This window comes from Benincasa hispida, chromosome 10, assembly GCF_027475165.1.
Source record: "Benincasa hispida cultivar pf3 chromosome 10, pf3_genome.v1.1, whole genome shotgun sequence".
Lineage (NCBI taxonomy): Eukaryota > Viridiplantae > Streptophyta > Magnoliopsida > Cucurbitales > Cucurbitaceae > Benincasa > Benincasa hispida.
In genome coordinates, this window is record NC_143487.1 from 13180036 (window position 1) to 13310929 (window position 130894).

Sequence of the window (130894 nt, forward strand, 5' to 3'; positions counted from 1 at the left end):
TGTTGTATGGGTCCAACTTCCAACTACTAACAAAGTTTCAACTTGTTTTTATCTTCTGCAGAGCTAATTTGTGTTGTTTCGATGAGGCTCATGACAGATTGAAGGGGCATTATTTTTGCATTTTACAAGTGTATATTGATTTGCCCTGGTGCACATAGAATAGAGACATGCATCTAAAGCTTTGAGGGCCTTGACAATGTCATAGCACAGGTAGATATTTTGTTCACTTGTAGATTAGTTACAAATTTACTTCTTTTTTCCCCCCGAAGTGTAAATGAGAAAACGGGCCAATTTCATAAATTTGGTTGGTCATCTACATATTTTATTAATTAGATGTAGAAAAAGAATTTTTTCCCCATGTTTGGTTGATTTGAAGCTGCAAAATGAAAGATCAGAAGCTGTAGATTCTCATCCGCCAGCCATACATAAGTAAACATGAAAGGACAGAGAGATCAAAGTCAAGTTAGTGTCGGTTTGGAATGACCTTTTAGGTGCTTAAAAAGTGTTTTAAGCACCTAAAAGGTCATTCCAAACAGGCTCTTAAACAGGTACGAAAAGCTCGTTTCTTGTTACTTATGACCTATAGGTGCATGACTTTATTTTCTCTGTTTTGATGAGATGGAAAGAATTTTGTAGGTTGGGTTCTTATGCTGCTATTGTATATTTGTTCCTCTAGAAAATGATCATCTTCCTTTTAAGACTTTATAGAGCTGTCTAAAGCATCCCAAGGCATCAAATGTGATGATAGATTTTTAGTTTTAAAATCATCTCCATAGTTGTGGCCTAGCCTGCAAGCTTTATATATTATTGTGTTTTCCCAGACCTTTTTGAAATAATTTGCAGTAGTTTTAAATTTTAAATAACTTTTTATTTTATATATTCATAAGAATAAATTATAAAAATATTATTTATAGTACAACAGCAGGGATGGAGATCGAACCTTCAACTTCTAAGAAGGAAGGTCATGTTAATTAAGGTTGAGCTAAGTTCACTTTGGTGGAAATACTTTTCAACTATAGTAAATTGCTATATATTTACCATTAATCCTTAAATCGAAGGAGAAGCTCTATTAGGAAGAAGCTAAATCATGTTGAAATTCAAAGAATTTGGAACAATGTTCTAGTTCTGAAACCACTTGGAACAAAGAGATCCTTTGTTCAAAATGGGTCCTCCATGAATGAAGGGCCAGTCATTCACGAAGGATAGCGGTGATGGTCGATGGAATAATTGATGGCCTAATTTATTTGAACCATTTTTCATGTTTCAGTTTCTAAAATGGTTCTTTTGAAACGTTCAAATAGACATCAAATTCATAAAACTTTACTTGATTATACTTACTGATATACAAGACCAAAACGAATGAGATTATTTCAAAATTCTTTCCCAGAACAGCTTTTCTATTCAAAAAAAGAAATAAAAATAGAAGGAACTTTTATTCTAAAAATTGGAAAGTGTTATTCAAAACACTAATGAACTCCATCTTCTCCATATTCCTTGATGGCATACATACTCGTAATAACAATAATAGTACACTATAATTTAAAAAAGAAAGTCTTGACTTCTCATCCAAAAAGTTAATTAACTTTGAAAAGCATTAGTTCTTGTCCTCCTTTTGATGATAAAGACTCTTTTAAATTATGCTCATTTGCCTTATCTTTATGGGCTTCAGACTCAAAAAAATATATATATATTCTTCAACTTGCTCTTTCTTTCACCTTTATTTGAAATTTGAACTCATAAACTTTGGTCATTTTTGGAAATGACCCTTTGATGTGGAAAACCCACACGGTTCCTCAACATCAAAGTTAAATTAAATCATACCCATTTATATAGGCATCTATTTTATATATGCCCTCTTGTTAAATCATGTTGAAAATACTTTATTTTTATTTTTTTTCATGAATGGTGATACGATAATATGGGCATCTCTAAAATTGCCTTTCGAACATATTAGTTGGAGGAGGAAATGAAGAAAGTTCTGTAAGGCTTTTCCTCAAAGAGGCCCCCATTGAAGTGGGTTTACTGTTGTTTTGAAAATTTGCTTATTTTCCAGCTTCGAATCCCAATTTCTTCACAAAGCAAAAGTTTCTTCTTTTTTCCCCTCATATTTTTATAGGTCATTGGGTCCTCCATTTTTGGGCACGACAACCCACCATCAAATTTTATTGTTCATGAGCATAATAAAAGGCCACATTTCTTTTTTCCTAATTTTAATATTCATTGAATGGAGAAAAATAAAAAGTTATTAAGAGTGAGGATTCTTGAGTTTGAGGAGATTCTTTCGTCCTTTTTTTTGGGGGGGGGGGGGTAAAGGCGAAGGGTAAGTAGTTAAAGACCAACCATCGAACGAAACGTTAATCCTTCTTCTTCTTTTCTTTTCTTTTTTTTTTTTTTTTTTTTTTTTTTTTTTTTTTTTTGGGGGTCAAATGCTCCATTTTTTGAAGTGATATAAATGTAGAAGTACGAGATATGATGGACCCACTTGCAAGATCCTTCTTTAGAGACTTCCTTTGACCAATATATAAATAGAGCAATAATTGCCTACATTCTAATTGTGCACATCTACTTACACATAATTTACATATATATATATATATATAAAAGAAAAAGAAAAAGTAAAAAGAATTGTCACGTGAAAAATTGTGATTGAATAATTGAGCGACTCACACAAAATAAACATGATATACTTAAGTATTTTCATATAAATATGTAATATTTTTCATATATATATATACACTTGGGCTATGCCCATTTGGTCTTTTTCTTTTCTCACTAGTTATTAACGTCGTTTTAATCATACACACATTCGGGCTATATACATATAGAGTGACGTTTAAAAATCAAAACAAAATTTGTGCTAAAGCATTTGTTTATGAGCTCCTCTATCATGTTTAACAAAAACGTGTTGTTAGGTAAAAAGAAGTCTTGTTAAAAGAGCTTCCACTAAATAATTTCCACGTAACTTAGTTAGAGATAAAGCATAAATCAATCATTGATTAGATTTCTTTTAATTAAACGAGTGGCCCTCATAGATTTAAATCTCTTACATCTAGGTCGAAGACATATCTTAATAGTTGAATTATGTGTTCAATCTCATGATTAGATTAAAAAAAAAAAGTACGACAATTTACATATAGCTAATTTTGGCAAGATTTTGTGGTTAAAATATCGTTGACCTTAACATAGCACCAGGTTTAAGGCACACTCGTACTCCGTTTAAGAAGTTGTAAGTTTGAACAGTTATCTACTTATTTGTGGAGATAATGTTTAAAGAAAAATAGTGACTATAATATCCTTACCCTTGATATAATATATATCTCAAATCACTTATTAATCATATTATTTTTTCTAATTGTAAAAAAAAAAAAAAAAAAAAAAAAGCTAATGATGTTTCAGTGTAATTATCTGTTAATAGCCATGAGATATGAGTTTAAAAAAGATCTATACAGTCTCTATAACTATTAGATACAAATTTTAAGTGTGTGCAAATTCTTTAATACAAATATAATAATATAAAATTGTCAACTACATTGCAACGATCAGGTCGAACAATCTGGACAAAATCGGTTCATATTTCTATAACCAACGGAGATTATTTTTCTAAAAAATAACAGTAAAAAAGTCAACGATTTTAAAAATTCGCTTTTTTCCAAAAAAAAAAAATAAATAAAAAAAAATAATTAAATAAATACGTGGCGTCATATTCCACGTCATCATCCGAACTCGCATGGTAGTATAAGTAGTCCCTCAATGCCGCATTTGTATTCTCCAAACTCTCTCGAGCTTCCTCTTCCCCCCCCCCCCCTCTCTCTCTCTCTCTCTCTCACGCGCCTTCTAATCGGAACCCTTTCGTATTGTCACGCGCCGCCGTCCCTCCACATGGCCTTTTCCCCATTTCTCTCCGCCGCCTCACATTCCTCCGCCGACCTCGCAGGCGTTGATTTTGACTGGTTGCCCGATTCTTCCATCAACAAGCTTTGGAACTCTGAATTTTCCGACAGTTGTGGCGACGGTTCACCGACTTCTCCGCCGCAATCCCTAACAATCCGTCCATCAAATAACAATTTTTTATTACACCAATCTTTTCCCCACCTTGATCCTTCTCTCCAATCCAATGATTTATTTCTTCAACGCACCTTTTCTTCCTCGTCACCACCGCCCTCCGCCTCAGCCCCCACCGCCGCCAATAGACTTATCAACAGGCCGCTATTCCCCGCCGGCGATTTTCAGGTGAGGCTTATAAGAATTACCAAAAACAAAATTAATCAGGGTAATTATCATTCTTATTACAATAAATTATTCGGTGAAACAAATGGTTAAACATTTGAAGATCGGAGAAAACGTCGTCATAATGTGATGATCATATCAAATAAATTTCCATTCGATATAGATTAAAATTTAGTTTACTATTAATAGGACAATCGTAACTAACCTGGCAATCACATTGAATAATCTTGATATGATTAAATTCAAAATTGTTAGTCATTAAAATAATTTATCTAATTAATGAAAGCTACTACAATCATGTTCAACTTCCATGCAAAGGATGATTAAAATATTTGGCTTTTCATGATTCCAAAGAGTTTGCTTTGTTTTAATATAATTCTTTTGGCAAATTAAAAAAGTATTATGGCATTTAGAATTATACACTTAAACTTTTTATGATAAAAATTGAGTCTTTAGGTTTACACAAATAATATTAAAATTAAACTCTTAAACTAATATAATTGTTGAAACGATGATACATTGATAAATTTGAGGGTTTAATTTTAACATTTATATAAGTTGAGGGGTCAATTTTTACCAATGAAAATTTGAAGATGTAATTAGAATTACCACCATACTTCAAGGGTGAATTTTGCAAAAATGTCCTATTTATTTTTTTAAAAAAGGGGTATTGGGTATAATATTTGAGTGAATGGCATTAAAAGTAACATATTATAGTATTAATTTTTATAAGACTAATTTGCACCTATTTCCATGTATCTCATGTATCTCTTAACTGAATAGAACAAAAGTTTACCATGTGACAAATATTAATTGGATAACGGTGGATTACAGAAAGCTTGAAATGCAGCCAAATATATTTTTTATTATTAAATTGTGTTTGAATAATTATTAATGAGTTTGAGAAATGGGAATGGCAGAGGAATAATCAGAGAGCAGAGAGTCCAGTTTCATGTGAAAGTAGCATCACCATTGAAGGGATGAGCAGAGCATGTAGGTATAGCCCAGAAGAGAAGAAGGAAAGAATTGAAAGATATAGGACCAAAAGAAACCAGAGGAACTTCAACAAGAAGATTAAGGTTTCATATATTTATTTTTTAGCTTTCTTTCTCATATTCTTCTTTATCTACTTGAAATTTTAATGGATTAATTCTGTAGAATAAATAATTTCACCTCTTATTCTACCTACATGTTATTTCGTAGATTCTAGATGCCAACAACTATCAAGTTATAAAATTATAATAATTCAAAATAATATAATTGCATTAGATTTACATTTATCTATGGTTAAATTACAAATTTGGTCTATGTGGTTTGAAGAATATCATAATTTAGTCCCTATGATTTAAAAAAGTTAGAATTTAATCTCTACGCTTCAATAAAACTTCCTATATAACTTTATGGTTTGATTTTATAATAAGGATCTTATCAAACCCTAAGGACTAAATTCTAATTTTCTTCAAATTATAGGGACAAAATTTACAATTTAACTTTTTATGTGTAGCTATCTGTTATTTCAATTTCATCTTGATCTTTTTGCTTCTGTCACATCTAATTTATAAGAAACTCCAAAGTACCCTTTTATTCTCTCTCTTTCTCATTTTAAAAGGCTGAAAGGTCAATTCAATATTTAGAAGAGGGTAACAATGGAAAAGACAGATTTTAAAACCATCCCAAAATGGGTCCAAAAGCCAATTAAACAACGTTTCATTCAATGAAAAATCATAGGGCAATCAATCCTCTTCATGTCTTCTCAATAGATGTGATTTTTTCTTTAGGTCCTATTTATAATAATATTGATTGAGATACTTTTTAATTCTAATTAAGTAAATGAATCTCTTTTTGTAGATTATACTCACTAATATTATTTGGGTGTGGTTAAAGTATGCTTGTAGGAAGTCGTTGGCAGATAGTCGACCACGAATCAGAGGACGATTTGCAAGGTACAACGATGATGTAGTAAAGAATTATCCAATGCAATGGAGTCATGGGCAAGAAGAAGAACAAGAAGCAAATAATTGCGGTGATAATTGGATCAAGTATTTCATCGATGCATATTCCACGAACCTTATTCCATAAATCTCACACAACAACTAATAATGTAGTTTTAGTACTCAAGTTGCATTCGGCCTCTTCCATTTTGACCTGCCTCTCAATTACGTGAGAATTATATATTTACTTATTATAGCTTCTTCTCTTTCTTTTCCCTCTTCACATGTATGGAAAATTTAAAGTTAGTATAAAATATAATTGTAATAATAATGATGAAGAGAATGTTGTTGTTTGGGTTGTGAATATGAGGATTGAGGGTTTTCTTTTTAAATATTTAATAAATAATGGAACTCTTTTTCATCTTTTAGTGAAAAGGATATGACACTGATTGGTGTGAACAGAGAGAGGGGGGCCATTGTTGGAATTGATTCGAGCTGTGTTTGAGTGCTGAGGGATAAACGCCAAGATAAGTCAAAAAGGTAAAAGAATTTGAGTCATTGTCATTCAGAAAGAGAACAACAAAATGGATTGCAACTTAGTTTGGTGACAGTCGCAATCTTCAGAATCTAACCCTCATTCCATATTCCATAAGCCCTTCAACAATAGCTTATTCATCACACCATTCCATTCCACAAACTCATTAAGAATAAAAAGAAACAGAACTTTTATCACATTAGAACTTACTTTAAAAATACTTAAAAACACTTTCAAAAGAGGTTCTTGATTAGTGTTTTCATTAAAAGAATGTACTTAAGAGTACTCGTTGTCCTTCTAACTATATATCTCGATAATAACCTAAATGGACTAAATGTTAGTGGACTATGAAAGGAAATAAATGCATTGACCAATATGAGCATAGCTCACTAATAATTGACATGCACCCATTTCTTCGATATCCAAGGTTCAACTCTTCTACTTCCACTTATTTGTGTGTTAAAAGAAAGAGTAATATTTGAGTATATTCTAGACTGCACTCATTTTTTTTGTCACATGATATATTATAGTTGGACAATTGGGTGAGTTGCAAAAAGATAGCTGCAACATAAAAGACATAATTTTTTTAAAAAAAAAAATTATTAAAAAAAAATTGCAACCAATAAAGTGCCAGCAGTGAGGAAGATTCATGAAATCCCAAGCCTATAAATGGATACTGGTGGACCAATTGGTTGCTTGTTCATTGGACTGATAATGAGCTCAAATTTCTCTGACTTCGCCATGGTCTTTTCTTCTACAAATGCATTTTAAAAATTTGCAAGAATGGAGCTACGTATGCCCTTTAACTAAATCTAGTTCCAAATTATGTTAATTAAAGATAATACATATACTAACATAAATGGTTTAAAAGAATGGCTATTACTATAAAAGCATTCTTAAAAAAAAAAAAAAAAAAAAAAAAAAAAAAAAAAAAAAAAAAAAAAAAAATCTAAAGCTGTCTCACTTTACCAGATTTTTCCACCATAAGAGATGAGTTTTATGTGTACTTCAAGACAAAATGATGCTTTTAACTAATTAAGAGTAATTTTCAAATTTATAAAAGTATAGTAAAGACTCGTCATAATTATACTAGTTCCAAATTTACTAAAAACTATAATTGAACAATCTTCCTAAAGTAAAAAATTATACCAAAAAGAAAATGGGATAAAATGTGCTTCTATCCTAAATGGAATAATTAAAGTAGATTTGAACCTTACGGCATTCCGTCTAGTTCCTTTGTACTAACCGACCCATAATGGGAAGAGGGGTGAACTCGAATGAAATTTACTACTAAAAATTCTTTTGTGATAATGACACCACTAGATCCTGAATAAATAGAAACAGTTTAAATTTGAGTTCTCAAACATTGTTAACATATATTTCTTTTTCCAATTTTCTAAGAAACAACTCCAAAAGGCTCACATGTAAAAGTAAGTTACTGTCTAACCAATTACTATTCCAACCAAACGTTGTTAGTTTGATCCCTCACTCCCACTCTATTGTTGGACTAAAAAAATGGCCTTTGACCACTAGAAACCTTGACCAACGCAGCAGACTTCCTAAACAGGTCATTCACTTATTATCTAAACTTCACATAACACTCCCCTCTCATTTAACAACTAATTTAAATGGTGGTCTAGGAAACAAACAATCAAGTTCATATACTTTTTATAATCTTTATACTGAGTACTTGCCTAGATATTAAATGTCCAATGAATTCTCTAGCACCAAATATTCCAAAGCCCAGTGATAGACTAATAAAATTAGTCCAAATATGCATATACTAACTTGACCAAGACACTCAATAATTTTTGGGAAAAGAAATAAAGAAAGAAGATATTAGAAAAGTCCTATGACTTCTCTAGCATCAAATATTCTAAAACCCAGTGACAGACTAATAAAACTAGTCCAAATATGCATACATACTATGTTGGCCAAAACACTCAATAATGTTTTGGGGAAAAAAAAGGGATGGAAGACAGATGAAAACCTTTCGATACTTGATATCAAAAAGTAATTCATTTTGAGATTAATTGGTGCAAAATGCATACTCAAGTATTATAAACAGGATGGAACGATATCGACCAAGAAAAATAGAACCGCAGAAAAAATAACTGCTAGCATTTAGTTTTGAGGACCTTCTTGAAGGCTAGCTGATTGATTGAACGCTTGAATGGAAGCAATAGCGCTGGGTGATGTCTCCTCCGTTTTGATCGATATTTTTCTGTACTTGTTTTGCTGACTTTCTTGAAGGTCAGAGGGTTGATTAACTGCTGGAGCGGAAGTTTCGACACTGGATGATGTCTTTTCCGTTTTGATCGGCATTTCCTTGCATTTACTAGTTTTAAAAAAATGAAACAAAAATCAAGCAATTGACAGAAACTTGACCGTTTTCATAGTTCACAGAATCAAATGGGAAAATAAAACAGAGTTCAATCAACATGGAGGTTTCAGTCAGGGTATCCCAAAACTAGAAGACTTCAGCATAAAAGAGTTAAGTATAAGGAAAGTGTGCTAATAATCTGTGGGGTTAGACGATGAAGAAGTGAGCTTGTTTGTTGCTTTATATGTCAATTGTTTGGGGATGCCTAATTGAATATTAATGTAAACACTTTAAATCTGAATACAGTTCTCATGAAAATAAACTCAAAGTATCCAAATCAGGAGAATAAAGGGTGAAAGGGAAGGACGACAACAAGCTTCCATGTCTTATATCATGGTGGGAGTTAGGTACCTGTCGACATCACGCCAGTGATAGACTGATCTGAAGGAGATTGTGTGATCTGCGGGTCAGCGTCTCCGCTTTCTTGCTTGTCCATTAATGCCTCAGACGTTTGCTGTCGAATTGAGATCAAATAATCATCTTTTATGTCACTCGTGCAAGAATCAAGAGGAGAAACCTGATCCCCGGCTATTGCCACATCCCCAGGCTCCTCAAGCCTTGCACTATGCAAACATTCTTCAGCTGTAAATGAACAGTCTACTACCATTGTCTTTTGATCTTCTGAAATCAAATTAGTTGAACTTTTGTCCCTACACACATTTTCTAAACCAGACAATATAACAGAACTTTCTAGACCATATTCATTCAGGTGAGAATCAACATCCTCCATTTTTAAAGTTTCTGTTGTGTCATTCATGAAAACAACCGATACATCTTTAGTAGATGTAGGAGAATGCACGAGCTCATTTGTTGACGCTACATTTAACTTGCTACTGAGTAGCAGATTTTTTGGTTGCAGATTATCAACATCCATTTGAATAGGTTCTTCCTGCATTGAGGTCTTGGGCTGCACAATTTCTTCAATGGTACTTTTGCCTTCCTCAGAATTACTTGGAACTGCTCCTGCATCACCATGTGAATGTGAAATTTTAAAACTTTCAATTACAGAGCGTTGATGATCAGATAAAGGACAGTGTTCCCCATCAAGGGTATGGGACTGTTGAATTACTCCATTTACAGCAATTTGTGGCTCAATGGTATCAGAAACAGGCGGCAAATCTCTGTTATCATTCAATGACAGTTTTGCCTCAGAGCCTGCTACTACATGCTTGACTAGAAAACCTTGTGGTGGCAAGTTATCAATGATTGAACTGAAATCAATGGCTTTCACATTTTTTGATTTATCATTAGCTGCAAAAGATTTTGCTATGTCATCCAATAGCAAATCACCTTCGCCACTTGATATAGGATCCCATTTGAACAAATCCACTGACCAAGGGTCATTCAAATCTAATTTATCATCTGATGATATCCTTTCAATTCGAATGGTTTCCTTGTAGAAATGCTTTCTCTTTAGAGCATTAGCTATGAGATTCCTGAAATGCAGTAAATATGAACATTAGCAAAATATTAACTGCATTTTTTTCAAATTACAAGGTTTGTTTCAAGTACTCTTTTAAAGCACTCATACCTACAATTTTTCGAAACAGCAGCTTTTGCACGTTCCATAGAGACACCAAGCAATGATGACAAGTTGGCAACGTCGTAAGGTCCTCTGATTTCATTTACAGAGGGGGCAGCACTGGATAATATGAGATTTTTTCCATTTGTCCAATCCACCAAGATCTGAAAGTTCAACCGGCTAGAAATCAGATGATAAGACAAGTTTGTTTACAATAAGAAAGAAAAGACATATGTTAACAAAAACAAGATATCAGAGCATAACACTTCTAGTAGATCATTGGTCCACGGATACAATATATGACGTGCAGACACGACCGGCGTGACGGATGCAGATTTGTCTGAACACACTTCTCAACACATGTCCAACAATGCAATATCTCTGATTTATTTTTTAAATTTTTGGCAAACTCATTTGAAAGATGGGAAGAGATCGTGCAGGGAGGTACAAGTTGAAGTGTGATGGATGCAGATTTGTCTGAACACACTTCAAAACATGTCCAACAATGTGATATTTCTAATTTATTTTTAAAATTTTTGGCAAACTCATTTGAAAGATGGGAAGAGATCGTGCAGGGAGGTACAAGTTGCTTGATGCTACAAACACACTATACTTTTTATATTAAATATACATGTTTTATCCATTTTGAATTACTATGCCCCGTTAACCATTTTGTTTTTTGTTTTTGTTTTTGAATATTAAGCTTATGGACACTACTTCCACCTCCAAATTTCTTCATTTGTTATCTACTTTTCACCAATAGTTTAAAAAATCAAGCCAAATTTTGAGAACTAAAAAAAATAACTTTCAAAATGTTGTTTTTGTTTTTGGAATTTGGCTAAGAATTCAACCCTTGTACTTAAGGAAGATGCAAATTGTCATAATAAATGTGAATGAAATAGGCTTAATTTTCAAAAACAAAAACAAAAAACCAAATGGTTATCAAACTGGGCCTATATAATTATACATATAGTTGTTTTATAAGAAAACATATACCTTTGATGTCCATAAAAAAATGAAAAGCAAAAAGACGTACTTTTGGATAAGAAAATTGGCATTACTGAGCAAGTAATGACATAAGAAGTCGAAGGGTAGATCTTTTCCTATCTAAAGTTCAGGACACCATCTCTATGAAAGGAACTAGAACCATGATGCATATTCAACAAAAAGGATTAATCGTGATGGTCACAGAAAAATAAAATTAGGCTCCCATGAGGAAGTAGTACAAACTTTCATCTCACCTTAGCAGTGGATATCATTTGCCTCCTTTCGTGAACATCCGAAAGAAGATCAGAGTACATGATTTCAAAGTAAACTCCACGCTGTGTGAAAAAAGAAAATGGCAAGAAGATAAAAGTCAATCGACACAGACTAAACTTCTGTTACATTTATCTACGATCGTAATAATTCAAGTAGATCAAAACACGAAAGATTAATGATTGGCAAACCTGAATTGCAGATTTTATCGAACCTTGCTTCAACCTGAAAGGCAGTTTCTCCGCAAAATCAATGGCAATTATATCTATCTACGTGATGAAAAACACAGTTAATATTTCAAATATGATAAGTTCGAATTAGAAAACATGTTGCAAACAGAACCACTAACTTATGCAAGCACTAATCTCTCTCAACGCGAAACAAGATCATTGAATAATCCAGAAAAAGATTGCTAAATTTTACAACTACAAAACATTTATAAACAGATAAATCCGACAAACCTCCAATTTCTCGCAAGCCTGCTCAAAGGCATGCTGATTAAGAGGCTTAACAGCAATCAAATCGTAGGTCTTCAGAATAAGGTTACCAGAATTGACGGCCAGAATCTCGTGCGAAGTGTTGATAGAAATAGTAAGACGCGTGTACTGACGGAAAGGAGAGGACCGTAGCACGCCGAGGAGATCGCGGTGGAACTCAACGGAGGCGGAGAAAGATGGAAGGATACTGTGAAGCGATGAAACGTTGAGGAGGGGAATAGAACAGCGATCCCGCTCGGACATCACTCCTTTGATTGTACGGTTGTAGGCGATGCCAGAGTAGCCGAGCTCCATGAGTTTGGCCACAATCTTGATGCGATTGGACCTAGTTGAAGATGAAGATGAATGCTCATCGTAAGGTATGTTGAGGTCGAAGAAACCCATGGCTATGAAGAAAGAGCTTTGAATTGAAGAAGAAGCCACAGGGTTTAAGCAGAAGGAGACTGAAACTTTGTGGAGCTCTCTAAGAAGGAGACAGACGAAGGGTTTAACGGATGGGAACCAAACTGGCAAACCGGTTCTACTGCGATTCAATAAGGGCCGGGCCAGCTCAAGACTATCAAAATTGGGCCAACGTATAGGCCCAAGTTTAAAGCTTTTGGGGCTGATTGGGCTTGGAGATCCAGCTGGTAAGAAAAAAAGGCCGACCCGAAATTACACTGCTGAACAAAGTTAGTTATAAGTATTTCCTAATTAGGATTTAGTCCCAATTTAAACCTTAAGCTTTCTAAACTGTATCAATTTATATCCTCATCCATATTTTATTCGATCAATATCGTGTGAAACTTATAATTTGATTCAATTAAACTCTTAAATTTTCGTAAGTCAATTTATATTCTTAATTACAATTACCTTTAAAAATCAACCATGCACTATTTCTCAAATGTTCATAGACTTGTTCAAATTCTGGATTTACTAAATGGATGATTAGAATACATACATGGAAGATTTTCAAAGAAAATTTTATCTATAAGTATAAATTAATTCATTTATGAAAGTTTAGAGGTTTAATTGATACAATTATAAGTTCTACACAAGGTTTTCTAAAACAAAACATAATTGAGGAGGTAAATTGATACACCTACAAAAGTTTATGATTGAAATTGATACAATTATTTTCATGATTTAATTAAATTTAAGGATACAAATTGATACTTTTCTTCTTCTTTTTTTTAATGAATAAAATGAAGATCGTAAATGTTCATTATGTCATCTAAATGTTTTCTTTTCTTGACAATATAGTCGAAAGAATTGAACCTCTAAAGTCTGGCCTTGAAGAACCTTTTTTACCATTGTATCCCTTCAATTATTAGAATGGAAATTGAAATAGTAAAGATTGCTCCTAATGCAACATAAGATTGTCCCATAAGCAGCATTAGAAAATTAATAATAATAATGCAAAAGGTTGGCCCATTAGCAAACTTTACTTTTTGACAATTTTTCATAAATCCCCCTTTGGTTCTGATCTATAAGAACTTTCATATTGACTCTTCTTTAAATAATATGAAATTGAGGGTGTCATAAATTTACATTGCACATTCATATGAATAATTCACTTTTGGCCTTTAAATCTCAAAATTTTCCATAGTTGACAAAGATTTCTAAATTAAAAAAAAAAGGGCAAAACAGTAAAATACTTGAATTTGTGCCAGATTTAAAATGTTAACCAAATTTGATTTAGTACACGTTTGGAAGTAGTCTTGAAATTATTAACACCGCTTTTGTAATGTTTAAAATGAATCACATCTTTCGTCGCTCAAAATCAATTCAACGTTTAATTTTACACGTTTACACACATTTTTTTCATAGTATTGATATTAATTTTGAAGGAATAAAAGCATTCTTCAAGTGGTTTTAAAAATTATAAAAATACTTTTGACCATTTTAGAATCACTTCTAAATATATCATAAATTTTGAAAAATCATCACGATTTAACCAAAGAAATCCGTTAAAAGTTTTTTTTTTCTCATTTTAAAGGGAAAGAAATAATAATTTTGGTAGGAGTTGATTGAGAGGTTTCATAGAAGCAAAGCAATGAAAGAAGAATACATAGGGTATATAATTTGAAAGTATAATTGAAGAAGGAAGCCTGAATCTGCCATGATTACCCACCATTCCAATGTAATGAGTGTTTATTTACCTTTGCTTAAAATGTTGGCAATGGCAACTCTTCACTTTAGCAACACAACTCATTTATAAAAACCTTATGACATATATTTATTTTCTAATATTTTTTATAGATTTCCTATTGGGAAAATTTTTATTTAGTCCGTCTACTTAAAAATATTTTAATTATACACGTCTCAAACTATCTATGGTAATTTAAAAATTGAGCCTCATTTAATTACGTTTGTTGTAACTAGTATTTTGTAATCGTAATGAAATGTGGGCTCTACTATGGAATCTGTAATCAACAAAACGCAATTATATTGCAAAGGAGAGGGTCATCGATCCAATTACCTTTAATTATTACGTGGAACCTATACCTATACCCTCTATTTTACTAGTTGTTCATCATTTATCATTTTTAATACGTTTTCCTATGGAAGCTAAGTAAACAACACCAATAATTTTTTTTTATGATTGCATACATGTGTAGTAAACACAATCAAAGAAATCTCACTTCCTTTGCGGTCGAAGCCCGTTCCAATTGATACATGAATGTAAATCCATTATGATTGCGACAATTTTGGTTATAGATTAGTGAACATGACCTAAAAAATGTGTTCAGATTACATAAATGATTAGCATATATAACATAAACATTTAGTGGGTACGTAACAATAAAGAAGAGTCAAACATCTAAATTGCTATCAATTTCTTAGAAATTTGGAGGAGGATTTAAAGACTCTCTTAAGAATTTTTCGACCTATTAAATGTCAAAATTGTGTGAGTTTATCATCATATAATTTTAACATTCCGAGGATGGCAATTCCAAACGTTAAAGTTTTATTTATTTATTTATTTATTTAAAAATAAAGGTAATAATTTTTTTTTTAAAAAAAAAATGTAAAATAGTATGATCTAAAATGAGAACTACCCAAAATACTCAAGATTAAGACATATATTCAAAGCTTTAATTTCAACCACACAGGTATCATTTTGAAAAAAAAAACAAAAAAAACAAAATAATAATCATTTTCAAAGTATTCCTAAATTATATTCATTTTGTTGTTATATGTTTATAAAATGATTTTTATTCTGTTTTTTTTTTTTTTAACAATTTCCTTTTTATTCTATTATTATTGAGTTGAAATCATTTGTGTTTCATCTTGCCATTTAATAATAAATCTAATTATTACTTGTTACCTTACCTTCCACGAGTATTTTCATCCACAGTTTTGTGCTTGTATAAGAAGAATCTGGATTCTTGATGTGTGGGAAAAACCAAAATTGAGAAGATTTATTCCATAATTTGCTTCATTGCCATTTAATTATGGTTAATTTTGAGTTTGATATGAGTTATGACTCTAATAAATAACAATAAAAAAATTATAGTTCAATTGAATGAATAATGTTAAAATTGTTAACCTTTTTGTTTTGAAAATGATAAAATCGTTAACCTTGGAATAATAATTTTTTACTTCAAAATAATAATAATAATAATTTGTGATATCTATTCAACGATACTCGAATCGATAGACTTAATTTTGTTCATTCGTTAAAACTACATTAAGTATAAAAGTAATTATATTCACCATGTTGTTGAATATATACGAGATGTGTCAATAAAATATGTCAAAGGCAAAGTCACAAATATATATATATATATATATATATATATATACACACATTAATCAATTCTTTCTGGTTGGAAATGACTTTGAGTTTTTAGCGTATAGCAAAAGGAAAAGGTAGTTTTGAGAGAAAAATGTAAAAGTTGTCCTACAATAGAAGATTCGGGCTTGGCAAGTGGATATATATAGAGAGAGAGAGCTTCCAAAAGTGTGTAGTGGTAGTGGAAGTATAACTCTTTCACCACATGCGCACACTGTTGCTGTTTGTTTGTCAAATAGGCGGGTTTGGGTAATTGTACTTGTGTGTAAATAAAGTAACTGTTTACTACCTATCCTTTTTAAATTTTTATTAAAAAAATTGTCGTTTTATTACTGTTAAATGTTTTTATTTACTAATCATTAATTTTTGGAATTAATTCCAACTCTAAAACACGGAAAAACTCTAACTTCTCATCTTTACCGATCTTCTCGATTTTCTGCTGTTGTTCATGTTTCTGAGTTAATTTTTCAATTGATTCCAAATCCGTTCTCCGACGAGTACACGTCAAAATCCGGGTATTGTGTGAACCTTGAAGAGCAACCAACTTCTTGTGATAAAGTACTGAGGTTATCATTCTTGCTTTCAAGACAGTGAATTTATCCACGGCATAACAATCTTCCCTTAGAATAACATTTCTTAGCATTTTAAAATGAACTTAACAAATATGAATTAGTTTTAGTTATTAAATCATTCAAAGATATGTAATTATTAAATTGAATTAATTATAAACGTACTTGTAGTCTTAAGTCAAAAAACAAAAATTCAAATATATATTCAATAACTAAGTATTACTTTAGAGTATACTTACCCAAGCATTCAAAACTAATTTTACTCTATCCATCTTGTTATATTAGCTTCATATTTTAATGTTTTTCACTCTATCATACTCGAAATTGATAATTCAAATATGTCATAGATGTCATATATACTTTATAAACACCACTTTAAAAGAAAGGTAAACGAATAAACTAATTTAGTCAGCCTTAAAAAAGAGTGGGGAAAAGTAGTTTATGGTAAAGCTTTTTAATTTCGTATTAAATTCGAGTGTGAAATTAAAAGGGAAAATCATCTTTTATCCCTAAGTTTTAGATCTAACTTCCATTTAATCTATATGTTTCAAAATGTTACAATTTCACTATTTGAGTTTTGTTCGATCTCTACGTTAGATTTTACCTATTCTCAATATTGATGTTTATGTTTATCAATTAATATAATTTAATAATGAAGTAAAATTTTATATTTTATATTTAATTTTAATAATGATGAAAAAGGGTTAAATTTAATTAATTAGAGGATAAAATATCATCTCGATCCTTATACTTAGTTTATTCAATTTTAATCCATATATTTTCAAATGTCAAATTTTAGCCTCTGTATTTCCAATAAATCTTAAATTTAGCCCGTATTACTAATTTATTGTGGCTTTTTCATTACTTTTTTTCTTTTAGTGGTATTTTCATAGTAAATTTCGTAAACATATTCACATATTGTATTCCTTTGCATGAATTGTATAATGATTGTTTAATCAATTTCGATATAAATTAATCTTGAGAGACTAAATTTAAGATTTATTGAGAATATATGAATTAAAATTAAATAATTTTTAAAATATTTTAATCTTAATTATAATATAATTATTTAAAATTAAAAAATATATTTACATTTAAGGGACCAAGAAATCATGCCGAATTGATGCCAAACGATAACCGGTCCGTTTTTTCTTCAATATTCTCTTTCACATGCCTTTTCTTTCTTCTTTCTTTTCCCTATAAATAAAACCGTAACCAAATTTCTTAAATCCCTAAATCCGCCATGGCCTCCGTCTGCATTTCCAACTGCATCAACGACGCTCGACTCCCCGTCCGTCCCACCTACATTAACCTCTACAAATGGCCGGAATCCGACGCCGAGTTCATCCGATCCGTCAGCTCTAAGCTCAATCGAACTTCGCGTGTCGTCGATAGCATCTCTTGCCGTCAGATGTACCTCAGAAGCTATACCTTCTCTCGAGAAGAGGAGCACGTGCCGGAGACGAAGACTAATAAGTGTTTCTCCAAAGTCGGAATGCGCCAGAAAATTTGTCGCCGGAAAAAGAAGAACACGGCGGCGAAAGTGGAGGCGGACGACGGCGATGCTGAGAAAATTAGGAAGTCTTCGAGGCTGAAGAAGGCGAAGGAACTTTCGTGCGCCGCTTTGACGTCCGTCTTCCGACGGTTGCTATCGTGCACCGCTAAAGTCGATGTGGCCGATAATGTGCGAGAGGTTCATTAGTGTTTTAGTTTTTTTTAATTGCAAATTTGGTCGCTTTGAAAAAAGAATTGAGATTTGATCAAAATGTAAGGACTAAATTTTAAATTTTAAAATTTTAGGGATTAAATTTGTATTTTTTTTTTTCTTTTTTTGGGTTCACTTTTTGCTTCTGAGTGGTGGTCGATGGGATCCGATTCAGAGAAGAAGGGAGGGTGATGGTGTACGGAAAATATTATGTAAATTAGGTTTTAAGTTTTTTTTTTAGAGAGATAATATTTTTTTATTTATAGTTTTCATGTGGAAGAAAAGAATGTATCTTGCAATAATGACGATATAATGGGTAATTTTTTTTGGTTAAATTGGATATTTTCCTTTGAATTCCATCAGAATATATGTCGTCTTCTTTGTGGAAACATAATCTTTTTTGGAACATTTCTTTCTTTTATATATATATCAATTATTAATTTGTATAAGTTTAGTAAGTGTTAGCAATTTTATACTTCATCTGGTCAAAAAATCCTAACATATGGGATAACGATATGAATTCTATTTATAAATAAATCGTAATGAATCACAATCACAATTGTAATTTAGTTGTTTTTTATTATATTTACTTAAAATTATAAATTTTATTGTTATCATTCCTGCTACCTTCAAGAGTCAAACGATAATGATAACAATAACGGTAATAGTAAATATATCAAAATTCATAAATTTTTGTGTTGGACAATAACAATAATGATAATATAAACGTAATTTAAAAAGTGCAATTAGATTAAGCATCATCCGCTAATCAATTAGTTTATATTTTTTTTATTATAGATTTGGAAGTAAGTCTCTGATGTCAATATGAATGCAAAACACAAATAAACAACAACAAAAGTAATCAAATGAAGTCTATGTTATATTTTCATTAGGGTAAACGTAAGCTTAGATGATATTGAAATTAAAATTTGAATATTGAGAGAATGGAAGATTCCTCTAGAATACTTACTTTTGTAGTGAGACAAACAGGTAAATTACATAGAAAGAAAAAGTATTGTAGGTGGCAGAAGGCAATATGGTGTGGGTGTTAACTATGTAAGTTAGGACCAAATTTGAATCCTCGGCCTTACTCTTTCTTTTTCCTAATACAGCCACAGACATAAGTCAACATCCACATAAGAAAAATGCAACAAGACAACCGAAAAAGGAAAAAATAAAATAAATAAATCTGATCGATCAATGATTTTATTAAAATCATTTAAGAATTTTTAAATGATATATATATATATATATATTAAGCTTACCATTGTTCAAATAATAAAATTCAAACCTCCCATACTCTACGTTTGTTGTATTCAAAAAGACTTATTCTAACACTTTATTTGTTTTACTCCTTACTTTTTGAAAGCTCGTCTTTCAAATGTAATCAAATTTTAAATTTTGAAAATTAAAAAAACAGTTAAATACTTTATCCTTTTTTTAAAAAAAAAAATTGAATAATAATGAAGATAGAGGAAAACTGCCGTACTTTTTTTAGAAAAAAAAAGTAAACTAAATTAATTTTATAAAATACAAAACTAAAAATGAAATTATTATCACCTAATGCTCAAAACTTTTGGATTAATGTAGTCCCTAAACAGAAAAAAAGAAAAGAAAAGAAAAAGACTAGCCTCTAAACTTTAAATTTTAATGTTTTAGTTCTTGTGGCTTGCATTTTTAAATTAATAATAAATTAGTCACTGGACTTTAATTGATAACAATTTAGTTTATGTACTTTATAATTTGTAACAATTTATTATCGCTACAATCATAGAACTCGTCAAACTTAAGTATTAACTTTTGTTAAGGTGATGATTTGGTGATTTTTGTGGATTATAAAGAAATGTGATTCCTAATTTCTTTATCAAATCACAAGTGTAAAAAATATCATGAAGTTAATAGACTAATGATAAAGTATAAGAATTAAATTGTTACTTATTAAAATTTATTGATTAAATTAATATAAACTTAGAAAGTATAAAAATTGAATCATTACACACAAAAATTTATGAACCTTTATAATACTTAAAATGTTAGTGTTTGGGTTAGCAAAATTAGTACAAATTCGGTTCATGTCTCTAATTTTCATATGGTCAATGTAAAATTTATGGATCATGATACTCAAACATTTGAATTAAGTTTAAATGACAAAGTCCCAAGTTTTGATGGCCGTAGTTATTTTATCCCAAAATTAATTGTAAAATTTTTAATTATGTATCGAAACATTTTGTCTTAATTCTAACAAACCTGTTTCTATAAAGTCTTTTGGGCTTGGTTAATGTTTACTCACAATTTATTTACCATTTTACGCTCTTAAAAAATATTTAAACTTTTAACTAAATTTTAAAAAAGAAAATAAGGTGAAAGGCTCCATTTGATAACGATTTCATTTTTAAAGAAATACGTGAATTTGAAGTCAAATTTTTTAAAAAAAAATTTAAAAACCATGGTCAAAATTTGATGATCATTTGATTTTTTGTTTTTAAAAATTAAACATATTTCCTCTTCATTTCCTACAATGATTTACATCTTTCTTAAGTAAAAGAGAGTTCATCCTAGCTAAATTCCAAAAACAAAAACAAGTTTTCAAAAATTATTTTTATATTTTTGAAATTTTGATTTGGTTTTTAAAAATATTAGAAAAAATAGATAACAAAACAAGAAATTTAGAGATCCCGTTTATAAACTTCATTTTTAAAAAACTGGAAAACAAAAACCTAGTGAAGCTTACTTTCTTTAGTTTTCAAAACTTGACTTAATTTCTTAGAATATTGGTACATAATAGATAACAAAACAAAGAAACTTAGAGATAGAAATAATGTCAATAGACTTAATTTTCAGATATCAAATAGTTACCTTTTATTTATATATGTTAAAAAATAGAAGAAGAAAAAAAGGGGAAAAAAAAACATCCAACAAATTAGTTTGAGGATCCATGTTTGTCTGTGCTTTGTGGTTGTGTGGTGGGACAAGGCTCCACTGGCATGTAATTAACTCTTCCCTGCACGCAACCCATGCTATCATTTCTACTAATGAGTTTTAAAGCATCACAATATTTTTTTCACTTCCATCATTTTCATTCATTCTTATTTCAATTAAAACGATATGGTTCACAGTTCGATTCGGTTCAATTTAGCTAAGAGTCAATCAAAAGTCAAATGAAAAAAATATAAATAAATAAAAGTCGAACCGCACTATAAATTGAACCACCAAAATTTGGCTTCATGCAATTCGGTTTTTTCACTTTGTTGAGAAACACAAGTTTCATATATAATTTGGTTTGATTTCGTTCAATTTAGAATTTCAAACCCAACCACATTTTTTTGGTTTTGTTATTATTTAAATTGTAAACCGTATATTTGTGATAAAAGCCAAAAGTTCAATTCAATTTTTGGTTCAATTTGAATTTTTTAATTTGGTAGAGCACCCTGATTAAAACTTTTACTCTTTCTCGATATAATATAGATTAAAATACCATTTTGTCTATGTACTCTAAAGTTTATTCAATTTTAGTCTATGTACTTTTAAATGTCTAATTTTAGCTTATGTACTTTTGATAAATCTTAAATTTAGTCTCTCAAAGTTAATTTTTATCAAAATTTTGCTAAACGGTGATAATAATTTCAATGCAAGAAATTATAATATGTGAATATGTTTTCAAAATTTGTAGTGAAAATTCTAATAAAGAAGTTTTGAAAAAAAAATCAATAATAAATAAGCAATAGAGACTAAATTTAAGATTTCTTGATAGTACGAAATGGACTAAAATTAAATAGACTTCAAAATATAGAGACCAAAATGATAATTTAGACGGTATTATATTATATCTTTACCTTTTGCTTTTCTTTTTGTTTTTCTGTTTGGTACATACATAGTTATAATAAAATATTAAAGTGATGATATGATATAGATCAGAAAAAAGTTTAAATCTTATTTGAAAATATACTTTTCAGTTTCCATAGATAAAAAAAGGGGAAAAGGGAAATGAAATAAATAAACTTAAGAGTACCTAGCTTGTCATTAGACTTCACACATGTAGGCTGGAGTATGAGTCAATATTATGACATTTAAAGTTCTCATTTAAACGTAACAAGATAAAGTTTGAAATAGATTTGGCTAATGTACCAAACTAATAGTCTCTAATTTCTTAGGCAATTCTTAAACTTATCTATTTTATCTTCAATATATTAAAATACAATTAGTTAGGTACTTTCATAAAAGAAATATGATAAAAATTGTTTAAAGTAGGACTGACATCATTATATTATTGTTTAATAATATATATAATATATGTTGATATATCATTTAGGCATCTCACTTTAAAGAAACAATTTAGTTATATATATATATATATATATATATATATATATATAGTGTCTATAGACATCATATTAAAAAATTTCTAACGAAGGATTTGAGTTTAACTAATGTATCAAAATAGTATTCGAATGGTACAACAATGTGTTTCGAATATGTTGATTTGAATAAAAATAACTACATGCTAATTTTTTGTTCATAAATTTTAGGGGGAAATTACTTAATAGAGAATTTTTACAAATAATGAGTGAATTTTTAGAGATTAAAGATCATATTGAGAACTTCAAGGAGACAAGTTATTCTTGCTACTAAAAGGTTTCTTAATCTAACAAGAACAAGCTATTATTAATCAAATTCAAGAGGAAATAAAGCTTGGTAGTGAGATGGGATTACCTTTATTATTATTATTTTTAATGATCTTTTCACCTGCATATCTTGTGTTTCTCTTTTATCTTTGTTTTCCATTTTGTTTTATACTAAATAAAAAATAGAAAATGTTCAAAATAAGCCCTTGTTTGGTTGGTTATTTACATAGTGGTCTTGTTCTAGTGGCCAAAAATGCTCTACTTAGGTTCACAGTTCTTTTCTTATTATTTTCCTTATAGAAATTGGTTAATTAACAGACCAAAGTGGGTGCCAAACATGTCTTTACTTCTCAAACTTTATCACTTCACCCTTTGGAGAAGTCAACAAAGCATAAAACAGGGCACTAGTGAATTATTAAATATACAGGTTTAAAATGAATGAGTATCAAAATCCTTAACATTTTGTTAATATTAGTGAGGATCAAATAAGATAATGTTGTGAGATTATCTATAACACCTACAAAAATATAATATGATCAATTTGGAGCATTATTTAATGAATACAATGAGGTCATTTGTATCCTAATGGGTCGAGTTTTTGGCTTTTGACAAAAAAAAAAAAAAAAAAAACCATTTATTTGATATTTAAACAAAAATAAGATAGTGAACTATGGTTGGTCACTTGTTTCACACGATGATCTACTTTTCAAAAATAGAAGTCATTTTTCCTTTAAAACTATGAATGTTGGGTTAAAAAACAACGTTGATCTTAAACTTTCATAAAAATAACAATTTGATTACTTTTGACAAGTTGACCTAAAAAATAATTAAGTCCAAATGTTATTAGACTCAAAAGTAAGGTGTTATAACTTCATTTTTTTAATATTTCATTTTCTTCATTTCTCCCTAAACTTTCGTTTTATTTCTCTCTCTAAAACTCTCTCCCATTTGTTACCTATAGATCTCTAAACTCTAATTATCTGTGGTATTGACATGCACTACGATCAAAGAGGTGAGAGGTTCAATCACCCACCTATAATTGTTGTACTAAAAAAAGATTTCTAAATTCTTATTTATAATTCTTATAAATTTGTATCAATTGAATCCTCCTAGACGTAACTTCATCATTAAAGCTTATATACCAATCTAACTCCTACTTACTTTATCAAATTGTAAAGTACATTGACTAAATTCTTACGTATTAACATCTAAAGACTAAATTATTACAACTTTGAAAACAATGACTAAACCGTTATAAATTAAAGTTTGTACCCTTCATTGTTAATTACATGGATTAAATGTATTTTAACAAGACATTGAAAGCACAAAAAAAAATGATGTTACAAATAACAATATCACAAACCTACCTAGCAATCCCCAAAACATGAAATTCTTGATAGTTGGATATGTAATAATATCTCTTCATCCTCCATATTGCACATTCTACAAGTCAGAATTCCATGAGAACAGATGAAACGTTTTAAATTTAAAATTACATTAACCATGCGTCCAACTAAACATTGAAACCAAATTCTCTTGATCAAGAGACAGTATCATACGAATTCATACCATATGCTAAACTAATATATTGGAAAGAAATCAAATAGCTTTGATCATTCGACAACAGCAAATTAAAGAGATATTGGAACATGAAACACAAGAATGCGCGGCTGTTCATTACATAGTTGAAATATTCAGATTCTCACAAAGAAAACAATATCAAGATGAAGAATTGACCTAAATTGCAGAGCTAAAAACATACACAACAAACTACAAAGCGCCTTGACACCGGTTTTTATGGGGAAAAAAATGACCACCATGATCATTGACAGGGTGCTCAGCTAAGTAAGAAACATTAAAAGACTAGATGTCTCAATGATACTAGACAAACACGAAATAGTGGCAAAAGAAAAACGATTATGTTCGATGAAGAGATGTAAATCGCAATCAATCGGTAATGGAGATGCGAACTACCTTGTTCGTAAAGAAGTAACATGTTTGATGGATATTGCATAGACTCACCTGCACAAAGCCCCTTCTGTACAAGAAAAGAACCCAGTATGTTACATGTAGTTTGACATTGAAGAAATCCTGAAATTTTGGTTTGATTTTGGCTCCTCCCTCTGTAAGGGAAAAATGGCTATTTGATGTGAAAAAAAACCAACTAGAGACTAGCATGTTTATATCCAATGAAGCAAGGAATGTTGTTTAAACGGACGTCATTGCCTGAAGTATACAAAACACCTCATATTCAGCTGCGTCGGACCAAAAGATCAGAAACATCACTCTTCACTTCGATTTTTTATGGGGTTGAGAGTAGTTTATGGGGAGTGGATTAAATCATTTATAAGAATCAACTGGATCGTCTAACGCTAGAGTAACATCAGGTCATCTACCCTCAGATTTCACCAGCTGAGAGAATACCCTACTCATTGAGACTCCAGAGAGATCATCCACACCCGGAATGTCGAACCGTGTGGCAGAAACACCTGCCTCAACGTCGTTGAAATTGTTAATTTGTGGAGAGAGCTCACCAATCATATTCGTACTGTTATCTTCAGGATCAACTGCAATGACAGCTTCTTGTAGCTGAAGCGCATACTCCAAATTCCATAACACGTCCCCCATAGATGGCCTATCAACCCCATAGTCAGCCAAGCATTTTTCAGCAGTTTCTCCAAACTTTCTAAGAGAAGTTGGTCTAATTTTTCCTACTAAAGTAGGATCAATGATTTGGTCCAACTGCCCTTTCTTCTGCCATTTCATTGCCCATTCAGCTAAGTTTACCATTTCTCTAGGAAGGGTTGGATCTATGACAGGTCTTGCACAAAGGACTTCAAACAAAACAACTCCAAAAGAATAAACATCTGATTTCTCAGTCAGTTGTTGCCTCCTGAAATATTCAGGATCAAGATACCCAAAACTTCCTTTGACAGCTGTACTGACATGGGTTTGGTCAATTTCAGGTCCAGTCTTTGAAAGCCCAAAGTCAGCAACCTTTGCCATTAGAGTTTCATCGAGTAAAATATTCGCAGACTTCACATCACGATGAATAACCGGTTTAGCATAACCAGTGTGGAGGTAATGAAGTCCTCTAGCGGCACCGATGCAGACCTCTAATCTCTCCTTCCAGCTCAAACTAGGGAAATCAGAACCATATAGATGACTCTTCAGGGTCCCCTGTTCCATGTACTCATAAATCAGTATCATCTCATTCCTTTCATCACAGTACCCAATCAATGAAACAAGATGACGATGACGGAACTGTGATAGCATCTCGATTTCAGTTTGAAACTCTGCCAATCCTTGTTGGGAACGTGGATTACCCCTCTTCACAGCAACTTTGGTGCCATCATTTAAAACTCCTTTGTATACTTTCCCGAACCCACCAATACCAATAACCCAGCTCTCATCAAAGTTATTCGTAGCCTCTTGAACTGTTGCAAAAGGTATGCGATATCCATAGTTGGAAGCAGCACTTGTGATTGTGCCATTTGAGTATTTACTTCCCATAGTGTGTGACATTCCTCCAGCTGTGGATATTGAAATCCACGTTTTTGATGGAGCTTGATGCATTCCCTTTCTTTTTCGTCTGTGTAGCATAAAAAGAATCACAACCGATATAGCTGCAACAAATGCCCCAACACTCACACCCACAATAACGCCAATGTGCTTACTTGAAGAAGTCGTATCTGGAAAACTAATTACAGAGTCTTCCCCACTCAGACTGCCAACTGAGTTGTTCATTTTCATGATTTCCAGACCATTTAGAATGGCATTCGGATACACATTGGCTATACTTGCTGGGCCAATACTCACATGAAGAATGTCACTCTTGATCACTCCTGTTACAGAGTCAATATAGTATGCAGTGCTCAGAACATTGTTAAGAGGAACACTGATATCTAGATCCCGAGCAACCAGCCAAGAATCAATGTAGACATTGAAATAAAGTTGGTGTAGAGATTTGCTCACAATGTCACAGAAGTGAAACCGAACAAGATACTGAAACTCAGGATCCACTTTAAACTTCCATGTCACATTGAAATTGCTGTTTGGATCATCTTTCGAGTTCATCTCAGTGAGCGTACCGTAGACAACATTTGGAGCAATCTCTGGCGCTGCCCCTTCAGCACTGTATGTAACAGCTGCAATGTTAGAGAAACTTGTTGCAGAATTCTTATTCACTAGAAAGCCTTCATCAGAGACCCAACTTCGCGTAAGAGGATCATTATCAGGAGCGACGCTCGGCCCACCCATATTAACCCTAGCAATTGTCTCATATGCCTGGCTAGACAGCCCTTGAAATTTACCGGATGGCTCTAACAAATCGGCTTCATCAACAATGACAATGTCGGGAACAGAAGTAACATCGATGGCGTTCACATATGAAATGGAGCCATTGACAGGAACAAAGATAACTTCAAGAGTATCTGATGCTATGTTCACAGAGAATTCTTTGACTATAGGATTCTTCCCTGCAACTAAATCTCGCAGCAGAACGAAATCTTGGGTCGAAACACTAAAATTTGCAGCACTCATATTGAAGCCAGAAAACACAAATGGATAGAAATAGAGACGGATCCAGTGCCTTCCAGCCTTTATTGGAAACTTGTATTTTGATGGTCCTGTAAAAATTCTAGCCGTTTTGAACAGCGAGGAATCATTAGAAGAACTGGCAGGTACTGAAGACATATTAGAATCAGCCAGAATGACTTGTGGGGTTGAAAGCAACTTTGAAGCCAAATTATCAGCCATAAAAACACGATTACCCACAGAGACATTAACAGCCGATCCACAGTCAATAAGATACTTATCTACCGGATTAAACACGCAAGAAATAAAAGGCAGCAAGGAAATGAACAAAATCCAGAACAGCAATCCAAATCTTCTTCCACAATCCATCGCTACAAGTTTCAAGAACCAATCAAGAAACAGAACCTGATTCGAAGCAACGCCTTTTGAAAACTAGGGTTTTATAAAGGAAAAACGATCAACAGAAATGTTGGTTCAATCAGCAGCTGCCTTATCATCAGAGATCCAAACAGTGATAGACCCAGATGTAAATTTCTGAGCAGGAGACAAATCTGAGGCAAACAGGGAAGAAAAGTACAATAAATCTCAAAAAGCACCAAGTAGGTTGAAGTTGAAAACAGCTTTAATAATAATAATTAAAAAAAAAAAAAAGGAAGAACATAGAAACAGTTCCATTACATGCAATAAGATCAAAACAAAAGAACACCATGAAATAATCCCAGAGTCAAGAGGGGGGACTATAGAACACGTTGTGAGACAGCTGACTTCGTTCTGGCAAAACTCAAAATAATGAAGTTCATCCCTGGAAGTAAGTTTGTAAGAAAGTAAAAAAAGAAATGGGGGGAAAAGAGATGGAAGAGAGAAGAAAGAAGAAAAGGGAATAAAAAAGTGAATTAAAGGAAGAAGAGAAAATTTGTGAGGAGGAGGAGGAGGAGGAAGAGGAGTTGGGGTTTAATGGCGGGATTGAAAAGTAACAGAAATAAATTTTTTAACCGAGTAGAAAGAAGAAAGGTTGCAGAAATGGGTAATCTGATTTTACGGCCACCAAGAATACGCCACAAAACAACATAAGCTATCGGCGATTAATTAAAACTTTATTTTAAAATATGCTTTTAATAAGTTTGGCATTTGGCAGCGTGCAAATGTCATCAAATTCGATCCCATTAAAATTCTTTAAATCTTTTTATTTTAAGGCACATCAGCTTTCTCAATTTAAACCCCAAAGTTTCCAATATAAATTTTAAATTTTATAGATATATTAATTTAAACCCTAAACCATTGCATTCAAATAAAATAAAAAATTATTCAAAATATTTTTTTTTTAAAGTTTTTTTAAAATAAAAATTGATTAATAGTTTATGAGCCGTCCATCACGAGGCCGTCGTCAGCGACCAGTGAGTCAGCACATGGATTTCGGGTCCGAGTCCGCTTACTCTCTCAAATATTTCCTTCCTTCTTTTTTCTTTTTCTTTTCCTTTTCTATTTTTACCAAATATATGTTTTTTTTCTTTAAATCCTTTTTCAAAATTTTAATTAAGTTCTTACGAGTAATTCACTTTATTCCCTTATAATGTAAAAATTGGTCAATGATAAATTTTCATAGTATACAAATTGACTAGGTTAAAATAGCATAGTTCAACCGACAATCATATTATCAATCTTAAAGTTAGAGGTTCGATTCCATCACTTTATATAAAATAAAAAAATGTAAAAAAATTTAGAAGTCAACAAAATATTCTATACAAAATAAACTCGAAATTTCTACCACCTTTTTTATCACTTTAAAAATAACAATTAGAAACTTCTCTCTCTGATGACACTTTTCTCTCTAATAATCTATCAAGTATTGTGACATATAAGTCTATTAAAACATTTAATCTCATATAATATCATTAAAACTAAGAGGGAGTTCGAACATTTCATCGTGGATAAAAAATACTTGAGTGTTTAATTGCATTTTAAACTTTAAATTTTGTATCTAAAACATATATATTGAAATTTTCCAATAATTTCAAATATATCAGATTTTTTAATTCAAATTTTTAACTTAAACATCTATTAAATACAAATTTGAAAATTCACTAATTTATTAGATATTTATTTGAGTTTGTTTTCCCTTCAACCTAAAATCCTGAATCTGATAGAGATCTTTTTATTTAACCAATTGTACAGCTACCAACTTCATCTTATTTTCCCATTTATTAGTTGTGTGTGTATATATATATAGTCAAATTTGAACAAGTCGAAATATGAATTATTTATTTATTTTAATAAAGAGATAGGAATATGATTCTATTTTGGTTGTTATTTTTATAGAAAAATAAAATTCTTACATCTTACGAAATGGAAAAAAGGAGATAAAATAAAATTGGTAAACATGCATTCACACTGTGGTTAATTGATTTGACCACTTGTCCACATCGATACCTAATCTGATTGTTACGTTTTTGCATCAATTTCTCCAAGTTCAACGGGAAAAAGAAAAATAACAATAATAAATAATATTTCTTTTCAACTAATTAACCACTCAACTTATGTTTTTTTTTCCACTTAAATGCTGATTTTTTTTTTTTTTTTTTGAAGAAACATAAATGCACATTTGGTCAAATCATAATTTGCCATATTGATAATTTTTTTATTTTTTAAAATATTTTAATTCTTTTTTTTATTAGGTGAGCGATGAAAAGAGAAAACATAGAAATGAATGCATAAGATGTATACAAGTATTACCTTTTTTTTTAAATATCAATTTATACACATGAACTTTTTGGATTTGTATTAGTTTAGACTCCGTTTGATAACCATTTTGTTTTTTTTGTTTTTGTTTTTTAAAATTATATATATGGACACTACTTCTACCTCCAAATTTTTTATTTTGTTATACACTCTTGACTAATGGTTTAAAAAATCAAGTCAAATTTTGAGAATTAGAAAAAGTAGCTTTCAAAAATTGTTTTTGGAATTTGGTTATCAATTCAACCATTGTATTTAAAAAATGTGTATGGAATTTGGTTATAAAAAAACCAAATGTTTACCAAATGGGGGTCTTAAATTCTAAATTAGTAATTATATTAATTTAAGCCTTAAACTTTGGTGATTGTATTATTTTAAATCTTAAACTAATAATTATATCAATTTAAACTATGAACTTTTGTAAGTATATTAATTTAAACTTTGAACTTTTATTACTATATAAGTTTACACTTTCCTTCAAATCTAATTTGAAAAAGATCATACAAAATATTTAATTTTTTTCAATTAAATTTGTAAATTATTAATTAAGAATCTAAATTGAATCGCTACAAATTTAAATATTTAATTGATAAAATTATAAATTTCGTACAATACTTTCAATCAAGACAATATTTAAATTAATATACTTTCAAAAACTCAAAATTTAAATTTCAGAGTTGGATATAAATGGATATTTACTCTCATCTATATATAAAGACGTGCCTATCGTTCTTTTAAAAATTGTTATTTATAATTTATTAACAATAATTTTCACGTTCTTACTTATCAGGAAGGGTGGGCAGTTCTCCTTTTTAATTATTTTTTAAAATATTTATGTGTGGGCTTTTTGTCATTTACAATTTTTTTGTTATTCGTTTTAAATAATGTTTTGTATAGGATTGTCAATTTTTAAATTTACCTAGTGCATTTATGAATTTTGTTGGCAAATAAAAAATGGAAGACTTTACTTTAGTTATTATTTTTAAAATAATGTATTAACTTTTCTTTTGAGTTTAGTAATTGTGGAATCCAACCACCAATCTATTCATTAAGACATGCTTATGACAATAATTCATTAACTTCAATTATAATGTCATAGTATGAACACTTTCAGACAATATACCTATCACTAAATTTTGACATATACTGAATTTGTAGTTTTTTAAAATTATATTTATATTTATATTTATTTTTATTAGTAAATTACATATTTGGATTTAAATTCAAATTTTTTTTAAGTATTTAAAAACTAGAAAAATTGTTTTAAATGACAAAACTACTGAAAATATTTTTAAATATAGCAAAATATCACATAATAGATATTAATAGACTATTATCATCTTTCACTGATAGAGACACTGATGAATGTCTATAAGTGTCTATCACTACTAGATTGTGACATCTAGTTATATTTGTAAATATTTTGATTTATTTTACTATATTTGAAAATAATCCTAGAAACTAACATTTTTAATCATTAATATATTTGAATTTAATTTATATTTGATTATTGTGATTTCAAAAGTAACATATTTGGTCTCACAATAATCATAAGTAATAGAAGTAGAGTGGTCATTATTATTATTTTTTTAATACATAAGTAAAAAACCAAAAAAAAAAAAAAAAGAAAGAATAATAAACTAGGATAAACAGGTTTGAAAATCTCTATAGATAGCCAAGGTTACCTACGGCAACAACAACGGGTGATCTTCAAAATCTAAATCTGCACGATCATAAGCCACAATATTTCCTTCATGATTGACCAAATGAAAGCTATGATAAAGTCACTATGTTGTTTTGAACGAAGAGCATCAACAAAACATTGTATCAAAAACTTTTAAAGAATCAGAGAATCCACTCCATCCAAAAAAAAAGGGGTGCAAGCCAGCTTCCATTGTGATATCAATATAATTAAATAAAGCTAAGACTTTCGATGATTCAACAAGGCCATCAATAACTTGATAAGCTTCAACTACAAGCATTATCAAAATTTTACTTATTATCTGATTCCTAGTAATATTTTTAGCATTTTTTTGTCCTGAAAGCCAAATTTCTATTGTTGGTATCTATGTTAATTCTTTTTAATAGATTAATCATTCGATAAAAGTTAAATTACCATCCCATTTCATGAAGTGGTCTTGGGTGTGGGTCTTTTGTCTGGCCTTCTTACATAAATATTTTAACATAAATTATATTTTTCATTATTGTGCCTTTTCTTTTTTAATACCAAACACGTTTGAACTTCCTTTATTGCCTGCAACATCTTTTTTTTAATTAATTAAAGAGTAAAACTTACGTCTCTTTTATAAAGGAATTTATAGGGAGAATATAACGTATAAAAGTTTTATTCGTTTATAGTAATAGTTTCGTTTTTCTTATGGGCGGAGAGAAAAGAGAGCAATGCTTGAAGCTTGATAATTCTTTTAAAATTCAACCCACTTCAATACATGAGTTTTGCTCAATCAAACTCACAATATAATATAATTAATTAATAAAACTATGTCTATAATATAGATATATTTAACACTCAATAGATCGAACATATTTCAATTGATATATAGATATAATAGAGATAAAAAAAAAAAAAAAGTTTGTGATTTGAATCTCTCTATTCCTAAAAAAATACTAATCGATCTCAAACATATTGTTGGTGAAAATTGAGTTTTAAAAAGAAAAATGACTTTTGAGAATCTCACATCGGTTAAGTTGGGAAGTGAATTCTCCTTCATATACTCCTATCTTAGTCCTTAGGTTTGGAACCCAAGAGGTACCCATATTTTAAAAAGAGTGAGGAGATAGACCAATGTGGGCGAAAATGGCTTATGAGAATCCCACATTTTGGGAAGTGAATTCTCTTTCATATACTTCTACTTTGACATTTTTCAACGCTCCATATATGGCGATGAGTGCAATCAAGTCAGGTGATGCATACTCTTTCCACTCTCTCAAACATTTTTGTTTTTCGAGCAAATCAATCTGAACGATGTGAGTTTTCGGTCAGTTACGGTGTATTTTCGATGGAGATAATTTTTAATACAGAGCCGCGAAACGTAGATCCACGACTCAACTTATAACGAATTTTAGTTTCGTAGGTTCCACATTTTTTATGACCACCATTTTCTAACTGACTGTCAAGTTTCACTGCAAGAGGGTTACAGATTCCAACACATATAAATCAAAATAGGTAAATAATCACTTCAATCATAGTTTATTAAAACGTATAAAAGTTAATTATGCGACAAGGACGCAATAGTTTGGAGAATTAAGGCCGGAGAGTTGTTTGATGGAAGATAAGAGGTTTTGCAGCACGGACAAACAGTGCAAGGGAAAAATACTCATCAAACAATCTACCAGTTTTATTAGATTAGATTATATATTATAGAGATAAATTATTAAATATATTGAGGGTTTTTATTTAGAAAAATCGACAATAAACTTATATATGAAATTACATAAACTAAAAGACATTTAGTATCCATTTTGTTTTTGAAAACTAACTACTTTCACCTTCAAAGTTCTTCTTTTATTATCTATTTTTCACCAATAATTTACAAAACCAAGTCAAATTTTGAGAACTAAGAAAAATAGTTTTCAAAAAGTTGTTTTGTTATTAGAATTTGGCTAAGAATACAACAATTGTACTGAAGATATAAATCATTCTAAAAAATATAGATGAAATAGACTTATTTTTTTTAAAAAAAAACAAAAAACTAAATGGACTAAATAGGGTCTAAATAATTGAAAGTATACATATCAAAATGATATTTAAAATAAATAAATTATGAGATAAACATAATATAGAAAATAGGCTGTTTTCAAATATAGAAAAATAAATAAAAGTATTCACAAGATATATTATTTTAGAACTATCAATGATAGATGTCGATAGACACTAAAGTCTATCAGTATCTATCATTAATAGTTCTAAAATTTTATTATATTTTGTAAATAAATATTTTTTTTTTATAAAAAATGATGAATTAGAGGTAATTGATTGATATTTAGTTAAAATAGTTAATAATTTTTTTTTCAAAGAAAAGGGGAAAAATAGTGAGAAGTAAGAACAACACCAAGTAATTATTGCTGCAACTTAACTAGAGAGAAAACTAAAAAGAAAAACTTAGAGAACAAATTTTAATAATTTGTTTGCCACTCTTTGAACCCAAGAGAAAGGGAAATTTGGCTAGTTGTCATACATATAATTTTTTTTTTCTTTAAGTTAAGGTAGGTCAATTAGAAATTTGCATACAAATAATTAATTTCTTTTTTAAAAAGCCGTGTCAAATTGAAAAAAATGGAGTTTGTCAAGTATTATTATTATTTAACAAAAAACTAGTTCGTCAAGTTCTTTCTTTTCTTTATTCTTTTTTTGTTTTTCCTGAAGTTTTTCTCACAAAGAAAAAAAAAGTATTTTTGAAGCTACACTATTTTAGCCCTAGGTATATATTTGGTGGATGAACTTTAAAAAATATTTAATAAATCTTTAAATTATATTTCTAGACTTTAAAAATTGTCTAATATGTAAAATATATATATATATATTTTTATTTTGTGTCGAATAAGTTCTCTTATATTCTTATTTAGTGTCTGATATATCATTGATTTATTAAATATTTTAAATTTTGTGATTATGGTATAATTAAATATCAAATTTATATCAATTAATAGATCTAAATTGAAAGTTTAAATATCTATTTAAAAATTCATTAAAAAATTTATACCTCAAAAGTAGTTTTGAAGTCAATTTTTTTTTTAAATAATGATAATTTTTAAATAAATAGGTTAAATTCAAAATATCTTTATATATACTAGTTAAAACTACGTGCATTAAAGGTGTTGATGGTAATTATTGACATATTTAGAGAATCTATATTTCAAAATAGTTTTTCTTTTTTTAGAATAAAAATTGTAGTAGACCATTCTCTATTATCAAGTAAAAGAATGTTGATTGTATCGTTGAGATATTTAGAGATGAAATCAATTGATGAGATAGGATAAGACAATTGAGTCGGTTAAATGGTATATATATATATAGATATATAAAATAAAATCTATAACGTAAAATTTTTTAGATAACATGATGTTTTTTGGATTAGAGATAAGTTGTGGTTTTTTTTTTTTTTTAAAAAAAATGATGTGTGTGCATTTTTTAAAATTATTTTTGATAAAATGTGATTTAAAAAAAACTGCTTTAAATGTGTGAATGCCAAAAAATAAGGGAAAATTAGTTTTTTTTTTTTTTTATATGGTAGATTTTTAGATAACACATTTTTTTTTTTTGTTGTGAACTAGAAATAAAATTATATGGTTTTTAAATAGCATGATATTTCTTTCTTTAAACGTGAATTAGAGTAAAATTTTGATTTTTTTTTAAGTGTGAAGGTCAAAAAATATGAAAATAAAACCTTTTTTTTTTCTTTGAGAAATAGTATCATTTAATGTGAATGATAGATTTTTAGATAACATGCAAATTTTCTTTGTTAAGTGTGAATTAGAGATAAAATTGTGATTATTTTATTTTATTTTTTCTCTCTTAATGTGTAAATGTAAAAAATGGGTTTTTTTTTAAAAAAAATTTAATGTGTGAATGCCAAAAATAATAGGAAAAAATATTTATTTTAATAATTTAAATGTAGAATTAAATATTTCCATGACTATCAACTAGAAGGGTAAAAGTGAAAATAAAAAAATTCTCTCCTATACCCGCTTTTAGATTTAGATAGTATATACATGGATAGATTTGTAACTTTAGCATTTTTTTTTTACCAAGCAATAATATAAATTGAGATGTGTTGTGAAATTGGAGAACACAGCGGAATATGAATATGGAGAAAAAAATAATACAATAATAATATATAATATAAATAAATAACAAAATAATATAAAATAATATATATATATATATGTATAAATATATAATAAATAACTTAAATAAAATAAAGAAATAAAGCAAATAAGAAAATCATGAAATCATGAAATTTTCACTAAATTTTTCTCCAAAAGTTTTGGATTTCTCACCAATCTTCACATCCTACAAAATGCATAAATGACCACTATTTATAGGAGAATTGACAAGTAGGATGTGGCTATTAGGACACTAACTATGTATAAATTTGTGACACATGGTTCTATTTGGGATGGGCATCTATCTTCTATGATATTTATAATACTCCCCCTTAGATGTCCATATATATATATATATATATATATAAATAAAAGATATGTCTCGTTAAAACCTTACTAGGAAAAACCCCAATGGAAAAAAAATCTTAATGGAGAAAACAAAGTATATATTTCATATAATATAATAATTCTAAAAGAATATAATATATTTGCTCCCCTCATGAAAACATCACTTGAGATCTCTGAGTCGTTGCATTCCAATGTTGTGCACCAATTTTTCAAAGGTTGGTGTAGGTAACGACTTTGTAGATAAGTCTGCCAGGTTATCTTTCGAATAAATTTGTTGTACAGTGATGTCACAATTTTCTTCAAAATCATAAGTGTAGAAAAGTTTAGGTGAAATATATCATTGGAAGCTTTTTACTATAAGACAAACCATATATTCCACGAATGTGCTGAGTGATCAATCTTAGCCATACACATTTTCAACTAGCCTCGTGAACTGCAAAAATTTCAGCATGATTTGAGGAAGCGGTTGTTATAGTTTGTTTCACCAATCGCCATGATATGATAATTCTTCCACACGTAAACAGATAACCTATTTGAGGTATAGCTTTGTGTGGATCAAATAAATATCTAGAATCTGCATAACCAACTAGATCAAAATTTAATTTATTTGAATAAAACAAACTCATGTTGATTGTTCCTCAAAGATAACAGAGTATATGCTTAATTTCATCCCGTCTTTTTGTTGGAGAAGAACTATATCTAGCTAATAAATTTACTGAAAATGCAATATCTAGTCTTGTATATTAGCAAGATACATAAGTGCACAAATTGCACTAAGATATGGACAAATAGTTTTTTATTATCATCTCGAGGTCGAAATATATCTTTCCTCACATCTAATGAATGAACTTCCATTGGAATATTCAATGGATGCGCTTTGTCCACATAAAATATTTTCAAAATTTTTCATGTATAAGTTGAGTGATATGAATAAAAATTTCATCTACTAAATTCTTAGTTTGCAAACCAAGGAAAAAAAATTTGTTTTTCTGCGATCTTTCATCTCAAGTTCATTGTTAATATATTCTATTACCTTTGAAAGCTTTTCATGAGTTCCAATTATATTAAAAAACACCAACATATACAGTTATAATAGAAAATCCAGATTGTGATTTCTTTATAAAAATACATGGATGTATTGGATCATTTTGATATCCTTCTTTCAACAAATATTCACTCAGGCGATTGTACCACATTTATCCTGATTGTTTCAATTCATATAATGATCTTTGTAACTTTATTGAATACAATTGATAACTTGTAGAAATACAAGTTATTGTTCTCTCAAAGTTAGAATAATTAGGATCTTTGTTGATGTAAACGCACTTATTATAAGGAAAACGCATGAAACTCCATATATGTAGTAAACTCATACAAAAGTATCCTTTTAAGTAAAAAGCTGCTTCACTAACGTATTTCAACGTAGGAATCAGAGAAATTTACTAAGCGTTGCAGTGAAGGGCAACACAAGGGGTATGCATCCCAAACTGTTCGACGCATGAAGGATATAGTTGGCTCGTGCATTTCATGTCAAATCACCACTTACAGACATGGGCATCTAACTGATGGCGTCTGAGCAATCCAGAAGTAGTAGGCTGTCTCAGGATATGAAAATTAATGCAGTCAAATCACCAAATTGTTAAGAGATTACCTATAAAAGAGGAAGCCACCTACAAAATAAAAAGTTATACAAATTTTAGAGTAGACAATTACATTAAGCCAGTAGTTAGAAGCTCTCTGTCACCTGCAAGCATGAAGTAGGAGGGACGACCACCATTCCACCGTTGATCAAGAGGTGCTGCTGGAGAGAAGCTCGAGAGAGATATCTTTTTCAACTTTTCCATCAAGTTGGTCATAACAAACATTAAAAACAAGTCAAAGAGGACAAGAGATCCAACTCTACGGCTTGACTTCTTCCTTTTCATCTTACATTTTCATTCACCATTTTATTTCACTGAGCTGAGATTGTTTGTATAAACATTTGTTATCTTTAATTCAATCTTATCTTCAACCATTCATCACTTTTCCATCTGTTTACTTTCAAAGTTGTTGTGTTTGTAAACTTTCTGGCTTGATGAGAGCATGAAATTTTTTGCTTTAGTCTTCCTGATCAATTGATTAAAGTGATAAAGTAGGTAAGTCATTCGAGAGAGTAGTTTAATTATTGAATGCATCAAGTCAGAACGTGAAGTAATCTTAGAGAAATAATTGCTCATGTATTTCGTCTATTCTTTGTAACTAATGCATGCACCCAAGAGATAGGATTATGTGTGGCATACGCATCGAGAGATGTTGAACTTAGCATGAACTGAAGAACAGAAGTCCCAACGCATAGCACAAACACTTAGATTGTAAATAAACATCTGCACCATCTTCATTCCATCAATATTGTGTTTGTTGGGAATGTCCTAGAACTCGCAATTCGTAAATTTTGTGTTAAACATTCTATTTATCAATAAAATATTATTGAGTATCTTATTTCAATAAAGTTGTTGTTTTTCCATTCTATTATAAAAATCCAATAAACACATCCATAGCTATAGTATGAATACTTTAACTTTATATGGTGACATAAACAAAATCAAGTTAGTAGTACATAGCCGAAATAGTCTATAAGTATAGGGATGAAATTGAGTATCTCATCCTGGTAACACTACTGGATGCGGCTTATTTTGTATAGGTAATACAAATGATGTGATCCACAGATCATTCATGTAGAGACATGTGAGTGAGAGCATCTTATGCAATGAGTATGCATATAGACTGGACCACGAGATAGTCATTTTTCTTTATAACGACCATTTACTGCTAAACTGATTATTTCATATTAAATTAACATAGGATAACTCGATCTTAATCCTAAGCTAGCTATGTTTATTCGGGATTATCCTTTCATCTGCATGGGTGAGGGTAGTCCAACAACACTGCCCAATAAGCCTTCCATTTTGGGATAAGACTGGATGGATAGTTAGAGACATAGCCCTGCAAGATGGAATTCACCTTTACCCATTTTAGGGTTAGCAGATGGGTTGTTCTCTTAAGTGCTGATTCCAGGTTTTGAACAATCGAAGTCACACCTTCTCATGATAGAGAGGGACATGATTCATAAGTGGTATTATGAATCAAATTGTTCATTAGAGGGTCAGTAGGAACTTAAGGAACAAGATGCATTTACAGGGGTAAAACGGTAATTTTGTCTCAACTGTAATTATGAACGACCTGTAAATGATCAACTTACTTATTATGGTTTACATGGACAGAAACATATCTATAGTGAGGAGAGTGCACCTATCGAGCTATAGTGGTGTGTCTTGATAGTTAACGAATAGTAATTAATTCGATTAAAAGAGTTTAACGAATTAATAATAGATTGTTGGAACTCATGACCTGTAGGTCCATTAGGTCCCTCTACTAGCTCATAAATTGGAATAGAAAATTGAGTATTGGATAGGATAAATTTTGGAATTAGGATTATGAATTTGAAATGTTAAAATTCAATTATTAGAGTTTTCGATTGGTTGTATTTGATACAATTAAAACCGTTTAATTTAGTTGAAATTAAACGAAATTGGAGAATCAATTAATATTCAAATTATGATTTAAATATGAAATTGAATCATTTTGGTAGAATTGGTGTTTTATTAATTTAATATTAAGATATTAAATTAATTTTCTTTTAATTAAAATGTTTAATTGAAAACAAAATTGGTTTTATTTAAATTAATTATTTTGAATTAATTTTATAAAAACTAATTTTTAAATAAAATGATTTTATTTAAAAACAATTTTAGTTTAAAATTTTTTTTTTTTTCAAGTTAGTGGATTTTTCCAATTTAGAAAAAATCCACTAACCAAATCTATGGTGGTTTATCACCTAATTCCACCATCTTCTTCTTCAATTCTAAGTAGGAGTTGCCTCCATGCAACCTAGCTTTACTGCATGATTTCAGAGTATAAATTGAACCTCCATATAAAGAGTTTGATAAGAATTCAGAGGTTTTGATATTGAACTGCTGCAAGGTTGAAAACCCTCTCAAACCATCAAAATTCACCTAAAATTCAGCTTGATTTGAGTGTTTCCACCACACATTCCTTCTTGAGCTTTGTAGAGAAGACCTTGTTGGTGCTCTTGTTGAAGTTTCAAGTTCAATCTTGAAGTGATTCTGCTGAATTCATGGACTAAGTCTTCAAAGGTAAGTTTTGCTTCAAACCCTATTTGAACCTTTTTTGAATAGTATGTTTAAAACTTAAATTAAGAGTAGTTAGAGTGTTTATTAATTATGATTTATTCCGCTACATGTTAGATTACTACTTCAGTGTTCAGAAGAGCTTGCTATTCCTACTAGGAAATCAACGCATACCATTTACACTTGAAACCATTCCTCCATATATCTCTTTCTCCCTCTGAACTTCTATTTCTTTTTGCATGCGTACCATTAGTCTAGTGTAAATAACCAACACCTCTATTAATTAAGAAGCCTCTGCATTATATATGAAAATAATTCATGCATTAGTACATTCTAGACCATGCGTTCAACCCCTAGACTTACCAGAAAACTTAGGTTGGATTTATATTTGGATATAATTTAAGAGAACTTGTACGCATTAACAAGGTGTACACATATCTATCACCAACATAGCCTATTTTCATACGAAGAGATAGATAAATCCTTAATCCATCTTCACTTATCATAATCATTCATCACCATTTTTCTTTCATCTTCAAAAGCACATTTAGAATATAAATTACGAGCGAACAACAATTCTCGAAAATTTGATTTATATGTTTCAGGTACTTAAATCCTTCTGAGATTCTCATATAAATATCATTATCAAGAGATTCATATAAGTATGCGGTGACTACATCCATAAGATGCATGTCCAGATTTTCATACACAGTCAGACCAATTAAATATCATAATGTAATTGCATCTACCATTGAAGAATACGTCTCCTCATAATCAATATCAGGTCTTTGTGAAAAATCTTGTGCAACTAGTCTTGCTTTATATCTTGTGACCTTATTATTTTCATTTCTTTTCCTCACAAATACCCATTTGTATCCCATAAGTTTGACACCTTTTGATGTTTAAACTACTTGTCCAAAAACCTGATGTTTTGAAAGTGAGTTAAATTCGATTTCGATTACTTTTTTCCACTGAAGCCAATATTTTCTATGTCAACATTCTTCAACAGATTTTGGTTCAAAATCCTCATTTTCAGATACAATATCAAGAGAAACATTATATGCCAAAATGTTGTCAATAACTACATGAGTCTAATTCTATCTTTTTCTTATCATAACATAGTTGAAATCTCATTATCATCTTTAGGTATTTCACCTTCCTCGTTGTCATGAATTTCTTCGTGAGTATTTACATCCTCAACTAGGTCTTCTTAACTATTAATTATTTTTCTTTTTCAAGGATTTTTATCTTTGGAACCCACTGGTCTATCACGCTTCTAGCGTGTTCCAGGCTCATTATGGCAACATGCCATGTTGGGATATCAATTTTTGATGGAACATTTGCAACTGGTATATGCGATTTAGTTACTTTCTTTGCATATGGTAACTGATTTATTATATTTTGCAAATGAATTATCTTCTACACTTCAAGTTCACATTGATCTATACAGGGATCTAAAGAGACAATAACGATGCATTTCATGTAATTTCTGTTTCCAATTTCTTAATTCCTCCCCCTAATGTTGAAAATTTTGTTTCATTAAAATGTCAATCATCAAATCATGCAATAAATACATCACCTTTCAGGGGTTCAAGATATTTAATAATTGATGGGGAATCATATCCTACATATATTCCTAACCTCCTTTGAAGACTCATCTTAGTACGTTGTGGTTGAGCAATTGGAACATATACTACACATTAAAAAATTCTCAGATGGGAAATATTTGGCTCATGGCCATAAGCTAATTGTAATGACGAGTATTTATGATAAGATACTGGTTTAATGCATACATGTGACGCTGCATGCAAAATAGCATGTCCCTATACAGATGTAGGAAGCTTATCTCTCATAAGCAATGATCTAACAATTAACTTTAAACATTTGATGAATGATTATACTAAACCATTTTGTGTATGAACATAAGCTACAAGATGTTCAACACTTATCTCCATTGACATACCATAATTATCAATAGCTTGAGATATAAGTTCACCAGCATTATCAAGACAAATGGTCTTAATTGTATAATCAGAAAATTGTGCTCTTAACTTAATTATTTGAGCAATTAGTCTTGCAAATGCAAGATTTTGTCTTGATAATAAGCAAATGTGTGCCCATCTGTTGGACGTGTCTATTAATACCATAATATATCTAAATAATCCACTTGGTGGGTTAATAGGTCCACATAGATCACCATGAATTCATTCTAAAAATCCATGTGATTCAGTCCCCACTTTGACTGGTGATGATCTAATCATTAATTTGTCTTTAGAGCATCACATGATAATTCATTAGATTGAAGAATCTTCTGGCTCTTCAATGGTTGTCCATTTGAATTCTCAATAATTATTCTCAACATTGTAGATCCTAGATGACCCAATCTTTCATGCCAAATTGTCAGTATGTTTGGATTCATGAACTTCAGGTTCATTGTTGCATATGTTTTAATTATTCGTATATGAGTATAATATAATCCAGAAGATAAAGCAGGTGGTATACGTTTTTCATATGAAATAGTAGATTTGATATAAAGACACTCCTTATCATTCTTTCTATCAGTCTCAATATGATAACCATTGCAACGTATATCTTTAAAACTAAGTAGATTTCTCTTTGACTTATTAGAGAACAATGCATTGTCAATTGTAAATTTTGTTCCTCTAGGCAAAATAATATTTGTTTTCCTAAATCATTCAATCAGATTTGCAGAACCTGATATTATATTCACTATTACTTCTAACATTGTCAATTTGGAAAAATATTTTCTACTTGTAAGTATTGTATTTGTAGTTATACTGTCTGCCAGACATAGATTTTTTTTGCTCATTTTTTAATCACTCAACATATGAAAATGATCCAGGTTTCTTCATTAAAATAAAATAATTACAATAAGAAAAACAACACTTGGAATATAAAAAAATTTAACATTAACCAAGGGAAAAAACATGAAAATAAGAAAAACGGACAACATTGATACTAAATATTCTCAAAATCAAAGGAAACGTTTGTTATATCATCAATTGTTCCAATTTTCTCTTCAGAAGATTTGAAAAAGTGTGCTACATTCAAATCTGTTATATTGGATGAGTAAAATATCTTATTATCCTGATATACAAAATATGCTTCCACGTTTTTCCCTTTTTCCTTCAGGTGGTTTGGTAGAGATCAACTAAGTGTTTTGATGTACGATAGATACGTGATCAATGCCCAGTTATTCCACGTCGAAAATATTTATTTTTTCAACACTTTTTGAACTCTTTATCTTGTGGAACTTTTCCTTTGAGATCATCATTTTGTATGTGTTTTTGAAATTTAAATGATTATAATGACCACCACAAAAATAATAATTATTTCTTCCTCTACCATGGTCACGACCTCGACCATGACCACGATTATTAAAATTCACAATATTCACTCTAGGGAATGTTATTGTTCTAGTTGATCGAGATTCATGATTTTTCATCAACGATTATTAAAATTTACAATATTCACTCTAGGGAATGTTGTTATTCTAGTTGGCTAAGATTTATATTTTTTTTAATCAATAATTTGTTATTTCATCCGGCCACGAGAAGACATCAGATGCGTGCAGAATATTTTTTAAATATTTCTCTCAATATTGCTACTGTAGGAGCATATCAGAAATGTAGAAAAATGTATTCTCTAATAACATATTGATTTAAAATTTTGGAGTCTCAAGTGCATCCACTTACAAAGAGCTTTAGGACGAAAAATTGTTTTCTGATGATCACATTTTTATGACATCTCAGTGTATTTCGGCATTAAGCACTCATGACTAATAATTATTACCATTTACCATTAATATCAAATGCTACAAATTCTAATTTTGTAATATTTTTCATAGCAACACTATTACTAAATATTATATTTATACTAGAAATTTAATATATATTAAATATGTAAAATAATATTTAATTTATTAATTATAACGAATAGAGAAAAACCGACATACTTTTAGGACCCAGCTTTAGCGGAAAAGTGATAGAAGCTCGTGCTAATAACTTGATATGAAATTTGGGAGCATAATAGAACACGACTATGGAAAAAATATAATATAATAATAATATATAATATAAATAAATAACAAAATAATATAAAATAATATATATAAATAAATATAGATATAAAATAAATAACTTAAAGAAAATAAGAAAAATAATGAAATCATGAAATTTTCACTAAAATTTTCTCATCTTCACCGTCCTACAAAAATGCATAAATGATCACTATTTATAGGAAAATTGGTAAGTAAGATGTGATTATTAGGACACTAACCATGTATTGTGACATTTGGTAATATGTTTAAAGACATATGATTCTTTTTGAGATGGATATCTATTTTTATAATATTTATAATACGATGAAGTGTTAAAATTGTATGTGAATATTTAAAATAGGTACAATTTATCAACTGATTTTAAATTCAAGTAAATGCAAAGATGACACTTGGAATTACTTTTTTTTCTAAATATAATTATTAATAGACATCAAATTGTGGAAAGAGACTGTCCTGAAAAAAATTGTGGAGAGAGACCAGCTTACCAATTATACTTACACACGAATAAACGAGAAATTCAAATATGTTTAAATAAATGTATATTTAATTAAACAAAAATAAAAAAAACTAGGCTAAATAAGTCAATAATTATTTCCCCATTCAAATTTAGTTGGATAGACATTGACAGGTCAAAGATCAACTAAAGTGTGTTTTTTAGAATTCTTTTAAAAATTCTCTCCAAACTAGCTGTCCCCTGGTTTTCTTTTCTTTTTTTTTTTTTTTAATATATTTTATTAGTTTTTTTAACGGTGATTGATTGATTATTTTTATTATACAGTTCAAAAATGTTTTTCAGTATTATATGGAAATTTCTGAGAGTTTTCAACGGAATATGGACTTTTAATATATAATTAATTAATTAATTTCTAAACTTATTTTTGGAAAATAATTATTTGCATTCTTTTAATTAAAAAATAACTTCATAAACGCCCAAGTTGAAGGGCAAAAAAAAAAAAAAAAAAAAAAACAAAAACAAAAATCAAAAAAAAAAAACACAAAAAACAAAAAACAAAAACAAAAGACAAAAAGAAAAAAAAAAACAAAATGACACTTAGGACTCGTTTGATAACATTCCTGTTTCCAGTTTTCAATTTTCCGTTCCCCTTTCTTGTTTCCTCTCCTCTTTTTTGAGAATATGTTTGATAACTATTCATGTTTCTTGTCTCTTGAAAAAAAAAAAAACAAGAATAGAAACTTGTTTGATAATTATTTTTGTTTTTTGTTTCTTGTATTTTTTTTCTTACATTTTTTTCATATTTCATGGTTTAAATATAATCTAATTATATAAAATAAAATAATATATATACTATGCATTAAATATAAAAAATAATTATTAAATATTTAAACTATCGAATACACATAAGTCTCGATGTAAAATTAATATCAATAATAGAATTGTTTCTATCATTTGTATGTTGCTAAAATTTGATTTATAATATTATTTCTCACTAAGTCATTTGTTTTAAATTTAAATGATGTAGACTCAAATCTAACTAAATTATATTATTATGTAAATATCTTGGTCATAAGAATATTAAAATGAATCTAAATGAATATCTTAGTAAACAAAATTATATATATCGTACCATGTAATGGAGATCAGATCTTGGTCTGGATCCGGTGGTTCTGGGAACAATATAGTTTACCTGCTTGCCTACTACGGTTAAGGGAAATCTTTCTGTTGAAAGGCAAACAATGTGGGTAGTATCCAAAGAGGAATACTTCCAGTAGTCTCGGCCATTTGTCCCACTTCCCTCCCCATTTCATCAAAAAAATAAGGAAACGGGCGACGATTTGGCACTAGATATCCGGAGGTTCCGTTTTGGGCAGGCTGGTGCCAGTCCCTGGATGGTCTAAGTTCTTTTCTTACTTTAAAAAGAACAAAAGTCCCTTGTCTTTGTCCTTTGGTTCTTGGGGACTGAATCTCCTCCTTATCCTTAACAGCGACTAACGGAGGAATTTTTTTATGCTGTGAAAATTAGTTAATAACGAGCTTTCTAGCTCTCCCATCCTATGAGCCCTGCGAGCTCACAAGTCATCAATGATGGTCAGGAAAACGAAGGAGCTACTTGGGATTGGAGGAATGTCGAATGCATTGTCACTCTCCTCAAGTGGGTTAGAAAGCAAATCCCTTGTTAAGTTAACGATTGATGCGTGTAAAATTGTAAAATTATAATTCGTTTCGTATGTAAGAAAAATAATATATATATATATGCATACTACAAAATTTAAAATTCAAAATTGAAAAAATATTTATATATACATATTGAAAAGAAAAATTATTTTAAACGACAAAACTACTAATAATATTTACAAATAATAGCAAAATATCACCGTCTATCTGCGATAGACAATAAAATTTTGCTATATTTGTAAATATTTTTGTTCATTTTCCAATATTTGAAAATAACCCTATTCAAAATTTGAAATTTGAAAATAAAAATAATATAAATCTACATATTTGAAAATTCAAAACTCAAAATTAAATTTTCTATATTTGTATATATTTTGGTTCATTTTTCTATATTTAAAACAAATCAAATTAAAATTTGAAAATTGAAAATCAAAATAATATATAAATCCAAATATTTAAAAATTTAAAATTCAAATTAAATTAATATATAGATATAAAAAAAATTAAAAAGAAAATAAATATAAATACAAGAAAGAAATATAAAAAAATATAGAGAAAAAACAGACCTAAAAGAAAGAAAGAAGAAAATAAATATAAATAAAAGAAGTAGATAATTATAAAAGAAATATAAAAGATACCGAAAAAAGGAAATATAAAAGAAAGAAATAAGAAAGTAAATATAAATAAAAGAAACAAATAATTCTAAAGTTAATATAAAAAAAATATTGAGAAAAATGAAATTTAAAAGAAAGAAAGAAAAATAAAATAAAAAAGTTTAAGTGGGATTTGATTCTAAGACCATGAATATTTAGTCAAATTTACATTTTAATATATGTTGGGAACAACTTTAAATAAAATAAAAATAAAATAGGAGAAGCTACTTTTTCGTAGTTCCTCAATTATGGTCCCATTTTTAAGAACGTTTCTTAAATTTTAGGAACAAAAAACATGAATGATCATCAAACATATCGTTTATGAAAAAATTGAGAAATAGGAACGAAAATATTATCAAATAGAGTATTAATAATTACATCACCAACTCAACTAAGAGTTCTGATTTGGAAAAAACAAAATGTAAAAAGAAAAAAAAATGTCCAGCCATACAATGGGCGAAACTCAATTCTTAGCACAATGACGAAAAGATAAAAAGACTTTTTCCAGAGGTCTCGCCAAGATATCATGATCTCATACCTATATAACTCACTAATTCAAGTAGATCTCAATGTGCAAAGATATTTATTTATGTTAATTTAGCTCTTCTTTTGACAATATTTGTTATTTTTTTATTTGAGATTGATTTAAATGTTTGTTTCTTGCATCTACATATGGGTAGTCGATAATTTCACTAGCATATAACTTAAGTGGTTAGGATATTTGTTTCTCTAGCATGAGTCATAATTTCATATTTTTACCATTTATTTGGAACATATAAAAATCTCTTTTAATATTTTCTTCTCTTCTCATATTTTTATTAATGAGAGTTAAAAAAAAAATAAAATTTTAAACCATATTTTGTCTAAACATAAAATATAGAACTCAATTGTGACCGTCAATATAAGTATAATTCAATTGATATGGTTTTGTACAATCAATCTCGAGATTTTAGGTTCAATTTCTATTTCTATTCACATATTATTAAAATAAATAAATAAAAAAATATAGAAGAACTCAATTGTAACTAAAATATGGATACTCACCAGGAAGTAATTTTGCACCAAACAAAGTTGTGAAGTGCAATAGTTTAAGGAAACACAGCTACCTCACAATGTGGAGCGCATTAATAGTGAATGGGAAAAAAAGCCTAATTCTTTCCTTAAAAAAAAGACAAGGAAAAAAAAAAAAAAAAACTAATTCAACACTACATCCAAGTCCCCTAACATGCACCAAAAATAACAAGTATATATATATATATATTAATTTGGTTTTTCGTACTTTAAGATTCGTTTCATTTTAGTTGATACAACTTTAAAATATTTAGTATGGTCTTATACTTTCTAACTTTGAGTCATTTTAATTTCTACTTTTAAAATATTCATTTTAGTTTTTATAGGTTCAACTTTGATTTAGTTTAGGGCAAATCGAGCATAGCTCCATTGGCATCCAAGTGTTGAATACAGGAAGACCTTCAGACGACGAATAGGACAGCCGCAAATGGTCAGGAAATGGCGGTCGGGCAAAGAACGGAACCTGTAAAACAAAAGCTCATTATAGGCTGAGTTGCAGAGCTCGCTCTCTTTAAAACGTTTCACGGCTCTGCCCAAGTGTCCAAGCAGGTCAGGAATACTGTCACGTCGTCCCCAGGCTAAAACAACCCCCCCCCCCCCCCCCCCCAAAAAAAAAAAAAGAAAATTCGATCGAAAATGCATTATTACTGACCGGAACACACCCCCTTCTGACTGAATGCTCAAAAAACGGAAGCAGGGAAAAAAAAAAAAAGTAGAGGAGAGCGATGGGAATGGAAGGAAGTGTAAGAAAAATTTGTTGTGTCCTGACTGCTAAAGGACATGTCTTTTATAGGCCTTCTGAAATGCTGCAAGAGAGAAGCGGAAGATGCGTGTGGGGAAGACCGGGAAGACGCGACCAATAAATAACAAAAAATAATAATGTTTTTATTAAAGAAAAATAATCACACTCGCCTCACCCATCCGGACGATGGCGCACGTGTGGGACATCCATCGAACTCACATTGGTCTATCTTCTCATTTCCTCCAAAACATGGGTACCCTTTGGACCCAAACTCATAGCCCAAGGTTGGAGTACAAAATGGAGACTTCATTTTCAAAATTTTCCAATGTGTGATTCTTCAACCAACAAAGTGTTTAGTCATTGAACTTTTAAAAATTGACAATTTTTGGTCCCTTAGAAATGAATAAAAATGGACCGAGATAGTCACTCTTTAAAAGTGTGAAGACCAAAATAAAATTCTGGTCCCTTAGAAATGTAATAAAAATGGACTGAAATAGTCACCATTTAAAGGTGTGAAGACTTAGAAATGAAATAAGAATGGACCAAGATAGTCATTCTTTAAAAGTGTGAAGACAAAATAATTCCCTTAGAAATGTAAGGACCGAAATTAGTTACCTTTAAAAGTGTGAAGACCAAAATAAATACAAATTAAAAATACATGGATGAAAATTAATATTTTATAAATATAGTACAAAAAATATCACTTCGGGTCCAATATTTTGAAGTTTGTTCAATTTGAGTCCGTATACTTTTCATTGTCTAATTTTAATCTCTGTCAATAAATCTTCATGTTTAATCCTTCAAAGTTAATTTTTACATGATCTAGTCAAATAATAATAATAATAATAATAATTTTCATCCTGTGATATACTATATGATAATAAATTTTCAAAATTTATGATTAAAATATTAATAGACAACAAAAAGTAATTTAAAAAATTACCAATAAATTAATAGTAGAAATTTAAGAGTTTTTTTAAATACATAGAATAAAATTGAATAATTAAAAATACATAAACTAGAATTAAAAAAACTTTCTAAGATGATATTTTAACCAAAAATCAATCAAATACCCAAGTTTTATTTAAACGAGAAAAAAAAAAAAAAAAACATTACGCGTTTATTTGCGGCCTCTATTATTTATTTATTGCGGTTTCAAATAATACATTTGCTTGCAGCTTCTCGTGCGCCATATGTTTGGCAGTTGAATAAGACCTTCATTCATTTCCAACGAACACATTTTCAACGCCTCCAAAAATAAATAACTAATAATTAAATAATCAACGACTTTTTGATAGCTGGCGATAGTTGCGCCACCGACGAATAAGTCTTCAAAAATGGTTTTCTTTTTCTTCTTTAATTTACGTTTCTTATACGGTTTAATATTGATTAGAGTGTTGAATTTGAGAACACAACCGAATACGAATGTCAATAAAATATACTATTAAAATAAATAAATATAATATATTTAAATATATAAAATAAAATAAATAATAAAATAACAAATTATATATTTTTCTACTTTTTCTGAATTTTTTGGAATTTACCCAATATGTATCTTTCAAAATTCACAAAATGTCACTATTTATAGGTATTTTAGCAAGTAGGAGATAGGTTACATAGATACTAAGAATGAATATTTATGAGACACATGGACAATACTTTGAAAAATCATGGCATGACATATGGTTAATAGACATCAAACATGAACATCTAATGAGTATCTGTTTTCTATAATATTTATAATATTCTCCATTAGATGTCCATTATATACATGAAATATGTCTTGTTAAAACACTATTAAGAAAAAATTCATTGGGAAAAAAAATTCTAGTGAAAGAAAAAAAATTACATATTTTATAAAATCTAATACTCTTAAAAAGAATATGTGAGAGTTTCTGAACCTAATTTAGATGGCCAAACAAAACGCAAACAATTAGCAGAAATAAATCGTAAGCAAGATATATAGTGCTTCGACTAGTTTGGTCTACATCCACTATGAGAACCAGCTTGAATTAATTTATTAATGAGCAATAAAGAAATTTACAAATTACAGGTAATCAACAATATTTCTCTAATAAATTTCAAAACAACAATATTTCTCTAATAAGTTTTGAAAACAATAATATTAATATTAAAGGTCCGTTTTAATAACTCCTTACTTTACATATGAAAAAAAAAGAGGTGGTTTTTCTCTATAAGGAAGTTAGTTCATAAAAGGAAAAAAAGACTTTTGTTTTTCTCTCGTCTTTTTTTTTTTCTTTTTTCTTTTCAATGCCCTCACTCTTCCCTTCTCTAAGTGATTTTACAGAAAAAGGAGTTCTTTTTCAAATAATCCAAATTCTTATTCCCTACTCTTTCAAAAGTAGGTTAATAAACTAACTCCTTGTCAGAGAATATCAGTGAAGATTCTATAAAGGCATCATTGTATGAGGGAAGATCAATTCGTTGAGGAAGAAAATGTCTTGATAAACATTGCGGTGTTTTTTAGGAGGGCTTTCAAAAGTAAGTTATTCTTCTTCCCTAAATTTTACATGCTTAACCTGTAGAATGCATAAAGTATGTATGTTTTTCTTTTCTATGTTGTAATCTTTCAAAAGTAATATCGAAAGCAAAGCGATCACTTGCTTCTGCTGCATAATTCGATCCTTTCATAAGTTTCATAAATTTGAATGAAAACTATGGAAACTCTAGGAAGATGCACTCCATATTATAAAAACCAAGGGAGCCTATACCACACTGATAAGAAAAGGTAGCGAAAGATCGTCCAATACCATCTTGAAGATTTGAAGTTAATCTCCGCAAAGAACAAGGGCTTTGGAAATATACAAACATGTTTTTCATGTACAATGTACACTTGAATCACAAAATTTTATAGTAGAATTATACATCAACATAAAAAGGAGAAGAAGATAAATCATTTGTCATAAAGAATGAACCGAGCGTAACCATAAACTTATGAAGAAATGCACGTGACTATGTCAAAATAACTCAACGCAACACAGACAAGTGCTTATGTAGTTGATTGTCTGAAATTTACCTTATTTTTCTCAATTATATTAAAAGAAAAAAACTATTTAACGGTTTTATTTTGAAGATTGGATGACAATAAACTGACAAAACAGAAAATTCTAACTGCACAGTTCGTGAAAAAACATGTTCTAAGGAACACCATTCATTTAACAATTCCACCATTTGCATCAACAGTTATCCTTCTGCTCTTATGATCTCAACTTCCTAAATTGAAATTACATACAACTTTCATGTATCGGCATTTTCTTTACCAGAATTAAGCCTAGGGAGCTTTTCATGTAACAACATTAAACCCAGGGCGAGAATGAATAAAATCAGAACGAGAAATAATAGCCTCAGAATAAGAACGTACCGAAGACTGAAGATGAAAACGAACATGAAGATCCGAGATGAGACCCATCAACTTCCATTCACTATGCTGTAGCAAGATATCTACAAAAGAAAACAGTGAAAATGAGCATATCATTTTTACGACAAAACCAAAAACTAGTAAATTAATAGCTTGACATGCCTGGGAAAGATGGTACTTGTAAGCTAATTAATAGGGTTGTTGTGGTGTCCTTGTAAGGAAAACATCCATTGTCTTGAAAATCGAGTTTCATAATTACTACAAGAGATTATATAGAGGAATAAAAGTTTGTTGTAATAACAACAAACTAATTAATAGGGTGCTTAACTAAAATTTAAATCTGGACTAGACTATCAAATGAAAATGAAATAAACTAGATATAAGATTTCTTGACTTCTGAAAATTCAGTTCATTGAACTATATGTAATAGGCCAATGGCTACCGCAACAAATCAAATAACACATGATAGTATCAATAATAAACTCCAAGAAATAATATGCAAGTCAGCTCAATATATATGTTCCAATGCAATTTTAGACCAAAAAAAAAAAAAAAAATCGAATGATAGCTGTTTTTTTTTAAAATAAAATATCATTATTATATGTTGCTTGGTGACCTTTTCTTAATTATAAATATTTTATTTTTATTTTTTATTTTCTGTAGGAGACAATAGTAGAATACAATAATTTTTTGATATTTTATATATTTTTTTTGTTATGAAATATTATAGGGTCTCATTTTGAAAAGTATTAAAAGACTCATGTCACACCCCTTCCCAGATTACTCTCTTAATTTAGAAGAGAATGTGACGACAACAATTACCAACCATTTTGTGACACTTACCGTTTAACCTACATCCTTAACTTGCTTAAAAATCCCTAGAATACATAAATAACATTTTAAAATAATTAATCTCAGATCACACAACCAGGGTTGATCACACAACATATTTAAATCATTAACAGATACAGAGTTCAGTGGGTCCCCACACTTAGCCCTAGTCCTTAACATGAACAACACTTGTGTACAGACATTTACAAGTAAACACCTAAAACTTCTCTTTAAATTGGAGTCTTTGAGTGGCAGAGCAGCAATGCAATTAACCTCTAGGGAGATTACTACTACTTGGAGAGGAGAAAAACATTTAAAAAGAAAATGAGTGAGCTACTAGCCCAGTGGGTGACTAATAAATCATAAGCATCATGCTTTAAACTGAAAACTGCCAAGCAAACTTATACTTAAATCTTTTAAACATAACATAGCTTAAAACATAGCTTAACATGATCCTTAGTTGAAAGAGAACCCTTTTGCTCAATCCCTCAACGACAAACCTTAGTTGGTGTGGAGTATTCTCAACACAACTAACGTGAATTCTACCTACGTGCATGTGGTAACAACTAAGTATCATCATACCTTAGGTACTACTGCTCAGATACTTTCTCAAGTCTTTTAGTATCGAGCTTAACTTAATCAACATAAAACTTATTCATTAAAAACATGTATCCTTGGAAGCATAGGATCATGAAACATAAGCTTAACATCTTTAATATATAACATGATTCTAACGCATGCTTCATGAGTCTTAAGAGCATAAGTACTCAAACATGATTTAATAAACTTCTTAAAGATAGGCATGCATTAAAAGAGCTAGTTTGCTTGGTAACATTTTTTAAAAATAAGCTAGCATGAGTTTGAACTTTAAATAAAACATGAGTTTACTAAAACATTTGGAAAACACTTAATCTTTATCACTCACAGCCTTGGACGTTCCTCCTAGGGTTGATAAGCTTTTCATATTGGTGTTAATCCTGTGGACATGAACAACATGTTTAGCCAATATTCATGGCCTCCTTGTGAGACTAACTCACATAAATTAGCTTAACATTTAACTTAAAACTTCACATTTTAGCTTAACGCATACCTCTCTTATGCATTCAACATTTAGAAAATCCTTGGGTGATGGCACTAGCCTATGTAGCCAACAATCATCAGCTTATGCGCCAACGCATACCCCATGCGTTCACTCAACCATGCGCCCATGCACACCTAGTGCAACCTTGCGCTCAGTGCCTCGCACTCCTGCTTGCACAACCTCGCTCGTAACCTGCCACACAACTTATCGCCCACACAGCGCCCCCCTTGCGTTCATGGTTCAGCACACGTCCGCACGGTCTAACGCGTACCAGTGCATCCTCGCGCCCAACCCAACGCATCCTTGAGCTCAACTTGCACTTCGCACACGCCTGCAGCTTGCTTGGGTTGAGCTGCTTGCTCACTCAACGGTTGTAGTTTCCTGCTTGTTTAACCAAAATTCCAGATTAAACATTGAGCTCGAATAACTAATTTTCCAGACCTTTTCTTGGAAAACTTCCTTCTACAATCTTGTTTAAAACATCTTAACTTACTTACCTTAAAATTTGGACTTTGTATTCGTCTTGGTTTGTTTGGAAACCTTCAATCTTCACCACTGGCCCAAATTCATCCGAGAGCCTGACCTTCTGGAGGATTTTTTCAAATTTCAACTTGAATCCAGAGGAATTTTCTTCTGATAGCCCTGGTGCTTCAACTACACTCATGTTTGAATGACTTTAGAATCACGTCTTTTGCACGAGTAAACTACTCAAACCGAGTTCCTGAACTGAGTTTTCCTTTTTATACTAAAATCTACATGCCTTTCTTTTAATCTCAGGCTGCCAGCTTGCCTACCAAATGGGTTTAACTTCCATAATCTTGACAATTGGCCCATTAAGGTATTGATTAAGCTGAGAACTTTTTTAACCATTAACGCAAGACCCTATTCTTCCGCGCTTATCAAGGCATGGCAACAATCAACTCACACACCTTTGTGGCACAAGCGTCTTAGACATCCCGACATCAAAATCATACAGAAGGCTATGATGAGAAATGTTGTGATTGACCTTCCAAATGTCAGCAACTATGAAGGGGTTATATGTGGAGAATGCCAAGTAGGAAAGCAAACGAAAGTGTCTTATAAACAGGTACCAGTAACTGTTACAAATCACATCCTCGAGCTAATTCATGTAGACCTTATGGGATCCATACAAATAGAAAGCCTTGGAGGGGAAAAAAATGTCATGGTTTGTGTTGATGACTTTTTCAGATACACACGGGTTAAATTCATAAGAGAAAAGTCTGAGTCATTTCAAGTGCTCAAGACTCTCTGTCTCCAACTACAAAGAGAAAAGGGTTTAACATTGTTTGTATTCGTATTGATCATGACAAGGAATTTGAAAAGAGTCAATTTGCTGATTTTTGTGACTTTTAAGATATACATCATGAGTTCTCTGCCCCCATCATACCTCAGAAGAATGGAGTTTTCAAATGAAAGAATCGAACCTTACAAAAGGTGGCTCGAGCTATGTTTCATGCTTATGACCTCCTATATCATTTTTCTACTGAAGCCCTAAATATTACCTATCACATACATAATCAGATGGCTACTTGACCTAGTATTGATTGCACAAATTATGAAATTTGGAGGGGGAGGAAACCTAATGTAAAATACTTTCATATTTTTCATATTTTGTGTTATATACTAGCTGATCGAGATCCAAAGAAAAAATGGGATTTCAAAAGTGATGAAGGAATTTTCCTGGGGTACTCAAAAGCAGTAGGGCCTATAGGGTCTATAACAAGCGTACAAAGAGCATTATGGAGTCTATCAATATTGTCATGGATGATATGAATGAAGAAACAGGGATTGTTGAGGCGACTGAAGAAGATGATGTTGATGTTGTGACAAATGGGAGTAAATCTAAATTGATTGTCTCACAAACTACTGATAACAATTCCTGTGACAAGCCTATAAATCCTTAAGACTATACAGTTTTAGATAATGAAGAGGATCAGAAATGTTCTAAGCAGCTCTCTAGTAGGATCTTGAAGAATATTCTCCCAATAAATGATAAGAGATGTTGAGTCTAAAGTTTCCACCAGAAAAAAGAAAAAAGTGGATTACCTCTAAATGGTTGGTAAGATTTGCTTCATATCCACTATGGAACCCAAAAATGCTTTTGAAGCCTTGAAAGGTGAGTGTTGGATTAATGCAATGCAAGAAGAACTAGCAATTGAAAGACTTCAAGTTTGGACGCTAGTCCCACGACTTGTTTCACCAAATTTCATTGGCACAAAATGGATCTTCAAAAATAAATCTGATGCAGATGGAATGGTCAACAGAAATAAGGCTCGCCTGGTTGCTCAAGGGTAATCTCAAATAGAGGGTGTTGCCTTTGATGAGACATTTGGCCTTGTAGCATGTCTGGAAGCCATCAGACTTTTGCTAACCGTTGCCTGTTTGCTCAAGTTCAAACTTTACCAAATGGATGTCAAAAGTGCCTTTCTCAATAGGTACTTAAATGAAGTAGTCTATGTCTAGCAACCTAAAGGATTTATTGATCTTGATCACCCTGATTATGTATACAAGCTTCAAAAAGCTATGTATGGCCTAAAGTAAGCACCTCGTGCTCGGTATGATCACTTATATGAATTTTTTCTTAAACAGGGATATGTAAGAGGGAGAACTAACAAAACGTTGTTTGTAAAGAAATAACAAGGAAGCCTCGTGGTTGCCCAAGTTTATATGGATGACATTGTGTTTAAAGTGTTGAAGTTGATGTCCTAAATCTCGTAGGGTCCTATTGTTAGGATTGGTGTCCTAATTCTCTCGGAGTCTCGTAGTTTGTAATCTGTACACATTGTTATGAATAAAATAAGAATTATTTTATTTGGCATTTACTCATATCCAATAAACAAAGGTCCATGGTTATTGTATGTAAACTTAAGCATGTATATGAGATATACAAGTGGATCATACCTTAAGTGATAACCTAAAGAGGTCTGTAGTATAAGGATTAAGAAGGGTCACCTGGAGAGTTTGGCTCTGCAAGACATACGACATCTTGTCTAGGGCACGTGGGAGATGATACTCGAGTATACCCTAGTTTATTGTATATTGTACTTGTATTTATCTTGTATTTTACATTAGTCTCCTGGGAGAATTAGGATACCAATCCCAACAATCTCCCATTTGTCCTAATGCCTCGGGAGACTAATGTACAATACAACATAAATACAAGTACAATATACAATAAACTAGGACATATCTCAGTATCATCTCCCACTTGTCCTAGACAAGATGCTGCATGTCCCGCAGACCCAGACTCTCTAGGTGTCCCTCGAACACTTTAGCCGTGAGAGCCTTTGTAAAGGGATCAACAACGTTGTGCTTCGATGCAATCTTCGTGACTACCACATCACCGTGATGCACAATCTCCTTAATCAAGCGGTTATTTCCATTCGATATGCTTGCCTCGACGATGACTCCGAGGTTCCTTCGAATTTGCCACATCCCGCTGTTATCACAATAAAGAGTGATTGGCAAATTCATATTTGGAACAACTTCCAAATCTGTAAGAAATTTCCTAAACCAAACAGCCTTCTTATTTGCTTCACAAGCGGCTACATATTCAGCTTCTATAGTGGAGTCTGATGCATCCTCGCTTGATGCTTCGCCACACTACATCCCTTCCATTCAGAGTGAACACTTACCCCGATGTTGATTTACGAGAATCTTTATCAGTCTGAAAGTCAGAGTTTGTGTATCCTGTAAGGATTATATCCTTATCTCTATACACGAGCATGTAGTTCCTCGTTCTCCGAAGATACTTGAGGATTGTTTTGACCGCCGTCTAGTAATCAAATCCTAGATTGGACTGATAATGACTGACAATCCTTACTGCATAGCAAATGTCGGGTCTGGTACACAACATTACATACATTAAGCTTCATACAGCTGAAGCATTCTTCAACCTCTTGAGTTAATAATAGTTATTTTATTTGACATTTACTCATATCCAATAAACAAAGCTCTATGATTATTGTATGTAAACTCAAGCATGTATATGAGATATATAAGTGGATCATGCCTTAAGTGATAACCTAAATAGGTCTATAGTATAAGGATTAAAGAGGGATGCCTAATCCTTGTGACACTATGGATATGACCCGCTTTGTAGAGGTTTGCAAGTGTTGTGAACTACTACAGATGGTAGATTTTAACCATTCATTTGAAGACATGCGAGTAGGGGTGTCCTATACAAAGAGTTTGTATAAGACTGGACTACGAGATGACTCGTCTCTGTATATAACGTTGTTGATACTGGAGACTTACATCTCACCTAAACGACCATAGGTGAATGACCTCAATCCTGAGTGTTTTGGGAACTTCTGCCTTTGAGGGCGTTCTTTGATTAGTATGGGAGAGTGTGGCCAGATTACCAACTCAACATGTTTACCTTTTTGGGGACTTATTTGATTTAGGAGCTGGGAACTCAGTTACACAAGATGGAATTCACTCATTCCACAAAGCAGGGACAAGTAGATAGATTGCTCACTTAAGGACTGATTCTGGGTCTTGAACATAGTTATCACAGCTTCTCTTTGGAAAAGAGGACTCGGTCATAGTAGAACTATGACTTATGTTCATTAGAGGGATCAGTGGTACTTAAGGAGTTAGATGTAACTATAAGGGCATAACGTTATTGGCTCAACTGTACTTACGAGCGATCTATGAAGGGTTATTAAACTGTTGATTCGTTGATATGGACACATAATATATCTGTAGTAAAGAGAGTTCAGCTGTCGGTCTTTAGTAGAGTGCCTGACAGTTAACAGATGGTGGATCCTGTGCCTAAAGAGTTTAGTCAGTTATTCGTATACCGTTGGAGCTTCGAGCTACAGATCCATAAGGTTCCCTTGGTAGCTCAATGGATTCAAGTTGAGAATCAGTTATTGGTGTTGATTTGAAATGTTCAAATTGACAAGAGGAAATTCGATTATATATGATATAATCGATGTGATATATGAGATACATCAAGTGGATGATTAATGTAAATGAGATTTATATTAAGTACCATGAAATAGAAAAAGAACTATGTTTTATATGTTTCATGAGATGAAATATTAAAACTATAGGTTATAAATATAATATGGTAAGTTAGTTATCATATATATTTATAAAAATATTAATTATTCGATAATTATATATTTTTCTCTAATAACCAATTGAGTGGGAGGTTATTGGTGATTTCATGGTAACTGTGAGATAAAAGGAAAAATGTTTTCCTAAATTTAGTAGTTATTGAGAGAGTTTCCACTCTGGGAAATTACTCACGGTTGGATGTCAAGTGGATTAGATTCACTAAACGATAGCTGAATATAGACTAAACAATCGTGGAATGACACTACACGATAGTTCACTCAGCTGGCCTTTAGCTAAAGGATCGCGGAGCTTTTGCTAAACGATCGCAAAACATTTGTTAAACGATTGAGGATCGTCTATATGGTAGACTTTGTCATCTCCCACTTGCTGAATCGTTTACACGATTCTTCTTCCTCCGGTCTCGTCCTCTAACCAAGTACACATATAGCACACACTTCTAGATTCTCACACTGAGAATACCAAGGTAGCCACTGTGGTGGTGTCGTATTCAACTCGACATAGTTCGAGTTTTTGGAGGTTATTCGCTGTGTTCATGTTCTGTAATGCGAAGAGTGCAGCTGTCGGTCTTTAGTAGAGTGCTTAAAAGTTAACGGATTGTGCATATCGTGATTAAAGCATTTAGTCAGTTATACACGTACCGTTAGAGCTTCAATCTACAGGTTCATAAGGTCCCCTTGGTATCTCAATGAATTCAAGTTGAGAATCAGTTTTTGGGTTAGTTTGAAGTGTTCAAATTAACAAAAGGGAATTTGGTATATATGATATAATTAAATTAATTCAATTATATATGATATGATCGATTTAATGTATTTGATACATTATTATTGGAGGAATTAATATAAATATGATTTATATTAAATGTCATAAAGGAGAAAAAGAACTATAGTTTATATATTGCATATGATGTGATATTGAAACTATAGGTTATAAATATAATATGATAAATTAGTTATTGCATTTACTAATAATAAATTAATTATAAGATAATTGATTTCGATTTTCTCCAATAACAACCATGGTGGGAGGTTATAGACGGTTTATGGCAACTAGTTGGATAAAGTGAAATAGTTTTTCATTTTTCATTCGATCCACTACGCGAAAAAGGATATACAATAACTTGTTGAGAGAGTAAACGATCAATCGAGTTTTTCTATAGATAGATACTCGTTACTAAATGATCGAGTACCCAAGTCTAGACGATAGACTTCTTCCTTCTCCCACTTACTCGATCGTTTAGTTCCTCATTCCTTCTTCCAAATCCATACAGAGGCCACATCTTCTGGATTCTTACATCGAGAATACTAAGGTAGCCTCGTGGTAGTGTCAAGTTTTTGTTAGAGGGTCGAGGATCGAGTTTTACTCGATTGTGTTCGAGGTTCTACCAGTTCATGCAGTTTGCTGATTTTCTCGCGTTGTGTTTGTGCTATTGAATGCTTTGCTGATTGATCGAGGGAATACTAGAAGAAATGATCTTCAAAGGTATTTTTACTCAATCCCTTATTTTTTTACCTTTGTAGCATGTTGTAATTTACTCATTATGCATAATTATTGTTGTTTTATTGTAAATGTCTTGTTCTTTCACAATGGCATTTGGAACGATATACTTCCGTTCATTGGTTCTCTATATTTAGAGATCCTTCATAAGGTTGGATACCTTATGTTAGTAATACTACGAGTATGACCTGCTGTGTAGATGTTACAAATGTTGTAAAGTTCTACAAATGATATGATCCTGATCATTCATGTATTAGACATGCGAGCGAGGATATTCTATACAAAGAAGTTTGTATAAGTCCGGACCACGAAATGCTTAGTCTCATTATATAATACCGTTCATAATAGAGACTTTCATTTCACCAGAATGACCATAGGTAACATGACCTTAATCCTGATTGAGTTGTGAATGTTGGGTTTTATGTCCTAAAATTCGTGATTTGTAAACAGTAGAACTTATTCTGAAGTTTTAATAAGTTGTTATTGAATATATTGTTTTTTAGAAATTCAATAAACCTAAAGTCCCTTGACTATTACATGAGTACTTGAACTTTATGTGGAGACATAAAAGTGGATCAGGTTTGAGTAAATAGTCAAAATGATCTATAGTATATGAATAAGGTTGGGTGCCTTATTCTGATAACACTATTGGATGCGGTCTACTCTGTAGTTGTAACAAAGAGTTGTAAAGTGCTACAAACGAAGTGATCCTAATTCGTACATTTTATGACATAAGGAGTGGGGGCGTCATGTGCAAATGAGTTTTGTACAAGATCGGACCATGAAACCAGTCACTCTTACTTTATAACCTTTTTTATTGTTTAAGACTGACTATTTCAAAGCGATAACCTATGTAACTTGACCTTAATCCTGAGATAACTATGAACTCCTATTTGTTCAGGATTATCCTTTGATCTGCAAACGGTGAGAGTAGACCAACGTCTTTCCTTAATAAGCCTCTCATTTTAGGGATAAGACCAGATAAATAGCTTGGGGACATAGTCCTGCAAGATGAAATTTACTCCTACCCGATTAGGGTTAGTAGAGAGGTTGTTCCCTTTAAGTGCTGATTCTGGGTCTTGAACAAGAGGTCTCACCCTCTCATTGACCCGAGAGGGATTCGATTTGTTGATTAGATCACAAATAAATTATTCATTAAAGGATCAGTGGGACTTAAGAAATAAGAGGTAATTTCGAGGGTAAAACAAAGATTCGACCCACTCGTCATTACGAACAACCTGTGAAGGGTTAACTTATTAATCATGGTTATATCGAGTTGACATAATATATCTATAGTGAGAGGAGTTCAACTATGGGCTTTAATTGAATCACCCATTAGTTAACGAATGAGGGTTAGTTCGGTCTAATGAGTTTAGCCAATTAATCTCAGATTGTTGGAGCGCATGATCTGTAGGTTTGCGAGGTCCCCCTACTAACTTGTAAACAGATTAGCTCGAGAATGGCGTGATAAGTTAATTTAAAATTTTCAAATTAGAATTAAACGGAATCGAAAAAATAATATTTAAATATGATTTAAATATTTGAAGATGGAATTGTGTAAAATTAATCTAATATTTGATATTAAATTAATTAGAATTATTTAAATTGTTTAAATAATTATTTATTAATTTTATTAAGAAAATTAATTTATGAAATTAATTTGATAAAATTAATAATATTTTTTCAATTTTATATAATGAAATTGATTTGAGGAATCAATTTATGAGAAATTGAAAAAGAAGAAAAAACACAAAAATGGAAAATAGGCATTCTCCATTACTTCTTCAAGTTGCTCACACAAAACCCATCATTTTGGTCTTCATTTACTCCAAGCATGAGCTGCATCTCATGCAACTAATCTCTTTGCATGATATTCTGAAATATATTGAAGAGATTGGAGTGATTTTGAGGCAATGCAATCAGTAGAATTTCTCTAAAAAATTCGTGTGAAGAAGTTGTTCTTCTGTTGGGTTGCTGCTGTGAGTTTGTCTCCAAATTCCCTTGATTCCAGCTTATTTTGAGTCTTACAACTCAATCTAGAGCACCAAGAGGATAGTAGGGAAGATTTTGGGGTGGTCTACAACAAGATTCATAGGAGATTTGCAGCTGAAATTCAAGCTTTGAGGAAGTTCTACAAAGGTATGTCACGACACCCATTAATTTCTGCTAAAACATGCTTTTATTTCTATCAAAATTAATGAATTAGAGTGCTTATGGATCCTGGTCACTTCTATTGCGTGTTGGTTCGTACCAACAATTGGTATCAGAGCATCATATAAACATTCAATTCGATTTAATTTTGGTGTGGTGGGTGTTTTATATGAGTTATATGAAACTGTTATACTGATATGGTTGTTTGAGTTTATGCTTTTAATTTCTCTTTCATTTCTCAATTAAATTTGTAATTGGCTCTTGTTTGATGAGCTTATATGTGTTTCCAAGAGTCTGTAATTTATTTAGAGTCGTTAGAGTTGAAATTAAGCTGTAATTTGAAGATACAAGCGAAGAGGCCAAGTTGTAGATTTCAGATTTTCAGCCTCTGTTCATGTCATCGTTGAGCTTCAGTAGCTAGATAATCGTTTAGCTTCGCGCGTTAGACGATGTGAAGAAAAGCTAAGCGATCATGTAGCTTCGGGCGTTGATCGTTGAAGTGTTATACAATGGCACTACACGATCGTTGGGAGCTAAGCGATGTGTGGAAGTGCTATGCGATGGCATTAAGCGATCATGTAGTTTTGTATGGGAGCTAAACGATGCGGTGAAGAGCTATGTGATAGCACTTCACGATAGTTTATCTCTTTGTGGTAGCAAAGCGATACGGTGAAGAGCTATGCGATAACACTACACGATCGTTTACCTCTATGCGGTAGCTAAGCGATGTGCCGAAGAGCTAACCGATAGCATTACATGATCGCTTACCATTGCGTGCGCTAAACGATCAACTTCAGGTGTTATACGATGGTGCTAAGCGATCATGTAGTAATTGTTTGACGTTAGACGATGGAGCTACACGATAGTGTTAGAAATTAAGTGATCGTGTAGCGTTGTCCGACACTAGATGATGGCACTATGCGATAGAATGTAGATACTACACGATCGTATACCTTGGTTAGGCGCCCTGCATTGGTGCTACACAATCATGCAAGCACTAAACTATCAAGCAAATGCATGATGATGGTCGTCAATGCTAAATATGAGTCTTAGCAAGATATTGAGCATGGAGCGAGAGCAGCCGGTTCGACTGGTTCTCTTGGGGTTCGGTCCGGTTCAGCCTCAAATGGTTTTTGGCTGGTCCGGTTCAGACGATTCGGGTCTGGTTCAACTATTTGAGTTCATTTTGGAGCGGTTCAGAAGCTGATTTGTAATAATTAGGTTTTTGTTTGCTTGTTTATTCCAAAACTAAAACCATATCAACTAGTGTTTAATTATTTATGCATGTGATATATGTTATAATTAAATAAATCTTGTATGTGCATATAGTATGCCATGTAATTTAAAATCCCATCGTAGAAAGTATGTTGCATGCATTGAAAGTATGTTATAAAATGTTATAATATATAGTATGCATGTTAGGCTTTCTTTTGTTTAATATAATAGTTATATTAGATATTGAATGCCTTTGTTGTTTGTTCTGGATGTTTAGCATGTCTAAAAATTTGTAAGCTGTTATAAAATTGGGTTAGATGTTTAAAATTCATAATAAAGAACAGCTGCATGCTCACTTAGGTTAACCACTTGTTTTAATAGTTAAAATAGGTCGTTAAACTTATAAAACTAGGGTTACAAACTCAACTGGAATATAGTTCTGTCGAAGGCTGGGATACTTAAATTGACGGTTTAAGGAACACCTCCTACCTGGGGATTATGGCTGAATTATTGAGCATTGGTAACCAGTTTTATGAGTATACGTGAACGGTGTGAGGTAATAAAAATGGTTTATCACCTAAATATCGTAGGTTTAAAATCCATTTAGAAGTGTTATACTTGGATAAACCATCTAGACTTAGGGTTGTTTTTATTAGCTAAAAAGAACCTAAGTGTAAATTTACCCAAATATTTAGAACACTTCAGTGGGAGATTAAAACTTATTAGCTCACCGTGAGATCCATGCTCGACTTCGTGTCGATTTTACCTCGATTGTTCCATGCGAAAAGTGTTTGCATGGGTCAATAACAAGGTGAATGAGGGAAGTCGTTCATAGTATGTGGGTGAAAGAAATGTGTCAACATTGTCATACGGTCTCCTCCATTAGTCTGAACCGTGAGATTTCTATATTGCGCCTGCTGTCGTTTTTAGGTGGCACTAGCTAGTCGTTAACCGCAGTGATCCTTATAAAGGGTTGTAACATAGAATTCAGAACAACCTAGGCTTTAGTAAAATGAATAAGGTCTTATAGTTCCGTCTTGGGTATTGTCTTCTATTTCGGAGACGTACTCATACCGTTCTGTAAGATCTGAAAATGGTGTATCTACACTTATAAGAATTACTATGTTAGTAAAGATCTTGACCGAAAATGATAACTAAATGATTATCGGAATATGAGTTATTCTGGAGATAGTATTTGGTCAAAAACTATCTTGCGTCCGTGAAGGAATTCTTGACTGCCCCTTGGTAGCAATTGTTCTAAATCACTTAAGTATCGTTGCAAAAAATAATGATTATGGGTACATTATCACTTTGCTAAAACTTGATTGGACTTAAAAGAATTTCACTTATAGAAATTGTTTATAATTTCAGAATGACGAGTTTAATTATACAGTTGTTGGCATCGGACAAACTGATCGAGGATAACTATGTGACATGGAAATTAAATTTGAACACGATACTTACGATAGACGATTTGCAATTTGTCTTAACAGAGGAATGTCCTCCCATTCCTAGCTTTAATTCTAACCGAACTGTTCGGAAAGCATTTGATAGATGGATCCAGCGAATGATAAAGCTTGGGCTTATATTCTTGCAGCTTATCTGATGTTTTAGCCAAAAAACACGAGAATATGAGTATTGCCAAAGAGATTATGGAATTTGTGAGAGGGATGTTTGGACAACCGTCCTTCACCCTGAGGCATGATGCTATCAAATACGTTTATAACAGCTGCATGAAAGAGGGGACCTCAGTTCGTGAACATGTCTTGGTCATGATGGTGCACTTTAATGTGGTAGAAGTAAACGACGCTGTTTTGGACGAGAGAAGCCAAGTTGATTTTATTCTAGAATCTCTTCCAAAGAGTTTTATGTAATTCTGTACGAATACATTGATGAATAAAATTCAACTTGACTACTCTGCTGATTGAGCTACTGGCTTTCCAAACTATGTTGAGAAATAAGGATCTGGAATCAGAAGTAAATGTTGTTTCTGCTGAAAAGAAAGGAACGTCCTCCAAGTTTGGTGTTTCCTCCTCTTCGTAGAGTAAGAGTATTCCTGCAAAGAAAGACAAAGGGAAAGGGAAGAAGAAGCCTGCTGGCAAGAAAACCGCTGCAGACAAAGGGAAATGTTTCCACTGCAACGAAGAAGGGCTCTGGAAGAGAAATTTCCCTAAATACCTTGCTGAGAAGAAAGCAGAAAAAGCTAAACAGGCAGCTTAGTTCCTAAAGACTGCTTACTCAGCTTGACTAGTGGGAGAAATTGCTGCTGATGATGATGTTACTTGGTTTTTGTTATCATGTAATGAACATATTGTACATATTTTTGTTTTGAATGAAATGTCCATTTTCAAAAAATATATATATATGTTCTATCTCATATAAACTCCTGTTAAGAATCAAATTGTTAAAAGCCATTTGCAAATATTCAGATATTTAAACGGCTAAGATCAAAGTATAGTAAGTTTAAAGATTTCTAGATCTAACTATTAACAAGAGTTGTTAAGACAGGTCAGACGGATCTTAATTAAAGAGTTGAGAGTACCTCAATGTAGTGGGAGGAAAGTATGCTTCATGGTCATTATTGAGAATTAAATGCAATCCCCATATAGTTTAATAAGAAGCCTATTGTACATTAATATGTTTACAATGATTCTCTCGGCTAAAGTGTTTGACAATCATCTAGTAAAACTAGAAATATCAAATTAAATAACCTAGGGCAAGTGGGAGAAATATCGGGTATGTGATACCGAAAGGTAAACCATGAGTATAGGATGCCTTAGTTTATTGTATTTCTCTATAAAACTTAGGAACTCAGTCTTATATAACAGATACATAAGTTACCATTGGAGTTTCAGTCCAAGTGGGAGTTTGTTGGGTTTTATGTCCTAAAACTCGTGGTTTGTAAATAGTGGAACATATTTTGAAAATTCAACAAGTTGTTATTGAATATATTGTTTTTTAGAAATCCAATAAACCCAAAGTTCTTTGACTATTACATGAGTACTTGAACTTCATGTGGAGACATACAAGTGGATCAAATTCGAGTAACTGATATCTTACTCATTGGAAATGATGTAGGTCTACTGACATCAATTAAAAACTGGTTACTGACCCAATTCCAAATGAAAGATTTGGGAAAGACTCAGTTTGTTCTAGGTATACAGATCTTTCAAGATCGTAAGAAAAAGTGCTAGCACTATCTCAGGTATCGTACATTGACAAGATGTTGCTCAAGTACACGATGCAGGACTTCAAAAAGGGCCTACTGCTGTTTAGGCATGGAGTCACTTTGTCTAAGGACATGTGTCCTAAGACGCCTTAAGAGGTTGAGGAGATGAGACGGGTCCCATATGCATCTGTTATTGGCAGTTTGATGTACGCGATGCTCTGTACTAGGCCAGACATCTGCTATGCTGTGGGAATAGTCAATAGGTATTAGTTTAACCCAGGCCAGGGTCATTGGACCGCGATGAAGAACATCCTCAAGTATCTTCGGAGAACGAGGGACTACATGCTCGTGTATGGATCTAAGGATTTGATCCATATTGGATACATGGATTTTGACTTTCAGACTGATAGAGACTCTCGGAAGTCCACTTCAGGGTCAATTTTTACTCTTAATGGAAGAGCTGTAGTGTGGCAAAGCACTAAGCAGGGGTGCATCGCCGACTCCACGATGGAGGCCGAGTACGTAGTAGCTTGTGAAGCTACTAGGAGACCGTCTGGCTCAAGAAGTTCCTGATAGAGCTGGAAGTCGTTCTAGATATGTCTAGGCCCATGACCCTCTATTTTGACAATAATGGTGCTGTGGTGAACTCCAAGGAGCTTAGGAGTCACAGGCACGACAAACATATAGAGCGGAAGTATCACCTGTTCTGCGAGATCGTGCATTGAGGGGACGTGATCGTCACGAAGATCGCTTTGGAGCACAACGTTGCTGACCCGTTTACGAAGGCTCTCATGGCTATAGTGTTTGAGGGTCTTTTTTAGAGCATGGGTCTACGGGACCACACGTGGCTGGACTAGGGCAAGTGGAAAATTTTCTTGTACTGGGCCTTAGTGCTCTAATTTATTGTTTTGTACTAGTTTATGTATACCTCACTCACTTTAGGACAAGTGGGAGATTGTTAGGGATGATTCCCTAATGTCTCGTGTCCTATAGTTTATAAACATTTTTTGTACGAACACTTGTGATATATGATATATGATATTATCTTCACTTTTTGACTTTGCACATTGGATGTTTTATTTGCTTTACCACAAACCAATAAACTAAAATCCCTGGTTGTCATTATGTAACTTAAGCATGTATGTGGTGACATACAAGTGGATCATGTCTTAAGAGATAACCAAAATGACATGTAGTATATGGATATAAGAGGGAAACCCTATCATGGTAACACTACGGATGCAGCCCGCTTTGTGGAACAAGTTAAAAATGTTGTGATTTATTACAGATGGTCTGATCCTGATCATTCATATGGGAACGTGCGAGTGGGGATGTCCTATACAAAAGAGTTTGTATAAGATGACCACGAAATGTTAATGTCTCGTTATATAACATCGTTCATGACAGAGACTTCACTTCTCTAGGATGACCATAAGTAACATGACCTCAATCCTGAGTGAGTTGGGAACTCCTGCCATTGAGGGCGGTCTTTTGATTTTCATGGGTGCGAGTGGTTAGGTCGCCGTTTCAAACCTACCACTTCAGGGATTCGTCTAATTTGAGAGCTGAGAATTCAGCTACACAAGATGGAATTCACTTTTTTCCCGAAGTAGGGCCACCGACCTTATCTTGGCCCGAGAGGTATTCGCACATAGTAGGACTATGTTGTATTGTTCATTAATCAGTGGTACTTAAGGTGTAAGATGTAACTACAGGGGCAAAATGGTAAATTGACTCAGCTGTACTTACGAGCATTTGTGAAGGGTTACCGTACTCATTATTGGTTATATCCAATGGACATAAAAATATATCTGTGGTAAGAAGAGTTTAGCTATCAGTCTTTAGTGGAATGTCGGCAGTTAACGGATGGTGGATCTCGTGGCTAAAAAGTTTAGTCAGCTATTCGCGTACCGTTGGAGCTTCGATCTATAAGTCCATAAGGTTCCCTTGGTAGCTTGGATACAAGTTGAGAATTAGTTTTTGGGTCAGTTTGAAATGTTTAAATTGACAAGAGATAGTTCGATTATATATGATATAATTAAACTGGTTAATTATATATGATATGATTGATTAAATGTAATGAGATAGATTAATTTGGAGAAAATTGGATATAAATATAATTTATATCAAGTAGAGAAGAAAACACTATGGTTGATATATATTATCAAACTATAGGTTATGAATATAATATGATTATATTTATTATTATTTTATTTGGACAGTTGTGGGATAATTTCCTGGCGTTTTCTTTGTAACCATACAATAGTGGGAAGTTCAACTTTGTTTTGTAACTGAATAATAAATTGAAAATGGTTTTCATTTTGAAAAGAGATCGAAAAAATAGCTCACGGAGTAGGTCTACTGACATCAGTTAAGAACTGGCTAGCGACCCAATTCCAAATGAAATATTTGAGAGAGGCTCTGTTTGTTCTTGGTATTCAAGTCTTTTGTGATCGTAAGAACAAAGTGCTAGTGCTGTCTCAGACATCGTATATTGACAAGATGTTTCTCAAGTACTCGATGCAGAAATCCAAAAGGGGCCTACTTCCTTTCAGGCATGGAGTTACTTTGTCTAAGGAAATGTATCTTAAGACGTCTCAAAAGGTTGAGGAGATGAAACGAGCCCCTATGCATTTGTCGTTGGCAGTTTGATGTATGTGATGCTCTGTACTAAACCAGACATCTGCTATGCTGTGGGGATTGTTTGTAGGTATCAGTTTAATCTAGGACAGAGTCACTAGACTGCAGTCAAGAATATCCTCAAGTATCTTTAGAGAATAAGGGACTACATACTTGTGTATGGAACTAGAGATTTGATCCTTACTAGTTACACGGATTCTAACTTTCAGACTGATAAGGATTCTAGGAAATCCACTTCAGGGTTAGTTTTCACTCTTAACGGAAGAGCAGTAGTGTGATGAAGCACTAAGCATGGGTGCATTGCCAACTCCATGACGAAGGCCGAGTATGTAGCGACTGCTGAAGCTGCTAAGGAGGCCGTTTGGCTTAAGAAATTCCTGACTGATCTGGAAGTTGTTCCAGACAAGTCTAGACCCATCACCTTTTATTGTGACAATGGTGGTGCTGTGGCGAACTCTAGGGAGCCTAGGAGTCACAAGCGCGACAAACATATAGAGCAGATAGTGCATCGAAGGGACGTGATAGTCACGAAGATTGCTTCGGAGCAAAACGTTGCTACCCCGTTTACGAAGGCTCTCACGACTACAGTTTTTTAGGCTCACCTTCAAAGCATAGGACTACGGGGGTCTGTGGCTGGACTGGGGCAAGTGAGAGATTTTTATACTGGGCTTTAGTGCCCTAGTTTATTGTTTTGTACACCCCATTAGCTTTAGGACAAGCGGGAGATTTTTAAGGTTGATGCCCTAAACTCTCATTAGGACCTGTTGTTTGTAAACACTGTATTGAACAAACGCTTGTGATATAATAATATGATATATTTTCTTCACTGTTGTCTATGAAACATGAGATATTTTATTTGCTTTACCACAAACCAATAAACTAAGATCCTTGGTTGTCGTTGTAACTTAAGCATGTATGTGGAGACATACAGATGGATCATGCCTTAAGTGATAATCAAAATGGTCTGTAGTATATGGATATAGGAGGGAAACCTTATCTTGGTGACACTACGGATACGGCCCGCTTTTTAGATTGTTACAAGTGTTGTGACATGCTACAGATGATCTGATCTTGATCATTCATGTAGAGATATGCGAGCGGAGGCGTCCTATACAAAGAAGTTTGTATAAGACTGGACCATGAAGTGTAATAGTCTCATTACATAACATCGTTCATGATAGAGACTTCACTTCACTAGGATGACCCTAGGTAGCATGACCTTAATTCTAAGTGAGTTGGAAATTCTTGCCTTTGAAGGCGGTCCTTTAATTTACATGGGTGCGAGTGGCCAAATTTTCGACTCAAACCTACCACATTAGGGATTCGTTTGATTGGAGAGATGGGAACTCAGCTACACAAGATAGAATTCAGTCCTTCTCCGAAGCAGGGGTAAGTAGATAGATTGCTCCTTTAAGGGCTGATTTTGGGACTTGAACGATGTGGCAGCACACACCTTCTCATGGCCTGAGAGGTGTCCACTCATAGTAGGACTATGAGATATTGTTCATTAGTGGGATCAGTAGTACTTAAGAAGTTAGATGTAACTACATGGGCAAAACGGTAAATTGGCCCAGCTATACTTACGCGCATCTGTGAAGGATTATCATACTGTTAATTGGTTATTCCGATGGATACCTAAATATATCTGTGGTGAGAAGAGTGTAGTTGTCAGTCTTTAGTGGAGTGCTCGATAATTAACAGATGGTGGATCTCGTGGCTAAAGAGTTTAGTCAGCTATTCATGTACCGTTGAAGCTTCAAGCTACAGGTCCATAAGGTCCCCTTGGTAGCTCAATGGATTCAAGTAGAGAATCAGTTTTTGGGTCAGTTTGAAATGTTCAAATTGACAAAAGGGAGTTTGATTATATATGATATGATTAAACTGGTTCAATTATATATGATATAGTTGACATGATGTATGAGATATATTAATTGGAGAAAAATGATATAAATATGATTTATATCAAGTAAAGAAGTAAAAGACTATGGTTTGAATGTTGCATATGATGTGATATTAAAACTATAGGTTATAAATATAATATGATAAGTTAGTTATTATATTTATTTATAATTATTAGTTATTATATTTATTTATAATTAAACAATTATGAGATAATTGTTGGTGGTTTTCTTCATAATCGTGCGTGGAAGTGGGAGGTTGCATTTAGTTTTCATAACTGAAGGATAAAATGAAAGTAGTTTTCATTTTGCTAAAGGATCGGATAATCGCTTCACAAGTTATACACAGCCTATCGTTTACTAACGAGAGCCTACACAATAGCCTCAGTGTTTTCTAAACAATCGTGTATCGCGTATCTACCTAAACGATCGTGTAACTTTTACTAAGCGATCGCGCACCTAAGCAAGATTACCTAAACGATCATCCTGTTTTACTAAACAATCGTGTATCCTTTACTAAACGATCAAACACTAGTCTATACGATAGACTTCAAACCTCTCCCACTTGCTTGGTCGTTGAATACGATCGTTCTTTCCTCCTTCCCTCTACCGAATCCAATAGAGCCCACACCTCATAGATTCTCACTCCGAGAATACCAAGGTCACTAAGTGCTGGTGTCCAAGTTGCTACTTGTTCATGTAGAAGACAGTTTGTTTGCTGAACGAGAGCGAGAGATTTGGGTAGAGGATCACAGTGACAGCGAGAGGTGTTATTCTTGATGAAAGCGAGAGAAAGACAGAAGAAAGGTTCTTCAAAGGTGAGTCTTTCGTTCCTTTCTATTTATTTGTTCAAAGCATGTTGTAATTTGATAGTAGATGGATAATTTGTATGTATTATTGTGAATGCTGTATTTCTGTCACAATGAATTTGAATGATCTTGCTTCCGCTCGTAGGTAATCTTTTATAAGAGTTCCTTCAATTTGATACATTATTTGATAAATTAGTGAATATACTATGATATGATGTGATATTAAAACTATATGTTATAAATATACTATGATAAATTAGTTATTATATTTATTTATAATTTAAATAAATTATAAAATAATCGAATTTAGATTTTTTTTCTCCTAATAACCGACTTAGTGGGAATTTGTAATAAGATTTTTGGTAACTGATGGATAAAATGAAAATCATTTTCATTTTTTTAAACAATCGAATGGAAAAGAAGAAAAATCTATACGATAGCTTTGAAAGAGTAAACGATCAAGGAACGAATAATCTATACGATAGTCACTCACTACTAAATGATCGAGTACCCAAGTCTATACGACAGACTTCTTGATTCTCCCACTTACTTGATCGTTTACCCGATCATCTAATTCCTCCTTCCCTCTACCAAATCCATACAGAGCCTATACCTTTTAGATTCTCACACCGAGAATACCAAGGTAGCCTCGTGGTAGTGTCGAGTTTTCTTTCAAGGGTGAGTATCGAGTTAACTCGATTGTGATCGAGGATCTTATAGTTCTTATTGTTTGCTGGATTTATTCGCGTTGCGTTTGTGCTGTTGGACGCTTTGCTGTTGAATTGAGGAAATACAAGAAGAAAAGTTCTTCAAAGGTATGTTTACTTGATCTTTTGTTTTAATCTTTGAAGCATGTTGTAATTTAGACTTGATGCATAACTGTTCTGTGTTAGATTGTAAATGTTCATGTTCTTTCACAATGGGATTTGGAACGATCTGCTTCCAAATCTCATTGTTCATTGTAAATGCTCATTGGTTTTCTATATTTAGAGATCCTTCAATTGGTACCCCTAACCCCACTCATGTTAAGATGACTAAAGACCCCAATGGGCCATCTGTTGATGAGAACTTGTATCGAAGTATTATTGGGAGTTTACTTTACCTCACTGCCATAGGCCTGACATTGCTTTTGCTATTAAGATCTATGTCAGATATTAACCGAAACCTAAATTTAGCCATTTACTGAGTGTCAAGCGAATCATCAAATACATTAATGGTACATGTGAGTATGGTATTCTATATTCTTTTGACATTAACTGCTCTCCAGTTGGTTATTGTGATGTAGATTGGGCTAGAAGCTCAAAAGATAGAAAAAGCACTTTAGATGGATGTTTCTTTTTGGGAAACAATTGGGTGTCCTGGTTCAGCAAGAAACAGAACTGTGTCTTTCTATCCCTTGTTGAAGTTTAATATGTTGTTGTAGGTAGTAGTTACACTCAGCTTCTCTGGATGAAACAGATGCTCAGAGAATATGATGTCATGCAAAACACTATGACATTGTACTATAACAACTTGAGCGCATTCAATATTTCTAAGAATCCAGTTCAATACAATAGAACGAAACATATTGTCATCAGACACCATTTCATCAGAGAAATGGTTGAAAGGAAACAGATTGTCTTAGAACATATTCGAACTAAAAATCAGATTGCTAACATATTTACAAAGACTCTCGATGCTAAACAGTTTGAGACTCTTCGAACGGCTTTGAGCCTTTATACAATTGATTCATAATAGTTAATCAAGCTCTGGAAGTGGGCTGCGAAGGGATTAAGGCCTATTTCTTCGATGTTGGACTTGTGGTCTTTTATTGATGGATGTTGTGAGGCAAAACATAGTAAGTTTTGTAGTATTTACTATTCATATATTTATAATAACTCTCAAAAGTTGTGTTTTGGTAGGAAAGAAGTTTTTGAATTTTTGCATGACCACATTCTCTTCAACTTCCTCTATGATCGTAGGTGTCCTCTGATGGTATTGAACAAAATGGTGAGTAATCGAACTGCAACTCATACTTCGAAATCTAAGATGGTGAGCTATAAGGAAAATGCAAATAGACGAAGGATTCATGACTCATTTGAAGGAAATGCTTCGTCAAATGTCATGGAAGTTGATTCCTCCTTAAACCCTAAGGCTGAGACCTTGAGTCCAGGAAAGGCCGTTTCTCCATCTGGTGTTAAGCAGAAAAGATTGTGTCTCTCGACAAGAGGTAAAAGCAAGAAGAAGGACAAGGGGGAAACCTCTCTTAGACTAACCATGGAGAACCTTGTGGGTCCTAGCATTAATGTTAAACTGTCTTGTTTTTCCTCTGAGTCCTAAAAATCCACAGGTACTGATCCTTCTCTTATTGTCTGTGGGAATGAAAATGTTACTGGTATTAAGGATGTCTTGCATGTTTCGAATGTTGATCAAACTCAAATTGATAAAGCTAGAGTTAAAAAGTCTAGGGTTTTTGTTTTTGTGAATTCGCCAAAAGATAATTTGTGTGGAAGTAGTCCTTCTGCGGTAGGTGTGGAATTTAACATTAATGAACCTGTCTAAAATGTTGAAATTGTTGAGATTGGGGCTTTAAATATTCTATCAAATGTCATTGCATCTGGTGAGGTGCATGAGTCAAAAGATGTTGAAAGAGAAGAGAATCAAAAGGTTTCTTATCAGTGGGATGATAAGAGCATCTCGAGTAAAGAATGTTTTGGAAATGAAATTCAAGATAAATTGTCCAACAAAAGTGAGGAAAGTGAAAATTCTCTTGAAAAGGAAAATGCAAGGAAGAGCTCTCTCAACTCTGTTAATGACTTGTCTGATTGCAATGTGCCTATTTGTCTGTTGAAGCCAAAAAGTAAGCAAAAAGTTATTGATGAGGAGCCTAGTGCTCAAAATGATTCTGTCTCGGTTTTTTAGGAAAAAGAAAATGAGTTGATGAAACAGAATGTGTTTGTTGAGGAAGTACAGAAACCAAAGGTCAAGAAAAGAGTGAAGAAGAAAGATGTTCCTACTGTGCCATTAGAAAAAATTTCTTTCCATTCTATGGATAGTGTTAAATGAAGGAAATTGGATATAAAGATTTCCATGAGCAGCGAAATGATCATTCCAAATTCCAATCGTATTTGAACATACACAATTATAGTCAAGAAACAGAAACTAACTGGTCATGCAACATATGAAATTATAGCATGCTTTTTAATACGATCAAGAGAAAGAATAAACATACCTTTGAAGACTAATCTTCAAGCACCCTCGATCACGAACGCTCGTTCAAACAACAAGACAACAATCATGAACACTCGAACACTTCGACCGCACCACAACACGATCACAGCGACCATGAACTCAACGATCTCCAAGATCACGAACACAGCGAACGGCCTCCAAAAACTTCGATTATGTGGAGTTGAGTACGACACCACCCCAATGGCTACCTTGGTATTCTCGGTGTGAGAATCCCAAAATGTGGACTCTGTGTGGACTTGGTTAGAGGAAGAGACCAAAGGAAGAACAATCGTGTAAACGATTGAGCAAGTGAAAGATGACAGAAGTCTATCGTATAGACGATGCCCAATCGTTTAACAAATGCTATGCAATCATTTAACAAAAGCTCCGCAATCGTTTAGCTAATGGTCAACTGAGTGAACTATCATGTATTGTCACTGCATGATCGTTTAGTCTCTCTTTAGCTATCATTTAGTGAATCTGATCCACTTGACAACGATTTCTTGAGTACTTTTCCGAGAATGGAAAATCTCTTTTCAATAACTTTAGCAAAATCTACAAAATTTAGGAAAATATTTTTCCTTTTATCTCACGGTTACCATGAAACTATCAATAACCTCCCACTCAATTGGTTATTAGAGAAAAAGAGATAATTATCCAATAATTAATATTATTATAAATATATATGATAACTAACTTACCATAGTATATTTATAACCTATAATTTTAATATTTCATCTCATGAAACATATAAACCATAGTTATTTTTCCATTCCATGGTACTTAAAGTAAATTTCATTTACATTAATCCTCTACTTGATATATCTCATACATCACACCGATCATATCATATATAATCAAATTACCTCTTGTAAATTTGAACATTTCAAATCAACACCAAGAACTGATTATCGACTTGAATCCATTGAGCTACCAAGGGGACGTTATGGACTTGTAGCTCGAAACTCCAACGGTATGTGAATAACTGACTAAACTCTTTAGCCACGGGATCCAATATTTGTTAATTGTCAGGCACTCCACTAAATACTGACAACTGAACTCTCCTTACTACAGATATATTATGTGTCCATATCAACCAATCTCAATAGTGCAATAACCCTTCACAGATCGCTCATAAGTACAACTAAGTCAATAACCGTTATGTCTCTGTAGTTACATCTAACTCCTTAAATACCACTGATCCCTCTAATGAACATAAGTCATAGTCCTACTATGACCGAATCCTCTCTTCCAAAGAGAAGTTGTGGCCACTATGTTCTAGCCTTGGAATCAATCTTTAAGAGAGCAATCTATCTACTTACCCCTACTTCGGGGAAGAAGTGAATTCCATCTTATGTAGTTGAGTTCCCAGCTCCCAAATCAGACAAATCCCCAAAAAGGTAGGCATGTTGAGTTGGCAATCTAGCCACTCTCACTCGTACTAATCAAAGAACCGTCCTCAAAGGCAAAAGTTCCCAAGACACTCAGGATTGAAGTCATGTCACCTATAGTCGTTTAGGTGAGATGTAAGTCTCTAGTATCAACGGTGTTATATATAGAGATGAATCATCTCGTGGTCCGATCTTATAAAAACTCTTTATATAGGGCACTCTCGCTTGCATGTCTCCACATTAATGGTCAGGATCTACCATCTGTAGTAGTTTACAACACTTGCAAACCTCTACAAAGTGGGCCGTATCCATGGTGTCACCAGGATCAGGTATCCCTCCTTAATCCTTATACTAAGGACCTATTTAGATTATCACTTAAGGCATGATCCACTTGTATATCTCATATACATGTTTAAGTTTACATACAATAACCATGAAGCTTTGTTTATTGGATATGAGCAAATGCCAAATAAAATAGCTTTTATTTTATTCAATAACGATGTGTATAGATTACAAACTACGAGACTCTATATCCATAGTGTCACCAGGATCAGGTATCCCTCCTTAATCCTTATACTACAGACCTATTTAGATTATCACTTAAGGTATGATCCACTTGTATATCTCATATATATGCTTATGTTTACATACAATAACCATGGAGCTTTGTTTATTGGATATGAGTAAATGCTAAATAAAATAACTTTTATTTTATTCATAATAATGTGTATAGATTACAAACTACAAGATTCCGAGACTTAAAAAGTTTATAATTAGTTGGTATAATTAGCTTATGAAGTTTGTGAACTTCTATTGAAGAATAATTTGATTGAAGTGTATGAGCATTGAAGAATGATTATAAAGTTTGAAAAAGTTTATGAGCATTGACTTTGTTGGGATATTATGCTTATAGAGTATGTGAAATTTGTTTGAAAGTGATATCTTTAAACATTACTATGTTCTTTTTCTTAAAAGATTGTTAAGAATATACTTAGTTGGTATAATTAGCTTATGGAGTTTATGAACTTTTTCTCTTGAAGAATGACTTGATTGAAGTGTACTATGTTTTGGAGGAGGAGGGAGGGGGTTGAAAAAGTTTAAGAGCATTGACTTTTTTGTTAAAGGATAGATGAAAATGTGGGATTTGTTTTATATAATTTCACATATACTTGTTGCTAGGAGCGCATTGAAAAAAATTGAGTATGAGACGACAACTTCAACAACTAACGTGGTTGATGATGCTTTAAGTAAAGTTCTTAGCCCTGACCGTGGTCATGTAAGAGGATTTGGGTTTGATGTGACTCATACAAAATTATCTCTCTTGTCTCAACAAGATAATGTTAGGATACTGATTCTTGAAATCTTTACTATCGAAACGTGTTGATACAATCTTTCGGAAAAATAACTAAACGATAAACAACTTTTTTATTAAACGATAAGAGTCAAACGATACTAATCGATCGTTTACAGATGATACTCGATCGTTTACCCAATGTAAACGATCGTTTACAATTTATTGCACGATCACTCAGTCTTGCTAAACGATTGCTTACTAAATCCTCCGCGATCGCTCATAAACTCTTACACAATCGCTTACCAATTACTATTACACAATCGCTTACTAGTATCTATACGATTGCCTACCTTTTCCTATACGATTGCCTATCAATTGCTATACGATTGTTGAGCTTTACTACATGATCGCCTAGTCGAAGTAGACGATGAGCGGTACACTATGATGGCTTCTCCATGATAGCGTCTCCCAAACTCTCACTTTCGAGAGCTCTCCTTCCTCACTTCTGATATTCAGACTTTGCTACTTCTCTTTCTGTTTCCTTCTTCTTTTAAACTTCCAATTCTCCCAATGGAATTAGAAGACATTCTTAACCGATTCAACCACCTTTCCTTTATTCTTTCTTCCTAGATATTGCCACATAATTGGGATCTTATCATTACCTCCGCCCTCCACTTTTACCTTGTCTTCAAGGTAAAGCTCTTGTTGTCCACCCCATTTCTTTAGCTGCGTCACATGAAACACTGGGTGTATCGACATTGTTGTCTGAAGGATTAACTTGTAAGATACTAATCTGACTCTATCCACTGCCTGATGTGCTCCATAATACTTGGGATATAATTTCACATATGCTTTTGCGAAACTCCAACATCATATCGCTGCTTGCCAACAAACTCCTTCATTTTCTCTTGAGCCAGCCTCAAATGCTCCTTCAGCTCACGCAATGCAGCATCTCTATCTCGCATTTGTTGGCTCAAAGTTGCTTCGGTCGTACACTCCTTCCCATAGTAAATCGATAATGGAGGTTGTTGACCATACACAATCTGAAAAGGGGCCAAGCTAGTAGGAGCATTATATGTAATGTTACTCCAATAGTTCGCTCAATGCCACCAGTTCATCCATTTTATCGGCCGCTCACCACTGTAGCACCTCTAATTCATTTCCAGGCTGCGATTCACCTCCTCTTCTGACTATCCGATTGAGGTTGAGAAACTGAGCTGTGATGGAATTTGGTACCTGACAGTCGGCACAACTCTTGCCAAAAATGATTCACAAACTCATTGTCTTGGTCCGTAACAATGGACTTCGGCACCCTGTACAGTTTAATCATTTCTTTCTAACATGTATCAACTTCAATGCCAGCATTTAAAGGGTGTCTCAATTGTAAGAAATGAACATACTCCACAAATCGGTATGCTTCCGCAAACGTTTCCTGTTTAATAGCTAAAAATCTTCTATCGACTGATCCCTCTCTTAAAGATTGGAATCGGGCCTTCATCCTTTTCTTCAAGACTTGCCAATCTTCAAACGACTCTCTGTCTACTTCCGACAGGTACCAGTTTAACACGATGTCGTCAAAATTCTCAACTGCCACCGTCATCTTCTCAAATTCACTCAACTTGTGAACTTGAAAATAGCGATCTTCTTTGTATAGCCACGCGTCTAGATTTCTTCCGCTAAACATCGACATTTCCACTTTCTTGAATTCACTCCGGTAGCCGTTTGCTTCTTCACCGGGTGCCTTCACCAAACCATTTGTTCCGCACATTTTTTTGGCATTCGATCCTTCTGCCTCTTCCGTCACCTTTGCCTTTTCTTTGACCATTTTCATAACATAAGAAACGAACATTTTTTTTTATGTTTCTCTACCTGCAATTCCAATTTTTCAATGATCTTCGCTACCGACGCCAACTTCTCCTCTATGGTTAACACTTTCTATATTTCGACTTTAAATTCAAAGGTTTTTTGTTCTAGTAATTCCAGTTTTTTTTTCGAAATCTTTCTGAACCATGCTTGCCCAGGTGTTTGCTCTGATATCAATTTGTTAGGATACTGATTCTTGAAATCTTTACTATTGAAACGTTTTGATACAATCTTTCGAAAAAAAGAACTAAACGATGAACAACTTCTTTATTAAACAATAAGAGTCAAACAATACTAATCGATCGCTTACAGATGATACTCGATCATTTACTCAACGATAAACGATCTTTACAATCTATTGCACGATCACTCAGTCTTGCTAAACGATCGCTTACTAAATCCTCCCCGGTCGCTCACAAACTCCTACACGATCGCTTACCAATATCTATACGATCACCTATCTTTTGCATACGATCGCCTACCAATTGCTACACGATCGCTGAGCTTTACTATATAATCGTCTAGTAGAAGTAGACGATGAGCGGCACACTACGATGGCTTCTCCATGACAACGTTTCTCGAACTCCCACTCTCGAGAGCTCTCCCTCCTCACTTTTGATATTCAGACTTTGCTACTTCTCCTTCTATTTCCTTCTTCTTTTAAACCCCAATTTCTCCCAATGGAATTGGAAGACATTCTTAACCGATTCAACCACCTCTCCTCTATTCTTTCTTTCTTGATATGCCACATAATTGGGATCCTATTAGATAACAAGTACAAAGTTCTTGAAAAAGAATATTTGAAGATGAAGGAATAAATGATAGAAATGAAAGCAATGAAAGATGAAATAATAGAAATGAAAGCAATTATGTCATGTTTTATAAAGAAACAGGTAATCTTTTTTTCTTTAAATCACTTACATTCATTTTTTTTCTTATAATTAGTTAACTTTTTTGTTTCATATGAAATTATCATAGGTTGAACCAAGTGAGGAACTTTCAAATGCTACTGTAAGTGTACCTAAGGCAACAAATATTCCTTCAACTTTTCTAATATCATCTCCATCGGTAAATTTATTTGTAATGTGATGAGAATTATTCTTGATTTCATTATTATTTTATTCTAATATCTCATATTTTCCTTTTCATAGAGTGTCAATAAAAATATTCAAATTAACTACAAGTTATTAGATTAGTATGGCTGAGGAGAGATTATTGCAGAAGGACGATAGTCTTCTAATGATCCAGCTACTCTTGTTCATCACACCTATTGGTCCACATGCAGTTAGAGTATGGGTTGATGTATCAAAGAAACCTGACGCATATTTGTGGAGGCCTACATTTGAGATGACATGTATTGAAGAAGCTTTGGACAGTACAGTTGCATGCCATCTGATAAATTGATTATTGGTATATTATTTTCTAAGCTTATTTATCTACTTATTAAAAGATTTATTATATTTATTTAATATTCACTATTGTTGGTGTATACAAAATCATACATTGATATAGATTTTATAAATTTATGTAGATGAATGACATGATGCCTTACCAGAGGAAAAGAAAACCAACGATAAGACAGCTCAGCTACGTATTTTTGAACACTTGGTGAATTTTGTACACATGGTAAATTTTGAACACTTTGTATTTTGAGGGCTAACTTATGTTGTTGGTGTAGTTACTAAATACTTTATCTAGCTTGTGTATCATTTAGACACAACTTTATTCTAGGAAATTATTGAATATTTTATTTTGTAATGTCAGTAGATTATGAATGGAAGTTATTAGTATTTATTATGATATGAAGTATATTATGTGTGTATATTTTAACTAAAATTGAGTACTTGAGCTAACATTTATCAAAATATAATTAATTAAAAAATTATTTTTGAAAAAAAAAGTTACCTCTTTTATAGCCGTGAATTAAAGCTATAGAAAGATTTATATAGCAACAACGGAATGCTATTAAAAGTTTATTATAATAATTATAATAATTGGAAATGATTAAATAATATTACTATAGCATACAATTACAGCTATAAATATAGCGTTGGAAAAAGGCTATTATATGTTAAAGATAACACATTATTTTAGCTATACAAACCTATTATAGCTTTAATAAAAAAAAACGCTATCAAATGTTTTTATAGCATCGTATATAAATTACATCTTCATACTTTACAATAGCATCGAATATAGCTCTTCAAAAACACTATAAAAAGTCTTAGACTTTTAATAACATGGACTATTAGGTCCTTCGAAAAAGACTATAAAAGGTCTTTTATAACTTTTTTTGGTTAGCTATCGTATTCTTTATTTCTTGTAGTGATAGTTTGGAAAAAGCTAGAATTTAATCGATATGGTTTTAAAAGTTAGAACTATACCTTTATGGTTTGATCAGATTTCATAAATAGTCACAATTCTAATTATGAATCATAGGGACTAAATTCTAATTTCTAACCTTCTCCAAACTAGGGACATAATTTGCAATTTAACCGATTACGGGTATTTGTCTAAAGGTGCAGTTAAAGGTGGTCTTGTCATTTTGATAGTCTGTAGTGGAATCTTGGAACATGTTTCTTTTACAAATGGCCAAACATCATGGACAAGTTGAAATATCTTTAAAAGAGGGGGAAAAAAAAAGAGGGTTTAGAGTTGGTCTATGAATTAGTCCCCGAGTTTGGAAAATAGTTCAATGATATGGCATTGACGTTGCATTTTTTTGCTAATTTTTAAAAAATTAATTTGGACGCAGGTGACTTTTTTTTTTTTCTTTTTCCTTCAATCTTGCCAAATATATCCTTTTTGAGAAGACGATGATCAAAAGCTAGTAGATGAACCGTATGCAAACAATAAACTATATCTTCATCTAGATGCTTTCTTCCCCTTCATTTTCAGTTGCTTTATTCATAATTCAATAGTAACAAAATAAGGATTTTCTTTTTCTTTTTTGAAGAATTGAGCAGTTTTTTTAACCTTGATCGACTTGATGTGAGGTTTACTCAGCTTCTTTAAGTGGGTTTGAGCTTTGAGATGCTAATGATGATGGTACGTGGTTTTTGGGACTGTCATCGCCACATCCAAAGAAACAAATATTATAATTAACTCATACGTGTGTAATAAGTTAAATAGCAATTACACGTTAGCTATTTAATGCACATGTTGGATGGCCATAAATTTTATATAGAAGTGTGACATGTTGAGTAGAGATCAAAATTACAGGATTCTATTTTTCAAGTGGAAGTTTTAGAGCACCAATTTTGTACTGAATTTTGAGGAGTAAGAGTAGAAAACTTTATGGAATCGAAAAATAATAGGTAGGTTGATATTTATATATAATGGGGTAGTAGTTGATTCTCAAAATAAGTGAGTTTAAGCACTTTGGAAATATTATAAGTATGAGTTGGGTTCGAAACTGAATTGAATCTGTTTACGTTTATCAATCCGTAATGAAAATTGGTATAATTGTAATGATATTTCATTCACAAATCAATCATAATGGTCCACAATCACAAACGTAATTGGATGTCTTTTGAACACGTTTATTTGTAATTATGAACCTGTCATGTTTGCTATTATCGTTTAAGGTCAAATGGTTACGGTAAAAGTAAATGTGATAAATTCATAACTTTCGTGTAAAAATAGTAACAATGATAACAATAACAATAACGATTATGATATATACAGAATTTCTAGACATGAGTAGATTGAATATCAAGATGTCAATATAGGTATGGAACACAAATAAAAAATTACTAAACATCAAATAAGGTTTCACTTATTAATTACTATTGATTTATTTTATATGTTCCTCTCGAGGTAAAGGTGATCTAAAATATTAGAAAAATGAACCCAAGCTAGGAAAAAGAATGTGGTGTAGTGATTGTGAGAGGCTCCTCCATCACGTGGGTTCTCATATGACTTTAGGTCTCTTTCTCCATGGAAAAAACAATGGGGCAATTGTTATATTCTCTGATGGTTTTGTGAACATGATATTCATTGTGCAACTTATTAGAGTATTCTACAACGTGGTAGGTGGGATGAAGATAATCAATACCATGAGTTTAATTTTAATTTCTTTCCATGTGCCACTTGACTTCAATTTTGAACACTAAGTATGGGAGAAGTTGCAACTTGCATAGTATACATCGAATAAATGTAACTTAATTATATTTACCAAAGACAAAGGATGCTTTTTAGTTTATATCAATTTTGTTCAATGTGACAATATCTTAACTACACTCTATGGTAACAATTAGAATAGGAATGCCTAACTACAACACAGCCACGATACAAACTCAGTAATCTAGACAATAGTGGGTTCGTCAACGAGGCTAAACTATAACGGAATATGATGAACTCAATCGAGTTGGACAGTCGAGACGGCCAATCTAAGTGGGTACGACCTTAGGAAGAAAAATAACTATCAAAACCTTCAGTTTATACCAATTATTTTAGAGGGTTTGAAGCTTGCAAATATATTGTCTATGCAAGGTAAAAACAAGTAGCATACCTATTAATGTACAAACAACATGTGTATTTGTAGGAGAAGAAGCGTTTATGTTTTCTTTTCTTTGTTGGGAAGGGAATGGAGGAGAATATGAAAGAGTTTGAGATGTCGGTTTGATTTATCGATTTGGGATTATGGTGTGTGAAGACAGTTTAACTAAGTGTAATTTGAAACATTTTCGTATCTTATAATCTTAGAAAGTTTTTCATATTTTTCTTATTCATAGATGGTAGAAAAATCTGTATTATTAATATTATTGTTTCACTTTCGTGTCTTCGAAGTCCTCAATAAATGCTTGTTCATTAAATTTGTCTCTTCCTAGACATTCTATTTGATTGAATAGGGACAACTTTTCGCTTTCAAACCAAAGTTTTCTTTTTCTTTATATTTCGTATAATTTTCAATTGGTTTTCAATTTAATATTCCTTCAATTTCATATTTTTTTAGGTTGATTCTAATTCCAACATTTACGGTAGTTTTGAAATTTTGATTTTAGATATTGTTTAATTTTGTGGATCCTTAGGAAGTGTATATCTATCAATATTTTAAAATAATTACCGTGTATTCAAATTTATTTTTTTAATGTTTTTTTTAAAACTTAATTTAGATGCTTTTTTAAAATTTTATTTATAAATTATATATTCGTCCAACCAATTTTAATTCAAAAGGTAGCTTTTAACTTTCTGATGTAAATTTATAGTCACTTACAAAAAATATATATTTTTTAATGTCTTATTAAAACAGCACTTAAATAAACTTTAGATGAGATTGGCTTGGTCGGTGGACTTGATTTAACATTAATAATTATGGAATGCTGTTAAAGATAACTTTCTTCTGACTTTTCAAAAATAAATAATAATAATAATAATAATAATAAATAAATAAATAAATAAAACTCTCCACTGTCCTTAGAGGTTAAGTGTAAGAACTAAGAAACTTTTCCATCATAATGATTAATGGTTGTATTGTCAAATTCAGCTTAATTTAATGATAATTGACATGGAGGATTGAAATGAGAAATGTTAGGATGACCTATTTCATACGTCTATGGAATTTTTCCATCCATGAAAATTCTCCATTTAATTTTGCAAAGATTAGAGTGAAAATTTTACATGACAAATTTGCGAAATTCAGATTTTCGTTTAATTTTATTTTATAAAAACCAATAAAATGATTTTTGAAGAACAACTTTCAATTAAATAGTTAATTATCCGCTATTTTGTCATGAAATCTTGTATGGTTAGTTGAGGGAGAATTACTTTTGAGTAGATGTAATAGCCAAGAATCTCAAGAGTATATGTGGCTTGGCTACATTTATAGATATGTCATTCATGTTTATGGCTAAAAATTAGTTGTACCTTATTTTTACTAGGCCTTGATTTCCTTTTTTTTATAAGCTACCTAGATTATTGTGAGACTACTGACGATAACATTGTAAATTTCTTATCGATCATCCTTTAAATGGTTAATTTCTCATGATATTTTTTTAAATATTTTAAATGAAGTGAAATAAAATTTCACATTAAGTTATTTAAGACTCATTTGATAACGATCTTATTTTCTATTTATTGTTATGATTTCTTATTTTTTTGAAAAATAGACTTGTTTGATAATTCATTCAATTTCTTTTTCCAAATTTTTTTTAATTGTTTCAAAAAATTGAGGTTAGATTTCATAAACTACAAAGTTTCTCATGTTTGGTTTATGTTTTTGTATTTGATTTTAAAGCTTTGAAAATCAAACAAAGAGCAACAATTGCTAGGCCCATCCCAAATGAGATGGCTCTCTGATACTCTTCAAAATGAGTCTCTAAAATATTTAGATTTTTACGTAAAACGTCTTCTTTAGACCATATATCTAAAAAATATCTTTAAATTTGATTTTTTTCAAAAAAGACTTTTAGTATTATTTTTTGGATAAATTTTCCATTTTTTTTATTATTTTTCTTCCAATTTATATATATTTTTTCCTATTTACGAAGTTTTCATAATGATGGAGAGAGAAACTGCAATTATCATAGAGAGAAAAAATGCATTTAATATGATTTTTTCACATTTTCAAATGAGAAAATGCATTTATTTATTGACATTTTCCCTTTTATTACATAAATCACAATATAATATAATATATGAAATATACCACGATATATGAATCGCATATTATATATATTCATTTAAGTAATCAGAAATCCCAATAAATCAAAATTTTGTATGTATCACAATACATAAAATCTAAATATTAAAAAAAAAAACTCTCAATTAATTTTTATATTATATTAAATATTTCATTGTTTATTTGGAAATATTCTAACAAATATTATGTATATATTATGTAATATATTCCGTTTTTTATTTTATGTATATATCCTAGGTATTCTGATAATATATTCCTTGATGTTTTGATATGTATGTCAATATATTTCATTGTTTATTTGACCTGTATACACCAAGTATTCTGATATATATGCATTTCTAAGTAGCTATCGATGTCAACATTCCACATAAATAATAGTATATTCATGAATCATTAATATGATGGTGTGTATCATAAATTCTATTTAAGTAGCCAGAAATCCCAATAGATCAAAATTTAATATGATCTCTCTAATAGAAATTGACATTATTTTCAAATAAACAAAGCATATCTACAAAAGTATATAAACCATGTATGAACTTAATGTTCAATATATATGAGTATATATGAAACAGGAAATATAAATATATAATTGAATATATATATATATATATCACAATATATATTTAAAAATCGAAGAACCAAAATGGTCTTACTGAACAAACCAAACCACGGTGACCGAGATCTAAGTAAGGAACCTTGAGCTCTATTTTGCAAAACATCGTCGTGGAAAAACAGTACGAAAACCCAATCATGTAGGCAGAGCTTCAGGCGATGAATTAAAGATTCTCTGGCAATCTTCTCGGATATGACACCACAATCGTAGAAGCATGAACAGAGGGAGGCGGTGAGATCTGGATGTTGTAGCACGAATGGAGGGAGCGCGACCTCTGGATCCTGGTAGAGCAGGCTGGGGAGAGAGGCGGCGATTGGATGTTTGGCTGGAATGATGAGAGGGAGTTTGAGAGAGAGGGTTTTGAAGAGGGAGCAGCGACTGGACGTGGGTATTTGGGAAATCCAAGGGGCTGTTTGGGGGCCCAACATGAGATGGTATATCCCCACATCTTATATCATCTCAGTGTTTGGAGGTCCATTATCCTATCTCACCGATTTTAATTGTTTGTGGGCTAATTTTCGACACATGTTTTGTATCTCACCGTTATTTTCCTTTCGTGTATCGTATATCATCTTAGTGCTTGAACATACTCGATTATACTCAATCGTTTATATTTAATCAAAACTCCCCAGACATCAAAACTCTCCATACATCATAACTCTGCACATCCTATATCATCTCAGTGCCCCAACAGTCCCTAAAGGTTTTATCACAAGTTCTATATCTTTTCATTTTTTTAAGAAATTGAAATTGGAATCAAAGGGTAAAAGTTTTTTCTATAAAATACTAATCCATTTGTAACGACCCGACCCTCTAGGACTTAAGTTAGGTCGTTACTAAATACATGCATGCATGGAACTCAAAACAACACTCGGTTATGGCAAAATAAATGCTAATTAAATAAGGTAAGTTCAAAAGACTTTCATTAAATTCAAATACTAAATCAATAGTAGGGTACCCATAAATCATAAAGGATAATAAAAAAGTCTGAAAAATAATTTTTAAAAGTAAGTTTTAAACATCAAAACTAAAAATTAAGAGAAACATGAAAATAACTTTAAATCTCATGATGCGGAAGGGTAAAAACTAGTCCCAGTGGCTCGATCACGAATTCCGCTTGTCCATGGCTGGTGCATCTCTACCCTTACCTGAAACAACAATATGAGAAAGAATGAGTATAAAATACTCAGTAAGTAACCCCCTACTGGGGTCAGGCTGGGCATCTACGTCCTCTAGATACCCACCTCTGGTGAAACATATAAACTGCTCTAGTCCTTATGAGACACATATGCACATGAAACAAGAAAGAGACTGTGTCCTATCCTACTATAGTTAAATATGCCCACTACCTCTGGTGAATCCTGAAAAAGACACAAACTGGTGAATCCCGAAGGAAACACAAAATCTAATGGGCATCTAACTAATCAGTAAGGATATTTGCACAGTCTCAACATCATAATCATCACTGTACGAATTTATGACATACATATAAACCTCAACATCATGATTCTACAACATACATGTATACCTCAACATCATCAGATCAAATACAACCATACGGAAGTACATACCATCTCATACTAGCATTCAAGTGTCTATATGCGTAAATAAATAATTCAAATCTCATACTAGAACATACTTTGATCATATTATACTATCAGTCTATCATGCTAACATTCTGCCATAACAAACATTTATCATGCTAGCATACATTTAATGTCTGGCCTGTGGGCAGTTCCAGTAGTAAGATTACTTACCTTGATATTAGGTCAAACCAAAAAGCAATTGAATCTTTGTGAAATTCTTGAATCCTTAATCAAGCCTAAACATAAACCAATCTTTAAAATTAATAGTTAAGGCCAAATTTCAAACACCCAAATATTACAAAATATTTCCGGATAACCTTACCTAAGGTGTGGTCCAATTCGAATTCACCTTCCAAACCTCCAATTTTAAGCCCAAATAATTAGCAAACCAAACTCTTCTTCATCTTGAATGAAATTCTTGAATCAACCCCCTAATCATAATTTGAAATTAGGCTTACATGATTAAAACTTGAATCAAATACATATTTCACTACCAATGTCTCAAATAAATTATCCATATGTAGCTTCTAATAAAAATCACTTCCAAATGACTTTACCAAAATTTCTCAACAACCAAAATTAATCCACAAGAGGGTCCTCAAAGCATAAAACTTACCAAAACTCGTTAAAACAAACTCCAGCTTCACTGAACAACACCTCAATACCTTCACAAACTTGAATCCAAACTTGAAACACAATGAGTATCAACCAATTGATGTCAAAAGTAAATGAGTATTCAAGAATCAACTGAAAACAAATCCAAACGGTAGAAATCTTACCCAAATCGGTAGATCCAATGATGGCAAAAGCGAACGATGCTTGAGCAGTGGTAGACGGAGGTCATGAAGAAGAAACTGACGCGGCGGCTTTGGGCGGCGTCAGAGGGCTCACGAACGTGAGGAAGAAAAGGGGGTGGGGTTTGACTTTTTATAAAAAAAACAACAACAACAACAATAATAATAATAACAAAAAAGAAAATAAATATAATTACATTTAATTCCTTTCCATTTTATACTATTAAATTCCTTTCCATTTCAAAAGAAAATTAATTCCTTCCATTAATTTCCAATTTGAATAATTTCACGCTAACAATTAAATTCCCGCACTTACACTTGAAGTCCAAAATTCCAAAAATGCCCTCCAACTAATAACAATTACTGAAATTCCAAATAATAAAGTTACTGAAATTACATTATTACTAAAAAATGTGCGAGGTGTTACATTCTTCCCTCCTCAAAGAACTTCCGTCCTCGAAAGTTCATTCTTGAAATAAAAAACTCCGGGGGTATTACATTCTTCCCTCCTTAAAGAACTTTCGTCCTCAAAAGTTCATTCTTGAAAAAGCTCCGGGTACTAAGCCTTCATCTCATCCTCTCGCTCCCAGGTAGCCTCTTTGAACTGGTGATTCTGCCATGGGACTTTCACAAAAGCAATTTCCCGGCGGCACAATGTTTTTACCTCTCTGGCAAGGATCTCTATAGGCTTCTCCTCGTAGCTGAAGTTATTATTCAACTGTAAAGGCTCGTAGTCAGCTACATGGGACAGGTTTTTTACATACTTCTTTAGCATCGAAACATGGAAGACATTATGAACTGAAGACAGTACTGGGGGCAATGCCAAACAGTAAGCTACGGGGCCAACTCGTTCCAGGACCTCGAAAGGTCCAATGAATCTCGGACTCAACTTACCCTTCCTGTCAAACCTCAGAATACCTTTCATGGGTGCCACTTTTAAGAACACTTTCACACCAGTCTCAAATTCCAGGTCTTTACGTCTTACATTGGCATAGCTTTTCTGTCTGCTCTGAGTTGGTTACATATGAGCTCTAATCTTCTGTATTGCCTCATTTGTGGTCTACACCAATTAAGGTCCTAACAACTTTCTCTCACCAACCTCACCCCGGCATACTGGAGACTTGCAACTCTTTCCATATAGGGCCTCAAATGGCAATGTGCCAATGGCAATCTGATAGGTATTATTATATGCAAATTCCATTAAATGCATGTGAGAGTCCCAACTCCCTGAAAACTCTAATGCACAAGCGCACAACATATCTTCCAATATCTTGTTCATACGTTCTATTTGACCATCAGTCTATGGGTGAAAAATTGTACAAAAATCCAATTGAGTACCTAATACTAACTGGAGACTCTTCAAAAAAACTAGATGCAAAACGAGGATCATCGTTTGACATGACTAAAACTAGTACCAAAAGAGGTGTAACAACCCCTTCCATAAATAACTATGAAACTTAAGATGTTGAAAATCAACAACACTTCTACATGTCTGAGCTGATAACTGTGAAAACAGTCATGAAGTTAAGAAAGTCTTATATACTAAAAACATATATCTGAGCCTACCATGTCATAGGGAAAACTTCATATGTGCAATGAAGAAACTGGTCATACTATATAATGCTTCATCTGAAGATATGTACCAAAACAAATCTAGTCAACTAAAAACTACTTCTACTCTAGAAGCGCCAACTGTGATGTCTTTCCTAGAGTCTACATGTCTGAGAATAACTCTTTCTAGTTAAGTTTCACATTCATGAGAAACTCATCATGAGGCTCTATGCTGTCATGAGCTATAAAACTTGCTTGAGCGATCCTCATATTATTCTTTAAACTTGAAACAATCACATATCATTACTTAGATCCCGCTGCGAACGAGTCCAGAATTTCCCCCGAAAATGAGGTTTTGAATTACCTGGATGCTAAAGCATAAGTCAATTGATAACACATTTTCATAACCTCATAATAACCGTAATTGATCCTTGAAGTCATTTTTTTTAACAATAAAACCTTCTTGATTCAGAAGTCTTAGCTTGGATTACTCGTACTCCCTAAAGCTAGTTAACTCATTGCCCATGCAAGAGAATACATACTATCTTGTAATGCTCCAAACCCACTTTTAGTAACTTCTTACTATCAACTCAACTTTATTGCCAAGTCTATCCCTTATACCAATGGTTATATTGGAAGATCCAACTTACTTACTTTTGTGCATATACTATCATTGTCTACCTCGAGTTGGATTATTTTCTTTTCTCAATCAAATTGATGGTCTTGCTAGTTCATGTTTCCAACACTTGCACACAAAGTCAAAATCCCTTAAATCTCACTAATGCCCTCAATGTTTTACGTCTTAACTAATCAATCCTCAACATACCATATCAATAGTTCTCAAACATCTACTGTTACTAGTAACTCCATTTTAACTTATCCCTTCTCAATCTTCTATTTTGGTAACAGATTCTTGTGTTAAAACAAAGTTCCATACCAATCACCTACATAAGCTATCTTTCCATCTAGCATATATTGTCCTAAAGTTCCACATGATAATGAGGTATTCTTCTTTTACACCAAAATAAATACCTTGTAACCCCTCTTATCAAGCCTTCAAACCATACTTAACTAGGAGTTTGGAACACATTAAATTTCTTTCTCTTTCCAAAAGAGTAAACTTTCTTGGACACTTTTCTCTCATTCACACTTATGATAAAACCACTAAATTCAAGACACCTCCCTTTTTTTTTTCCACTTTCCATGTGGAACATAATCTCTTTACTAAATTATATTTTACTAAACTCCTCCAATCTTATCTCTCTCACTACGAATTTCCATCTTGTAGAATTCCTCTTTGCCAATTTGCATACGTTTAAACTCCAAAAGACTTTTTGTTTCTTCAAATCTGTCTAACTTGGATCTCCTTAACACAATAAGGCTCTGGGTTTAGTCTAGGTATACTAAAATAATCCTTCAACCTAAACAAATAACAACTTTAACCCCTTTAAGCCCAAGGTCATGTCCAACTATTTTAGCTTCCTTTAATGACATCTACCTAGCTAGATATTCCAAAAGAATTCTTTATATCATTACACATACTTTACCTAGTTCATCAAGTTGTAGTATTACCAAAATGATTATGACTTATGAATCCTTTCTAAAATTCTTCTCGAAATGTTGGATTTTTAATATCTCAAAACCTTTAATAAATCTATAGACTCTTCTTATTTTCCTCCTAATTCATAAAACAACTTTTAAACTTATACTCGAGCACTGGTCTGTGTATATAATACTACCACCGATTGCACTATCCAACACAAAACATAACACTAGTCCTTGATCAATTCTTGTCTCGAAAATTTTATTCATTGGCTTAAACATTTAAATACCTTCATTCCTAAATTGTCATAACCCTACATAGTTTCATCAACCTTTAACATTGCTGAACTGAGGTATATATTGGTTCGTATCTAACATAATTTCCATGATATTAACTAGTGCCAAGTGACTTCATAATTTATTCTATTTTATTTTTCTCCTTTTGTAGTGTCGTACCTGATAATCCTCTTATAATAACTTCTAACGAGTCACTGACCTAGCATTAGAACATAACTGGTACATTTAAGCCAAACAAATATTTTAATGCACAACTATCATAAAACTTGTAATTGATAAGACGTACCTGGCGATGACGAGGAATCTGTTCATGGGCCACAGGGACAATCTAGACTTACATAGTAAGTCAGTCTACAGAACCCAAAACATGGGCTCTGATACCAACTGTAACGACCCGACCCCCTAGGACTTAAGTTAGGCGTTACTAAATACATGCATGCATGAAACTCAAAATGACACTCGGTTATAGCGAAATACATGCTAATTAAATAAGGTAAGTTCAAAAGACTTTCATTAAATTCAAATACTAAATCAATAGTAGGGTACCCATAAATCATAAAGGATAATAAATAAGTTTGAAAAAAAAAATTAAAAGTAAGTTTTAAACATCAAAACTAAAAATTAAGAGAAACATGCTCTAAATCTCATGATGCGGAAGCATAAAAACTAGTCCTAGTAGCTCGATCACGAATTCCGCTTGTCCATCGTCGGTGTATCTCTACCCTTACCTGAAACAACAACATGAGAAAGAATGAGTATAAAATACTCAGTAAGTAACCCTACTACTGGGGTCAGGCTGGACATCAATGTCCTCTGGATACCCACCTCTGGTGAAACATATAAACTGCTCTAGTTCTTATGATACACATATGCACATGAAACAAGAAGGAGACTGAGGCCTATCCTATTGTAGTTAAGTATGCCTGTTGAATGAGAAATTTTGGACCAATCACAAGTCACCACGTCGTTTGCTAAATTAACGACGAATTTCTAAATCGTTGACTTTGGGTCCAATTAGAAGTTAACACATGTCCCGAATTGAATTGAAGACAAGTTTCGATGACGTCACACGGATGAATCAGATGAGATTAAATTGGTCCAATTTGATATTACTATTTGGAGTCCAAACTACAAAAAAAGTTGAATTGGACCTAAATTCCAGATCAGGCCCAAAACTAACTAATTGGGCCCAAGGGTCAGGCCCATGGACCAACCAAGCCCACGAAGCCCACCTGAGAACACTAAATAGAGAAGTTATCTTCATTTATAAAGGTAGCATTTTCTACACTCAAAAGACCCAGAGAGAATTCGTTAACAAGCAGAGGACTCCTGAAGACTCCTGAAGCTGCACTCCTATAAGGCAGAAGGCCTTTGAAGACACAAATACTCTTCCAAGACTTCTACTTCAAGTTTCCAAGACTCCTAAATCTGCACTTCTATAAGGCAGAAGACCTTTGAAGCACAAATACTCTTCCAAGACTTCTACTTCAAGCTTCCAAGACTTCTGAAGCTGCACTCCTATAAGGTAGAAGACCTTTGAAGACACAAATACTCTTCCAAGACTTCTACTCTAAGCTTCCAAGACTTCTACTTCAAGGACGTTCGGTGCTGTCCTTCTCCAAGTTAAGCATATTCACCCAACTGAGAGAGAATCAGAGGATCAAATATTAGAGATCGAACCACATCGCATCAATCAACTGCAACATCAACACCAACTCAAGTTCAACTCCACGAAACACATTTCTCCAGAAACTTCGTGTGAACAATGCCCACTACCTCTGGTGAATTCTGAATGAGACACAAACTGGTGAATCCCGAAGGAGACAAAAATTGGTAAATCGCGAAGGAAACAAAAACTAGTGAATCCCGAAGGAAACAAAAAATCTAATGAGCATCTAACTAAACAGTAAGGACATTTGCACAGTCTCAACATCACAATCATCAATATACGAATTTATGACATACATATAAACCTCAACATCATGGTTCTACAACATACATGTATACCTCAACATCATCAGATCAAATACAACCATACGGAAGCACATACCATCTCATACTAGCATTCAAGTGTCTATGTGCGTAAATAAATAATTCAGATCTCGTATCAGAACATACTTTGATCATATTATACAATCAGTCTATCATGCTAACATTCTGCCATAACATACATTTATCATACTAGCATACATCTAATGTCTGGCCTGTGGGCAGTTCCAGTAGTAAGATTACTTACCTTGATATTAGGTAGAACCAAAAAACAATTGAATCTTTGTGAAATTCTTGAATCTTTAATCAAGCCTAAACATAAACCAAGCTTTAAAATTAATAGTTAAGGCCAAATTCCAAACACCCAAATATTACAAAATATTTCCAAATAACCTTACCTAAGGTGTGGTCCAATTCGAATTCACCTTCCAAACCTCCAATTTTAAGCCCAAATAATTAGCAAATCAAACTCTTCTTCATCTTGAATGAAATTCTTGAATCAACCCCTTAATCATAATTTGCAATTAGGCTTACATGATTAAAACTTGAATCAAATACATACTTCACTACTAATGTCTCAAATAAATTATCCATATGTAGCTTCTAATAAAAATCACTTCCAAATAACTTTACCAAAATTTCTCGACAACCACAATTAATCCACAAGAGGGTCATCAAGGCATAAAACTTACCAAAACTCGCTAAAACAAATTCCAACTTCACTGAACAACACCTCAATACCTTCATAAACTTGAATCCAAAGTTGAAACACAATGGGTATCAACCAATTGATGCCAAAAGTAAATGAGTATTCAAGAATCAACCGAAAACAAACCCAAACGGCAGAAATCTTATCCAAATCGATAGATCCAGTGACGGCAAAAGTGAAAGACGCTTGAGCAGTGGTAGACGGAGGTCATGAAGAAGTAACTGACGCGACGGTTTTGGGCGGCGTCAGACGGGCTCACGAACGTGAGGAAGAAAAAGGGGTGGGGTTTGACTTTTTATAAAAAAAAAACATCAACAATAATAATAATAATAATAAAACGAAAAAGAAAATAAATATAATTACATTTAATTCCTTTCCGTTTTATACTATTAAATTCCTTTCCGTTTCAAAAGAAAATGAATTCCTGCCATTAATTTTCAATTTGAATAATTTCATGCCAATAATTAAATTCCCACACTTAAACTTGAAGTCCAAAATTCCGAAAATGCCCTCCAACTAATAACAATTACTAAAATTCTAAATAATAAAGTTACTGAAATTACATTATTACTAAAAAATGTGCGGGGTGTTACACCATTAGTCCATGGGCTTTCTACACATGAAGTCCTATTTTTGGAACGTGTTTCGTATCTCACCATTATTTTCCTTCCGTATATCGTATATCATCTTAGTGCTTGAACATACTCAATTATACTCAATCGTTTATATTCGATCAGAATTCCCCAGACATCATAACTCTCCACATCCTATATCATCTCAGTATCCCAACAACCCCTAAGGGTTTTATCATAAATTCTATATCTTTTCATTTTTTTAAGAAATTGAAATTGGAATTATGGGGTAAAAAGTCATTACACTCCAATTTTTCTATAAAATACTAATCCGTTAGTCCATGGCCTTTCTACACATGAAGTCCTAATAAGAGATCTAAGTTTTATTAATGTTCAAGTTTTTCCTTATTTACAAGAATGTTTAACTTTCTTAAAAAATTACAATAAAATTAGGGTCAAATTACCATTTAATCCCCAACAATAAATAAATTATTGAAATATGAAAGAGAAAAAAGAGTTTTAAATGAGGTGTGCTTTTTTAGAAAGAATATATTAAATCATAATATTTTTCAAATACCCATAAATTTTCATATTCTTCAATTTCTCTCTCAAAACCCTTATGTATATCACTATATATATACATATATTTGTTAGACTGTAGGTGTGATGATTTACTTCACGGCGAGGTCAGAAAACGAATGAGGAATGTCGAATTAAATAAATGGACTTACTCATCTTTCGACATGAGAGCCAAAAGAGGATTTTTTGTGTATAATCCTGCATAATCTCAGATGTTTAGTTGGAATGATGAGAGAGAGTTTGAGAGAGAGGATTTTGAAAAGGAAGCAGTGACTAGACGTGGGTATTTTAGAAATCTAAGGGGTTGTTTGGGGACCTAACATGAGATGGTATATCCCCACATCCTATATCATCTCTGTGTTTGGAGGTCCATTATCCTATTTCAACGATTTTAATTATTTGTGGGCCCATTTTCGGAACATGTTTCGTATTTCACCGTTATTTTTCTTCCGTATATCATCTTAGTGCTTGAACATACTCGATTATACTCGATCGTTTATATTCGATCAGAACTTCCCAGACATCAGAACTTCTCACATCCTATATCATCTCAGTGCCCCAACAGCCCCTAAGGGTTTTATCATAAATTCTATGTTTTTCCATTTTCTTTAAGAAATTGAAATTAGAATCAAGGGTTAAAAGGTCAGTACACTCCAATTTTTCTGTAAAATACTAATCCGTTGGTCCATGGGCTTTTTACACGTGAAGTCCTAATAAGAGACCTATATTTCATTAATGTTTAAGTTTTTCCTTATTTACAAGAATGTCTAACTTTCTTAAATAATTACAATAAAATTAGGGTCAAATTATCATTTATTCCCCAACAGTAAATCAATTATATATTTTTTAAAATAGGAAAGAGAAAAAAGAGTTTTAAATGAGGTGTGCTTTTTTAGAAAGAATATATTAAATCAAAATATTTTTCAAATACCCACAACTTTCCATATTCTTCAATTTCTCTCTCAAAACTCTTATATATATAGCGATATATTCGATATATATTGTGATATATGCACTTTTTCTCTTTTTCTTTTTTTGTTGCTTTTATAGAAAATTTGATATATATTGTGATATATGTATTCGTTTATTTGATATAAACGAGAATTATTATTATTATTATTATTTAGACTTCATGAATTTTATTTTCTATATATAGATTTTGAATTGTTGAGATTTTTTACTACCTAAATGGTATATATGATATATATAAATGAAATTTATGATATATACTGTGATTAATGTCGAACATTAAGCCAATATGTGGTTTATATTCCGTGATAAATTTCATATATCGGTTTATCTGTGATTTATGTCAAGCATTGAGTCAAACTCTAATTTATATATTGTGGTATATTTCATATATTGGTTAGGATATTTTCAAATTCATAATAATTCGCTAGATAAACCAATAAGTTATACATGAAACCAACGTAAATAGAAAATAAATTTTCATTAAATACATTTTCTCCCTTCAATTAAACAAAAAGAGTAAAATATCATGCATTTTCTCAATCTAATTAAACAAAAGGAATAAAACCTCAACAGGTAAATGTATTTTCTCTCTTCTACATCAAGAGTAAATATGGAAAAGAAATTTCCAATGCCACCTTCTCTTTCTAGTCCCTCACCACACTCAATGGTATTTTAGTCCAAAAAATCCATTAAATCTTATATACGAAAATATAAAAAAAATTGGACATTTATGAAATAAGTTTTGAAAATAGATTGAATCTATAATAATCTCTTAGTCCATTTATGAAAAAATTGGTAACTTCTAGACATAAGTGTAATATGCGTCTTCTATTAAGGTCCTTTATATAGAAAGCCCTGAAATATTTCATAACAAAGACAATAGTATAAAATATCAAATTTTCCCGTGTGACGATTGTTTCTTAAAAAAAAAACAAATAAAAACAAAATGTATGAAATTAAAAAACGTCACAAAGCAACTATATACCAACGATATTTTAGTTAAAAGGTGTCGTCCTCCTAACTTTTTTTTTTTTTTTTTGTCTAAGATTGCATTGGAGCGTGTGTATTGAGTTGACTTGCATATTATTTATTGAATTTTATTATTGATAATGGCATGCGTTACTTATTTTCTGCGATAGTCGTTGACCTATTACATATAGTTAATTTTCTGAAACTAAAAAATGATTTCAATTTTAATTGGCTTTATTATTATTATTATTACGTAAGGACACAGTTTTTCAATTGTAGAAATTCAATTTCCATCCTTGCTCTAATTCTCACAAAATTTCTAGTTGATGTAGGTTAATTCGATCTTAATTTCATGACAATCAACTACATAATCACGAGCCTTTGTTGTGTTAATTTATTTTGACATAATCGTGTGCATTTATGCAGAAGTTGGTGGTTAGGTTACAAATAGGTTCATTTTTCGTGACAAATGATTTATCTTCTTCTCACTTTTATGTTGGTGCATTATAATTCTATTATAAAATTTTGTGATTCAAGTGTAAATTGCACATGAAATCATGATTTGGAAATTTCTAAAACTCTTGATTTTTTTTGCAGTCATCTCACAGTGAATCAACTTCAAATCTTCAAGATGGTACTGAGTGATTTTTTGCTATTTTTCTTGATCATTCTCGCATAAACTGCGTTAGTTTTCATAATGATAGTGATTGCATCTACCTAGAGTTCCTTTGTAATTTTCATTCAAATTTATGAATGTAGAAGTCTTAACTTTTAGGACATAATTAATCAATGGGTGCATAACTTTCAAGGTAACTTCAGTACCATGGACCATATTAGGTACAATATCTTGAGATTTTATGATGAACTGTGTTCTATTAGACAGGATGCAACAACTCATAATACTTTAGTGGCTATTTTCCATCAAACAACATTCCCGTACCTCTTTCACATATATGTTTCAAGGATAGACTATTAATTGACTAGTTTGTGGTTCTTGTTTTATAAATAATCTGTCTTTGCCTTCTTGGAGCAAATACTGACATTATGGGCATTCCCTCATTTTTATTATTTCTTTTTTGTCTGTAGTTTTCTTTCGACAACTCCTCTGAAAAATCATTAATTTATAATAGGGGAAGTATAACTGAGATAAACTATTTATATTTGAGATCCTTAGAACCAGTTTTCCACGTAGTTTTCTAAGTGACGTTCATGGTGCTCACCAGATTTTAGTGTTGTACAAAGGCTTTAGTTATTATTTTAGTACGACTTATTTGTATGACGACAATGATTAGTCGTTAATTTAGTCGTTGTAAGGTATTGATAAGTTTGACAAAGAGTTAATTAACTGGTTTTAATACAATATATTTGTATAAAAACTCTCATAAAAATTTAACCTTTTTTTTTTTGTTTAGCATTTTAGCTTGTTTTAGTACAACATGTTGACTTCAATATTGTAAAAGTTCTTAAAATTTAGGGAATTGGGTATTTTTCTTGGGTAGTGGGATACAAAGTGCAATAGACTATTTTTTTTTTTCTTGTCGCATTAGGGCTTAGTTCCCCTCAATTACCATGTTTGCATTTGATTCTATCTTCATTATTTTCTGTGATCAACTTAGATTTTAGGAAGATTTTTTAGTTTGTTTTTAAAATTAAGTGCTTAGATAATGAGATTTTGTTTTTAAATACACCAAAGATTCAATTAGGGGTATATTCGTCTTTTGCTTTAATACTTTAATTTGCATTTGTTGGCCATTTTTTTAAAAAAAGGGCCTATTACATTTTGGTCATTTGCCAAATATTTTTTTTATTAAGCAACTTTTTTTCAATTTGGGCCCTGCGATGGGTCACAATCCACACATACTAAAGGTTAGACCTTGTTTTTCAAATGGTTGAAAGAAGCATGCTCATCTTTTATATGCATATGTAATATTAGTAAAATAATAATAAGTCAAAATAAGTATAACTCAACTGACAAAAAAAACCATAACTTTAATATCTTTTATAATTTTTATTTGACAATTCATCTCCTTTTATGTTGATGCATTATAATTCTACTACAAAATTTTGTGATTCAAGAGTAAATTGCACATGAAAACATGATTTGGAAAATTCGAAAGTCTTTGTTCTTTGCAATCATATCATAATGGATCAACTTCAAATCTTCAAGATGGTTTAGGCAATCTTTACTTTTTCAGATCAATTTGGTCTGGCATAGGCTCTCTTGATTTTCATAACTCTGTTGAGTGTATCTTCCTAGAGTTTTCGTAGTTGTGGGACAGTTACAAACATAGACATTAGACTCAAAGTATTAGCAGATATAACATAATGTAAAAAAAAATTGTAAATATGACCAAATTTAAATAGTCTATGAGTGATAAATCATATTATTGGTAGGAGTATCACAGAGTCTATCAAAGATAGTAGTCAATCGCTGATAGACTGGGGAGTCTATCAATGATAGAAGTCTATCATTGATCGACTTGTCTGTATTTACAATTTTTTTAAAAAAATGTTATACACTCAGTTATTATTCCTAAAACTACGTAATTATCCATAAAATATTTTAGATATTTGATAATTCCGCCTCAAATGAAATTGCACTCATCTACAATTATCTTTTTATCACTTCGCCTAGCAGATTATTTCGTCTCAACTCACGAAATAATGTGCTTCTTTCAGTTATCATTGTTTCCTCCAAATGGAATTGTTGAAATGGCAGGAATTTTCCTTTCAATCTTTCTTCTATTTAGATTTCATTTGGGATTTTCGTAGCTTTCAAAATAATTACTAGCAATTGTAATTTTTTTTTTTTGTAAAATTAATAGTAAATAAAGAGTGTTGGGTAAATTTCAGTTTATAATTGAACAAAATTGGTTACTAGTATTTGATAAATAAATATTAAATTATTAAGTTTATACAATAACTAAAATTGACCTAATATTATTTTTATAATTTATAATTCTCAAATAATTGTTTAAACCACATATATATAAAGTAAATTTAAATTTTATTTTAAAGGATAAGACTAAATTAAAAATTTATTTAAACACTACAACAAAATTGGGATTTCATGACATTTAAAAGAGTCACAACTAAAATTGTGACATTTATGATTATTTTATGTCCCCTATAGAATGAATATTAATAACAATTTTTTAAAAAAAAACTTTTAATGATAATAATTAATTGTCACATTTATAAACTGTGTTTACTATGGTAAATTATTATTGTCATCATTTGACTCAAAATTGGCTTATTATTGTAATGTTATGAGTATTAATAGCAGTTATAAAATGTCAAAAATAATATATAGTGATATTTTTTCGTTATAAAAAATATATGTACCTTGATACTTTTATTGTCAAGAATATATGAACAATAACCAATGCAATGTCAACAAATGTTCTATCATGACATATTTTTATTGTCACGGAATTTCATGTTTGTGACATTTTTATATTGTCGATTTTAAATACATGTCTTGATAGTTTGTTATTTCTTTACATTACATAATTTTCACCATCAACTAATCCTATTATAACACAAAATTGGTACAACCATAAATAAGAATGTTCATATATAACAATAATGTTGATAACATTTTTACAAAAGAAACTAAATACAAGGAAACTATCTTATGTACCCTGAAGTGACAAATACATGCAAACTAATAATCAAATTTGGTAAAATTTTACAAAGAAAATAAATACAACAAGGTATTGCCACAAGTAACTACATTACAACAAATTTTGTTACTAACCAAACGTCAATCACTTATTTGGTAACTTCACCATTTCAATAGGTTTGTGCAAGACTTAGTAAAAACACAACATTAAACCTTAATTCAACATTGTGAACCAGTCTCTAAACTAAGTTCTAACATTTAGAAAGTTCAAAATGATTCAAGTAAAAATAGAAACCTCTAACAAATATCAATACACCTTTTATTGAAACCTCTAGCAAATCTATTCACACCTCAACCACATAGAAAAATCTTTGAAATTATTTTTGACCAGCCTCGAAGTTAAAGACGTTACTTTTCAATCTCTTAAATAGCCAAACAAGCTAATAAACAAATAATAATAATAAACATGGAAATTGAAATATGAATAATACCAATTTATTTACTCATTACCCAAATCATAGTTAGTCATCTTAGACATTCAGTAAATAGTGATAAGTAATAACAAGATTCACATTCATTTTTGAGTACACATATCTAGTCGTCGTTGTGTCCTTACGCAACTTCATGTGTAATAACAATAAATACCAAACAACTTATTTAAGCAAAGATCATTCCATGATGTTAACAAGAACGTAGCTTAACTGGTATAATGTTCATATTATCGACCTTGAAGTCTGAGGTTTGATTCTCCCACCTCACACTTTTATATTAATGGAACAACTTAGCATACTTTATCTATATTGGTATCAAATCATTTAAAGTTTCCAAAAACCCATTTTCAGCCAATTTCAACCAATAACGCAATGTCATAAGAGCTTCAGTTTTCTTTGCAAATTGAAATTTAGTAATTGAGTTTTGTTGTTTTCATGGACGCAAACAATAGCACTAACAAGATTCACCAAATTCAATTACAAGCAAATCAAACTTACAACAACAAACAAAAGCTAACTTACGTATCATATAGGAAATTTGAGATTGTAACATTTCACTCATCATTGATAATTGTTAGGTATCCGATCACCTACACAAATATACCTAACAAGAGATATTCCAAGCCACAGAATAAAGCACGCCTATGACACAATATATTGTTAATATAAACCAAAATGTTTAGCCACAACCATAAGAGAGAATAACAAACTAAATAGAGACCAAACATCACAAAATCACTTAATTTTCATAAAAAGTATCTAATTAGTGATAGTTTGACTGTGGAAACCACATAAAGTTACTAAAAAGTGTCCAAGTGACTCTTTCATTTTCAAAACAAGCTAAAAAGTGCCTAACATGTAAGCATCCAAAACAATCTTGATGAGTTTCAAATGGTACAAAACATACTTTGAACCACAATAGTCTAACTATATTTTGGTAGGGATGTATAACACTGATGAAAAAAAGAACAGAATAACGACGAAGACCACAACTGGTGAATTGAAAAAAAAAAAATTTAAAATACAAACTTTCAGAAGGAGACCAACGTTGGAGATGAGCAAAACTAAACAACACCAACAAATACCTGTGATGACCACTGCGTCGACTCTTCAGACCACCGACACTGATGAAGGATGTTGAGGACGAAATGTGAAGATCACAATTGGAAGTCCAAAGCTGAAGATGAACGTTGGCTGAAGACGAAGAAGATGCTTCAGACCACCAGTGATGATGGATGGAAGACGCTGAAATATGTGAGAAACCTTGTTTTTCTATCGACATTGAAGAAAGGGGAAAAGTCGACTACTTATATTAAGTTAGGTTTGAGGATATTTTTATTAAAAAATCTTAATTATTAATTATATTTAATGACGATTAATAAATGTCATAAATTCGTGGCATTTTCAAATGGTCATGAATGATAGAAAAATTCAAAAACTTCCGCTTTTTCTCGCAAAAAAATGCGAAATTTTTTGTTTACTCAATTTGACTATGGTATTGTATTATGATAGTTTAATTTTGTTGTAGTGAAAATTACATATGCTTTTAGGAGAAAGCTAGTAAAGAATTCATTTTAAAAGGGATAAAATGAACCTGTGATTTAGTAGTGATTTTAATAGATTTAATACAAAAATGGTTTAAATTCTTTTATAATCATCTCTATCTCTCTAGACCGTTAAAAGTTTAGAAATAAGAGGATGGTGGGTGAGAAGATTGAGGAAGAAATTGAATGTAGTGTGAGGAAGAAGAGAGAGGATTGGGGAATAATTTGGGGAAAGAGGAAAAAAACTATGGGGTGTTTGATAAATGGGTATGAGTTGGGTAGGTATTTATTACCCATGTTTGTTAAGCCCATAAAGAAAACCTATGGGTTATTAAAATCCCCTTTTTTACCAACTCAAAATTCTCCTTTTTTTATCCCCTCAAAACTAGGACTTTTTATATTAATATGGTTGTTTTCAAAATTTATTATATTAGAGAAATATTAGACCTTTTATATTAGAGAAATATTGTTGTTTTGCTAGAAGTCGAGGGTTGAGGATTGGATTAAGGTAGAGGTCGAACGTTGAGAACTCGACAAACAAAGAAAAACTTGAAAACAATATGTATATTAAGGTTGTCGTAGGTTGAAGTTTTGATATACATTACTCGACAAACAAAGAAAAACTTGGAAACAATATGTATAAAGGGTTGTACATAAGTCGAAACTTCAACTCTGGACAAGTGAAATCTAGCTAATTTTGTGATGAGGATCTCGCTCTAGAAGGAAATCTCGCTAATTTTATGATGAGGATCTCGCTCTAGAAGGAAATCTCGCTAGAAATGTGGGCTGAATCTTGCTAATTTTGTGATGAGGATCATACTCTGGAAGGAAATCTTGCTAGAAATGTGGGCTGAATCTCGCTAATTTTGTGATGAGGATCTCGCTCTTGAAGGAAATCTCGCTAGAAATTTGGGTTGAATCTCGCTAATTTTGTGATGAGGATCTCGCTCTAGAAGAAAATCTCGCTAGAAATGTGGGCTGAATCTCGCTAATTTTGTGATGAGGATCTCACTCTAGAAGAAAATCTAGAAATGTGGACTGAATCTCGCTAATTTTGTGATGAGGATCTCGCTCTTGAAGGAAATCTCGCTAGAAATTTGGGTTGAATCTCGCTAATTTTGTGATGAGGATCTCGCTCTAGAAGGAAATCTCGCTAGAAATGTGGGCTGAATCTCGCTAATTTTGTGATGAAGATCTCGCTCTAGAAGAAAATCTAGATATGTGGACTGAATCTCGCTAATTTTGTTATGAGAACCTCGCTCTAAAAGTAAATTTCGCTAATTTTATGATGAGGATCTCTCTCTAGAAGGAAATCTCGCTAGAAATGTGGGTTGAATCTCGCTAATTTTGTGATGAGAATCTCGCTCTGGAAGGAAATCTCGCTAAAAATGTGGGCTGAATCTCGCTAATTTTGTGATGAGAATCTCGCTCAGGAAATCTCGCTAGAAATGTGGGCTGAATCTCGCTAATTTTGCGATGAGGATCTCGCTCTAGAAGGAAATCTCGCTAGAAATGATGATCTCGCTCATGAAGATCCTCATGAGCGAGATCCTCTTTTTTTTTTTTTTTTTTTTTTTTTTTTTTATGAAAATATGTTATTTCTATTTACTTGACTTTTATTTATATTTACTTGACTTTACTACCAACGTGACTGCTACTTACTTTCAACTAACACTCAAATTAATTTCACTCTTCAATTAATGAGGTTAAATTAATTTCACTCTTTAAAAAATGCACCCAACTCTCTCCAACTACCACTTCTATCTCCCTCTTCTATTTATAGATGACTTCCCACTCATACGTTTTATATTTCCACTATCTTTCTCCACTATATTTCACGGTCTTTTTCCACGTTTCATATTTCCACTGTCTTTCTCCACTAAAAAAGGTATGCTTTTGTTGGTTACTCTTTAGTTCAATTTTTTTTTTTTGTTGGTTACTTCTTAGTTCAATTTATTTTATTTTATTTCTAATCTAACTATCATTATTTTGTGTTTCTTGTAGGGTCCAAACTAATTGCATAAATCATTCTTAATTAGTTTGAGAAGATTTGTTATTTTGTCTCCTTTTTTAAGACTTATTTTTTTTTTATTATTTTTTTTTTATGGAGATATGTTATTTGTTAATTGTTGGTCACATTTTTTTTTGAAATACTAGTTCACAAATTTTTTTTATTAATGGTTGGCGACATTATGTTTTTTAATCTGATACTTCTCAAATTTTTTATGAATTATGGGTGAAATAGTACTATTATGTAATTTTTTTTTTTATCAAATAATAAGTTCATTTCAATTGGTGAAAAACAATGAGGATCTCGCTCATGAGGAGGATCTCGCTCATGAGGGGGATCTCGCTTATCGAGATCCTCTTTTTTTTACCTCCTCTGATACTTCTCAAATTTTTGATGAATTATGGGTGAAATAGTACTGTTATGTAATTTTATTTATCTAATAATACGTTCATTTCAATGGGTGAAAAACAATGAGGATTTCGCTCGAGGATCTCGCTCCCTCATTGTTTTTCACCTCCTCTGATACTTCTCAAATTTTTGATGAATTATGAGTGAAATAGTACTGTTATGTAATTTTTTTTTATCTAATATTACGTTTATTTCAATTCTTTCTTCTTTTTTTTTTTCAGCTTCAATAAGATCATATTCTATACATTTTGGTGTATTATTATCAAGCTAGTTTCAGGATTAATTTTAGTATGTCTTACTATCATTTCACAATCAAAATTGATTTTTTTTTTAATTATATAATTGTAATGAAAAGATGGTATTAATATTATAACCAATGCTTAATTTCTGAAAAAATATAGTTTCTAATCGGTGACATTAGAATTAAAAAAATATTGCACACCAATATTCATATAATCGGTTCACCAAGTTTTGAAAATATGGAAAAATGCATATTTTTTTCTATATGCATTGTTTTAACACATCTTTCGGTGAAAATTTGTTGTCCTATGAACTAGGATTATGACAAGTTTAGATTATTATAGGTACATTGGGCTCTTAAAAAAAAGCCCACTAGGCCCTTAAAAAGACTTAACTAAAATACCCTCAACCTTATCCTTAGGAAAAAAAACACTAAGCCCTTAAAAACATGTATTTTTAGATTATTATAGGTACAATGGGAAATAACACCATAAATCTAAACTATAACCCAATATGCCCAATACCGACGCTTGACATCGTTTGCTATTCTTTCTTAATCATGAAACATAATCCGTCAAATACCTTACCCAGGAACAACTTGTGTATCCCTTTCCCTATAAAGATGGATACTGTTGAAGACCTCTTTTCGATTATGAGAATTATTTCGCACTCTCAAATACAGTTATTCATAACACTAACCATGTTATTGAACAACTACCGAAGGATATAGAGACAACCGACATATGTTAGGCATTGCATTAGGCAGTTGACCTTCTTTCGCCTAATTTACGAGAGTGATATGGCATGTCGTGAAAGCACCCGAATGGATAGACGTATCTTTACGATTCTATGTAATATGCTACGTTGGCTGGTTGTTTGGAGCCAACAAGATGTATGGACGTCGAAGAGATGGTTGTGATATTCCTACACATTCTTGCACACGATGTCAAGAATCGAGTGGTACGCAGAAACTTTTCGAGGTCTGGTGAGACAATTTCAAGATATTTCAACGCAGTTCTTAGGGCAGTCTTACAACTTCACACTGTTTTGTTAAGAAAACCAAAACCGATCACAAATACATGCACCGATGGAAGATGGAAGTGGTTTTAGGTACAAAAAGTACTCAGTTTTTTATATGAATATGTCATAAATATGCATGCAACGATAGATTTTTTTTTAATGCATTCTGACAACTTGAGAGAAACGGAATTGTCTAGGTGCGTTAGACGGCACATACATTAAAGTGAATGTTAGTGTCGTCGATCGACCTTGATATAGGATGAGAAAGGGAGAGATTGCCATAAACGTTCTTGCGGTGTGTGATCAAAATGGGGAGTTCGTCTTCATTTTGCCAGGGTGGGAAGGGCCTACAGCCGATTCAAGGGTTCTTAGGGATGCAGTTTCACGATCGTACGGATTGAGGGTTCCAAAGGGTATTATAATAACCGTATACGTTATTTAAACATGTGTACCTGCCACAACACATGTGCATGACATTTCGAAACGTGTACAGGATACTATTACCTATGTGATGCTGGATACCCCAATGCTGAAGGATTCTCGTCGTACATAGGGGAACAATACCATCTCTCCGATTGGCATGGAGCAGGAAACATACCGAAAACTACAAAAGAATTTTTCAACATGAAACATTCTCCAGCAAGGAACGTTATCGAGCGAGCGTTTGGGTTGCTAAAGGGGCGATGGACTATTCTTTGGGGAAAATCATTCTACCCAATACAAGTCCAATGTCGAACAATAACTGCATGTTGCCTTATTCATAACTTGATCAAAAGGGAGATGGAAATCGGTGCAATGCTTGACATGCTCGATAAGGAGAATTTTGCATCAGTTGGTCTTGATGAGGATCATATTGAATTTTTTGAATCATCAGAAGAATGAACCAAATTCAGGGATGACTTAGCGGTCGAAATATTTATTCAATGGCAAAAAGCCTGATTATTCAATGTTCATTGCTTAATTTTCTTTTACTACTGAATGGAATTTAATTATGGAACATTCCAAGTATGTCGTGAAAATGTTTTGTGTCAAGACTCAATGTGAACAAGTTAAATTGGAACATATAATTTCAGCAATTTATCCTTTATTTGTGCATGTGTTTAATTTATAGCATCTTTTCATTCAACAAACATATGCATGTAGCATAATGGCAAGTAATGGTAAGAGGTCTAAACACGTATTGTCGAAGGTGGAGGACGCTAAGTTGGTGGAAGCTCTATTGTAGTTGGTGGAGATCGGTTGGAGGTCTGATAATGGGACGTTTCGACCAAGATACCTACAACACTTGGAGCGAATTCTGCATGAGAAAGTGCCCTGGTGCGAACTGAATCAGAACACCATTGAGTGCAAGGTAAGGAGTCTGAAGAAACAATACAACGCAGTATCAGAGATGTTAAGTCAGTTAGGGTTCGACTGGAATGTGGAGTTCAAATGTGTCCAGGTTGAGAGGGAGATTTTCAATCTTTGGGTTCGGGTAAGATTCTAGAAAAAAAATGTATGGATACGTATTATAATATAATATTAATAATGTGTATGTGTATCAATGTAGAGTCATCCTAATGCGAAGGGGATGTGGAACAAGTCATTCCCACATTACGATGACCTCTCCACCGTATTTGGGAAAGACAGAGCAGTAAGGCAATCAAGTAAGGACCCATACGTGATGGTAACGAATGCATTCAGAGAGTTTGAAGATGAAATTCGACTTGGATCACAAGACTGTCACACCCCGATGGCCTATAGGTAGAGCGAGTGTACCTGTCGAGTCATCTCGAGGCAGTAAGATGAAGAGGTCATCATTCCAAGTTGAAATGATCGACATCATGAGATCGACTGTTGAAATGCAGAGCATACACATGGGTAGACTTGCATCGTGGCAAAATGAGAAGTATGAGTTGGAGCTTGGGCGTCGGAAGGAAGTGGTAAATGCCATATACAACATTGATGGCCTGGATGAGGATGATTAGGTCACCCTTATTGACCTCGTTGTCACAGACATTCAGAAGACAGATTGTTTCCTTGCAGTACCAGAACACGCACGGAAGAGGTATTGCCTCCGTTTACTAAAAAGAAACATGTAGACTGACCACACCCCTACATTTTGTTTATAGTTCTTTTGGATAACAGCAAATGGACAATGGTCTGTCATGTTGAAAAGAATGATAACTTTTGCATACTTGAAAACATGTACTTTTTGTGTTTGTAAATATAACTAATATTATAAGTATTGAAAAGAATATATATTTTGTGAATTTTTTTGGATATATATACATACAAACATTCAATATGAAATATATATATACCTTCAATATATAAACAAACATTCAATATATATACATACAATATACAATATACCAATTAATTAAGCAACAATATGAAATATATTTTGTTGGTATGTTTTACTGATTGAAGAGAATTAGAATCATTATAGTTTTGGAAAAAAATATATGAAAAATAATCTATTATGTTCTACAAATTGAGAAAAAAATTGAGATTGTCTAGTTTATGTTATAAATGATTTGAGAAAATACGTATATATTTGAAAATAAATCAACAATAGCAAAGCACAAAACTAAAAAAATAAAAGAATGAAATAAAACAAACAAAAAAAATAGAACTAATCTCATTCACAAAAAAACTGCATCAGATCCTTCAACTCAACTCAACTCAACTCTACACAACAAACATAGACAATAATTACCAACTCAACTCAACTCTGCACAACAAACACAGACAATAATTACCAACTCAACTTAACTCTACACAACAAACACAGACAATTTAACTCCCCAGATAATATAACTCTCCAGATAATAATTACTAACTCAACTCAACTCAACTCTCTACTTTTATCATATACCAAACACCCCTATGAAAAAAGAACGTGGAAAATAAAAGAAAAAAATAATAATAAAATAAAACTCATTCTTTTTCTTTTCTATTTTTTTTTTTAAAAAAATCAGACTATATTTTTCCCTTTTTCAAACATGACAAAAGAAAACTGGTACTACATGATAAAAATGAAGAAAAAAAGGGAGAATAAAAAATGAATGAATGAACATGATAAACAAAAGTAAACGGAATAACATACAAATAGAAAGAGAAATATATATATAAAAGAACAAAAATATCTTGAACTATGGTATCTACAATACTATCGAAAAAAATAATAACTTCGTTTCCGTTGGTAAAAAATCTATAGGGGTTGAGATGGGAACCTTGAAATGACCCATTTCATTCTCAATCTCTATGAAATATGATGGCACAAATTTTGTTTGAGAAATGTGCGGGGTTCATGTTCTTTTTTTAATTATTTTAGAAAAAAATCAATAAAACGATTTTTTAAGAAGAGTTTTCGATTAAATAATTAATAATCCACTAAAAATCCTTATTTAAATGGTCAATTCCTTATTAATCCTCTTTTAAATAGTTAATTCCTCACAACAAAATTCAATATTTTAAATAAAGTAAAATAAAATTCATTAAGTTATTTAATAATCCATATGTAAGAGTTAAAAAATGGTTCAAAACATATCAAATTATTCATACAATATCATCATGCATACACGTGAGTTTAAAGTGATTCAAATACATACATATCTTTGTATGCATATATGTTTATACATATACACACAAAATAATATAAAAATAAACGAGTGCAGAGAATGGGGATGAGGAATTTGTTTCCATCTCCATGTAGCTCATAAAATATTTTTCCTCATTCCCTCCTCGTTCCCAACCTAAACAAGGATTCTCCATCCCGAGGAGTGGGTGTCGTGAGAAAAATGGATATCTCTACCCTTGAGGTTGCCTCTTTCATCCTCTAATAGTTATACTCAAATAGAAAAAATAGTCTAAATACTATTTTAATATTTGTGCTTTTGGCGCTGATTCATTTTGGTCTCTATATTTTCAATATATACATTTTGGTCTCTGTACTTTTAATATAGTTCATTTTGGTTCCTTCATTTTCATTTTTAAGGAACCAAAATTGTTAACTTTTAAAGTTTAAGGACTAAAATGAACCAAAGTTGAAAGTACAAAGAATAAAATGAATATTTTATTTTAAAAGTATATAAACTAAAATGAATTTACTAGAGTTTCAATCCCTTTTGAAAACTTATTTTCATAAATGTCCAAATAATTGGATATTTTCATATAATGGATTTACTACAATTTTCTGACCAAAGAACCTTGTGATAGGTGGTTGGAGAGTGAATATGCATTGGAAAAATATTTCCGTATTTACGAATCACCTTAGTGTTGGAGTGAGAAAATAAAATGCATTTATTATAGATTATTAATTAGTTAAGATTTTCTTCCTATTTTTAATTAAAGAGAGAATATATTAAACCTAATTTTATTTTTCACACATTTCATGTATCAAACATGTTGGGATTGGTGCTCTAATCTTGTGGGTCTCATAGTTTATAAATTTTGTACACAAATTATTTATTCAATAAAATAAGATTTATTTTATTCGACATTTAGTTTACATTAATTCAAATCAATAAAAATCCAGGATTATTTTATGTAACTTAAACATGTATGTGGTTGACATACAAGCAGATCATATTTAAGTAATAACCTAGATGGTCTAAAGTATATGGATAAAATTGGGTGCCTTATCCTAGTGATATTACGGATACAACCCACTTTTTAATTGTTATAATAGTTGTAAAGTGTTACAAAAGATGTGATCCTAATCGTTCATGTGGAGGCATGTGAGTGTGATATCCTATTCAAAAAGTTTGTATAAGACCGAAAATGTGAAATGATTAGTCTTTCTTTATAACTTTGTTACTTGAAGAGATTAACATTTCAATAGGATGACCATAGATGACTCGACCTTAATCTTGAGTGATTTGTAAATTTCTTTCTATGAAGGCGATTATTTGATCTGTATGGGTGAGAGTGGTCAGATTCTCCAACTCAATAAGCCTATCTTTTGGAGATTTGTCTGTGAAGGAGTTGGGAACACAATTACACACGATGAAATTCACTCTTTCTCCGTCTTTAGGGAAAATAGATAAATTGCTTCTTTGATAGCTGATTTTGGGTCTCGAACAATGGGGTCTCATCCCCCTCTTCCCCCACTTACCTAAGAGGGATTAGTTTAAAGTTAAACTGTAAACAGTTTGTTCATTAAGGGATCACTGGTATCTAAAAAGTTAGATGTAACTATATGAAGAAGTTAGATATAACTATATGGGTAAAATGGTAATATGACCCAACTGTAGTCACGAGTAGATTGTCAAGGGTCGACTTACTATTGATTGGTTATATCCATGGGCATAGAAAATATATCTACAACGTCAAGAGTGCAGTTGTGAGTCTTTAGTGAAGTGATTTAAAGTTATCGAATGTAAATTAATTTAATTAAAGAGTTTAATTAATTAATCTTGTATCATTGAAACTTCTAATTTCTAAGTCCATAAGGTTCTTTACTAGCTCATAAAGGATAAAATAATAATCAATTATTTTTAGATAATTTGAATGGCTCAAATTAAATAAGGGAATTAATTGTATGAAATACAATTAAAATGATGTTTATAGACATATTACAATATAAAGTTAATTTTGAATAAGATTCAAAGTTATACTTTACAATAAATGTGAGAGACAAATATAAATAAGATTCAAATATTAATTATATGAATAAGATTCGTACAATACTATGGGTTAAAATTAATACGAATGAAATTCATATTAAAACTACAGGTTATGTGAGAAGTTGTTCAAATTTAATTAAATATATGATATTTAATTTACTAATTTACTAATTGTTAATTAGTTAAGGGTTTGTTTAATTGTATATATTAAATTTGATTTTATATATATTATTTAAATTAATTTGAATTTTGAAAATTAACTCCTTTGGGAGATTAGTGAAATAGTGTAGGAGTTATAACTCTCACCTCAAGCCACTTTAAATCTCATGTATAAACAAAGAAAAGTTTTTTTTTTTTTTTTTTTGAAGTGAGTGTTCATTGGTTGTCTTCACAAAAAAAAAAAAAAAAAAAAAGTTTTTCTCTACAACTTCATCAACTTCCCCAAGATCTCTCACACAAAAAATTTTCCTACCAAAACTAGGAGCCCACACATCCTAGATCTCTTATCCTAAGAATAGTGAGGATTTCGAGTGGTGATGTCTAGAGAAATTTATTATTTGTAATGTTCTGTTCGTAGGAAGGTGTTGTTGTTTATGAGTTCGAGGAGATCAACTTGTGGAAAGGAAGTACGTGAAGAAAAAGGTCTTCAAGGGTTAATATTTTCTCTTTATCTCTTTCTCCTTTGTAGAAGCATGTTTTAAGTATAAATATTTATCATGGTTTTTCTGTTTATTTCTTTAATTTTTGGAGTTTCAAAAATTGATTATCACTGGCACTACATTGTATTTACATACTTCCGCTTGGAATTCAATTCTTTTAAAGCAATATTTTTGCTGATGAATTCATGGTTATTTTCAAATATACCTTAAAACATTGTATTAGAGGTTTGCAAATGTTCTAATCAATATATGAAATGTATTGGTAAATATATTTGATATGTACTCAAATAGAACTGGTTTTCAATTTGTTGGTTTTGATCAGTGGTTACTGTTGGGTTTTATGTCCTAAAACTTGCAGTTTGTAAAATGATAAACATTTTCTATAATCAATATACTTATTATTGATTTCATAAATTGTATGAAAGTCTGAATCCAATAAGCTAAGACCCATGACTATTGCATGAGTACTTGAACTTTATGTGGAGACATAAGAGTGGATCAGGTTTGAGTAAATAGTCAAAATGTCAATAGTACATGAATAAGGTTGGGTACCTTATTCTGGTAACACCATTGGATGCGACCTACCCTGTAGTTGTTACAAAGAGTTGTAAAGTGCTACATACGATGTGATTCTAATTCGACATGTTATGACATGAGGAGCGTGGGCGTCCTATGCAATGAGTTTTCATAAGATCGGATCAAGAAATAAGTCACTCTTACTTTATAACGTTGTTTACTATTTAAGACTGACTATTTCACCTAGATGACCTAGGTAACTCGATCTTAATCTTGAGCTAACTACGAACTTATGTTTATTCGTGATTATCCTTAGATTTGCATAGGTGAGGGTTGCCTCAACAACGCTGACTCAATAAGACTCTCATTTAAAAGGTAAGACCTAATAAATAGCTGGGGATATAAGGTACAAAACGGAGTTCACGCCTATTCGATTTAGGGATAGGAAAAAGGTTATTCTCTCAACTACAGAATCCATGTCTTGAACAAAGGGCCCCACCCTTTCACTAGGCTGAGAGAGTTTGGTTTAGTGATTGGATCACAAACCAGTTGTTCATTAGCGTATCAGTAGGAACTTGAGGAATAAGACGTAATCTCGAGGGTAAAAAAGATATTTGACCCAACCGTTATTACAATGTGAAGGGTCAACTTGCTGATTATGGTTAAATCACATGGACATAATGTATCTACAGTGAGAGGAGTGCAACTATGGGCTTTAGTAGAGTGACCCATTAGTTAACGAATGGGGATTAATCTGGTCTAATGAGTTTAGCCAATTAATCTCAGATCGTTGGAGCCTATGATCTGTAGATCTGCGAAGTCCTCCTAGTAACTCGTAATGGACTAGCTTTAGAATAGCATGATAGGTTAATTTGAAACGTTCAAATTAGAATTAAGGGAATTAGTAAAGATATAATTACATGTTTAATTTGATAATTAAATGGAATAGGAGAATTTATATTTAAATATGATTTAAATATATTAAGATGGATGTGTATAAAAATTAATTTAATATTTGATATAAAATTAATTAAGTTTTATTTAAAAATTAATTTATGAAATTAATTAAAATTTTCAGTTTTAAAATCAAAATGGATTTTAAAAATCACTAAATAAAAATTTGATTTTTAATAAATTAGAGTGCTTAAATGATCCTTGTTGCTTCCGCTGTTATTGATACATTCCTACAGTTACTTTTTAATATACCTTAGAACAATGTATTAGATCTTTGCAAATATTCCATCCAATATATGAAATATACTGGTTGTACCATTATATAATATAATTAAATTACGAGTATATATTGTTTACTGAATTCCTTTATTAGGTATACAATAATATATAAATTACAGATTGATTCAATGTTCAACATGAATTACAGTATATATCATAAATTCTATTTATATCATAAATTCAAAATAGTAGAAAATAAACAAAAATATCTACTAGTATCTATAAGTCATAGATGGACTAGATATGCAACACAAAAATATATATGACAGGATATATACCACAAAACCATATCATATTATAGGGTATTTGACATAAAACCAAAAGCCTAAATCTCAAACCATCTTAATGAAGGAAATTAGAACTCGAGATTCCATGAGCAGCGGAACAAGACTATTCCAAATTACAATCATGAATCAACAAATCATTTACAGTCGACTTCAGACAAATGGTTATGCAATTCATACAGAAATTACAGCATGAACAATACAAATGCATAAAGAGACAAACTCTACGCACATCGGTAGAAACGTCTCCATGCTCTGAAGTGCATGAACGCTCGAACAACAGCGACCTCGAACGCCCGATCTACACGACCGCAACACCGCACGAACACTTCGCGCTCGTTCTCAATGATCTCCTCGGTCACAAACTCCTCAGCAACACGAACGGCCTCTACAACACCACAAACGGCCTCTAGAAAACCTCGATGGTGTCAAGTTGAGTCTGACACCGCCAACAAGGCGACCTTGGTATTCTCGGTGTGAGAATCCAGAGGGTGGGCTCTGTTCAGACTCTGTATGAGGCAGACGAAGGGAGGAACAACGATCGTATACACGACTGGGTAAATGGGAGATGGATGAGACCTATCATATAGATCGATGCCCAATCATTTAGATAAAGCTATGCGATCGTCTAGCAAAAGCTATGCGATCGTTTAGTCTATCGTTTAGCTTCGTTTGTCGTGTACAAACTCTACACGATCGTTTACTTTGGGCCAACGACTGTCTAGCAAAACTATGTGATCATTTAATAAACACTGGACGATCGTTTAGCTCGCACCTGCACGATCGTTTAGTTCGCCCAACCGTCGTTTAGTAAATCAGAATTTACTTGACGACTTCGTGAGTTTCTTTGCAAAGAGAAAACTCAAAATCCTTTTCAAATGTTTGAAAAAACTTCTTTCCAAAAATAGGAAACCACTTTCTTTTTAAACTCACGGTTACCATGATCCAATAACCACCCACTACTTTGGTTATTTAAAAGAAAAAGTATTAATTATCTAATAATTAATATTATTATAAATATAAATGATAACCAACTTATCACACTATATTTATAACCTAGTTTTAATATTTCATCTCATGAAACAGATAAACCATAGTTCTTTTTCTATTCCATGGTACTTAATGTAAATCTCATTTACATCAATCTTCCATTAGATGTATCTTATATATCATACCGATTATATCATATATAATCAAAATATCTCTTGTCAATTTGAACATTTCAAATCAACACCAAGAACTGATCCTCAACAGAATCCAAGCTACCAAGGGGACCTCATGGATCTATAGCTCCGAAACTCTAACGGTACGTGAATAACTAACTAAACTCTTTAGTCACAGGATCCACCATCTGTTAACTGTCAGGCACTCCACTAAAGACCGACAGCTGAACTCTCCTTACTACAGATATATTATGTGTTTATCTTAACTAATCAGCAGTGCGACAACCTTTCACAGATAGCTCGTAAGTACAACTGGGCCAATAATCATTATGCCCCTATAGTCACATTTGTCTCCTTAAGTACCATTGATCCCTCTAATGAACATAAGTCAAAGTCCTACTATGACTGAGTCTTCTCTTCCAAAAAGAAGTTATGACCACTATGTTCAAGCCCCAAAATCAGCCCTTATGGGAGCAATCTCTCTACATATCCCTGCTTCGGGAAAGGAGTGAATTTCATCTTGTAGATTAAGTTCCCAGCTCCCAGATCAGACAAATCCCCAAAAAGGTAGGCATGTTAAGTTGGCAATTTGGCCCCTTTCACCCATACTAATCAAAGGACCGCCCTCAAAGGCAGGAGTTCCCAAAACACTCAGGATTGAGGTCGTCTCACCTATGGTCGTTTAGGTGAGGTGCAAGTCTCTAGTATCAACGGAGTTATATACAGAGTCTAGTCATCTCGTGGTCCAGGTCTTATACAAACTCTTTGTATAGGATACCCCCGTTTCACGTCTCTACATGAATGGTCAGGATCTACCATCTGTAGTAGTTTATAACACTTGCAAACCTCTACAAAGTGGGTCGTATCCGTAGTGTCACTAGGATCAGGTATCCCACCTTACTCTTTATACTACAGACTGATTTAGGTTATCACTTAAGACATGATCCACTTGTATATCACATATATATGCTTAAGTTCACATAAGATAACTAAGAAGCTTTGTTTATTGGATATGAGTAAATGTCAGAATTAAATAACACTTATTTTATTCATTAAACAATGTGTATCTTTATAAAACAATGAACCTCCGGGAGAATTAGGACACCAATCCCAACACTTAATACCATGATACCTAAATGTATATTATTATAGTATATATGATAAAAATATTATAGTATATACGACACATGGTGGTTCACAACGACGATGCTCAACGGAAAGGGGCGACTAAACAGACACGCAATTAGCGGTTGTTCTGAGGCGAAGACTTGAAGACGAATACGAGTAGTGGCACAAGGCATCAATTGTAGGTTGGACGACAATCGTAGTGAGAGAAAGGGCAACGAAAATCGATACCAAATCTCCATGGATTGGGCGGCGCCAGATCTCAACAAATCTTGATTAGGTGAGACTAGATCTCCAAGGATCTGACTAGGCAACACTAGATCTCGATCGACCTGGACTATGCGGATCTGTATCTACACAAATTTGGACATTTGTACTAATATTCATTGTCGGACGCATTTGACTAGGAGAGGAGAACCGAGGTAGGCGTCAATGGCTAGTGACAGATGCGGACGAACGGTGATGGTGGACGATGAGTCTCACTTGGTGAGCGACGGACGAACAATGATGGTGGACGTCGAGTATCACGTGGTGAATAATGGGTTGTGAATCAATGGTTAACGATAATATGAGTGAACGATGGATAAAAAGAAAGAGAGAGGATTTTGAGAGAGAAATTGAATAAGATTAGAAGTTGTGAGTATTTAAAAGTCTAATATTTTTTATTAAAAAATGCATCTCATTTAGAACTCATTTTCTCTTTCATATTTTTAATTAATTGATGGTCGGAGACTAAATAGTAATTGATTTTTTTTATTATTTAGTTTTAAAGTCAATTTAGACATTCTTTATTGAAAATTTGTAGCAGGTGTTTTTTTTTATATTATAAATAAATAAATATATTTCCTTTTTTAAAACTAATTGCATATATAGAATATTTGGCAGATACGTTTACCTTTTTTTTATTCCTAAAATAACCTTTTCCTCTCATGTCGTTTTCTTCGTTTGGGATATGTTTTTTCACCATGTCGCTTCTTCTTCATCTATCTTCTTTTTGGTCGAGCTAGTATGCGTTTTCCAAGTATGTCTGTTTCATTCTTCGTTGCTCGATTATGAGAGTAGTAATTCTTAGAGGAACGTTTGATTAGTTCTTTTTTTATCATGATTTTGTATTTCTACATTCAATTTGGTATTTCTACTCGCAATTTCGTATTTCTTACTCATGATTTTGTAGTGTTTCATCCTTTTCTCGTGCGGTCCTTTCTCCCATGTCTAAGTCTTCTTCCTCAGTTTTTTATTCAATTTCATTTGAGACTTTTAAATTTTTGGCGATTTGTACTTTTTTAGGTTTCATTAATTTTAATTGAAGTATGTTGATGTTAGTAGTCGATTTGATGATTTCTACACATTTGATCTACTTTAATTTTTCCTTTCAGTCTTCATGACTTAATTTCTGTTTTGTTTATATTTAGGTTTTTTCCTTTCAATCTTCATAACTTAATTTTTGATTTGATGATTTTGTTTATATTTAATTTTTCCTTTCAGTCTTCATCACTGATATTAGTAGTCATGAATTTCCTATCATTGATATTAGCAGTCATGAACTTTCTATCACTAGGGTTGGCAAAATTCCCTATGGGGAATCCCCGGTTGACTGGGGATTGAGCCAAATCAGAAAAAAATTTCGGGACCTCGTCTGGGGACGGGGACAATATCCCTGCCCCGACCCCGATTTGATATATTTATATTTATAATATATAAAATAACTTTTTTATATGTATGTTTATAATGTATAGACTTATAGTGTTGTGGAGCCCAATATTAAATATCTAAATTCTAAATCTAATCAAAAAAATCAAGCCCAAATTTTAATCAAATTTTAAATAAAATCAAAACTTAAATAAATTTTTAATTAAAAAATAGAGAATCCCCGTGGGGAATTAGTAGGGGATTCCCCGAGGGGAAATGGGGCCCCACGGGGACCCTGTTTCCCCAACCGGAATCTCCGCCCCCGTCCCCACCTTCAAATGGAGGGGACAAGGGCGAGAATGGGGGAGAATTTTCTCCTCGGAGCTGAGGACGGGACCCCCCCCCCCCCCCCCCCCCCGCCTCGCCCCCGTCCCCGTTGACAACTCTATCTATCACTGATATTATTAGTCATTAACTTCATATCACTGATATTATTCTACTAATGATAGATACATATCATAGTGTATCAATTATATTAGTCTATCACTAATAGATACTGGTTTCTATTTATTCTACTAGTCAATCAATTTTATGAGTTTAATTTTTGTTTCTTGCAGTGATTTGGAAATATGATTAAGCTTGCAGTTGTGGTGTTTCATAGTGAACAATGGGATGATAAACATAATTACTTGAATTACAAAATTGAAGGCATATTGGTCAATGCGATTATGTGTTTTGAGAGTTTTGTGAATTTATATTAAGGGAAATTCAATTGGATGCATCTATTTCTTTAATAAAATCAATGATCTTATTGGATTTTTGTATCAATAGCATTCAAATTGTTATTGAAATTCGTGAAGATAATGATGTTGCTTGGTTTTTTAATTTAGTTAAAGAACAAAGTACAAGACATCCATTAGTTGTTTATGCCACTAATATTCTTTTAGAAGGAATTTCCAATAGTGGATTTGATAACTTTTTATGTGTTGTGTCTTCTTCTTCCCCCATTAATGATGATTTTAACATCCTAATGAATGTTCATATTATTAGGGTTGATGCCTTAAATCTGTAGGGTTCTATAGTTTGTAAACGTTGTATGAACAAACATTTATGTGATTAATAATATATGATATTTTATTCACTCAATCTATAAAATATATGATATTTTAGTTGCATTAACCACAAACCAATAAACTAACATTCATGGTTATCGTTGTAACTTAAACATGTATGTGGAGACATACAGGTGGATCACGTTTAAGTGATAACCTAAATGGTCTATAGTATATGGTTAAGGTTGGATACCTTATTCAGGTGACACTACGAGTATGGCCCGCTTTGTAGGTGTTACAAATGTTGTAAAGTACTACAAATGATCTGATCCTGATCATTCATGTATTAAACATGCGAGCGAGGATATTCTATGCAAAGGAGTTTCTATAAGATCGAACTATGAAATGTTTAGTCTTGTTATATAATGTCGCTCATAATAGAGACTTTCGTTTCACGAGGATGATCATAGGTAACATGACTTTAATCCTGAGTGGGTTGTGAACTTCTACCTAAGAGGACGGTCCTTTGATTTGCATGGGTGAGAGTGGCCAGATCCTCGACTCAACAAGTTTACCATTTTGGGGATTCGTCTGATTGGGGAGTTGGGAACTCAGCTACACAAGATAAAATTCATTCCTTCCCCGAAACAGGAGTGAGTAGATAAATGACTCCCTTAAGGGCTGATTCCGGGTTTTGAACAATGTGACGCCACACTCTCTCTTGGCCTGAGAGGGGTTTAGTCATAGTTATTAGAGAGATCAATGGTACTTAACTGAAAGAACTCTTAAACACGAGTATCCATGAGTGCGTTTAGATCTTTCCTATTTCATTGTGACCGAATTACCACACACACATTGTAACAAACAGATATGCATTTTAACACTAATTATAGGCATGATTTGACAAATAAAATACAATAGATTGAGTAAAAATACTAGTTGAAGACTATCTTCAGTCAGACTCAATCTAGCGGAAGCAAACCCTTTATGGTCTTTATCGTGCAGCAATCAGTCGGCTACAGCAACATGATCGACGACACCACCACTTGGAGCCCTTGGTATTCTCAGAGTGAGAATCCAAAGAATGGACTTTGATGGAATTGGTAGAAGAAGAAGGCAGGAACAATCGTGTAGAACGATAAGCAAGTGGGAGATAGTAGGTGACTATCGTATAGTCGGGTGCTTATCGCTTAGAGAAAGGTACATGATCGTGTAGGTTTTACTAAAAAACCGTTTAGTAAATAGTAAGCAATCGTTTAGAAAACTCGGCACGTTAAGCAATCGTTTAGTGAAGGTGAGCGATCATTTAGTACATTGGTGCGATCGTTTAGGCGATAAGGCGCTATCGTGTAGGCTCTCAACTAAGCAATCGTGATGTTTCCACACCTTGAGTGATTTTTTCGAACTCCATGCAAAAATGAAAACAATTTTCATTTTATTCTTCAGTTACCATAACTAAAATCAATCTTCCCACTCTCGCACAATTGCGAAGAAATTCCCAGCCAATTATCACATAACCGCTTTAATTAATGAATAAATGAATATAATCATATTATATTCTTAACCTATAGTTTGATATCACATATATATACTATAGTAATTTCTCATCTACTTGATATTTATATCTTATTTCCTCCAAAATAATGTATCTCATACATTTAGTCAATTATATCACATATAATTAACCAATTTAATTATATCATATATAATTGAACTCCCTATTGTCAATTTGAACATTTCAAACTGACTCAAAAATTGATTCTCGACTTTATCCAAGCTACTAAGAGGACTTTATGAACCTGTGGCTCGAAACTCCAACGGTACGTGAATAGCTGACTAAACTTTTTAGCCACGAGATCCACCATCTGTTAACTGCCAGGCATTCTACTAAAGACCAACAGCTGAACTCTTCTTACCATAGGTATATTTATGTGTCCATCGAATGTAACCAATGATTAGTACGATGACCTTTCACAGATGCTCGTAAGTACAATGGGCCAATTTACCGTTTTGCCCCTATAGTTACATCTTACTCCTTAAGTACCATTGATTCCTCTAATGAACAATACAACATAGTCCAACTATGTGTGAACCCTCTCGGGCCAAGAGAAGGTGTATAGCGCCATATCGTTCAAGTCTTGGAATCAACCCTTAAGGGAGCTATCTATCTACTCGCCCCTGCTTCGGGGAATGAGTGAATTCAATCTTGTGTAGCTGAGTTCCCAGCTCCCAAATCAAATGAATCCTCAAAGTGGTAAGTTTGAGTCGGTAACCTGGCCACTCGCACCCATATAAATCAAAGGTCCTCCCTCAATGGTAGGAGTTCCCAACTCACTCAGGATTGAGGTCATGTTACCTATGTTCATCCTAGTGAAGTGAAGTCTCTGTCATGAACGATGTTATATAATGAGACACTAACACTTCGTGGTTAGGTCTTATACAAACTCTTTGTATAGGACGCCCCTGCTCGCATGTCCCCTACACGAATGATCAGGATCAGACCATCTGTGATAAGTCACAACACTTGTGACCATTCCACAAAGCGGGCCGCATCCGTAACGTTACCAGGATAAGGTTTCCCTCATATATCCATATACTACAGACCATTTTGGTTATCACTTAAGACATGATCCACTTGTATGTCATCACATGCATACTTAAGTTACATACAGATAACCAGGGATTTTATGTTTATTGGTTTGTGGTAAAGCAAATAAAGTAAACAACTGAGCAAAATCAAGAAGTGAAGTAAAATATCATATATTATACATCACAAACATTCTACGAACTGTTTATAAACTACAGGACACGAGACTTTAGAGCATCAACCCCAACACTTAAGGAGTTAGATGTAATACAAGGCAAAACGGTAATTTGATCTAGCTGTACTTACGAGCAATTTGTGAAGGGTCATTATACTGTTGATTGGTTATATCCAATGGACACATGAATACATCTATAGTGCGAAGAGTGTACCGTCGGTATTTAATGGAGTGCCTGGCAGTTAATAGATGGTGGATAATGTGATTAAAGAGTTTAATCGGTTATTCACGTACCGTTGGAGCTTCAAGCTACAGGTTCATAAGGTCTCCTTGGTAGCTTAATGGATTTAAGTTAAGAATTAGTTTTTGGGTTAATTTGAAATGCTCAAATTAATAGGAGAGAATTTAATTATATATGATATAATTAAATTAATTCAATTATATATGATATAATTGATATAATGTATTTGATATATTATTGTGTAATTTGATAAATAAATATTTGAATATGATTCAAATATATTTTGTATGAATAAGATTCATAGTTATTAAATTTAATATAAATATGATTTATATTAAATGTCATAAAATAGAGACAAATAACTATGTTTTATATATTGTATATGATGTAATATTAAAACTATAGGTTCTAAATATAATATGATAAGTTAGCTATCATATTTATTTATAAATATTAATTATTTAATAATTAAACCCTTTTTCTCTCTAACCACCCTTAGTAGGTAGTTATTCGGTTTTTATGAAAATTTTGGGATAAATGAAATATGATTTTATTATTTCAAAAGGTTAAGTTGCACAATTTGTGAACTACTATACGATTGCTTGGAGAGTCTATGCGATAGACACTTTCTCTAAATGATTGAGAGTATTTGTTATGCGATAGCTTTTGTCCTCCTCGATCATCTTCCTCCTCCAACTCCAAACTCCCCTCTAACCAAAATTAGCCAAAGTCGACCACTCCTAGATTCTCACACCGAGAATACCAAGGTCATTAAGTGGTAGTGTCCCATTTTGTTGTTCGAGTTTCTCGTTGTTGTTTGATGTTGTTCGTTTAGAGTGTTTGTGACTTGTTTGATGCGTTCGTGAACGAGTTAGATCGAGGAATTAACGCGAAGAAGGGTTCTTCGAAGGTATAGTATTTTGAACCTTTGTTTATTATGAGAAAGCATGTTGTAATTTATCTTTTGATGCATAATCTATTCTATTTACTATAATTGTATGTGTTCAATCAAAATGGGATTTGGACGATCCGCTTCCATTCAAAGGTTCTCTATAAAAAAAGTTCCTTCATATATTAGTAGCTTGTCTTCAACATTTGATTTGAAAATGATGGATATGTTTGCTAATAAGGAAATAGTATCAAAGTCTTTCTACTACATAGCTATAAGGGTGGGGAACTATGGAAACTTAGCTATAAAGAACAACTTTGAGTTCAAGACTTTGAGATCAAATTCTAAATCAATTGTGTTGAAGTGCTCACAAGAAGATTGTCAAAGGTACATTCATGCATCTCGTTATAAGGATGGGGAACTATGGAAACTTAGGTAGTATATTGTTAATCACAATTGTTCTATAAATGCTATTTAAACTTCTCATAGCCAAGCATTTTCATCATTGATCGATGATTGTATGATAAAAGATTTTAGCCTTTGTGGCCGTTTGACTTCGAATGATATTATGATTCACATGCGTACTAAATTTGGGGTAAATATTAGATACTATAAAGCTTGGAGGGCGAAAGAATATATTATGAAGTCATTGAATGTTGATGCAAAGGAATCTTATGCATTGATCCCATAATCTTTTATATATGATCAATTAAGCTTTCAATGAATACATAATCAGTATTTGATAGACTTGTTTAACCGATATGGTCTACCAATAATATTGGTCTATCAGTGATAGGTCTTATAGTAAACAAGCATATCCTTGGTCTATCGGTGATAGATCTATTGTAAAATAGCATGTAATTATTCTTTGATATATCTTTTTTATCTTACTATTAGTTCATTCACTACATATGAAACTGATTCCGAGGGACATTTTAAGTATTGTTTTATGGCAATTGGATCGTGTATTTAAGGTTGGAAATATTGTAGGCCAAACATATCAGTTGACGACACCTTTTTGAATTGTAAATATGGTGGAACTCTTTTGATGGTGTCAACAATTGATGGTAACAATCAAATTTTTCCTCTTGCCTTTAGTATTGTAGACTCCGAGAATGATGCATCATGGAGATGATTTTTTTATAATATAAAAAAAAGTTTAGGGGATCAAGAAGGTTTAGTTATTATATCTGATCGACATTTAAGTATTTCAAAAGGTGTTCAAAACGTTTTTCTAACGACTGAATATTGTGTTTGTTTGCAACACTTTTTGAGAAGATTGAAGTTGACATATAAGGATTCTTCTATTGATAATATGTTTTTTAGATGTGGAAAAGCATATACTATGCTGATTTTGAACTAAATATGAGATGGATGAAGACTATATATCCTCGCATACGAGACTATCTTGGTAATGTTGGTTTTGAAAAATGGGCTTGTGCGTATTGTAGAAGGAGAAGATATCAAATGATGACTACAAACATTTCAGAATGTTTAAATGCAGTTCTAAAAGAGCTTAGAGATTTACGTGTGGCATCACTGCTTGATTCTATCAAATAACTATTTCAAAAATGGTTTCATGATAAAATTAAAGTTGCATATTGTATGAAATCTATTTTGACTAGCTAGGCTGATGGAAAATTATGAACACGACATCATATATTAAGAAACTTCACGGTAAGAGTTACTTGTTTTCATAGGTAATATTGCACAATTTGTCATTGATTGAATTCTATCAGTGATGGACTTCTATTACTAATAGACTCAGATAGTTGGATCTTAATTAATTTCCTGTCTATGTGTCATTTAATTTCTCAGATTAATGCAATTAATGATGTCAAATTTCAGGTGATTGATGGAAGCAATCACTTTATGGTACATTTAGATTCCAAATCATGTACTTGTCATGTTTGGGATCTTGATGAAATTACATGTGCCCATGCACTTGTTGATATTCATGGACGCAACATAGATACTTACTCATTTGTTCATAAGTATTGTTTGACAAATACCTTGATTTTGTGTGGTTCTGTTTGTCCAGTTGGGAATCATGCTAATTGGAAACCTATAAGGATTTGACATAAGTATATTACCTCCCGTTATTAAACGCCCAATAGGCCGACCTCGAAAACAAAGAATATTATCAATTGACGAGCAAAAAATTCAAACAAGGTGCAGTCGTTGTCGTCATGTTGGTCATAATCGTAGAACGTGTACCCTAAATTATTAAAAAATAAGATTAAAAATATAAATCTCGAAATTTAAAAACTAAATTAAAACCAAGCTCAAAAATTAAGAATTAAAAATATAACGTTTTAAAATTTACGTATTAATAAAATTTTCGTCTATATCAATATTTTAGTTATATTAATACATGTTATAGGTAAATTGAGTTACGTAGGATTTTGACTCGTACCACGGATTTTTAACCTTTGTATTTCATTTCCCCCCCCTACTTCTTATTCAATGTGAAGTAACATCACTTAAGGTACAAATTTTAGTCCTTTGAACTTTTTCTCAATACAAAGTACAAAATTTTCCAACATATTTTTATAGAATAAAAATACAAAATCAAGTAAATATGAAAAAAAGTAACATCAATTTAAAGTAATGTCAATGTTCTTTCTATTACTGATATTGGTCTATCATTGACATTGATTTATCACTAACCACCCATTACATAATACAAAGAATTTAGTTCTTAGAACTTTAAAGTAAAAAGCACAAAGGGACATAATTTGCACCGATTCAACTAACGATCCAAAAATTCTTATACTTATATGACAAAATGAATTATATATGAAGTTATTGTGATTAATTTCAAGCAATTTCACTATAATTTTTATCACTAATATTGGCTTGTCATTGACATTGATCTATCACTTAGCACCCATTACATAATAACAAGAGTTTAGTTTTTAAAAATTGAAAATAGAAGCACAAAGGGATATAATTTGCACTGATTCAACTAACGATCCAATAATTTCCTATATTTATATGACAAAATGAACTACATATGAAGTCTATCATGGATTGTTTTTATCATTGATACGTTTGTATCACTGATACTACTAATGTATCCATCAAAACTAGGGTATATCCTACATCCCACAATATTAAAGTACCGAAATATCCACAAAAACTAAGGTCTAATAGCCACAACATTAAACTAAGCCACAACTCCATTACTACATTCGAGAGATTTTTAGGTCAAAACTAGGGACAATGTCCTTGATTCTAGGAGAATGTCTTGTTTGTTTTGGAGAAGCTTTATTTTGGTCTTTTGCATTCTTTTGGTTCTTTGCATCCTTTTATTCTCTTGCAATCTTATCGTCATTTGCATGCTCCAACATCTTCTTTAACGGTTTATGCTGTCTTTTTTGTTTAACATTTTTGGTATTCATCGTTGTATTTGCCTTTTGTTGAATAACCTGAAATGTCAATACTTAATTATAAGTTTATAAATATATATTGAGTCTATAAGTCATAAAGCAATATAGAGAATGTGACAATTTTTATACCTTCACTTTTTTGCTTTGTCATGCACCACTTTTTACCTTTTTTCATGTCCATTGACTTCTTCCTCCTTATCTTCAATCTTTCGTAAATATATTGTATAAGTGGACCAATGCACAAAATTGTAGAAGATGTTAATATACTTTTTCTATGTTATTGTTGGACTCTCATAAAAAGATGACAACATTCTATCAGTGATAGAAACCTATCATTGATAGACTTTAATGAGCAACACACTTGAAGTCTATAAAAAGATAATAGCAATAACCTACTATTTAACTAGATGGGTACTTTTTTTCCCTCAACAATAGTGGTTATTCTATTTCCTTCTCTTTCTCACGATTTTGCTCATGCTTCTGTTGATATTAGTATATTATTTTTGTCAGTAAACTATTATATAGTCTATCATTCGGAAAAATTTTACCTCTTTCTCCTTGGCATAAGTAGTTGCATATTCAACTACTTTATCATTATTAGCATCAACATCGACATCTATCATTTCTAGACTCATAGATGGAGGACGATTCTTTTCAAAGGACTCTTGAGATTGTCTCTCACTTTGACATTTATGTGTGACCTTTTGCTTTACAATTTCCATTAGAGAATGTAATAAAGTAAGAATCTTCGTTTGTCCTTTTTTAAGATCTTCAAAATCTTCTTTGTTTTGCCTTTTAAGACCTTCAACATCTTCTTGTAAAGAAAATATTCTTTCTCCAGTCTTTTTATCTTTTTCAACAACATTTTCTCATTCCTCCAATCTTTTCTTCTCCATCTCCATAAATTTTTTGAAATATTATGATGCCATTTCTTCTTCTGATGCAATAATAGGAACTAAAGAGAGCTGAAGATATAATATTTAATTAGTACTGTATACAAAATACCTTATTTTTATGAGATTTGAAATACTCAAATAATCATAGTAGGAGTTATCAGTGACATGGTTTAATAAGATCATATCAGTGATATGAGCTTATCACTGACAAACCCCGTTACTGATAGACCAATATCACTGATATAGTCTATTTATCTGAGATATTGGTCTATCATTGATAAACTATGTTGCTGATAGACTCCTCTACAGTTATTTATGTGTTTCAATAGATATAATACTTCTATCACTAATATTTGTCTATCACTGATAAATCCATATCATCGATAGACTT

General features: G+C 32.1%; 5 protein-coding genes, 1 long non-coding RNA gene, 1 other non-coding gene and 1 pseudogene across 10 annotated transcripts in view; 6 read left to right on the forward strand and 2 right to left on the reverse strand.

Moving 5' to 3' along the window:
• Positions 1-358, forward strand: part of LOC120089332 (nuclear factor kappa-B-binding-like protein) — a 6115-nt gene extending 5757 nt beyond the window's left edge. Inside the window, exon 3 of the mRNA XM_039046768.2 lies at positions 62-358. The gene's annotated coding sequence lies outside the window, so the exon portion shown is untranslated. The remainder of the gene's footprint in view (positions 1-61) is intronic.
• A 3411-nt stretch (positions 359-3769) lies between these two features.
• LOC120088812 (uncharacterized) lies at positions 3770-6593 on the forward strand. Its single transcript, XM_039046252.2, has 3 exons — positions 3770-4230; positions 5148-5306; positions 6112-6593. The coding sequence occupies exons 1-3, from the start codon at positions 3880-3882 to the stop codon at positions 6304-6306; spliced, it is 705 nt and encodes a 234-aa protein (XP_038902180.1). The 5' UTR covers positions 3770-3879; the 3' UTR covers positions 6307-6593.
• A 2100-nt stretch (positions 6594-8693) lies between these two features.
• GAF1 (Polymerase/histidinol phosphatase-like protein) lies at positions 8694-12873 on the reverse strand. The gene is made up of 6 exons (XM_039044563.2): positions 12317-12873; positions 12047-12124; positions 11840-11920; positions 10608-10762; positions 9428-10512; positions 8694-9031 (listed from the first exon to the last, which is right to left on the reverse strand). Exons 1-6 carry the CDS (start codon positions 12734-12736, stop codon positions 8811-8813), a joined length of 2040 nt encoding a protein of 679 aa, XP_038900491.1. The 5' UTR covers positions 12737-12873; the 3' UTR covers positions 8694-8810.
• A 4946-nt stretch (positions 12874-17819) lies between these two features.
• LOC120088935 (uncharacterized) lies at positions 17820-18739 on the forward strand. The gene has a single exon (XM_039046373.2). It carries the CDS (start codon positions 17943-17945, stop codon positions 18399-18401), a length of 459 nt encoding a protein of 152 aa, XP_038902301.1. The 5' UTR covers positions 17820-17942; the 3' UTR covers positions 18402-18739.
• Positions 18740-24642: 5903 nt separating this feature from the next.
• HERK1 (hercules receptor kinase 1) lies at positions 24643-28718 on the reverse strand. Its single transcript, XM_039045273.2, has 2 exons — positions 28241-28718; positions 24643-28113 (listed from the first exon to the last, which is right to left on the reverse strand). Exon 2 carries the CDS (start codon positions 27929-27931, stop codon positions 25415-25417), a length of 2517 nt encoding a protein of 838 aa, XP_038901201.1. The 5' UTR covers positions 27932-28113; positions 28241-28718; the 3' UTR covers positions 24643-25414.
• Positions 28719-51251: 22533 nt separating this feature from the next.
• LOC120089340 (uncharacterized) lies at positions 51252-82663 on the forward strand. 4 transcript variants are annotated; one of them, XR_016524011.1, is made up of 5 exons: positions 51252-51860; positions 63293-63391; positions 81871-81903; positions 82044-82302; positions 82424-82663. It is a non-coding gene; the product is annotated as an uncharacterized LOC120089340 (long non-coding RNA). The 4 variants fall into 4 exon arrangements; XR_016524010.1 differs by having other exon boundaries at positions 81871-82302; XR_016524009.1 differs by lacking the exon at positions 63293-63391.
• LOC120089581 (small nucleolar RNA snoR35) lies at positions 52061-52138 on the forward strand. Its single transcript, XR_005485256.1, has one exon. It is a non-coding gene; the product is annotated as a small nucleolar RNA snoR35 (small nucleolar RNA).
• Positions 82664-121900: 39237 nt separating the features above from the next.
• Positions 121901-127824, forward strand: LOC150033114 (uncharacterized; annotated as a pseudogene).
• Positions 127825-130894: the final 3070 nt, after the last annotated feature.

What these genes read in the sequence shown, in the direction of transcription:
- LOC120088935 (XM_039046373.2), top strand. Translation starts at nt 17,943, where the DNA reads ATGGCCTCCGTCTGCATTTCCAACTGCATCAACGACGCTCGACTCCCC.
- GAF1 (XM_039044563.2), bottom strand. Translation starts at nt 12,736, where the DNA reads ATGGGTTTCTTCGACCTCAACATACCTTACGATGAGCATTCATCTTCA. An exon ending in CGATAAAATCTGCAATTCAG is followed by an intron (nt 11,921 to 12,046) that starts GTTTGCCAATCA and finishes TTTTTCACACAG; the next exon opens with CGTGGAGTTTACTTTGAAAT. An exon ending in GCTGTTTCGAAAAATTGTAG is followed by an intron (nt 10,513 to 10,607) that starts GTATGAGTGCTT and finishes ACTGCATTTCAG; the next exon opens with GAATCTCATAGCTAATGCTC.
- HERK1 (XM_039045273.2), bottom strand. Translation starts at nt 27,931, where the DNA reads ATGGATTGTGGAAGAAGATTTGGATTGCTGTTCTGGATTTTGTTCATT.
- LOC120088812 (XM_039046252.2), top strand. Translation starts at nt 3,880, where the DNA reads ATGGCCTTTTCCCCATTTCTCTCCGCCGCCTCACATTCCTCCGCCGAC. An exon ending in TCCCCGCCGGCGATTTTCAG is followed by an intron (nt 4,231 to 5,147) that starts GTGAGGCTTATA and finishes TGGGAATGGCAG; the next exon opens with AGGAATAATCAGAGAGCAGA. An exon ending in ACTTCAACAAGAAGATTAAG is followed by an intron (nt 5,307 to 6,111) that starts GTTTCATATATT and finishes GTGTGGTTAAAG; the next exon opens with TATGCTTGTAGGAAGTCGTT.